This window comes from Perognathus longimembris, chromosome 3 (genome assembly GCF_023159225.1).
Source record: "Perognathus longimembris pacificus isolate PPM17 chromosome 3, ASM2315922v1, whole genome shotgun sequence".
NCBI lineage: Eukaryota > Metazoa > Chordata > Mammalia > Rodentia > Heteromyidae > Perognathus > Perognathus longimembris.
The window spans coordinates 79,996,186-80,099,400 of NC_063163.1; the positions used below are offsets into that span (position 1 = coordinate 79,996,186).

Here is a 103,215-nt window from a genome sequence, read left to right on the forward strand (position 1 = left end):
ACATGCAGAACCATGGGCTATTCACAAACCTTCCCCCTGACACACACAGAGAACCCCCCCCAACAAATGCCTCCAGGAGGCAGGGTGCTCAGTGAATATGAACAAATACAGTCAACACACAAAACCCTGTTGGTCCAGCTCGTCCTTGGTGAGAGTCCTTAAAGCCAACAGTGACCATGATTGGCCCAGCTGGACTCTGCCAGCTCTCTAGGCCCTGCAGCCTCAAAGAAAGACCAGCTTGCCCAGCCCCCTCCCCAGCAGTCATTATTCCTGAGAGCCAGAGTTCGACCTGGGGGCACCTGTGCCCTGTGTCCCTCGGCCAACCATCTCCTGGCCCCATTCCCGGTGGCTAGACTCCTGTAGTCCTCGGCCTTTGGTCTCGATGGGCAAAAAGCAGGATGCCAGGGCAGCCAGGAGACAGCAGATGCTGTAAACAGCCAGCGTCAGGTACACAGAGGACTCCAGCATCACCTGGGGAGGGAGGAAGAGGGGCATAGGCTGGTGACGCATGCACCACGGGGTGGCTCCGTGAGCTGAGTACTTCACCCCTCATTTTACAGAGGAGAAAACTAAGGTGCTGAGTAAATAAGTGGCCTACCCAAGCTCAGGCAAAGCAACTAGGAGCTAGGATTCGAACACGGGCCCATCAGGCATCAGAGTTCAGACCCCTTCTGAATACACCTGATATGAACCAAATTCCCTGGCTCCCCTGTCCCCTTCTGCCGAATGGGCATAGATCAGTATTACTCCATAGTGAGCAGAGAGGTGGGGACACCTGGGGAGCACTATGCAGCTCACAACCAGAGTCAGGTGGGAGTGGCATACTGTGACCTACAACAACACAGAGCAGAAAGGCTTTGTGAGTGGTTCACACCTGTAACCCCAGTTCTTTAGAGGCTGAGGCAGGAGGGTTTTAAGTGTAAGGCCAGCCTGGGCTGCATAGAGAATTCAAGCTGAGCCTGAGCTGAGATCTTGTCTCAAAAACAAATAGGCCTATGTGGTGGCTCAAGTCTGTGACCCCAGCTTATTTGGGAGGCAGAGATCAAGGGGTCACAGTTCAAGGCCTGCCAGGGTAAACACAGTCTCAAGACTCCATCTCAACCAACAGCCTAATGCAGTGGTACATGCCTGTTATTCTAGTGACCCAAGGAAGCACCAATAGGAGGATTTCATCCCAGGACGGCCTGGGCATAAAGATGCTATGTAGAATATAACCAGTACAAAAGGGATTGGAGGTATGGCTCAAGTGGTAGAAGGCCTGCCAAGCAAGCATGCTGGAGAGGCCCTGAGTTCAGTTCCCAGAACCAGTATAAATGTTTTGGGCCAGTCACTGGTGGCTCACATCTATAACCCTAGCTACTCAGGAGGCTAAGATCTGAGAATCATAGTTCAAAGCCAGCCTGGGCAGAAAAGCCTATGAGACTCTTATCTCCAATAAATCATTATAATTATTTGCCTGTCCTGGGGCTTGAATTCAGGCCTGAGCACTGTCCCTGGCTTCTTTCTGCTCAAAGCTAGCACTCTACCACTTGAAGAATCAAACCCAGGGCTTCATGTATGTGAGGCAAGCACTCTGCCACTAGGCCATATTCCCAGCCCCCAATAAATTATTTTTTTTAAGCCAGAAGTAGCACTGTGGCTCAAGTGATAGAACACTAGCCTGAAGGAAAAGAAGCTCAGGGACAGCACCCAGACCCTGAATTTAAGCCCAGGACTGGCACAGAAAAAAAAATCATTTGGAACTCAATAGAGGTATAGGCTGTACAACACTGGAAATATACTAAGTATCATGTTGTCTAGGCTGGCATCTCCAGGGTCTTTGGCATTTCATTACCCCTCCCCCCCAATTGGGGAACTCCCTTTAATCCTTCTGAGCCTGTGTTTTATCACGGACAAAGACCATTTCTTCCCCCCTGAGGGTGAGTTGTTAGGTAAAACAAGATAATGCAGACAAAGTAAGGACTGGACAGAAGCCCTGCACAGGGTTTGGAACCTGGGAAGCTCCTACCTGTGCGATGAATGGAGTGATGAGGGCACCCACTCTTGCCATGCCACTGCAGGTGCCCAGGCCCAGCGCCCGTGTTGCTGTGGGGTACACCTGCAATGGCAGCCACATGTGAACTTGGGACAATGCCAGAACCCCTCTGTTCCTTCCCTGCCTCCGCTCAGGACTGAGGGCCCTGACTCCACAGACCTGAAGCCAGGTCAAATCTCTCAAGTGTCGCTCACCCCATGTATGGAGTGGCAGACTGGGGTGATCATGATAGGAAATTCGATGAGGCAGAGGGTGGAACACAGGTCAGGCCAGCCCGGGCATAAAACGAGGCTCTGAGTTTGAATATAACCTGTGTTAAAAAGTCACTGAAGGGGGCTGGGGATATAGACTAGTGGCAAGAGTGCCTGCCTCGGATACACGAGGCCCTAGGTTTGATTCCCCAGCACCACATATACAGAAAACGGCCAGAAGCGGCGCTGTGGCTCAAGTGGCAGAGTGCTAGCCTTGAGCGGGAAGAAGCCAGGGACAGTGCTCAGGCCCTGAGTCCAAGGCCCAGGACTGGCCAAAAAAAAAAAAAAAAAAAAAAAAAGTCACTGAAGGCATGGCTCAACTGGTAGAATGCCTGCCTAGTAAGCACTAAGTCCTAAGTTCAATCTCCAGGACCACCAAAACATTACAAAATAAGATGAGAAAAGGAAAACCTGCAGAGTCATCACTCAGACCCCAAGGAGAGCCTCTGATCCCAGCATCCCAGGCTAGGTGTTTCTGGGGCCTATGGTACAGCTACTCCCAGACTCCTTTCCTACCTCAGGTGTGTAAACATAGGCCGCTTGGAAGCCTCCAGAAATAAACGCTCTTGCAATGAAGAGTAACAGAGTGAGCACATTTCTAGAGAAGGGGAAGAAAAGAACATGGAAAAAACAGACAAACAGATGAGTATTTTTTTTTTCTGTGTGCTTATCTCAGCAAAATCCTTCCTTCTCCTGGAAGAATGTACACCTTAGAAATTGGCAAAGGATAGCCAGGACCTGGTGGCTCACACCTGTAATCCTAACTACTTAGGAGGCTGGGATCTGGCAGCCCCAGCTGGGCCGGAAAGTCCATGAGACTCTTATCTCCAATGAACCACCAGAAAACTGGAAGTGGCACTATGGCTCAAAGTGGTAGAGCACTAGCCTTGAGCCAAAGAGCTCAGGGACAGTGCCCAGGCCCAGAGTTGAAGCCCCATGACCAATGGGAAGAAAAAGAAAAAAGAAAGAGAAATTGGCAAAGGCATTGGGTGTTGGTGGCTCAGACCTATAATCCCAGCTACTCAGGAAACTGAGATCTAAGAATCATGGTTTGAAGCCAGCCTGGGCAGGAAAATCAGTAAGAGACTCTTAGCTCCAATAAACTACCAAAAACCTACCAGAAGTGGAGCTGTGGCTCAAATGGTAGAGTGCTAGCCTTGAGCAAAAGAAGCTCAGGGACAGCATCTCAGGCCCTGATTTCAAGCCCTAGGACTGGTATAAAAGAAAAAGAAATTAGCAACAGTCAGCTCCCCACCGCGACCCCCCCAGCCAGCACACTGGCTCATGGACAGGCACATTCATGGTGGTACCATCTCTGAAGGCCTTTGTATCTCTAAAGGCTATGCTGTGTCCAATGCAGCAGGCAGACAGATGGGACCACCTGCTGTGCTCAGGTTGGGGGCAAGATGTGGGTGTGTGATATAAATAGTCAAAACCAGGGCTGAGAATATGGCTTAGAGATAGAATGCTTGCCTAGGCTGTGTGAGGCCCAGAATTCAATCACCAGCACCCCCAAACAAACTAATAAAAGTAAAACTAGGAAGGGAGCTTGTAGGGGGCAGGCAAGGAGCCAGGAGCCAGCTGAGCCAGTAAATTTAGAACAATCCTGCTCCCTGGTAGATGTCCTATAAATGTCTCAGCATGCCAAAGCAAAAGCTACACATCCCCCAACCTTCTAGGCCCCACAAATTCCTCACTGGGGAGGAGAGGGGAGACAAAAGGCCAAGATGGCAGCCATGAGGCTGAAGTGCTGTCTTCCTCCCTGACATGGCTATGCCACATGCTCTCTTTCTCTGTCATTTTTTCTTCTCTAAGAAACTTTCCGGGGGGGGGGGGGGCTGGGAATATGGCCTAGTGGCAAGAATGCTTGCCTTTTTTATACATGAAGCCCTGGGTTCAGTTCCCCAGCACCACATACACAGAAAACGGCCAGAATGGCTCAAGTGGTAGAGTGCTAGCCTTGAGCAAAAAGAAGCCAGGGACAGTGCTCAGACCCTGAGTCCAAGCCCCAGGACTGGCAAAAAAAGAAAGAAAAAGAAACTTTACTATCTTTTTTTTTTAATATAAGGGGATATGGGGTCAATATAAGGGGATATATGGTCAATTCTGTATGCTGAGCCTCTTGGAAGTTGGAAAAATGGAGAATTGTCAAAAACAGGATTGCAAAATGGGGTCTATTGAAGACCTAACAAATGTTAACACATTCTGAAAAGCATACAGCTATCTGTATGATCTCATGAAATGCCTAAACTGGAGGTGACGGGACAGACCTGGGGGTGAAATGACCTTCCATGTCTGCCCCTGCCTGCCTCCCTCGGAGGCCCCAACCTTGAGCATGAGCTTCTGGATGGCTGGGGGGTAGCCAAGAGCCTCGGCCCTGGCCAGCGGCTGGCAGTCCCACTGACTACTCACCTTCCCACACAGATGAACAGCAGGAGGCCGCAGAAGGAGAAGACAACAAAGCACAGGGCCATGGTCTTCTTTCGGCCCAGGCGGTCGATGATCCACAGCGTCACGAAGACACCTGCAGGACACGTGGTTCCCATGATGTCACCCTGGTCTCCCATGATGCCACCCTGGTCTCCCATGATGCCATTCTTCTTTCCATGCCCTGTCTCTCCTCCTCCCCTTGGACCAGACCCTGTGACTCAAGTTGAATAACTGGAAATACAGGAAAATGACAGATGCCTATATACATTATGAGAGACTGCAATCTCTGTCTTGCCAGGCTTCCCTGTCTCTTTCTCTGGCCTGGCCCTTCTTGTGTGTTCTTCTGGCTGGGGAAGGTAATCTGGCAAGGATCTGACCAGTAGCCAGTGGGGACACGAGCCCCCACATCCAATAATCTTTGAGCTTTTAGCTCTCCAGTCTTCTTTCTTCTGTTCTGTTTTTCTGTTTTTTTCCCCTTTTGTTAATATTATTTATTTTAAGAAGTTGTCCAACAGAGTTTCAGTTCAAGAAGTCAGATTATGAGTACAATGTTTTGTTTGTCTTGTTTTTTGGTCAGTTGTGGGGCTTGAACTTGGTACCTGGGCACTATCCATGAGTCTCTTTGTGCTCAAGGCTAATGCTCTACCACTTTGAGCCACAGCTCTACTTCTGGTTTTTAAGTTGTTAATTGGATGTCAGAGTCTCATGGCCTTTCCTGCCCAGGCTAGCTTCAAATTTCAATCCTCAGATCTCAGCCTCCTGAGTAACTAGGATTACAGGCATGAGCCACTTGGCTACGTACCTTGATGTGCTATTTTTGAAATAGAGTCTCATGACTTTACCAAGATCCTCCTATTTTAGGCTTTCTCTCATGGCTCACGTGATAGGCATGTGCCAACAGCCCCCCATTTTTCCATTGAGATGGAGTCTCCTGGACTTTTCTGCTTGGGTAATCCTGCAACCATGATCCTTCTCATCTCGGCCCCACATAGCTACATTGACAGATGTGTCATCATGCCTAACTACAGCACTTGGGAAGAGGATCTCATGAACTTTTCTGCCAAGGAGGGCCTCTAATCATGGTCTTCCTGTTCTTAGCCTTGGGAGTGCTGGCGGATAATTCTTCATAGGTCCTCTATCTTTACACATCTTGTAAGCAATGCTCAGAGTGGCTATTTTGTTCAGGACTATCATTTCAAGTTTGTTTATATGATAAAACAGCCTGGGAAGATAAAGACATTTTTCCCTTGGGTGCAATGGGCAGATTTGTTTACTGAGAAACATAACAAGGATAATGTCTCCCTTTGGGGACAAAGATTGGGCAGGTATCTGGCAATGTTTACAACAAGTTTGCTGCTCCTAGGTTTGGGGTCCCCCAAATTATGATTTGGCTATAGTTCTGAGTGGGTCCCCCAAGGACTGTTCTTCAGATGTTGTGAGGTAATAGAAGCCAGGCACCAGTGGCTCACAGCTGAAATCCTAATACTTGGGAGGCTGAGAACAAGAGGATTATGGCTTGAGGCCATACTAGGTTAAAAAGTTTGAGAGTCCCCTTCCCAATACATAGCTGCCTACACTGGCACCTGCCAATCATCCTAGCAATGTGGGAAGCTGAGATTCGGAGGATTGTGGTTGGAGACTCTCTACCTAGGGAAGCTGGATACAAAGGTGGGTCACTGGGGAGGTGGTGACTGTCCCCTGAACATCTGTCCTGTCTTCCCTCTCATGTGTGCATTCCTCTGTGACGTCATCTACCATGCAGTCCTTGCTAGCACTGCTCTAAGGTACTGTGAGCTAAGTAAACTTCTTTTCTTTATATACTATCGAGGGTCGGGTATTTTGTCATTGTAAATGCACTCATATACTTGAGGTATATGTGAGACTACCAACATGTCCCTCATCCAACCAGGCTTCTTCTTCATTGTCCATGTAGAAATTGGGGTGAGGAGAAACCAACACCAACGTACTATTCTTTCAACAATAGATAACTATTTTTTAGAGTAGTCTTCATGCCTCCAACCCAGAAATCTCCTGTCTTCTGCCAGCATGCATGGTACTAAGTGGGTTTGATAGCTTCCAAGAAGGATAAATCTATAATCCTAGCACCTCAGGATGCGGAGATCTGAGGATGCCTGGCCTCACTGACACAGACCTCACCTGGCACAGGCCTCACCTGGGAACTCGGAGAGCGTGGTCCACAGCACCTCAGGAGGCCAAGATCTGAGGATGCCTGGCCTCACCTGACACAGATCTCACCTGGGAACTCAGAAAGCGTGGTCCACAGCAGGTCCATGTAGTCCTCTTCAGTGAGGTACTCACAAGCCAGGCTGCATTTTGCTTCCACTGCCTTCTTCCGGCTGGAAACTAGGATTGGGGGAAGAGGAAGGAAGAATAGTGTGCAGTGTGGAGTCACATACCTGCCTGCTCCCTGCCCTTTTTCTCTGCTCTTGATCCAGAGAGAGGCTGAAGAGTGGAGCAGGCTTGGAAACAAACAGCAGAGCTATGATGAGTATTCCCTTTCCCCTCCTCCTCTTCCTCCGCTTCCTCTTCCTCCTCCTCCTCCTCCTCCTCATTATTATTATTATTATTATTATTATTATTATTATTATTATTTTGGTGCTGGTATTGGGGCTTGAACTGAGGGCCTAGACATTGTCATCAGCTTTTCTGCTCAAGGTTGGCACTTTGCCATTTGTATCACATCTCCACTTTCAGTTTTTTGGTGGATAATTAGAGATAAGAGTTTCACATAGCATATCACCTTACACCAAGATCAACTCAAAATGGATTAAAGACCTCAACATCAGACCTGAAACCCTGAAGCTACTGAAGGACGGAGTAGAAGAGCCACTAGAACTTATAAGCATAGGCAGGAACTTCCTGAACAGAGTCCCGGGGACACAACAGATAGGGGAGAGACTCGACAAATGGGACTACTACAAGATAAAAAGTTTCTGCACAGCTAAAGACATAGCCAGAATGGCCTGTACTCTGAACTCAGGCAACAACAAATGCTGGAGGGGATGCAAGGAAAGAGGAACCCTTCTCCACTGTTGGTGGGAGTGTAAACTAGTACAACCAGTCTGGAGAACAGTATAGAGGTTCCTCAAAAAGCTCAGCATAGCCATACCCTATGATGCAGCCATACTACTCCTAGGCATCTATCCTGAACAACAGGATCCAGGATACCACAAAGACATCTGCACATCCATGTTTATTGCTGCACAATTCACAATAGCCAAAATATGGAAACAACTCAGATGGCCCACTACAGATGAATGGATCCAAAAAATGTGGTACCTGTACACAATGGAATACTACACAGGGATTAGAAATGATAAAATAATGGCATTCACAGGGAAATGGTCAGGTCTTGAACAAATAATGTTGAGTGAGACAAGCCTAGAACACAAAGAACAAAGATGATATATGATATATGGTTGAGTGAGACAAGCCTAGAACACAAAGAACAAAGATGATATATGGTTCTTGGGTGTGTGGGGGGAGAACAGTAGAGAGGTTTTGTCTGTAATATGACAAACTTCTTTTCTTTTCTTTTCTTTTTTTTTGCCAGTCCTGGGGCTTGGACTCAGGGCCTGAGCACTGTCCCTGGCTTCTTTTTGCTCAAGGCTAGCACTCTGCCACTTGAGCCACAGCGCCACTTCTGGCCATTTTCTGTATATGTGGTGCTGGGGAATCGAACCCAGGGCCTCATGTATATGAGGCAGGCACTCTTGCCACTAGGCCATATCCCCAGCCCGACAAAATTCTTTTCAAATGGTATTTCCACAAGGTTTGGTCAGTGACTTTACAGTATGTCTCTAAAACCAAACAATTACTAAATAAACATAAATAGGTCTAGAATAGACCTATCAGAGGATCACAATAGCTCAACAGCTATGTACATATGATTATATAAGATGAGACTAAGAAAAATGAACTCCAAGAGATGGAAACAGGCGGATTTTATTGTTGTCATTATGTTTAATGTACTAGGTGAATTTCCTTTGGAGTACCCCCTGTGGTCACTGTATATGATTTGGGTACACTGGGTATTGTATATATGCTTATCTGAACTAGGGAAGGGAAAGAAAATGAGAGAGGGTATAACAAATAAGACAAGAAATGTGCTCATTACCTTATTATGTAACTGTACCCCCTCTGTACATCACCTTGTCAATAAAATTTAATTTAAAAAAAGAGCTTCACAGATTTTTCTGCCTGGGCTGGCTTCACACTATGATCTTCAGATCTCAGTCTCCTGAGTAGCTAGGATTACAGGCATGAGCCACCAGCACCCCGTACTCCTACTTAATCAGTTTACTCCAGCAAACCTCCAGAGAATGAAAGGCAATTTTCCCTTCACCATTATAACTGGCACATACTACTGCTGTCTTGCTTCAAAATTGCCTTTCTGTCTCAAGCAGCAGCATTGTGTGGACCACAACACTGAATATCGTTACTATCTGACCCCTGATAGATATTTCTTATATTCCCCTGGATCTTCTGCTTAGCATAAACATGTCCACTTGTGGCAGGATAGATGGATGGATGGATGGATAGATAGATAGACAGACAGATGAAGTGCCAAGGAAATTCAATACAGTGGGTGTGTTGGTGTCTCATGCCTATAATCCTAGCTACTCAAGAGGCTGAGATCTGAGAATCATGATTCAAAGCCAATGAAGTCCATGGGACTTTTTACCTCCAATTAATCATACACACACACACACACACACACACACACACACACCAGAAGTGGAGCTGTGGCTCAAATGGTATAGCACTAACCTTGAGAAGAAAAAAGCTTAGAGACAGTGCCCAGGCCCTAAGTTCAAGCCCCCGTACCAGCATCAAAAATAGAAAGAAAGAAGGCTGGGCTGAGAGACAGATATTGGGAAGCTGCAGGGCTCCCTTAACCCTTTATCCGGTGACAGGTCCCATCATGACAGGGTCACCCAATGCCACGGAAGCGGTGGATCTGGGCCTACCCAGGTCGGCTGGACAGCACACACCTGCACAGGGTGGGAGGAGGCGGGGAGGTACTCACTGCTGCAGACATCCCCAGCCTGGAAGAGCTCTGTGGTGAGCAGCACCAACCCATAGTAAGAAAACGCATTGGAAAACCTGCCAGGAACAAATAAGCACGTTGAGGAGATGAAGAGAGAGAGCCCCCCCCCCCCCACACACACACCCAGGCCCTGTGCCTGGCTCACTGGGGATCAGTCTTTGGACCATGCTGGGTCTCTGGGGCTTTGCTAGGGGTCTTGAGCAGGAAGGTGGCAGGCACCCAGAGTCATGGTGTGAGGAAGGAAGTGGTCCTATGTTCAGAGAAGGACCAGAATCCATGGTCTATTCCACATGGCCCTTTCCCAAGGCTGTTTACCCAACTAATCGGGAAAAATTGGAGCCAAGCCTCAGTGGCTCAACTGTAATCCTAGCTACTCAGGAGGCTGAGCTCTGAGGATTCCAGTTTGAAGCCAGACCAGGTAGACAAATAAGAGAGAGTTTTTTCTTTTGTCAGTTGTGGGGCTTGAACTCAGGGTCTGGGCACTATCCTTAAGCTCTTTTTTTTTTTTTTTTTGCTCAAGGCTAGAGCTCTAGCTGTACCACTTTTTTTTTTTTTTTTTTTGCCAGTCCTGGGCCTTGGACTCAGGGCCTGAGCACTATGCCTGGATTCTTCCCGCTCAAGGCTAGCACTCTGCCACCTGAGCCACAGCGCCCCTTCTGGCCGTTTTCCATATATGTGGTGCTGGGGAATCGAACCGAGAGCTTCATGTGTAGGAGGCAAGCGCTCTTGCCACCAGGCCATATTCCCAGCCCACTAGCTCTACCACTTTGAGCCACAGCTCCACTTCTGGTTTTCTGGTGGTTAATTGAAGATTAGTCTCACCAGGCTGTTCTGCCAAGGCTGGCTCAGAACCAAAATTCTCAAATCTTAGCCTCCTGTGTAGCTGTGATTACAAGCATGAGCCACCAGTGTGGGGCTCTGAGAGACTCTTATCTCCAATTTATCAGCAAAAAAAGCTGGAAGTGGAGGTGTAGCTCAAGTTGGTAGAGTACCAGCATAGAGCAAAAAAGCCAAGTGAGAAATATAAGCTCTGAGGGGCTGGAATGTGGCTTAGTGGTAGAGTGCTTGCCTAGCATGCATGAAGCCCTAGGTTCAATTCCTCAGCACCACGTATACAGAAAAAGCCGGAAGTGGCACTGTGGCTCAGGTGGTAGAGTGCTAGCCTTGAGCAAAAAGGAGCCAGGAACAGTGCTCAGGCACTGAGTCCAAACCCCAGGACTGGCAAAAAAAAAAAAAAGAACATAAACTGTGAGTTCAAACCCTTGTATTTGGTGCACACACACACGTGCACATACCACATACACATACACACACACTAACATTTGTTTCTCTGGGGGACAAAATTGGAAGCAAACAGACTCAACGACATCTGTCAGGGCCTCTGGACCAACCTGGTGAACTTGGACACGCATGTAGAGTTTCCAAGTACAATAATACCCCTGTTCATTCCTCATTGGCCCTGGGATTGGAGTGCCAAAGTCTTCCCAGTGACACAGCTATGTGGGAATCCATTCATGATCAAAAGCCAAAGCGATTCCATTTTCTTGGGGTTGTTACGATTTGTGCTAGAAAATTTAGTAATTTCTATAATGCACCAAAAAAGTTTAAGACTCTAGTAGTGTTGGCCCAAGTGAGTTATTACTCTCAAACATAGGCATTCTTTTTTTGTGTGTGCCAGTTCTCGGGTGTCAACTCAGGGCCTGGGCACTGTCCCCATGCCTCTTTGTGCTCAAGGCTAGCACTCTGCAATTTGAGCCACAGCAGTACTTATGGACTTTTCTGAATAGTTTACTGGAGATAAGAGTCTCATGGACTTTTCTGCTCAGGTTGGCTTCAAACCACAATCCTCAGGTCTCAGCTTCCTGAGTAGCTAGGATTACAGGAGCTACGGGAACCTAGCAAAGGTAGGTATTCTTAACTCTGTGCCTTCTTTCTGTCCAGTGGCGGGGGGGTCATCTTCAACAGATGTTTAATAGACACTGGTGGGGCTGCTTCAGCTCCCAGGAACTACCAGGATGGAGCTGGAGCTGGGTTCTCTGTATTATCAAAGCAGTTCTCACCTCTTCTCTGTAATTGGCCCCTTGGGGCTGCTCCCTATTAATTAGCACCCTCTAGTCAAAGGTGAATAGGAAAATTGAGACTAGGTTAAAAAAAAGAACACAAAGCCTTAAAGGCAGGCTGATTTCCTTGCATTCCAAGCTCTGCATGCATGATTTAGTAGAGAAACAGTTGGGAGAATGGCAGGGATTTGATTGGTTGTAAAGATGAAGGAAATTGCTCCCTGCAAACACCCTCCCCCAGTCCTCCCCTATGGCATTGTTTAAGAAAATGGAACAATATCAGAATGGAAGTTCCAAGAATGGCCAAGTGCGCCAGGTGGGTCTTTCAACTATGGGTGGGTCGTGGGTGACGAGCCAGCACAAATATTAAGCTTTATTGTGGGAAAGAAATCCCTTTTAGGGCTGGGGATATGGCCTAGTGGCAAGAGAGCTTGCCTCCCATACATGAAGCCCTAGGTTCGATTCCCCAGCACCACATATACAGAAAACGGCCAGAAGGGGCGCTGTGGCTCAACTGGCAGAGTGCTAGCCTTGAGCAAAAAAGCCAGGGACAGTGCTCAGGCCCTGAGTCCAAGGCCCAGGACTGGCAAAAAAAAAAAAAAAAAAAAAGAAAGAAAAGAAAAGAAAAAGAAAAAAAAGAAATCCCTTTTAAGTTGTCTTTCAACTGTTTTGATTATAACCCAGTATCCTCTTCCTCTCTCTGGTTCTCTCTCTCTCTGTCTCTGTCTCTGTCTCTCTGTCTCTCTGTGTCTGTCTGTCTGTCTGTCTGTCTGTCTCTCGTCTTTAAACACAGAGGCTTGTTGTCTTGGAAAACTGTTGATGTGGCTACTTTTTACTGGGAGATCTTTATTTTATTTGGGGGTAGGGGAGTACTAGTCCTGGGGCTTGAACTCAGGGCTTGGGTGCTATCCCTGAGGTTTTGTACTCAAGGCTAGCGCTCTACCACTTGCGCCATAGATCTGCTTCTGACTTAGTAGTTAATTGGAGATAACAGTCTCACACTTTCTGGCCTGGGCTGGCTTCAAACTATGATCCTCAGATCTCAGATTCTTGAGTAGCTAGGATTACAGATGTGAGCCACCTGCACCCAGCTTACCAGAAGTTCTTCTATCTGTGGTTTGCAATTAAATGTTTTCCTTGAAAGCAAAGATATACATTTCAAAAGATACATATCTAAGGAAGGCACCTACAATTCTAGCTACTTAGGAAGCTGAGATCTGAGCGTAGAGATTCAAAGGCATTCAAGGCAGGAAAGTCCGTGAGACTCTAATTTCCAGTTAACTAGCAAGAAGCCAGAAATGGAATTGTGGCTCAAGTGGTAGAGCACCAGCCTTGAAAAAGCCAAGTGAGAAGGAGAGGCATCTGAGTTCAAGCCCCAGTACTAAATAAGGAAATAATCTAAGTAAAACTCAAGTTGAAGAAAAAGATTACAAAGTTGGTAGTACAGGCAACAATGTGGCAGCTACTACAGGAACCAGGATAACTTCAGCCTACTGGAATCAGCACATACACTCAGAGCAGATGACAAAACCCAAACCTAGCACTGTGGAAGATGGGGGTGGGGGTGGGGGTGGTGGTGGTGGTGGTGGTGGTGGTGGTGGTGTGGACACAGGGGAAAAGCCAGTCTTACCATATAAACCACAGCAGCAAGGTTGTCCATCTGAAATGCGGCGTGAAAAGGTCTCTCATTTTGCCTCGGTCTTCCTGTCTCAAGACAAAAGCATGCTATTCTCTCCTACAGATGTGTGGGTATGCACTGGTGGCCTGACACTTGTGCCCAGCCACCACCAGGAACAAGTAGACAGGACTCAAGTCCACATTGCTCAGCCTCAAAGCCCCTGTAGCTGGGTCTAGGGACCTTGGTACCCAAGCATGGGGAAATCCTCCTTCCTCCAGCCTCAGCCTAGAGCTTGGGATCAGACCCTGAGCCCTGCCCTCACCACCACAGGCCTCTTGAGGAGTCCCATGGACACACATGGACACACACACACACACACACACACACACACACACACACACACACACACAAAGCCAACTCTAGGTCAAAGTCAGCAATCAATGTGCCACAAAGCCAATGTATCCCCTGGCCATTTGCCAAAAGATTGATTAGCTAACTCGCTCATTTGCCAGTTTTATATAATTGCTAACAATTTGTCAGTACTAAGGAACTTTTTCAAACCTTAGCTTTATCATGTTTTACAGAAATACATATGCTATACCCATGGTGATAGTCTTCTCAGATATATTGAATAAGTACATTTAATAGCCCCCCCCCCAACTCCCAGAACCTTGTTACTTTATTTACTTATTTATTGGATAGGGTCTCATAATCTTTGCCTGGGGTCAGCTTCAAACCTCAATCATTCTACCTTTACAATCCGACACATGCCTCCACTTAACATGGGATTGTAGCATACCCAATCTCATGAACTTTTGCTCAGGCTGGACTCAGACCTGGAACCTCCAAATTCCTACCTCTGGAGAGGCTAGAATCACAAGCCTGTGCCAGCCTGGCCTTTTACCTGCTCTCCCCCCCCCCACTACCCCCCCCCCCCCCAAAAAAAACCAGGCAGTTTAGTCCAAGCTGACCTCCAACTCCTGATCTTTCTGCCTCTGCCTTTCCAAAGGCTGGAATGACAGGCGTGTGCCACCACACCCGGACCACAATTCACTTTCTAATGTGGTTTTATACAGCGTTCATCCATCCATCACATTTGCTAGACTTGATCAGTACTACAAGGTAAACACCAGAGCAGAAGCAGGTACAGGACTCATTTGTGGATGTCACATTTCTCTCTCCTTGGCTAAATTCTCCGGGTAGCTTGCTGCCCACACATGTGCCCTCCCCCCCACCACGTGTGTGTGGATGGATGCACCCCTCTACCTGTGTGTGGGGGGGCACTTGCCCCCTCGGCCTGTGTGCATGTGGATGCATGCACCCGGGCCTGCATGCCCGCGGGCACCTGGTCCCGCATCGGTGGGCGGAGCCACTGACCTGTCTGGAGATGACCAGCTTCCCCAGTGGCATGGGGGCTCCATTTTCCGTTGCTATCCTCTTCAAGGTGGCGATTGCCTTTTCCTGGTTTCCGGACAACACGTCATAGCGCGCACTCTCCGGCAGCCACTGAGGAGGAGAGGAGACACAGGTGTGGCTACTTTGGGTGGCACCGAACACGCTGGTCTAGGACGGGGTCTCTAAGGGTGGACACTCCAGGGAGCTGGGTGCAAATGCTGTCTTTTCCATTCTGTTCTATGGAGGCCTGACCCAGGGTCAGTAACTTGATCTCTCCGCCTCTATCATGTCTTCCTCTGAACAGTGGCAGAACAGAAGACTCTAACCTCATAGGCTTGTGGAGAGGCTTGTGTGACCACTATTATTGTCACAGCTGTCACGATTATCCAGTGTTGCTTTCAGAGATTCGGTAAGGATTGAGTTAAAAGGACCATCACCCTCTCCCCCCAATCTCATCCTGGAGAAATTCTCCCTCACCTGGACTCAGCCTCAATTCCTAATTGTTAAGCCTAAATGGGAGTCCCAACCCCAAGGGACTAGAGAAATACACTTCCTCCAAATGAAGCAACATTGAGCTATGAAAAGTATAGCTGGGAGTAGTTGAGAAAGGAATGGGTCTGGGACCAGAAAATCTGCTTCAAATTAAGTGTGTGTGTGTGTGTGTGTGTGTGTGTGTGTGTGTGTGTTCTCTTTTTTTCCTTCATGCCCTTTGACAAAGTTCGTCAGTCTCCCTGGCCTGTTTCCTCCTCAGTGACACGAGGAGGCAGACACGGCTAATGCCCACCAACGTTCATGCTTCCCTTATCCCAAGTACAGACCTGCCTTTGGCTATGGGCCTCCTATCCAGAGACTACATTTCCCAGGTTTCCTTGCAGCTACGTGGGACCATGTGACTCACTCCCACCAATGGCATGGAAGCAGGCTGTATCTGAGATAATGACAAGCCGGAGTGTACATTCTCCATTTTCCCCTCCGAGGCAGTAATCTGCACATAGAAAACTCCACAAGGGCCCAGAGGATAGTAGTCATAAACTGGAAAGAAAACCTGGACACAAAATCCCACTTACTCTGCTGGTGAGAAATTAAATTCTCTGTTAAGTTGGGGGGGGGAGAAAAATGAGGAAGTAACAAGTTTGATAAGAAATTCACTCACTGCCTTACATATGAAACTGTAACCTCTCTGTACATCACTTTGACAATACATTAATTAATTAATTTAAAAAATACTGACTTTGTGGCTTTATCTGTTATAAGAACGGGTATTGCTGGGTGCTTTGGTGTCTCACACGTGGAATCCTAGCTATTCAAGGGGTTGAGATCTGAGGACTTAGGTCTGAAGCAGACAAGAGAACCCATGGGTCTCTTATCTCCAATTAAACAGCAAAAAGCGAGACGTGGAGCTGTGGCTCAAGTAGTAGAGTGGTAGCCTTGAGCAAAAAAGTAAAGAGACAGTGCTAAGGCCCTGAGTTCAGGCTCCAGGACTGACACCAAAACCAAACAAATCAAAACACTTGTGTCATTGTGAGTGACACAAGGGCTTAACATCCTACCCCATTCATCCAGTGGGAGGAATAAACATCAGAATGTGTGCACAGAGCCTGCCCAGCTGTTAAGTTCAGGAGATATGAATGCTGGTGTCCTCCTTGGGAATTATTGTAATATTTTTCAGATGTGAGAACCATCCATCTACAGACTTATTTGGAGCTTCACTGGCTGTAAAGTGTTTCATGCATGCTCTCTACACATGAAATGATGGATGTGTGGGATAGTCTCCCTATGGGATATGGTTTATGCAAGGCAGAGATAAAGAGAGCATTTGAGCTCATGCCTGATGTCTACTATTTAGTCCTCTGTCATGTCTCTATTCCTCTGTTTTACTCAAACCAGTTTGAATTAGGTTTCTGTCACTTACAACTCAAGGGTCCTAACAAATCCAACACAGTCACATTAAATGTACTTTATGCAATGATGGGTCAATGTTTGCCCCATCTCCAGCTCTCTCTCCCTACAGTGTATCTCTAAAACATCCATTGGAGGAAAAGCAAATATTCCTGTCTCATTTTCTGCTTAAAAGAAATAATCTTTTTTTTTTTTTTCGCCAGTCCTGAGGCTTGAACTCAGGCCCTGAGCACTGTCCCTCGCTTCTTTTTGCTCAAGGTTAGCACTCTGCCACTTGAGCCACAGCGCCACTTCTGGCCGTTTTCTATATATGTGGTGCTGGGGAATCCATCCCAGGGCTTCATGTGTACCAGGCAAGCACTCCACCACTAGGCCATATTCCCAGCCCAAGAAATAATCTTAAAAGGAAGCTCTGATGTCCTTTCTATGCCCTTCCCACTGAAACAATGGACAGGGATGCTCCAGGTAGGCAAGGTAGTGGTTCAAAGGATACCTACGAAACACAGGACAGCAAAGAGGAGGAGCGGGACAGCCGAGAGGATCAGCAGCCAACGCCAGCCCAGGCTGGGCATCACAAACACAGCCAAGGCGACCTCAAACACTGTCCCGATGGCCCAAAAGACCTGCACAGGAGAAAAGGGGTCAGTGTTCAGGGATGGGGGAGCGTGGTCCATACAGTGAGCAATCTGGGGGGTCACTATGGACAAGAGAACCTTGTGAGAAAGGGGCCACTTGAGTTGGCAAAGTCCAAGTGGCTGAGCTTTCCCTATGGCCTGTATGATGGTCTGTTTGACCCATGGTGCTGCCCATCTCCCAAGGTCCCACCCACACCAGGTCATAGTTGCCTGGAGTCTATTTCCTTTGGCTGATCCCCCAGCTCAGACTCTGACAAGTACCTCCCAGAGAGGCTCCATTCTCTAGAGGCCCAGCCACCAGCCCCCCTCACCTCAATCAGCAAAATACACTTGGCTCTGGACTTCATGGGAAGGAACTCGGCATACAGTGTCACCCTGGGTGAACAAGGAGATGAGAGAGGCTGTATAAATAATGTATGCTAACATAAAGATCAGTAAATACATTTGTTGCTGTTGTTATTGTCAGTCATGGGGCTTGAACTCAGGGCCTAGACACTGTCCTCGAGCTTTCCTACTCAAGGTTAGTGCTCTACCACTTTGAGCCATAGCTCCACTTCTGGTTTTCTGATAGTTAATTGGAAATAAGGGTTTCATGGACTTTCCCGTCCGGGCTGGTTTTGAACCATAATCCTCAGATCTCAGCCTCTTGAGTAGCTAGGATTACAGGCATGAGCCACCAGCACCTGGCAGTATACACACACACACACACACACACACACACACACACACACACACAATTTTTTTTGGTTGGTCATGGGGCTTGAACTCAGGGCCTGGGTGCAGTCCCTGAGCTCTTTTGCTCAAGGCTAGTGCTCTACTACTTTGAGCCACAGTGCCACTTCCAGTTTTTGAGTGGTTAATTGGAGATAAGAGTCTCATGGACTTTCTTGTCCAAGCTGGCTTCAAACAACAATTCTCATATCTCAGCCTCCTGAGTAGCTAGGAGTACAGGCATGAGCCACCAGCACCTGGCTAATATATATATATATATATATGAGACAAGCACTCTTGCCGCTAGGCCATATTCCCAGCCTCCATAAATATGTTTTTTAAAGTATATAATGAGGCTGGGAATATGGCCTAGTTGGTAAAGTGCTCACCTCGTATACATGAAGCCCTGGGTTTGATTCCTCAGCACCACATATATAGAAAAAGCCAGAAGTGGCGCTGTGGCTCAAGTGGTAGAGTGCTAGCCTTGAGCAAAAAGAAGCCAGGGATAGTGCTCAGGCCCTGAGTCCAAGGTCCAGGACTGGCAAAAAATAAATAAATAAAGTATATAATGAGGGCTGGGAATATGGCTTAGTGGTAAAGTGCTCACCTCATGCACATGAAGCCCTGGGTTCAATTCCCCAACACCACATATATAGAAAAAGCTGGAAGTGGCTCTGTGGCTCAAGTGGTAGAGTGCTAGCCTTGAGCAAAAAGAAGCCAGGGACAGTACTCAGGCCCTGAGTTCAAGCCCCAGGACTGGCAAAAAACAAAACAAAATAAAGTATATAATGAGATGCTAAGAATGATTTTCAGAAAACAGGCATCAGTGGCTCAGGCTTGTAATCCTGGCTACTCAGGAAACTGAAATCTGAGAAAGCCAGCCCAGGCAGGAAAGTCCATGAGACTCTGATTTCTAATTGGTGACCAAAAAAGCTGTTAGTGGAGCTGTGGCTCAAGTGGTAGAGTGCTAGCCTTGAAAAAAAAGGTTCAGGGACATTGTCTAGGCCCTGAGTTCAAGCCCCAAGACTGGCAAAAACAAAAAAGTCTTTACCACTGACCTACTCCTACTCCATGCCCTTAGTTGGCCTAAGGACAATCACTTCTTTGTATCTCAGATCTCCTGTGTAGCAGGATGCTCTTCTGGGAGTTTCACAGCATTTGGTAGCATTTACAGGCAATGAGGCTGGTGATTATCTGTGAGCGTGTGCGCATGTGTATATGCATGTGTCTGTGTATCTTCAAGCCCCATCTTCAGATATGTCAGAATAACTGCTCTTGAGGGGCTGGGAATATGGCCTAGTGGCAAGAGCGCTTGCCTCATATATATGAAGCCCTGGGTTCGATTCCCCAGCACCACATATATAGCAAACAGAGTGCTAGCCTTGAGCAAAGAGAAGCCAGGGACAGTGCTCAGGCCCTGAGTCCAAGGCCCAGGACTGGCAACAAACAAACAAAAAAAAAAACTTCTCTTCACCAGGACTGTATATCTAATAAATTACAGACACAGGAGTAACCCTCAAAGGCTTCCTTATTTGGATATATCACAGCTATAAACAAACAAACAAGCAAATCTTTAAGCTTAGCCTTTTGTTTCTGCACAATTTCCTGAGGAGGGTTCTCTGTAAATAGAATATGAGTCAGAGGCTGTGTTTTATTTTTAAGTCTTTTGATATAGAGTACACAAGAAATTGCTCCGATTTCTATTCCTTCTGGTACTGCTCTTCCCAAACCAGGAGCAATCTATGTAGACACCAAGATATAGGAGCAAATTGAAGAGTTTGTTGTTGTTGTTTTTGCTGGTCCTGCGGCTTGAACTCAGGGCCTGGGCTCTGTCCCTTAGCCTCTTTGTGCTCAAGGCTTGAGTTCTACCACTTGAGCCACAGCTGCACTTCCGGTTTTTGAGTGTTTTGTTGGAAATAAAGAGTCTCACAGGGACTTTTCTACCCCGGCTAGCGTCGAACCATGATCCTACAGATGTGAGCCACCGGCACCAGGCTGAAGAGATTTTTAATACTTATTGTGCATGACTTCTTTGAAATTGTATGTTATCCTCTCTCCACTCCATGACTTCCACTTATGCCCCCCAGAGGCACAGCTGTCAGCAGTCACTGAGCCATACCCCCAGAACCTTCTTCTACCTCCAGAGTAGCTGGGATTATAGGTGACAGCCACCATGCCTGGCTTCTCTTTCTTACTGCATTCTTTATAGCAACAGAGCAATCCTCCTGATTATAATGAGGTCACCATTCATTTCCCTATATCCTTAATGTGTTCAGGTTTTGCTTTTTACTTCTGGCAGTCCAGGGGTCTGAACTTTGGGCCTCATTCTCTACCTCGTGGCCATACTCTCAGCCCTTTTTGTTTAGCTTTATTTTTCAGATAGTATCTCCTTTTTGTCTTGGTCCTGCCTAGAACTTCGATCCTCCCAGATCCACTTCCTGTTTAGCTGGGATTACAGGAGTACAGCATACTGAGCCCCTTAGATAATCTTTCTGTGTCTTGCTTTTGTCACCTAGGCCACACCCACAAAACCTTTCCCTGCCATTGTTGGGTCCACATTCTCTGCTGTTATTTTCAGCCACTCATGAAAACAAGCTGTTTGATTTCCATCCAAAGCAATGGCTATTATTAACAATCAGGCAGTCAGATAAAGGAATGAGCAATAGTGAATAATGAATTTTTAAAAAGCAATAATAGTAATGAAATTAGCCATGCCAAGAAGCAGCTGATTATGAAATAAACAAATCGCCTGACAAATAAGCATATTTTACAGCATAGGGCAATAGCAGATTTGCATTTGGTTCATGTGCCTGGAAAGAAGAAATGGCCCGTGACTTCCATTTGTCATTTCTTTGGAGGAAAGAGCAGAGCAAACATGGGTCGTATGGGGTTGAAGGTGTGGCTCAGGTAGTAGAGCAAGAGCCAATGAGTGGGGCTGGGGATATAGCCTAGTGGCAAGAGTGCCTGCCTCGGATACACGGGGCCCTAGGTTCGATTCCCCAGCACCACATATACAGAAAACGGCCAGAAGCGGCGCTGTGGCTCAAGTGGCAGAGTGCTAGCCTTGAGCGGGAAGAAGCCAGGGACAGTGCTTAGGCCCTGAGTCCAAGGCCCAGGACTGGCCAAAAAAAAAAAAAAAAAGAGCCAATGAGTGAAAACCAACGTCAGATACTGAGTTCCAAGTCTTGGTCTTGGACAAAACAAACAACATGGGTTTCTGAGCCAATCAGAGGCAGGTCTCAAAGGCAGGCCTTCCAAGTGGAGGTGTGGTTTCAGAGGTAGAACACAAGCCCTGAATGGGAAAAGCCAAGGCTTGGGGCTGGGAAGGTGGCTCAGTGGTAGAGAGCTTGCCTAGCATGCATGAAGCCCTGGGTTCCATTCCTCAATAACACATACACAGAAGAAGCCAAAGTGACACTGTGGCTCAAGTGGTAGAGTGCTAGCCTTGAGCAAAGAAAGCTCAGGAACAGCACCCAACCCTGAATTCAAGCCTCAGGATTGGCAAAAAAAAGTCAGGGCTTTGGTGGGAAGCTATCTGGGGTGTTAATTTCTTTAATTGCTTACTTGGGCTGGGCATGGAATCCAGGGCCTTAGGTCTGCTGAGTGAGTGCTCTACCCTATGAACCACACCCCCAGCCCTGGTACTTACCTTCAGGAGCAGCTAACACTCCAAATAGGGAAACCATGTCAGCTACTCTGCTGGTGCACATGGCGCCCTCTGCTGGAAGGAAGAAGCTATCGGTCTTGGCCAGGTCTAGCGGTAGGCCGAGCTTTTACGAGTTGCAAGGCTAGATGCCAGGAGGCTTTGCTGTCTCAGACCAGTAGGACATCATGGCCTTGCTGGGCTCACCCACCCATCAGGTGGATGGGAGAGCCAGCTCTCCAATTGCAGAACTTGGGAACTAAAGAAATCATTATCTTCAGCCATGATGGTTGTGACGGTTTGTCACAAGGCAAAAAGCTGACCCTGCATTTCACCCTGCAGCTGACTGACCTTAAGCAAGCAACGCAGAAGCCCTGAGCACCAGCTCCCACACTGAATAGCTGGGTTGCAGTGGGCACTGTTGCTAGTATATGTCATTCTTGTTTTTATCCTTACTTCTGGGGGAAAGAAAGGAAGGAACATAGTGAGCAAGGGAGGAGGGGCACAGGCAGAGGAATCGGCTCCCCGTCAACAATATGATTTGTATTTATTGATGCCCAAATCACAGCAACTTTTATATAAGGTTCTAGTGTGTCCCTGGGGACCTTTCATCTCACTGAGAAGTCTTCAGAGGGTGGAAACTTAACCCAATTTTGTGTCTAGAAGTGGGACCATTGAGGAGGTGGTTAGAATTAGATAAGGTCCCCCAGTGGGAGCCCTCTGTATTGGAACCCTGGTAGCTTTGAAAAAAGAAGAAGAGAACCTGGGTGCTGGGATTCCAACCTGTAACTCACTGCTTGGAGGGCAGGGATCAGAGGACCAAGGCTTGAGGCTGGCATAGGCAAAACAATAAAAGCGCCTGAGACTCTATCTCAATAAAAATGCATGCATGGTGCATTTGCACAGGTGCGTGTGCATGCACACACACACACACACAGCGTCAGAAGTGGAGCTGTGGCTCAAGTGATAGAATGCTAGCCTTGAGCACAAAACACTCAGGGACAGCTCCCAGGCCCTGAGTTCAAGCCTCAGGACCAGTGAAAATAAAAATTAAATCAACCTTTCCTGGCAAACAGAAAACAGAGTAATACAGTTACAAAGATGTCTAGATATTACTGAGTTTTTTTGAAGCTGCACAGAGCAATCTTATTCAGATGGTACAGAGAACAGCCATGATTGGGTAAAGCTATTTGAAATGAATGAGAATGCTTAATTGCATTTAATTGCATAAAATGTCTCCAACTAAGTGCTTCCCAATAATGAACTTTAGGGAGTCATTTTTATAACTAATAAAACTGTTGTCTAATTAAGACATAATTGTTTTCATATAAAGTGCTAAGGAGTGGGGAGTCTCTGGGGTGGTTAAATATTTCTTCTGTAATGTTGTGTGTAGTTTTTTTTTTTTTTTTTGCTAGTCCTGGGGCTTGGACTCAGGGCCTGAGCACTGTCCCTGGCTTCTTTTTGCTCAAGGCTAGCACTCCACCACTTGAGCCACAGTGCCACTTCTGGCTTTTTCTATATATGTGGTGCTGAGGAATCAAACCCAGGGCTTCATTTATACGAGGTGAGCACTTTACCAACTAGGCCATATTCCCAACCCTGTGTGCAGTTTTTGTTTGCCCTGCTCACAGATAAAAAAGCTGGGTCATGGAGTCAAGAAGGGACCAGGTTTGGAAAGTCAAGCAATGTTGAAATCTTAGCTTCACTGGGTCCTGGAAGCTCATGCCTGTCATCCTAGCTACTCAGGAGACTGAGATCTGAGCATCAAGGTTCAAAGCCAGCCTGAGCAGGAAAGTCCCTGAGCCTCAGCTCCAAATAACCAGCAAAAAGCCAGAAGTAGTGCTGGGGCTCAAGTGGTCACTGTTATGTCCTGTATATTCATGGCTATGTAGAGATGGCGACCTTGCTCTCATAGTTCACCATAGTTTTTTTCTTTCCTTTTTTGCCAGTTCTGGGGCTTGAACTCAGGACCTGGGCACTATCCTTGAGCTTCTTTGTCTCAAGGCTAGCACTCTACCATTTGAGCCACAGTAACACTTCTGGCTCTTTCTGTTTATGTAGTGCTGAGGAATCGAACCCAGAACTTCATGCATGCTAGGCAAGCACTCTACCACTAAGCCACATTCCCAGCCCCTCACCATAGTGTCAAATCAACCCTGTGGAGCCACCGCTGTGTCTCCAAAGCCATGTAGAATGACAGCATCCTCTGGTAATTATGGGACATTCTACAAACACACGAAAAGGGACACTCTGGTCCCTTTTGTAAAACAACAGCATTTGAACAGTCTACATGCACCCTGCTGGTCTTTCTTTTCTTTTCTTTTCTTCCTTCCTTCCTTCCTTCCTTCCTTCCTTCCTTCCTTCCTTCCTTCCTCCCTCCCTCCCTCCCTCCCTCCCTCCCCTCCCTCCCCTCCCTCCTTCCCAACCTCCCTCCCTCCCTCTCTTCCTTCCTTCTTTCCTTCTTCCTCTCTCTTTCTTCCTGGTCAGTCATGAGGCTTGAGCTCAGGACCTGGGTGCTGTCCCTGAGCTCTTTGACTCAAGGCTAGTGCTTTATCACTTCCAGCCATAGCACCACTTATGGTTTTCCATTGGTTCATTGGAAACCAGAGTCTCGCTGATTTTCCTTCCCGGGCTGGCTTTGAACCACGATCATCAGATCTCAGTCTCCTGAGTAGCTAGTGTTATAGGCACAAAGCACCAGCACCTGGCTTGGTCTGTGTTGTTTTTGAGCCTGTGTGTAGGTAAGGTTGACCAGTTGCCTGCCTGCCTGGATGGTGAGGGGAATTTACTTACGACTGGGGGACTCCTCCAATCCCAAAGCCCACCAGGGCTCGAAGCACCAGGATCCAGCTGTACACGGGTGCAAACGCACTGAGGATGCCATAATAGAGGGTCCAGAGGACACTGATCTTCAGCCCCTGCAGGAAGGGAGATCCCAGTCACAGGTTCCACCAGGGCCCTGCACCACCTGATCTGCCTGTAGGGGCTAGCATGCAGCTGGCACAAGGCTGGAACCAGGCTACAGAAGCTTTCTAATGGCGGCCAGCTCCCTGCTGCCTGCGGTGTAGCTGGAATCCAGCTGACCACAGGAGCTCTGCCACATGGGGGGCCACCAGCATCATGTTAGGGTGGAATGTAACTATCTAGCCAAGAGAGTGGTGGCAAACCCATGAGCAGCCCCTTACCCCCAAGCCCAGGCTATTGAAGATGGATGGACATCCCAACCAATCAACTACATTCTGTGGGAGAGTTCATTTCCACTTCCAAGGTCCCAGGGAAGGTCACACGCAGGCTCTGTAGGCAGACACGCCTGCATCTTAACACTGCTTAAGGGGCTGGGAATGTGGCTAAGTGGTAGAGTGCTTGCCTAGCATGCATGAAGCCCTGGGTTCAATTTCTCAGCACCACATAAACAGAAAAAGCCGGAAGTGGTGCTGTGGCTCAAGTGGTAGAGTGCTAGCCTTGAACAGAAGGAAGCCAGGGACAGTGCTCAGGCCCTGAGTTCCAGCACCAGGACTGGCAGACAAAACAAAAACAAACAAACACTACTTAATTCTGCATCCATCGTTGGGCTCCACATGGGCTTGGCAAGTGCTGCGAATAACAGACAGATATGGAATTCTTTCTCAGTGCCAAGAACTTTCTGGGCAAAGCCATTTCCTCTTTGGAATAGCCCCTGGGAGAGGCTATTTTCTCCCACATTCAGATGAGCACTCTGAGACACAAGGGGACAGGTCTGCAAGGGGGAAGCTGGAATTTGAACTGGCCTTCCCAGGAGCCCACATGGTCTCCAGGCAAAGGCAGAGCAGCACACTGGCCAATACAAGCAACTTTAAGGAAGGTACCAGAGGCGGGCTAGGAGTCCCCCTCCTCCTCCCGGTGATGAAGAAGGAGGTGTGAGATGAGCTCTTTGAAACACTGCGATTTGGCTTTGCAGTGTATTTCCACCACTTTGTCAGTCTCGCCAGCAGTACCTTGGCCGGGTCCTTCCTTCTCTGTACTGGCAGTGTAGCACTGTGGGGTTCTGGGCAGAGTCCTCAGTTTCCACTATCGAGGGGCTAGGAGCACACAGCCCAAAATGTGTCCAGACACGGCCAAATGTCCCCCTCCTCATTCTTCTAAATGCTGGAGAATGCAGCCACATTCATGTCTTTACTAAAAACCCAGCTACTGCCGAGCACCTGTGGCTCACACCTGTCATCCTAGCTACTCAGGAGCTGAGCTCTGAGGATCACGGTTCAAAGACAGCCTGGGCAGGAAAGTCTGTGAGACTCTTGTCTCCAGTGAACCACCACCAAAAAATTAATTAATTAATTAATTAATAAAAATCGCCGAAAGTGGTGCTGTGGCTCAAAGCTAGAAAGCTAGCCTTGAGCAAAAAGAAGCTCAGAGACAGTGCCCAGGCCCTGAGTTCAAGCCCCAAGACTGGCAACACACACACACACACACACACACACACACACACACACACACCATCTACAAGTGTTTTTAAAATTCAGGCTTCCATTGTTCTCCTCAGCATTCTCCCCAAGGAACACAGAGGTGAACTCTGCCCATGATGGCAGAGTACTCAAACTTGTTCCAGGGCAGTCAGGGCCCTCAGCTTCAAGCAAACTGAGAACATTCATCAGCAGAGTCAGCTGCTGCTGTGAAAGGGACAGAAAGCAGCAGCCTGGAAGTATTGTTCTTTTTGCAGATCTGTGATGAACCAGGTACTGTGTCAGGCCCTGGACTGTTGTAGAGAACAAGATAAGTGTGGCTTCTTTCTTCAGTGAGTAGCAGTCACGCCCCATCATGGGCCCTGTGCCTGGGGCAGGCATCACTAATCCATCACAGCACTGTTCCATGGATTTTTTTTCTGGCTCTTCAAATCCATGCTTCGACTTTTTTGTGACAGTTTGGAAATGTTGTATCCCTTTAAAGGACTCCTATGTTGTTCCACAGCTGGTGGCACTATTTAGGGAAGTTTTTGAAACTCTAGTGAGTAAAACCTAGCTGGAAGAAGTCACTGGGGGAGGGGCACATGGCTTTGAAACTCATCCCTCACCCCATTCAGCTTCCTAATTTTCAGGAGGAGAGTAGTCCCCTCCTCTCCTGTCCCCTCCTCTCTCCTCCCTCTTCCTCTTCATTCCTCCTTTCCCTATTAAACTCCATGATGACCTATTCTAACTTCCTCTGGTAGCAACAAGGAAAATGAGGCCCAAGAGGAAGAGCTGATGTGTTCTTACTGCTTCATATTCAAGAATCCTTTCCTCCCTTTCTCCATCCTTTTATTTATTTATTTTTCTTGTCTGTTGTTGGGCTTGAACTCAGGGCCTGGGCACTGTTCCTGAGTTTCTTTTGCTCTGGGCTAGTGTTCTACTCATTTGAGCTACAGCACCACTTCTGGTTTTCTGGTATTTCATTGGAGATAGAGTCTCACGGACTTTCCTGCCCAGGCTGGCTTTGGACCATGATCCTCATATCTAAGCCTCCTGAGTAGCTAGGATAACTGATGTGAGCCACCAGAACCAGGCTCTTTTTTTTTTCTTTTCTTGAATTTTTTTTTGAGCCAATACTGGGCTTGAACTCAGGGCCTCACACTTTCTCTTGGCTTTTTCACTCAAAGCTGATGCTCTACCACTTCAGCTACATCTTCACTTCCGGCTTTTTGCTGATTAATGGCTATAGAATGTCTCAGACCTGTCTACCTAGGATGGCTTAAGATCTCAGCCTCTGAAATAGCTACGGTCTAGGCCTGAGTCACTGGCACCAGGCTTTTTTCCTACTTTTTTTTTTTTTTTTTTTGCCAATTCTGGGCCTTGGACTCAGGGCTGAGCACTGTCCCTGGCTTCTTTTTTCTCAAGGCTAGCACTCTGCCAACTTGAGCCACAGCGCCACTTCTGGCCTTTTCTATATATGTGGCACTGAGGAATCAAACCTAGAGGCTTCATGTATATGAGGGGAGCCCTCTTGCCACTAGGCCATATTCCCAGCCCCTTTTCCTACTTTTTGATTCCGGGTCTCTCTGTATCAACCAGGCTGATCTTGAACTCTCAACCCTCCTGCCTTTGCCTTCTGAGTGCTGGTCTTAGAGGGGTGCACCACCACAGTAGGGGTGACAAGGCAGCGACCCCGGCAGGGAGGTGGGAAGGCAGCAGATGGCAGCCATCTAGAGTTGCAGGCAGGGGCCCTGGGAGGGCGGAAGGGTGTCCTGGGGACCCCCGCTGGCCTGGGAGCATCATCGAACTCTGAGATGCCCACCCACGGGCCCCGTGGGGCTGTGCTGGGAGAACACAGAGCACATGTGCGTTGGGAGGAGGTTGCCTTACTGTTTTCCTGCCATACTGGTCTGAGATGTTGCCCCAGAGCGTGGAGCTGGACATCATGCCTACGAAGACCACCTGGGGGCAGAGAGAGAGAGAGAGAGAGAGAGATGTTGACGTCGCACCAGGAAGGATAGGCCGGTCCAGGCATGGACGCTGGTGTTTATAATTTGGGTTTGGGTGGTGCTGGGGTTTGAACTTACAGCTTCCCAACTCACTTGGCTCTTAGAGCGTCAGGCTTCCAGCTATGGAGGTGTTGGCTGGCTACTCGGAGGTGGCGTCTCATGGACTTTTCCTGGCTGAACTGCCTGCCTTCCAACCCAATCCTCCGGATGACAGGCGGAAGCCGCCCAGCCTGGGCTTGAGGTCACACTTCTGTGGCCATGTCACCAAGCCATGAGGCCTATTGCTGACCTCATGCCGAGAGGCACAGAAGCAGGCGCCCAAGTAGTGCCCAGATGGCCCTCAATACCAATGCTACTAATGATAATACCCGCACTCTCCTATGTTAACAATTACTGTCTCCGCTGCTAGCCAGGCTGTGTGGCCTTGAGGGACTGGCTCAGCCTCTCTGTGTCTCACCGCCTCCTCGGGGTAGCGGGATTACAAGGTGCACTGTAGACTAAGCAATGCATGTCGTTTCTACTGGAGGTCACTAACCATTAGCTTTGGGGTGATCTTCACACTGGCCCGGCCACTCCCCTCCCTTTCAGAAAGCCCATCCCCCAACAAAAGCAGAGGGTCCTGCCCTTCTCTCCTCTGGGCCCCCAGTCCAGACAGCAGCACTAGGTATTCTTTCTCAGCACCTTCAATGGGCCAGTCGCTGTGCTGGCTTTAATCTTCAAACCACCGCTGGGTAAGAGGAGCTAGCTGAGGGGGGGGTGGGGCCTGCAGGTGGGGGTGGTCCACGGTAGATGTCTGGGGCCGCCAGGACTGGACCTCTGGGTGGGGGGGACACAGTGTGCTGTGAACCAGCCAGGAGATGGGAGGTGAGGGTGGGAGGGATGACAGGAAGTCCCACCCAGGGGACTGGGGACATCCTGCAAGGCCACCCAGGGGACCAGAAGTGGACACCACCACACCTGGCCTTACCGAGGTCAGCAGTGCCACCTGCCAGCTGGGAAGCTGCCACTCGCAGTGCAGCTGTGGTGCCAGGACGCTGAGGATCATCATCTCCATGGCATCTGCCATCTGCAGGGGGGAAGGAGGCAGGTGAGGCCTTGAGTTCAAATCCCAGTACCACCCTGTGCTGGGAGAGTCGTGCGGGCGCCCTCCAGTGGTCAAAACCCTATACTACCATGCAGGGCTCCACAGAGATGGGGGATGTGTTCCGTTTTTCCTGTGTTTAACGACAGCAGCAAAAAAACAACTTATAGACAGTGCCCAAATGAAACAGGAAGGCATCTAATTTCTAACGTTTCCATGCAGGTAGAAAGAAAATGCTTCCTTCACCCTTGATGTAAATAAACACTAGTTTATTTTTGGATGGTGGGCCGCCTGTGTAGAATTCTCTGGATATTTAACAAATGTGACTTTTTTTTTTTAAACCAGGGGAAAATGAAGGAAGGGGTGACATTGTCCAAAGAAAGAAATGTATTCATTTTCTGACTTATGAAATGGTACCCTCCCTCTGTATAACACCTCAATAATAACAAGTAAATAAAATGCATTAGAACATACTAGAAAGCTCCAGAAACTAAATATCTTTTCAGGACTGGACAGAATAATAAAAATGAGAGTTCAAAAGCAGACTGGAGAAGCTGGGCACAGGTGGCTCACCCCAGTAACCCTAGCTACTCAGGAAGCTAAGATCCAAGGATCACAGTGCACTCCTTAAAGTAAAATCTAAACTGTCTTTTTTTGGGGGGCGGGGGGGAGGGAATGGATTCTGGAACCTGCATGGAAACCCATTTGAGCAGCATGAGGGGTTCCCCAGGCATGTGTGAGGCCACTATTCACTGTTCACTCCTCCAAATACTTGCCCAAGCCAAGCCAGTGAGAACCGACAGCTTCCACTGGAACTTTCCAAACCCAATAGCTTCCACCGCATCTTCCACCATGAAGGTATCTGGAAAGGAGAGAGAAGGAGGCGGAATCGATGTACAGCATAAACACTGACTGTCCCGGCCGTGTCTAGTGCAGTCACCATCCCAGAAGTGCATCCTTCCCCCCAAGGGACGCCATTTACTATCGGGAAGACTAGCAGACCCAGAATGAATTACGATATACACACACATATATCATGTTATGAAATGCGACCCAACTGTTAAAAAGAATGTGCCAGCAGGCATGGTGGCTCTCGCCTAAATCCTAGCTATTAAGGAGACTGAAGAGGGCTGGGAATATGGCCTAGTGGTAAAGTGTTCACCTCGTATACATGAAACCCTGGGTTCGATTCCTCAGTACTACATATATAGAAAAAGCTAGAAGTGGCGCTGTGGATCAAGTGGCAGAGTGTTAGTCTTGAACAAAAAGAAGCCAGGGACAGTGCTCAGGCCCTGAGTCCAAGGCCCAGGACTGGCAACAAAAACAAAACAAAAGAAAGGAGGCTAAGATTGGGAGGATTGTGATTCAGGGCCAACCCAAATAAAAAGGTATGTAAGAGCACATCAGTAAACAGCTGGGCACAGTGACACACGCCTGGCATCCAGCTAGGTTGGGAATGTAAACAGGAAGCTCGCAGTCTAGGCAAGCTGAGGCAAAAAGCTAGACCCTGTCTGAAAAAACGAACGGACAAACATGAAAGCAAAAAGGAGTTGGGGCCTAGCTCAAGTGATAGAGCAATTGTCTAGTAAGTGCAGGGTCCTGAGTTCAAGCCCTAGTACTGCAAGAAGCAGAAAGAGAAGAAACTAGTATGAACCTATTCCTAGAAATTCATACGTTCGTGTGTATATGTATAGACTATATGTATATATGTGCATATATATGACTTTCAATTTTTGCTGTCTTCAGATAGGAGGAGGGGAGAAATTAGATGTTTGTCTTTTTATAATTTATATCTTCCATCTTCATGAGAATTAAATGTTCACATTCACACTTGGGTATGCAGGGGTAGTGGAACAGACCAACTTGTGAAATCTGAGTGAAGATCACTACCATCATCATCACCACCATCACCACCATGGCCATCATCACCATCATTACCACCACCACCACCATCACCACCATCATCACCACTATTATTGCTCTGTCCTCAGTGAAGTGTGTGGTGGCACTGCCTGGCAGGGATTGTGACACACCCTTGCTTGGTGGCTGAACCATGTGGGCTACACCCCCATTTCCAGTGCCCCCTCCGGGGCCCCCTGTGCCCTCCCTGTGCCCCTTCCTGAGAGCTGACTGAGCCCGGGCGGCGGCCTGGCCGCAGGCCTCTCACCATCAGTGGGGTTGGCGAACTCCTTGGGCACCGCGGCCCCGTCGTCCAGCTCCACGGCCTCTAGGCCCGCGCGGACGCCTTCGATCTGGACTTCATGCTCGCCAGAGGCCCCGTCCTCCTCCGACCTCGCGCTCTCCCCGGTGCGCCGGAACTTCACCACTCTGCAGGAGACAGCGAGCTCAGCCCCCAGTAAGGGGGCTCGTGCCCTGGGCCTGCAGCCACGGGCCTGGGAGCCCAGGAGAGGTGAGAGGCTGCCTCCCGGAGCGCGTGGAGGCTGGCATTTCTATGGCTTAGGTTTTGTGTATAGCGCGCGCGCGTGTGTGTGTTTGGGGGGACCTTTGCTCTGGACCTGAAAGCCCTTTAGACGACCCACCCCGCCTGGCTTCATAGCTGACACACTCTGAGAAGACACATATAGGCAAGTTCCTGGTGACCCCCAGAGTGGACTGTGGCGCCTGCCAGGCTAGGGTCGTGGCATGGAGCCCCTCAGAAAGGAGGTCCATCGCTGACTGACACCGGGCATCCCTGCCCCAGGCCCTAGCCCACACCCTCTGTTTGTAGGCCACAGAAGTTCACTGAGTTTTGTTTTGTTTTTTAAATTTAAACTGGATGCCAATATCTTTGAATTGTAAGAATTCATATAAAATTCCACATTCATACCCGGTGCTGGTAGCTCAGGCCTGTAATCCTAAATACTCAGGAGGCTGAGATCTGAGGAGCACAGTGCAAAGCCAGCCTGGGCAATAATTCCATGATACTCTTATCTCCTTTAATGAACCACCAGAAAATAGGAAGTAGAGCAGTGGCTCAAAGTGATAGAGCACTAGCCCTGAGCAAAATACAGCTCAGGGACAGAACCCAGGCCCTGAGTTCAAGCCTCATGACCACCAACAACAAATTCCACCTCTCTACCGCCCTTGGAAAAGTAGCACACCCAGTCATCATTTGAACCCACCTGTGGCCCGAGCCCATGGAAGTGGCACCCCTTGTGGACAGAACAGGAACTACCCAGGTGACCATCATCTCCCTGGCTCCCAGATACTCCAGGCCTGAGCCCCCTGGGTCTTTTGCTACTTACCTTCCACCTGCACTGCCTCCTCCATACCTGGTCTTTCCCCCACCCCCCAGGTCTGGCCCTCTAGACATCTGGCTTGACACTACACAGATCTGTGCTATCTGATTCCCTCTTTTATGCTTTTATTTTTTCCTTGCAGTCTTAGGGACTGAACTCAGGGACTTGTACTTTTTTGTTGGTGGTGGTGGTTGTGGGTCTTGAACTCTGGGCCTAGGCGCTGTCCTTGAGCCTCTTTGTGTTCAAGGCTAGCGCTCTACCACTTGGGCCACAGAGTCACTTCCAGTTTGGGAATGGTTAATTGGAGATAAGAGTCTCACAGGGACTTTTCTGCCCAGGCTGGCTACGAACCACAATCCTCAGATCTCAGCCTCCTGAGTAGCTAGGATTACAGACATGAGCCACCAGCGCCCAGTGTGACCTACACTTGCTAGACTAGTATCCTGTCACATAAGCCACATGTTCAGCCTTCCAGCTGGTTTGTTTTAAAATTTATTTATTTATTTATTGTCAAAGTGATGTACAGAGGGGTTACAATTTCATAGTAAGGTAGTGCGAACATTTCTTATCCAATTTATTACCTCCTCCCTCATTTCCCACCCCACCCCCCCTTTCAGCTTGTTTTGGAGATAAGGACTTCCTGGCTTTGCCTGGGCCAACCTCTGCCAGTCATCTTCCTGTCTCCACCTCCTGAGTAGCTGGGGTTACAGGTGTGGCCCACCCATGGAGGTCCTCTCGCTGTAATTTATTGTTATTCTGGGGACATCTTTGGTTTTTCTCAGCAGCACTTTCTTCTTCTATGACACAGAGGTAAAATTACACTGTCTGGCTGGGTGCCAGTGGCTCACACCTGTAATCCTAACTACTCAGGAGGCTGAGGTCTGAAAGTCACAGTTTGAAGCCAGCTGGCCAGGAAAGTCCAAGAAACTCTTCATTTCTAATCAACCGGAAAAAAGCTCGAAGGGGAGGTGTGGCTTTGTAGTAGAGTGTCAGCCTTGAGTGAAAAAGCTAAGGGAGCACACCCAAGCCCCAAATTCAAGCTACACACACACACACACACACACACACACACACACACACAAACACACACACACACAATTACCCATCTGCTTCTGTCAATACTTCTGCCTTTTGGAGGAGGGAAGGTCCCCGCAGCCATCTTCTACCCTCGCAGTCCGGCAGGAAGCAGCAGTGTCTAGTGTTTCTGTGGGATTTTGACTGCTCTGGAATGTCTAGGAATTGAATGGCACATGGGGCTATGTGAACAGCTAGAGGGCAAATCTGGGAAGCGTGTGTGTGTGTGTGTGTGTGTGTGTGTGTGTGTGTGTGTGTGTGTTTGAACTCAGGGCCTGGAAACTGTCCCTGAGCTCTTTTGCTCAAGGCTAGCACTCTACCACTTTTAGCTACAGCACCACTTCCAGTTTTCTGGTGGTTCATTGGAGATGAGAATCTTACAGACTTTCCTGCCTGGACTGGCTTTGAACCTCGATCCTCAGATCTCAGCCTCCTAAGTAGCTAGAATTACAGGTATGAGCCACCAGCACCTGGTGTGTTTCCTGTTTTTGTTTTTGTTTTTTTTTTTTGAAAGTTAAAAAAAGCCTATTTAAGTACTGCATTATTCCCTGAAGCTCCCCAGTCAGTCTTTGGGCTCCTGTAGGGGACCATTCATTTCCATTCTCTGCTTGGGAACTTCTGAGAAAAGACAAATGAAAAGTCACATTGCTTCTGTAGATGAGAATAATTTGGTAAGGACTTGGAATTCTCTTTGTTGGTTTTTTTTTTTTTTTTTTTGCCAGTCCTGGGGCTTGAACTCAGGGCCTGAGCACTGTCCCTGGCTTCTTTTTGCTCAAGGTTAGCACTCTACCACTTGAGCCACAGCGCCACTTCCAGCTTTTTCTATATATGTGGTGCTGAGGAATCTAACCCATGGCTTACATGTACAAGAGATGAACACTTTACCACTAGGCCATATTCCCAACCCTTGAATTCTCTTTGTTACCAAGACTGGGCTTGGAGAGGGCATGGGGGGAGCAGAGGGCTGGAGGCTGAACTAATACCTCACCCCATCTGCCTGTACCACTGTGCAAAACACTCCATGTGCACAACAGCTCTGGCTGCCATGGGGTTCTCACCACCCTTGTATCAGAAGAGCGAGGCCCCGAAAGTCACAAAACTTGCCCATGGTCAGAGCTCAAGGCATGGAGTCAAGGGTCAAGCCTAGCTCTGCCTGGCTCAAAGCCTTGGGCTCACTGATAACGAGAGGCTACTGGCTCTCCAGATCCAACCATAGCTCTCTATTTATCCTGGTTTTGAAAGCAAACTGTCTTCTTTTAAAGGCTAGTCATGCTAGTACACACCTGTCACCCAAGCGACTTGGAAGGCAGAAATGAGGAGGAAGGCAGTTTGGTGATACCCAAGAGGAAAGTTAGTGAGACCCCATCCTCACCGACAGCCAGACATAGTGGAGCACACTCATCATCCCAGCTACTCAGGAGACAGAGGGAGGAAGATCTGGGTCTGAGACCAGCCCCAGGCCAAAACCTGAGACCCTATCTGAAAAAGAACTAAAGATGGGGGGCAATAAGACTGGAGAAGTTCTGAGTTCAAACCCCAGCACCATTTCTAAAGGTTTTATTTTGAGTTTCATTTAATTTTTATTTTGAGATTGAACAATTAAACTCAGAGCCTTGTGCTCACGGGCAACTGTTTTACCACTGGAGCCATGCCTCCAGCCCCTTTTGTGTTGATTATATTTGAGATAGGACCTCTCTTTCTATCTAGGCCAGCCCTGGACTTCGATCCTACTGCATCATCTTCCCTGTGTCACTGGGAATGATAGGTGCATACCACAGCACCCAGACTCTGTGCTTCCCTCATAGTTGAGATTACAGGTATGCACCGCTACATCCAGCCATAGATAGGTTGAGATGGAGTCTCAAGGATTGGCTAATCTCAAACTGCAATCCTGTTCACCTCACAAATGACAGGCTTGTATCACCCTGCCCAGTGCAAAACCTTCGCCAAGATTGTCTTCCACAATCTGTCCTCCAAGAATCCATCTGAATTCTAGAATTTTTCTATTGGTGAAAAATAATTTTTAATGAGATATGGATTCCTGAGTTTGAACCCTAGTACTCCTTGCCTCAGAAAGTAAATTGAATAAAAGAGAACGAGGCACACTGGGTCAACATCGTAAGACAAGCTGCAGAGACCCTGGGTCTGGGGAAGGCTCCGGACAGTAGCTGAGGCTCGGAGTCTAGGACTGGCTTGGTCAGGGACCGTGTGAAATCGATCCCACTGAGAGGACAGTGGATAAATGGGCTCCCTGACCCCTAAATCGGAAACATAAATTCCCAGGTTGGAAACACAGAGAATTACTAAAAGAGAGAAGGCCATGACTGCTGACATACTCTACCGATGCATTTTTAGAGATGAAGGGAAGCTGAGTGGATTGGCTGGACTCTGAGGAGAGAATGGTGGATGGCTGGACCTGTCCCCCCCCCCAGGGCTGGAGCTGCCTCCCCCAGGGCTGGAGCTGCCCCCCCGACACCTCCTTTGCCTGGACTGTGGTCCTAGATTAAATGTGACTTTGAGGAGATGGCTTAGCACCTTCAGGGCTTGGGGTTTGGGGGGTGGGCAGTACTGGAACTCAAACTCAGGGCCTCTTGTTTGCTAGGCAGGTGTTCTACCACTCATGCCACCACCCCACTCCCACCAGCTACTGTCTATATTTAGTCGGTTGTGAGGCTTGAACTCAGATCTGGGCACTGTCCCTCAGCTCTTTTGCTCAAGGCTAGCACTCTATCACTTTGAGCCACAGTGCCACTTCCTGGTGACTCATTGAAGATAAGAGTCTCATAGAGACTTTTTCTGCCCAGGTTGGCTTTGAACTGTGATCCTCAGCTCTCAGTTTTCTGAGTAGCTAGGATTATAGGTGTGAGCCACTGGTGCCCCTCTCCTGTCTTTATTTTTTAGGTAGTCTCATGCTTTTGCCCAGGGCCAGCCTCAGACCTCCATCCTCCCATCTCTGCCTCCTAAGTAGCTAAGATTACAGGTACACATCACCATGCTCAGCCTGTGTCCTGTAGTTTCAAACTACAAGCTCTTTTCCCATTTTTCCCCCTCTGGCAAACTGCTAAAATCAAGGGCAACTGTATTTCTTTAATTTTTTTCTCTTTCTCTTTGTTTCTTTCTCCCTTTCTCTCTTTCTTCCTTTCTTTCTGTGAGTGCTGGGGCTTGAACTCAGGGCCTGAGTCCTGAGCTCTTTTTGATCAAGGCTAGTGTCTACCACTTTGAGTCACAGCACCCCTTCCAGTTTCCTAGTGGTTAGTTGGAGATGAGATCCTCACAGACTTTCCTGCCCGGGCTGGCTTTCCGCTGCGATCCTCAGATTCAGTCTCCTGAGTAGCTGGGCTCATAGGTGTGAGCCACCCATACCTAGAAACTCTGTTTCTTTCTTCTTCTTCTTCTTCTTCTTCTTCTTCTTCTTCTTCTTCTTCTTCTTCTTCTTCTTCTTCTTCTTCTTCTTCTTCTTCTTCTGCCAGTCCTGGGGCTTGAACTCAGGGCCTGAACACTGCCCCCTGGCTTCTTTTTGCTCAAGGCTAGCACTCTACCACTTGAGCCACAGTGCCACTTCCAGCTTTTTCTCTATATGCAGTGCTGAGAAATCTAACCCAAGGCTTCATGTATATGAGGTGAGCACTTTGCCACTAGGCCACATTCCCAGGCCCAACTCTGTTTCTTTCTTAAGGCTTGTCTTCAAATGGAAATGAAAAAGAGACCTCTGACATTACATTATGCCCCAAAGGCCCAGACTATGTTTTGAATAAATTGGGTTCCTAAAAATATTTATCAACAACATGAGCCAAGATTTGCTAAGGGGGTGGAGGTGGGAAGGGTTAATATGAAATGAAAAGCAAGTGCTGGTCTATGTTAATATATAAGGGTGAAAGCAGGCTGGTTCTCCTCACACATATTTCTTGGCATCTGTTGTATGTATTTTTATATATAGCTTATACCTTACTAAAATAGTTAGGAACATTTCTTTTACATAATTCTCCTATTTATGGGAGATAATAACTTGAGGAAATAGATGTCAACATAAAGATCTTACATGTACCATCACCCCCTTCCCTTAGCACCTTTGACTTGATGAGGGTAGTTTGTTAGGCTTTGATTTGTTTGTTGTTGTTGGTACTAGGGTTTGAACTCAAGGCATAACAGTTAATATGTAGGCACTCTACCACTTGGGCCATACCTCCAGCCCTTCTTTTGCTCTAGTTATTTTTTTTTGCCAGTCCATGGCTCCAACTCAGGGCCTGAGCACTGTCCCTGGCTTCTTCTTCTTCTTCTTTTTTTTTTTTTTTGTGCTCAAGGCTAGCACTCTGCCACTTGAGCCACAGTGCCACTTCTGGCTTTTTCTATATATATGTGGTGCTGAGGAATCAAGCCCAGGGCTTCATGTATACCAGGCAAGCACTCTACCACTAGGCCACATTCCCAGCCCCTGCTCTAGTCATTTTTGAATGAAGGTCTTGCTTTCTGCCTAGAATTGGGCCGGGATCTCAAGCCTCTTGTGTTTTACTTCCTGCCATTGCTGAGATGACAGGTATGTGCCATTGTGCTCAGCTTCTTCCATAGAGATGGAGTCCCAGCTTTTCTGCCTGGGCTGCCTTGAACCTGACATACCTCCATTTCCCACATAGCTAGGATGACAGGCATGTGCCACAGCACCCAGCCACTGGTTGGGAAGGAGGTCTTGTGTATATGCCTGGGCTGGCCCAGGCCTTGAACTACAGTCCTCACAATTTCAGCCTTCGAAGTAGCTAGTATTAAAGGGGTGAGCTGGTGGAGTTGTTTGTTTGGTTTGCTTGAGGTTGGACCTCTATCTTCCAACCTATAAGCCTCGTAGCCCAGATGATGGGTGAACTTTCTTTGTTGAGATGGGGGGAGGTGTCTCACTAATTTTTTGCCCAGGCTGGCCTCAAACCACAATCTCCCTAATTTCTACTGCCTAATTGCAGGTAGAGGCCACCATACCCAGCCCTTGATTAAGATATTTAAATAAGGAAGTTATAAAAGAACAATACACATTCACTTGTTTATTGGATTGCTTAATTTTGGTGCTACTAGATATGGATCTCAGGACTTCACAGTTTTCTGTTTTTTCACCTGAGCTTCTAGAATTCTTTTCCTTGAGTTCACAAATATATCACACAGAACAGGAAGCTTAAACTGAGCTGATTCCCACAGGGTTGCACTTAGAGTCCTGCATGAGGACAGATGGTCCACCACGGTTGGGGGTGAGGGGTCGGGGGTCCAGTGTGGTGAGCAGATTTTCAGTGTGAACTGCCACAGCCATGCTCTTCACTAGCTGTGTGCCCCTAGGTGGGTGACTTCACTTCTCTCAATCTATTTCCCCAGCAGTCAAGGGAGCTAGCATCCCTGCCTCTCAGGTTGCCATGGAGATGAGAAGTCACCAGATAGAGAGTCTGGAAAAGATCAACACCATGGCTTGGTTATTTCAATAAGTGTTGACTAAGGGCTGGCTGGATGCTGAGCGTGGGGACAGGCATACAAAGGAAAGATGGTCATTGTTGCCCATGGAGGAGATGCTGCTCCAGTTGGGGTGGTGGTGGTGGTGGATGATCTATAAACAGACACTGTGTATGTATGTATGTATGTGGGTCCTGGGGCTTGAACTCAAGGCTTTTCTTCTCTTGCTTGGCTTTTCTGCTCAAGGCTGGCACTCTGCCACTTGAGCCACACCTCTACCTCTGGCTTTTTTGATGGGGCTAGCCTCAAACTGCCCTTCTCCAGCTCTCAGCCTCTTGAGTAGCTAGGATTACAGGTGTGAGCCACTGGCTCTTGGCTATAAATTAAATTTTAAATAGCCACATATAGATAGTGTCTACCATAGTGAGCAGTGCAGCTCTAGATTGCAAAACCCTCAAAACAATGACCATTCTGTCTTAGTTGTAGAATCTTTTATGCCACGGATAGTATCTGAATGGATGGAAGGGTAGGTAGATTGGTGGATGGGTTGATGCATAGATGTGTAGGTAGATTGATGGATGTGTAAGTGGATGGATGGACAGATGGAAAAATGGATGGGTAGATACATGGATGGATGGAGGAAGGGAGGGAGGGATGGATAGGTGCGTGAATGGATAGATGGATGGATGATAGTGGAGGATGGGTGGATGGATGGATGGATGGATGGATGGGTAATGGATGGGTATATAGATGGATAGATGAATGATGGATGGATGGGTAGGTAGATGGGTGGAAGGGTAGATGGACAGGTGGGTGGATGGATAGGTGGGTGAATGGATGGATCTGTCCATGAGAACACAAACAATTCCAGTCATTCATGAATAGAAGTCATGTGAAGGCTGAAGGACCCAGCTTAAGAATGAGTGCTAAGCTAGCATGTGTAAAGGCACTGAGTTCCATCTCCAGTCCTGGAAACAAAAAATCATCCTGAAAACATAAAAAGCACATTTCCACAAAGACAACCCAAAAGATTGATATGATGCCAAAGCTCTCACTGCAGCTGGCCCTGGGGGTGGCACAGAAGGACTAGGAGGTGCCTGAGCGCTGCAAAGAGCCACCCCAGAGCTGTGTGTAAGCTCCAAGTTCAAGAAGGCAGTGTCTCCTCAGGGACCTCACCCCTTCCCCCCTCACCCCTGTAAACTGCCAAGCGATTTGTGAGATCTATTAACACTTGGCCTCCCACAGGACTGAGTCTGTTCCATCCCTCTCAGAGGCACTCGGAATTCTTTTTAATCATATTGTTCTCAGGAAGTCTGTTGCTTGCAATCTGTGCATAATATATGCAAGGTATGGTTTAAAAAATATCTAAGTCGTGATTTGTAACCCACTCAGGCTCACAAGGCTTTTCGCTTATGCCTCCTTTTTATAAATTGAGGTCAATACATTTCAGAGATTCTTTTGACTCCATTCAAATGTAGTTGGAGGCTTTCAAATGGCAATTTGTGAGTCCGGCAACAAGGAGCCTACATATTTTGTTTTTACACATGGTGTTTCAGATGTCACAATAATAGTGATGCAACAATAAATAGCTAATTGTGTTAGATGTTTTATGCTTGCCAAGTATCTAGCACATTTATTTCTTTTTGCAGTGCTGAAGATCAAACTTAGAGCCTCGTGCATGTTAGACAAATGCTCCTACCACTGAGCTATACCCACAGCCCTCAACATATTTCTGATTTATCTCACTTGGTCTTCAAAATAACCATCTTGGGGCTGGGAATATGGCCTAGTGGTAAAGTGCTCGCCCCATATACATGAAGCCCTGGGTTCGATTCCTCAGCACCACATATATAGAAAAAAGCCGGAAGTGGAGCTGTGGCTCGAGAGGTAGAGTGCTAGCCTTGAGCAAAAAGAAGCCAGGGACAGTGCTCAGGCCCTGAGTCTATGCCCCAGGACTGGCAACAAAAACAAAAAACAACAAAAAAACATCTGGGGGCTGGGGAATATGGCCTAGTGGCAAGAGCGCTTGACTCGTATACATGAGGCCCTGGGTTCAATTCCCCAGCACCACATATACAGAAAATGGCCAGAAGTGGCGCTGTGGCTCAAGCAGCAGAGTGCTAGCCTTGAGCAAAAAGAAGCCAGGGACAGTGCTCAGACCCTGAGTCCAAGCCCCAGGACTGGCCAAAAAAAAAAACAAAAACATCTGAAGTATGTGCTATTATGATTGCAATTTTATTTGTTTTTGGTGTAAGGATCAGACTCAGGGCCTTAGTAAGCTAAACACACACTCTCCTCTGCACTGCACTGTCAGCTTCACAATACCAATTTCCTTTTCCTTCCTCCCTCCCTCCTTGCCTCCCTCCCTCTCTTTCTCCTTCCCTCCCTCCTTTCCTTCCTTCTTTTCTTTTTTGCCAGTCCTAGGGCTTGAACTCAAGGCCTGGGCACTGTCCCTGAGCTTCTTTTGCTCAAGGTTAACACTGTACCACTTGAGCCACAGCGCCACTTCCCGCTTTTTCTGTTTATGTGGCAGTGAGGAATCAAACCCAGGGATTCATTCATGCTAGGCAAGCACTCTACCGCTAAGCCACATTCCCAGCCACACAATACCAACTTTCTTTCTTTTTCCTTTTTTTTCCAGTACTGGCTTGAACTCAGGCCTGAGCACTGTCCCTGGCTTCGTTTTGCTCAAGGCTAGCACTCTGCCAACATGAGCCACAGCCCCCACTTCTAGCTTTTTCTGTGTAGGTGGTACTGAGGAACTGAATCTAGGGCTTCATGTATACAAGGCAAGCACTCTTGCCACTAGGCCATATTCCCAGCCCCCCTCCCCCAATACCAACTTTCTAACTAGAGAAACTGAGTCTCAGAAAGGTTGACATGCTTGCTTACATCACTAAGCTGAAAGTAATAGTCAAGATCAGGGCCCAAACCTGATTCAGAGCCAGTATAAACAGTTTGATCTTCTAATAAATTTTTTAAAAAGAATAATCAGCCAAAGGCTGGTGACTCATACCTGTAATCCTAGCTATTCTGAGTATCACAGTTCAAAGTCAGCCCAGGCAGATAAATCTGAGAGACACTTATTTCCAATTAACCAGCAAAAAGCCAGATGTGGAGCTTTGGCCCAAGCAGAAGAGAGCCAGCCTTGAATGCAAACACCACTTGAGAGCATGAGGCCCTGAATGAGTTTATGTCTCCATACCAGAAAAAGAAAAAAAATAGATATTACATTTTCTTAGAAACTCTACTGCTATTCAGGAAATGAAATCTAGCATAGTTAATTTAAAAGAAAGTGGTATGCTATGCTTAGGAGATTTCCATTCCAACATTTGCCTTTTCCTATACTCCTGATCTCAAGACCTGAGAACCAGTAATCCACTCCCTTGTGTAAGCAGTATACTCGTTTGTAGATCAGTTAGTACAAGCTTCAAAGAGAAATTTAAATTAATTAAAAATTCTCAAATGAACATGGACTTTACACTGATGGTGAAGTTATCATCACTGCAGTCTCTGACTGTCCAGTGACAGTCAGAGCCCCCAGAAAACTACCAGGCACCCCCAAAAGTCACTTGGGACAAATCCTTAATAGCCAGGAGGGAAAAACACACCTTTTCTTTAAGTCAAGAAAAATCCACACCTGCTAACAATAAAATGTCATTCTAGCTCAACAGCATCCAACAGACACAAATGCAGTCTACTTTGCCATCCAAATGGCTAGTGATTCTGAAAGTTAAAACAGAATGCCCTCTCAAACCATTCTTTTTGCATGCTTCCTCTCTTACTTTTGGAACTAGCATCTGCTTGTGATAAGAAAATGCTGAAAGTCTTCCCTCTTCTCCCTTCCAGGGTCCCTGTCTTTTCTTTCACTGTCTGGAGTATTTTCTTGACCAACTCTCCAGGGATGATCCTTGCATTTCATTCAGAAGAAGGAGAGAGATTTCTTGCACAACCTCCCTCCCCCCCAGCTCAGTCCTCTCATGCACACACTCCATAAACAGAAGCTCTTTAACCCAGCCTGCAATCTGGGAAGGAAAGAATCTCCGCTTAAAAAAAGAAACCATTTGCAACCTCCTATGTATCATTGCTGTCCAAAAGACCTTGCAGACGAAGGGGGTGTCGCGGGGAGGAAGCAGGGATTTCACAGCCCGGGAGAAGGGCTGGAAAGGACAGATGTCACGCGTTCCCTCATCAATTCTGTCCACATTTCCAATCGGCAGCCACGGCTCTCTTAAAGCACTGTCCTCCAGATCTCTCTTTAAGAATGGGGACGCGATTTTTAAGGGGGAGGGCGAGGGGGCACACGATACCCCCCACCACCCACGGCTTCCCTTTATCGGGATCGGATGTGAAAAATCCCTGTGAGTCAGTGAAGTGGAAGCGGCTGTGCCCGGGGGGTGGGAAAATGGCTCGTCTCCTCCAGGCCGCGTTCCCTCCCGCTGCACGGTGGAGCTTCCACGCGAGGCGGCTGGCGGGGAGGCGCGGGCTGCGGGCTTCGGGGTGAAAGGCTGCGTGCCCGCCACCGGCCCTCCCACCCCGCCCGCGGTACTCACGGCAGCTGCCGGAGCTGGAACAAGTCCTCCTCCATGGCCGCGCTGCCCGGGCTGCGCCCAGCTCATGGCTCACATCCCGGCTCCCGAGCGACGCGCTTCAGCACCGGGCGCCGGACAGCTCCCGCCGCGGCTCCAGCGGCGGCCCGGCCGCGCCGAGACAAAGCTGCCACCGCGGGGACCTGGGAGAGTGGGCGGGGAGGAGGGGGGAGGGGGAGGGGGAGGAGAAGGAGGGAGGGGGGAGGAGAAGTGGGAGGGGGAGGAGAAAGGGAGAGAGGAGGAGGGGAGGAGGGGGAGCAAGAAGGAGGAGGAGAAAGGGGAGGAGGAGGGGGGAGAGAGGGAGGGGAAGGGGAGCGGGAGGGGAGGGGGAGGAGGAGGAGGAGGAGGAGAGGGTGGAGGAGGAGAGGGAGGAGAAGAAGGAGGAGGAGGAGAAGGAGGAGAAGGGCCTAGCAGGCTGCGCGGGGAGGGGCGATGGGCCGGGGAGAGCCCTTCTCTGTTCAGTTTCTGTGGTGTCTTCTCTCTGTGGTTTCTGGGGCTCCCCTGGGCTACTTCTGAGGTGTACCAGCCTGGGAAAGGGCTGTGGAGATACCAAAGTATGTCTTGGGCTCTCTGATTTTTCTCTGAATGTTTATTCGTAGGGATTTATTAATGCTATCAATCTTTCAAAACCCACGTCGCTGTAACAAATAGAGGATATGGTCCTTTTTAAAAATTATTATGTGTTCATGGGTGAGTAAGCACCTGCTGTGTACTGTCATCAGCATTGGGCTTTTATGGTAGAACAAATGGGACCCAGTATTGTCATCCTGGAACCGAAGGTCTGGTGACATGAACCAAGAAAATAAGCTCAGCATGGTGGCTCATGCCTGTAATCCTAAATTCTCTGGAGGTTGAGATTTGAGGATCATGGTTCAAAGCCACTCAGATAGGAAAAGTCCGTGAGACTCTTATATCCAATTAACCAGTAAAAAGCAGGAAATGGAGCTGTTGCCCATGAGTGCTAACCTGGAGCAAAAAAAATCTCAGGGACAGTGCCATGAGTTCAAGCTCCAAGACCGTCTCACACATACACACAAAAGCAAAGATTCCAAAATTTAAAATACCCAGGATCTAAATAGACATTTCATTTTCTTCCTTTGCTTTTTTTTTTTTTTTTCAGGTCCTGGGGCTTGAACTCAGGGATTGGGTGCTGTTCCTGAGCTTTTTTTGTGCAAAAGGCTCTACCACTTGAGCCACACCGCTTCCAGCATTTTCTGAGTAGTTCAAGATAAAAGTCTCATAGACTTTCCTACCTGGACTGGCTTTGAACCCTGACTCAGATCTCAGTCTCCTGAGTAGCTAGGATGAGAGGCTAAACAGACATTTCCTCAGAGGATATATCAATGACCAAAACACCCATGATAAGATGGTTGGTCAAAGTCCTGTCATCCAGACAATGCAGATCAAAGCTCCCAGGAGATTCCAGTGTAGATCTGCCTGAGTGGCTGTAATAAAGGCAGGCGGCGGGGGGGGCTGGGGATATAGCCTAGTGGCAAGAGTGCCTGCCTCGGATACACGAGGCCCTAGGTTCGATTCCCCAGCACCACATATACAGAAAACGGCCAGAAGCGGCGCTGTGGCTCAAGTGGCAGAGTGCTAGCCTTGAGCGGGAAGAAGCCAGGGACAGTGCTCAGGCCCTGAGTCCAAGGCCCAGGACTGGCCAAAAAAAAAAAAAAAAAAGGCAGGCGGGGACAAAGTGTCACTCTTGTAAATCAATGTAAAAAAAGTGCTCACACTGTGGAATATCTGCTTGGCAGTTCCTCACAAGTTTAAGCATAAGGTGAACACAACACCCAGTTACCCAACTCCTAGAGATTTCTCCCAAGAGAAATAAAAGCAGCCCTTCCTGTGATGGCACACAAGTGTTTACAGTTATTGTTATGCCAAATATTGGGAACCAACCAAGTGTTGGCCTAGGAATAAAGACAACATAGCAATCCACATATAGTGTGGAATATTACTATGTCTATAAAAAGAGATGGAGTAGTATCATGTAGATAAAACTTGGAAATGTGTACTAAGTGAAACAAGTCAGGCACACATTATGTAATTTCATTCTAGAAAAGTGCACAAAAGGGGCTGGGGATATAGCCTAGTGGCAAGAGTGCCTGCCTCGGATACACGAGGCCCTAGGTTCGATTCCCCAGCACCACATATACAGAAAACGGCCAGAAGTGGCGCTGTGGCTCAAGTGGCAGAGTGCTAGCCTTGAGCGGGAAGAAGCCAGGGACAGTGCTCAGGCCCTGAGTCCAAGGCCCAGGACTGGCCAAAAAAAAAAAAAAAAGAAAAGTGCACAAAAGACAAACCCTTAGAGACAAGAAGCAGGGAGGAATGGTTCTTGGAGGGAGAGGTAGGGGAGGGCACCAGGGATTGACAGCTAATGCATGAGCATTTTCTTTTCTTTCAGAGTGAACAAAAATGTTCTAAAATTAGCTCTGACCATTGCATAACCCCATGACTACACAAAAACAACACATTACATTGTGAACTTGAAGTGGGTGAATTGGAGCACTAAGGCTGGTTTGAAAAGTCTAATAGCAGTTCAAATTCAGTTCCAGCATCTGAGTGAAGAGCTTTCTTATAAGAGGATTATCATCAGCTCTTTAGGGAAGTAGGGCCGCCTTTTCCCTGGGTTTACCTCTCGCTCTGTTCACCCTGTTCTGTTCATGCTTGAGCAGGTGGCCTGAAGCAATCCTTTACAGCCTGCTGTGCCCCCAGGGTCTGCTCTGGTGGCTTTCCAGAGACACTCCCTGGGAGCTGGTGTTACAGGGTTTGAGGGAGGAGATTCCTTGTCCCTCCAAGAGTCCACCACTCAGAAACAGTCGCAAGCAAAAAGGTGGATTTATTGGGGAGGCAAAAAACGAACTGATGGGCCAGGGGCGCAGCACAGACTTGGGAGCTGAAACTGCAACCCCTAACAGTTCTCGAGCTAGCGTTTATAAAGGTAAAAGCATAGCACAGGTGTACGGGGTTGATGCAGGGGGTAGAGCAAGCAACAAACAAGTTAAGCAAGATATTTACAGAAGCAGAATTTTGCAGTCAAGTTGACCCAATATTTAACTTCATTTTAACAAGTGCTACCATGTTTCCCTAATCAAGATGGGGTTAGCTCTACTCCCCCCAACATTTGCTAGATCAGCTCTACTTCCTACACCACTGGGAGCACAGTCCTTCTGAGAGTAACTAACTGCCACCATTGTTCTTTACTGTCTCAGAAGCACTGACATCTTTTTCTTAAAGCAGTAGTTTTCACCTTTGGGTGTGTGTGAGCATCAGGGAGGTTTGGTTATATGTAGGTGCCTAAGCCGCCTGTCCTCTCCAGAGGCTTCGAGGAGTTTCTGATTCCTCAGGCCTCAGGTGAGGCTGCTTATGGGAGGGCCAGCTTCACAACCGCTGCTCTAAATTTATAAAGAAAAATATGGCCTGTGAACAGTTTCTACTCCAATCTTTGAGACAGGCCTGGGACGTGGGGATGTCATAAACGCAGCTGGCTCCAGCCAACCACATCCTCTGTTTAGAATATGGGGCTGTGCCAAAAGCCAATGGGCTGGGGATATGGCCTAGTGGCAAGAGCACTTGCCTCATATACATGAAGCCCTGGGTTCGATTCCCCAGCACCACATATACAGAAAATGGCCAGAAGTGGCGCTGTGGCTCAAGTGGCAGAGCAAAAAAGAAGCCAGGGACAGTGCTCAGGACTGGCCAAAAAAAAAAAAAAAAAAAAAAAAGCCAGTGGGCCAGGTACCAGTAGGTCACGCTAGTAATCCTAGCTACTCAAGAGGCTGAGATCTGAGAACTGTGGTTTGAAGCCAGCCTGGGCAGGAAAGCCCATGAGATTCTCATCTCCAATTCACCAGCAAAAAGCTGAAGGTGGTGGTGTGGCTCAAGTAGTAGAGGAAAAACTAAGAGACAGCACCCAGGCCCTGCATTCAAGCCCTGGTACCTGCACATAACGAGAAGAAAGGAGAAAAAAAGACAAGAAAGAGCCAGCCAGCCAGATGGGCTTTATTTTATGCGAGAATGAGGCATTGTGATGTTTCCCATTGGATTCTTAAAGCAACTTCTTTTTTTTAAATTAAATTTTATTGACAAGGTGGTGTACAGAGGGGGTACAGTTACATAATGTAGTGAGTACATTTCTTGTCATATTTGTTACAGCCTCCCTCATTTTCCTTTCCGTTCCCTAGTTCAGATAAGCATATATACAATATCCAGTGTACCAAAAATCATATACAGTGACCACAGGGGGTAAGCTACAGGAAATTCACCTAGTATTTTAAACATAACAATAAAATCCTCCTGTTTCCATCTCTTAGAGTTCATTTTGCTTAGCCTCCTCTTATATAATCATATGTACATAGCTGTTGAGCTATTGTGATCCCCTGATAGGTCTATTCTAGACCTTTTTATGTTTATTTAGTAATTGTTTGGTTTTAGAGACATACTGTAAAGTCACTGACCAAACCATGTGGAAATACCATTTGAAAAGAAGTTTGTCATATTACAAACACGATCTCTACTGTTCTCCCCCACCCCCAACCAAGAACCACATATCAGGGAGACCATGCACCTTTGTTCTCTGTGTTCTAGGCTTGTCTCACTCAACATTATTTGTTCAAGATCTGACCACTATTTTATCATTTCTAATCCCTGTGTAGTATTCCATTGTGTACAGGTACCACATTTTTTGGATCCATTCATCTGTAGTGGGCCATCTGAGTTGTTTCCATATTTTGGCTATTGTGAATTGTGCAGTGATAAACATGGATGTGCACGTGTCTTTGTGGTATCCTGGATCTTGTTGTTCAGGATAGATGCCTAGGAGTGGTATGGCTGGGTCATAGGGTATGTCTGTGCTGAGTTTTTTGAGCAACCTCCATACTGTTCTCCAGAGTGATTGTACTAGTTTGCACTCCCACCAACAGTGGGGAAGGGTTCTTCTTTCTCCACATCCCCTCCAGCATTTGTTATTGCTTGAGTTCAGAGTATAGGACATTCTAACTGGAGTGAGGTGATATCTCAAGGTTGTTTTTGTTTGCATTTCCTTTACTGCCAGGGATGCTGATCATTTCCTCATGTTTCTTTGTCATTTTTATTTCTTCTCCTGTGAAGTCTCTCTTTAGCTCCTTTGCCCATTAATAATTGGTTTACTGGGTTTGGAGGGGGTTAGTTTCTTGAGTTCTCTATAGATGGCGGATATTAGGCCTTTGTCTGTTGCTTTGTTAAAGCAACTTCATAGAGACTTGAATAGAGATGAATGAGATTCTTTGTCTAAACTACTGAAAATATAAAACATACACTATATACAAGCAGTTCCTCAGTCAATTGTGCCCTAAACCCCATTTTTACTCAGATGACAATCTATTCATTATGAAAACTGCACTCAATTTTAAAAGGAAGTCAATGTTTTTCTTCCTTTCTTTCTTCCTTCCTTCCTTCCTTTCTTCCTTTCTTTTTTTTTGTCATAGTTTTTTGGGGTTTTGTTTGTTTTGTTTTTTGCCAGTCCTGGGGCTTGGACTCAGGGCATGAGCACTGTCCCTGGCTTCCTTTTGCTCAAGGCTAGCACTCTGCTACTTGAGCCACAGCGCCACTTCTGGCCTTTTCTATATATGTGGTACTGAGGAATCGAACCCAAGGCTTCATGTATATACAAGGCAAGTACTCTACCACTAGGCCATATTCCCAGCCTGGAAGTCAATGTCTTAACTTCATAAAGGTAAATGTCTTTTTTTTCTCTTGAGAATTTGTCGAGTAAATCCCTTTAATTTTGTTAAAATTTGTTTTGTGCCCAAACACATAGTTTATATTAGAGAATATATGTGGTTTACATAGAGAATATATGTACCTCTTACAAAGAAAACATATCCTGCTATTGTGGGGAAGAATTCCCTATAAATGTCTATTAGAAAGAATGGGTTTATGCCAGGTTTGGTGGTATATACCTGTAATCCCTGAATTCAAGAGGCTGAGGCACCAGGATTTTGAACATGAGGTCAGCTGGGGCTACATAGTGAGACCATAGCAAAAAAAAAGTAAAGAGAAAGAAAAGGAAGGAAGAAGGTATGAGGAAAAAAGAAGGAAAGAAAGAGAAGAAAAGAAGAAAGGAAAAGGACAGAAGAGGGAAGGACAAGTATTGACTTCTAGTGCTGCTCCATTCTTGTTTTTCCTTCTGTGGAGTTGCTCAATCCATTATTGAAAGTGGAGTAGTGAAATCTCCAACTATTGTTATTGAGTTGTTTATCTCCCCTTTCAATCTGCTCTCCAAACATTTACTTTGAGGCTCTATTAAGTACATTTACAACTGCTACATCTTCTTGATGGATTGACCCTTTGTCATTAAAAATGCCATTCCTTTTCTCTGGTAACAATGTTTGTGGTTAGATCCTATTTTGTGTGTCATTAGGATACTGACTCTCTTTTTATTTGTTTAACTTCTTTTACCCATTTACCTTCAACCTATTGTGAATCAGAAAGGAGACTCTTTAGACAACATAGAGTTTGATTGTATAGTTTTATCCATTCTTCTGATCTCCAGCTTTTAACTGGAGAATTTAATCCACTTAAATTTAATGAGTTTACTGATAATGTAAGGTGCTATTTTACTCTTTGTTCCATTTACCTCTTTTTATTTTCTCTCTTATTCCCCCTCCTCTTTTTCTTCTTCTTCCTCTTCCTCCTTCTCATTTCTTCCTTCTTAAAAAAAAAAAAAAACCAAAAAACTAGTGCTGGGGCCTGGGAATGTGGCTTAGTGGTAGAGTGCTTGCCTAGCATGGATGAAGCCCTGGCTTCAATTCCTTAGCACCACATAAATAGAAAAATTCAGAAGGGGCATTGTGGCTCAAGGGGTAAAACACTAGCCTTGGGCAAAAAGAAGCCAGGGGCTGGGAATATGGCCTAGTGGGAATATGGCGTAGAGGGAATATGGCCTAGAGTGCTTGCCTCACATACATGAGGTCCTGAGTTTGATTCCTCAGTACCACATACATAGAAAAGGCCAGAAGTGGCACTGTGGCTCAAGTGGTAGAGTGCTAGCCTTGAGCAAAAGGAAACCAGGGACAGTGCTCAGGCCCTGAGTCCCAAGTCCCAGGACTGAAAGGAAAAACCTAGTCCTGGGACTTGAACTCAGGACCTGGGCACTGTACTTGAGCTTTTTTGCTTAAGGCTAGCACTCAACCACTGGAGCTACAGTTCCACTTCCAGCTTTTTGGTGGTTATTTAGAGATAAGAGTCTCAGACTCTCAGGCTGGCTTTGAACTGCAATCTTCAGGTCTCAGCCTCTGGAGTAGCTAGGATTACAGGTGGAAGCCACTGGTACTCAATTGATTCTCTTCTTTTTGGAAAGCGCTGAGACAGAAAAAAGTAGGAAAGAAAAGAAAACCTCTGAGAGACTTCCTGAAACAGATGCTTATGCCTCTCAAAGGGCACCATATGGGCACCAACAGGGCACATGAGGACATCCCATCTCTCATTTCCTTTAACCATATTTAGTTATTTTCTCCTCATTGAATCACAGCCACCAGGGCAGGTTTGGCTTATCATTTACCTCTGCACTGTCTCTATGGAGATTGTTGTACAATAGCTGTTGTAATTAAGAAAAACAATTTTGAGCACATTGGAGGTTTTCAGCATGACATTAAAGGATATATGATGCATTTATGTATCCCAGTAGCAAGTAAGATAGTTATTATAATGAAAGAGATGAACAGATGTGTCATTTTTTTATCCATACTTTTTTTTGTGTGTGACAAAGATATAGTTGTTTAATCCTAAATACAATGCAATTTTGTTTTCTGTGGACCTCATGTTGTACCTTAGATCTCTGGCCCCATGCACCCTACATAGCTCTCTCTTACATCCTTGGAGCTCTGTTGCCCCATCTCTGCCCCACTCGTGGTAAACAGATGCTCTATTAGCTCTGTCTGAGTATTTGGGGGTTCATAAAAAAAGTAATCTCATGAGCACAAATGTTATTTTATAGTTCACTCTGAAATACATAGGATTTCTCTTCCTGCTTTTTGCTTACATGTATGGACATTTTGTTTGTGAGACTGGGGGTGTTGTGCAGTAGTAATGGCCTTGCTTGGTATTTACAAATGAGCTTTTAAAATGTAAGTAAGATCATGAAGTATATGTCATTCTGTTGTGTGTCTGGCTGTGTGTGTGTGTGTATGTGTGTGTGTGTGTGTGTGTGTGTGTGTGTGTGTGTGTGTGTGTGTGTGTGTGTGTACCAGTCCTGGGGCTTTAACTCATGGCCTGGGTTTTTTGCTCAAGGCTAGAATTCTACCACTTGAGCCATAGCTCCATCTATACTGTTTTTGTTTTTTTAAATTGGAGATAAGGGTCTCACAGACTTTCCTGCCTGGGCTGGCTTCAAACCCGGATAGTCAGATCTCAGCCTCCTGAGTAGCTGAGATTACAGGAGTGAGCCACCCACTCGGAACCAATACATCTTTTTTTCTTTTATTTTTTTCTCTTCTTTTCTTTCTTTCTTTTTTTTTTTTTTTTTTTTTTTTTTTTTTTTTGCCATTACTGGGGCTTGAACTCAAGAGCCTGGGCACTGTCCCTGGCTTCTTTTTGCTCAAGGCTAGCACTCTGCCCCTTGAGCCACAGCGCCACTTCCTGCTTTTTCTGTGTATGTGGTGCTGAGGAATGCTAGGCAAGCACTCCACCACTAGGCCACATTCCCAGCCCTTTTTCTTTCTTCCTTCCTTTCTTCCTTCCTTTCTTCCTTCCTTCCTTCCTTCCTTCCTTCCTTCCTTCCTTCCTTCCTTCCTTCCTTTCCTTCTTTCTTTCTTCCTTTCTCTCTCTCTCTTTCTTTCTTTCTTTCTTAACATTATATGAAAGACATCGGTTCTATAAATGTGTTGGGTTTTCAGGAATGTAAACTGTGAGTAACGTACGGGCCGGTGTGAAAAGTACTCATGAATAACGCGGCTGAGGCTGGCAGTAAGGATAGGGCTGTTAGTAAATGCTCATTGAAGAGCCTCCCTCGGCAAGCTATTCACATCCTCTCGACAATAAAAATGGCAGCGGAGTCCCGACCCCACTGACCGAAGAAGGCCCTTCCTCTCCGCACTGGAACAGCATCCAGAGTCTCTCCCGAGAAGCGGTGCCTCTGCCTCCGCCAGTGGGGCCTGGGCAAGCTCTGAAAATGGGCTCCAAGGCCGCAGGGCCTCCCTTAGCAACCGGGAGCGGCTCTCGTTGCCAAGGGGAAAAGGAACAGCGGAGACGCGGGTTCGTCAGCTGTTCTTCTCCGGCGGGAGTCACTTCCGGTCCCCTCGGGCGCGTGTCCTCCGGGCTATCTTTTCCCTCCCCCGAGGAGGTGGGGTCGTCACTGCGGGTTCCGCCGCCTGCGGAGCTTCGGGAGCCGTCACGGAGGCGGCGGGGACGGCGCCTGGCCTCTGGCGGGGCCACCATGCTGAGCTCCCGGGCTCAGGCAGCCATGACCGCGGCTGACAGGGCCATCCAGCGCTTCCTGCGGACTGGGGCGGCGGTCAGGTGAGCTTCAGGGGGCGGGGCGGGGCGGCCAGAGACGCCCGGCCCGGGGCGGCCTTCCCACACCCGCGTCGCTGTCACCTCCGAGGACTCGGAAGCTTCGAGGAGGCTCCGAGGTAGGAGGGTGACGCCACTCGGGGTCCCCAGCCCTGCGGCAACACCAGCTAGGTCTGTTACCCACCCCCTTCCCCCAGGCCTCTCAGGCCCCACGCTTGGCCTTCTCGATTCTGTCAGCGGCCCCGGACTTTGAAGCTCCTGAATTCTATCAGCGCCCCCTAAGCCTGTCGACACCCCTTCATCTTAGGATACCCCATGCTTCTAGGCCTCCCAATCATTGTCAGCTCTTGCACTGCCCGGCTGCTCACCAACCCTACCTCCGTTCTCACAATCGTGTAAGTGTCCCAGGCCTGCAGACCCATCCTGTCAAGACCTCCTATTCCTGTTGCCCCACCCCCCACCCCCAATTCTGCTAAGAGGGATCTCTGCGTGTGCATGCCACCCCCCGTCCTGTTAACAATTTCAGGCGCTTTATTATGTTTCTGTTTTGCTTGCTTGTTTGTGGTCTGGGGCTTGAACTCTGGGCCTGGGTGCTGTCCCTGAGCTCTTCACCTCAAGGCTAGTGCTCTACCAGTTGAGCCACAGCACCACTTCCCTATTCAGGTGCTTTATTACTTCCAGGACCCACTGTCTGCATTCTCAGACCTGTCACAGCCCCCGCCAGGCTTCACACCCCTATTCCTGACCCTAGATGCCTGAGATCTGTCACTCAGATTGGCTTCCTCTGGAAGTAGGGCAAAAGAGCTTATCATGTATGGCTGGAAGTCTGTGCACAACCCTGATTCTAGGGTTGGGATGTGGGCCTTAAAACAGCCTTGCCTGAGGCCCCACAACTTACTGGAAAGCTGAGGAGATCTTTTTGTCCCTGAGTTCCACACCTCCCTCCTTCTGGTGTCAACTTTGGGTAGGAGTGGAATTTCCACACCCATGCTGGTGGCTCAGGTCTGTTATCTTAGCTACTCAAGAGGGTGAGATATGAGGATCACGGTTTGAAGTCAGCCCAGGCAGAAAAGTCCATGAGATTCCAATTAACCATCGAAAAGCCAGAAGTGGAGCTGTGTCTCAAGTGATAGAGGGTCAACTTTGAGTGCAAAGGGACAGTGCCCAGGCCTGAGTTCAAGCCTCAGTACAAACTAGTGCATGCACATGTGTGCACGCACACACACACACACACACACCACACCATAGAATGGAGTTTCCAAAGCCCTTCTTTGTTCCCTGAGGTTTTTGCTCATACTTAGACAAGTTCTTTCTCCTTTCCTTTCAAATCTGTGTCTTTCAGTTTTCTATGTGCATGTATGTATGTGTATGTGCTGGTTCTGGGGCTTGAACTCAGGGCCCAGATCTTGTCCCTGAGGTTTTCTTGCTCAAGGCTAGCATAGTACCACTTCTCTACTTCAGTCTTTTGCTGGTTGAGTGGTGGTAAAAGTCTTATGGACTTTCCTGCCCAGGCTGGCTTTGAACCATAATCCTCAGTCTCCTCAGTATCTAGAATTACAGGTGTGAGCCACTGCAGCCTTGCTCCCTAGTGAACTTTGTTCCTAGCTTTAATCCAGACTTTGAACTTGGATTCAGATCCACATTCATCCACTCTGATGAGTTTGCTGTCTCCCCCAGTTCCCTCCTCTTACAAAATGTGGGTCATAATAGGACCTACTTCCTTGGAATTGAGTGAGTTTATTTATTGATTTTGTTTTTGTTTGCTGTTTTTTTAAACTCAAGGTTTCACTCTGTATCTCACACTGGCCTTGAACTTTAAATGTTTTTGTCTTCACTTTTCCAGGGCAGGGAATGTAGGCATGCACCAACATACCTGGCTTTGGGGGGATTCTTGGAGGAGAGCTAAGATGATCACAATGTTTGAAATAAAGTGTGAACTCATAAGCCAGGTGCTGGTGGATCAGGCCTGTAATCCTAGATACTCAGGAGGCTGAGATCTGATTATCATAGTTTAAAGACAATTGGGACAGGAAAGTCTGGGAGGCTCTTATCTCCAAAAACCACAAGAAAAACCAGAAGTCATGCTGTGGCTCAAAATGATAAAGCACTAGCCGAAGAGTTCAAGGACAGTGCCCAGGTACTGAGTTCAAGCCCGACAACCAACAAGAAGGAAAAAAAAGTGTGGACCTTAAGTTCAGAGCTTGATTAGATTTTTAATTTTTACCAACACCCAGGAGGGTTTGATTACACTTGAAAACACTTATCTAGGGCTGTAGCTTGTCAGTGGCCGTTGTCTTTAACTTCCCAGGCACTTCTGTGAAGGTACCTTGTAAAAAGCACAATGATAACATTAAGAAATCTCAAGAGTAACTCCATGAATGAACCTGGGTTATCATACTTGCAAGTGTAGTAGCTAGTATTTATTGTTTCAAGACAGTCCCATTTCTATACATTACTTTAACATAAAAACAAGTAGGGAGTTGGCTGTTGTTGTTTTTTTGTTGTTGTTGTTGTTTTTGACAAAATGTTACTCTACCAGCGTATGACTCTACTTCCATCCCCTGGATTTGTGCTGTGAGAGGGCATTGAATGTGTTTTCTTTTCTAGATATAAAGTCATGAAGAACTGGGGTGTTATAGGAGGAATTGCCGCTGCTCTAGCAGCAGGAATATATGTTATTTGGGGTCCTATTACAGAGAGAAAGAAGCGTAGAAAAGGTAAGAATTGGGCTGGCATGTCTTGGTCTGTGCACATGACTTTAACCCATTTTTGGGGGAGCAGTATAGAAAGCTTGGGGAGCAGGTCATGTTTGGTTCTCTTGCATCCTTGTCTGTGGACTTATCTGTTAAGCAGTGCTTCTATGTTGACTCGTGATTTTCTACCCTGTAGTAAAAGGATTCTATTCTAGCCTCTCTCCAGTCTTGAGCTTAGGGAATGTGTTGTAATAACAAATTTCAAGTGGCTCAATTGTTCCCATTTAGATGGCAAGTGTGTTTTCTGGAATTATGTCATGCATCTGTGGTTTCTCTTGAGTCCCTGCTAGCAGACTGTAAAAATCAAATTAGTTTCTTCATTAATAAAAAAAATCAATTTCTTTATGTTTTAAATGTCCTATTTTGTAAATACTGTTCTACTTAACAATGACTCAAATTTAGCTGAAGAAAGAAAGGAAAAGGATGAAAAAGAGAAAAAGATTGGGGAGTGGGGAGGGGTCAGCAGGAAAAAATGAGGAAGTGGTTAACAATGTTTAAAAAGAAATGTACTTACTATCTTACTTATGTAACTGTAACCTCCCTGTTCATCACTTTTACAATATTTTTTTTAAAAAGAGAAAAGGAAGGGCTGGAGGAAGCCAAATTCAATCACTGTTCAACTTGAGGACGGTTATAATGGGATTCACTATAAATTCTCATGCATGTTGAAGAGCCTTCATATTAAACTATTTTTTTTCTGGCCAAAGAGCGAATGGTAGCAGATCCTGTTGATCACTGCAGAGAAATTGGTCAGAATTGGTGAAGTGTTGCCTTCCTCTTGTTCTCCTGAGAGAACAAGATCATTGTCCTGGTACCCACAACAGAGCAATTGTTCTGTGTTCTGAGAAACATGGCCGCCTTACTGAGGAGGAGAGCACGAGTGACAGAATGAAGGAGGGAAGGAGAGAGGATCTGGTTTACTGCCTCCAGATGGCTAATGATGCACCAATCTGTGCCAGATACCGAGGTGGGCTTCACAGTAAACACATAGCTGAGACCTGGCCCTCTGTCACTTAAAGTAGGAAGGAGAATCACGACCTGGCTTGGCCCAGGCAGAATGCCTGACCTAGATTTCTGTGGAAAAGGATCTACTCAGATTAGGATTCCAGATTTAAGGTCACAGTGCAGAACTTGAGAGTGCGAAATGGGAGAGAAGAGAAAGTTGGTCCACGTGCGATGTGCTGTTTTCCCTATCTGTGGTTTTTTTTCAGGGCTCGTGCCTGGCCTTGTGAACTTAGGGAACACCTGCTTCATGAACTCCCTGCTGCAGGGCCTGTCTGCCTGCCCTGCCTTCATCAAGTGGCTGGAAGACTTTACCACCCAGTACAGCCGGGACCAGAAGGAGCCCCCGCCACACCAGTACCTGTCTCTAACACTGCTGCACCTCCTCAAAGGTACTGGGGGCTCAAAGGGGAACCACAGGCATGAGCACGGGAGCCCAGGTGGCACGGGAAGAGAGGGTGAATGGCTTGATTGTAGGAAGGATCAGGTGGGTCATCATGGAAAAACAATGGGACACCAGTAGATAAACAGGTTGGTTTGTGTGTTTTTGCTTTTGGCTCAAGGATAGAACTCTACCACTTGAGCCATGACTTCATGTCAAGCTTTTTAGTAGTTCATTGGAGATAAGAGTCTCATGGACTTTTCAGGCTGGCTTTGAACCATGATCCTCAAATCTCAGCCTCCTGAGTAGCTAGGATTCTGGGTGTGAGCCACCGGTGCCCAGCCCTTGTTCACTTTTGTAGCTGGAGGCATCTGCAGTCGGGAGATGCTTGCATCTGCTTAGCTTTCTGCATTCTCGTCCTTGTGAACAGGCTGCAGTGAGCTGCTTTACTTGCAGCCCGGGTCCATATGCATGCTTCTGTAGCAGATCCTGAAAAAACCAGTTGCTGCATTGTGGATAGAAAATGGTTAGCAGACATTGCCACATTACCCCATAGTCTATGAGTCAAAACTAGGTTAAAGGTGACATTGTACTTGTTCTTGGATGAAAAAACTGCCAGGAGAGTGGGGCCGGAGAAGGAAAGCGCAGCTCTGTTCTCTCTCAGTTCCATTCCCTTGGTCCTGAGGGGGAAGGGGCCAGCCCTGGCCTGTATCCCTTTGTGTGCCAAGCTTCATTTAGCTTTCCTAGCCCCAGCTGCCTGCGTGACCACACTCAGGGCTGAGGATGGACATGGATTGGGCAGAGACCCAGCCTGAAGTGTGGAAAGGACTCTTTTCTGTTTGCGGACTATAAACCAAAGCCTGGGGAGGCAGCCTGTCCAAAGAGTCATTGGGCTTACAGTCACTGCTGAGAAGAAGGCAAGGCTCTGGGGAGTTATTGAGTTTGCAGACACCGCTGAGAAGGCAGGCCCTGCTTCTCTCTCTCACACACACCAGCAGCAGCCATGCATGGCCAGCGTTGGGAGCCCACACTCTGTCCAGGGGCCATGTGTAGGGCCCTTGTTCTCACTAATCAAGTGTTATTAGAGCCGGTCACCAGCGGCTCACACCTGTAATCCCAGCTACTCAGCAGGCTGAGATCTGAGGATCATGGTTCAAAGCCAGGGAAGTCTATGAGACTTAAATGAACCAGAAAACCAGAAGTGGCACTGTGGCTCAAAGTGGTAGAGCACTCTCCTTGAGCAAAATAGCTCAGGGACAGTGCCTAGGCTCTGAGTTCAAGCCCCATGCCCCCCCCCCAAAAAAAAAGTAGTTTTATTAGAGTATAGCCACACTTTGTTGCTTGGGTGTTGAGTAGTTATACAGACACAAACAGCCTCTTAACCACATACAGTTAGTTACAGGACTAACTCCAGATCTAGGAGTGATCATCAGTTTATAAGCCCATCAAGCTTCCTCTTTTCTGTCATTCATTCATTCATAGGGTTTTGCTATGATGACCAGACAGTCTCCAAACTCATGGCTCAAATGATCTTCCTCCCCCCACTCCCCATTAACTGGGACTACAAGTGCATGACACCATGCTGGTCCTTTTCATTCATTAGATTTGTTTTACTTTCTGGTTGAAAAGGAAAACATTCTGCAGACCCTGCTGGCTGCCCTGTGTAGCTAACACCCTGTGTTGGGATCATCAGGATAAAAGCAGAAGCGCAGGCTGAGTTAGCAGTGGGAGGGGACTCAGGAATTGAGATGGACTAATGAGGTGGAGGCTCTCTGACCCTGAGGATTTTGAGCTCAGAGCATTCTATTCACTATGAATCTACAAGCAGTATGTTGGTACTGACGGTCATTTGAAGATCCAGAAGTCAGTTACTTCATTTGAATGCTACAGCCTCATGAAAGATGAAGTTCATTCAGCAAACATTCGGTGCTGGATGGTCTGCCAAGCGTTGCCCAAGACTACCAAGAATGCTGAAGGAGATGAGACTCCATGGTGAATTTCACAGTTCTTCCATTCAATGAGCTTTCAAGGGTATGCTACACTGGGGATGTGGTCAGTTCTGCAGGTGACTTTAAGTAAAATTGTATTGCCTTTTTTGTTCAGCTTTGTCCTGCCAGGAAGTCACTGAGGATGAGGTCTTAGATGCAAGCTGCTTGCTGGATGTCTTAAGAATGTACAGGTGGCAGATCTCATCCTTCGAAGAACAGGTGAGCCCAGCAGGCTGCAGGTTAAGCTTGGAGAATCCTTTCCTTCCATGGCTGGGGGCCAGATCTTAGAACTGTGGCCTGAGTGTACATTTCTATAACATTTTTTGGCATGTGTGCTGGGCTCTGAGCCCAGGTCTAGAACATGAGAGGCCAAGAGAGAGCAGCGGGCATGGCTGAGGGGACAGGAGACCGAGGGAGAGCAGCGGGCATGGCTGTGGCTTTCTGGCAGAGCCTCATCAGAGTTGGTTCTTAAAGAGGTGTCTCCTTGTCACATGGTCCAGCAGGACTACTACTGGGTGTGCAGATACCGAGGGACTCAAACAGGCAATTGTCCTCTTGTATTCCAAGCAGGATCCTTCACAAAAGCCAACACAAGTACCTGTTGATGAACAGAGATGTTGTTGTGGGAATAGAACTGCTGCTCAGCCCAGCCAGGCTTTTATAGAATGTCATGTTGACCAGCCTTAAGAAAAAATAAAGGAGGCTGGGGTGTGGCTTACATGGTACAGTGCTTAAGTGGTAGTAGTGACCTAGCAAGCTCAAAGCCCAGGAATGCCCAAAACAGGGATGTGGGGGCTGTGGGGGTTGGGGAGACGTTTTGATACATCCTGTAACTGTGGTGAATCTTAAGGATCCTACACTTGGTGACAGGAGCCAGTCACAGAGGACAAATTCTGTGTAATTCCCTCCACACAGGGGTGGGGGTGGGGGCTAGAGCTGTCAAAGTTCTCAGGACAGACATGGAGCAGTGGTTGTCTGGGGCTGGAGCAGGAGACCAGGATCCACCTGGGTCTGATGCAGTTTTGGAGGTGGGTGATGGTGATATAATGAAGGCAAGGCCTCTCAGCGACACTTAGAAAGGCTGAGCAGGTGGCCTTGCTATTGACGTGCTGTGCCACAGTTTTGAGAGGAAATGTTCCTTTAGAGTGGGGCAAGTGGAGGGCGTAAAGATAGGTGCCATCTCAGTAAAGCCGGCACAGGCTCAGTCTGCTGGCCTGAGGCACCCCTCTCCATTCTCTGGGCCCTGAGTTGAGGACAGAGCTCTTTTCATGAAAATGTCTTTTTCATTGAGGAACACAAATTCTGCCTTGGGGGCTGGGAATATGGCCTAGTGGCAAGAGTGCTTGCCTCCTACACATGAAGCTCTTGGTTTGATTCCCCAGCACCACATATATGGAAAACGGCCAGAAGCGGTGCTGTGTGGCTCAGGTGGCAGAGTCCTAGCCTTGAACGGGAAGAAGCCAGGGATGGTGCTCAGGCCCTGAGTCCAAGGCCCAGGACTGGCCAAAAAAAAAACAAAAAAAAAAAAAAACAAATTCTGCCTTGGGTCACTGTTGGGGCTCTGCCCTAGAGGGCAAGTGAGTCCTCTCTGTGCTTGTGTCATCCTGCCTCCTGTTCACAGGACGCTCATGAATTATTCCATGTCATCACCTCATCACTGGAAGATGAGCGAGACCGTCAGCCACGGGTCACACATCTGTTTGATGTCCACTCCCTGGAGGTAAGCCATTCATATATCCGGCACACCAGTCAGTGTGTGCGTGCGTGTGTGTGCGTGCATGCGTGCGTGCCTGTGGTAAGTGCAGGCAGCTCAGGTGTCTCCTTGTATGGCTCTAACCACGAGTGTGAGGTCCACCAGGAATGCAGAGGGGAAATAAGGCTGCTGAGCCTACATGGCATACTTGGCTGGCGATGTCAGCTCTTCAGTGTGACTCCTAGCTACAGTTTGTTTTGGCTTTGACAAAAACTGATGTTCTACTTTCTCCTGTTTACTACAGGGTGTAGAATTGCCTAGTGAGTCCTCTCCTCCTGGGACAATATCATATTCAAGGAGTTGATAACAGCTAACCAGAAAGGGAGGAAAAGATAGCAGAGACAGGGGGTAGTTTGATTAAATTCCAGAAAGGAATGCACATATTTACCAGCTGGAGAGGATACATAAGGCTACTTTGAGGAATGTAGACTTTGTTGGAAGTTGATTGTGAGTAGTACAGTCAGCCTAGGAACTCAGACTTCAGGTGGTAAGGGCGGGGGAAGGGACAGCAGCATGGTTTTTAGTCTGTCTCTCTTTATTCCTGCAGCAATCAGAAGGAATTCCCAAACAAATAACCTGCCGCACAAGAGGTATTCATCTGGGTACTTTTTATATATGTCAATAATTTGCTTGTTTTAAGAAGGTCTTGCTGGGCACCAGTGGCTCATGCCTGTAATCCTAGCAACTCAGGAGGCTGAGATAGAAATCACAGTTCAATGCCAACCCTGGTAGGAAAGTCTATGAGACACTTAATTCCAATTAACCACCAGAAAACCCAAACTGGTACTGTGGCTCAAAGTGATAGAGTGCTAGCCAAAGCTCAAGGCTAGCACCCAGGCCCTGAGTTCAAGCCCCATGACCAACACTACACACACAGAAAAAGAAAGTCTTGGTTTGGAGTTGTGTGCTTTGTTATTTTGTTCTGTTTTGTGAAGAGGCTTTATCAGCTTGTACTGTGATGTTCCTGCAAAGGAGCTTGTGTTTTGCAAACATCTGTTAATGGCTTTGTCCATGTTCCCGCCACCCAGTCCTGCCCGGGTTCCTCTGCTTAGACTTCATGTTCTGCAGATGAGGGTTTTCTTTTCACTTTCTTGTGTTTTGTCATCCAGAAGGAACTGGGTGGGCCGAGCCCATCTTGCCCTCAGCATTTCCGCCTTGCCTTGCTTTCTCTGCAGAGCATAGCTCTCACTGGGCACAACTCCTCATTCACTGAAGACTTAAACAATGCAATACAATTTGGCACTTGGTCCCTTTGAACAATAGTAATAATGGGAATAGTTTTAGAGGCCATATTGGGCATATTGGGTGCCGGGCATTGCATTGAGGCCTTACCACGCCTCTGTGACATTAGTACTGGAGTAGTGGGGTACTGGGTCCAGTGCTGCCCAGCTCCCAAGCAAGCAGAAGATCCCAGCTCTTTAGACCTTGTATCAGAGGCTTAGCTCCCTAACCAGCAAGTTCCCTGATCCATGGGGCTCCTCCCATTCCACAGAAGCTGTGTGCAAGTCCTGGAGAATTTCTCCCACGAAGGAGTGGGGGGTTGGTGGACACTGGTGAGAGCTCTTTGAGTGTGCTTTGCAAGCACATTGTTGTTTAAGGATGGAATCCAACTAGATACTGGAAAGGAAGGTTAGCTTTTGAGGTTGGCGCGAATCATCTAACAATGGCATCTCACAAGCACTTTGCCTTCCAGGGTCCCCTCAGCCCACGTCCAGTCACTGGAAGTCCCAGCATCCTTTTCATGGAAGACTCACTAGCAATATGGTCTGCAAACACTGTGAGCATCAGGTAAGAGCACCCTGAGAGTCAGGCCTCAGGGCAGGACCTGAGCTGACCTGGCCAACTGCCTGCCCCTGTGGGCAGTGCGTGTGCCCCTGAAACTCGAGAGGGCCCTTCCACCCCAAGAGCAATGGGCAGGATCTGGAGTTGAAGGTTGCATTTATGGTGACTGGGATTTTTAAAATGTGTATTTGGTGTTTTAAAGTAATTTTTTGTTGGGCACTGGTGGCTCAGGCTTGTCATCCTAGCTACTCAGGAGGCTGAGATCCAGAGGATCTCCCTTAAAGGCAAGCCTGGGCAGAAAAGTTCATGAGATCCCATAGCCAATTAATCAGCACAAAGGAGGTAACCAGACTGGAGGCATGGCTCAAATGGGAGAATGCCAACTGTGAGACAGCATGAGCCCCTCAGTTCTAGCCCCAGTACCAGCAAAAATAAAGCAGCTAAAAAAGATTGTGTGCATGTGTGTGCATGCGTGTGTGTGTGTGTGTGTGCGCGCACGTGTGCGTGAATGCGAATCCTGGAGCTTGAACTCAGGGCCTGGATGCTGTCCCTGAGCTTTTCTGCTTCTACCACCTGAGCCACAGCTGCACTTCTGGCTTTCTGATTAGTTGGAGATAAGAGTCTCATATGGGCTGGGGATATGGCCTAGTGGCAAGAGTGCCTGCCTCATATACATGAGGCCCTGGGTTCGATTCCCCAGCACCACATATACAGAAAATGGCCAGAAGTGGCGCTGTGGCTCAAGTGGCAGAGTGCTAGCCTTGAGCAAAAAGAAGCCAGGGACAGTGCTCAGGCCCAGAGTCCAAACCCCAGGACTGGGCAAAAAAAAAAAAAAAAAAAAAGAGTCTCATAGACCTTTCTTCCCAGTCTGCCTTTGAACTATGGTCCTCAGATTTCAGTTTCCTGAGTAGCTAGGATTACAGGTGTGAGCCACCAGCGTCTGGCTCTTTCAACATTGTTTGGATAAGGTTCTGCTATTTAGAGTAGTCTGGCCTGAACTCGAAATCCTGCCTCAGCCTCCTAAGTGCTAGATGATAGGTGTACACCATCACACTGCTAAAATAATTTATTATGGAAAAAGTTCAGTGTAATATAATCAGTAATTTTTCACTGTCACTTGAATCAGTTTTAGAAGATTTTCCCCCATTCTCTCCAAGCAAAAACTCCCACCTATGTCTGCCATCTCCCTATGTTATGCCAAGTCGCAAAACCACCACCAAGAAGACCACCGAGACTCAGACATTCCGAAATGCAATAGCAAGGCAAGACTTTATTCAAGCGGGGCCGCGGCCTGGGCCTTGTCCTACCCACCGACACAGCGGAGGTTAGAAGGAAACCTCGAGCTGCGATTACACAGAGCTTATAAAGGCAAAAGACAAAGTTACAGCAATCAGGTGTTCAAGCAAGCAAGATTACGGGTACAAATCTGATTGGCTCAGGGCTCGAGGCATTCTAGGGGCAGTTAGAGTTAAGCATTCCTAGGGGGCTAGAGTTCTTGACCGGCTGGGCCCTAATAAGCTTGCCTGGGTTTGCTCATAATGGGGGCTGCCTGAAAATGGGGTACTTTAACTCTTCATTCCCCCCTTCACCTATTCTCTCCCCAACCCTGGGCAGCTACTCTTGCGCCTCTATCTCGGTGGACTTTCCTGACCTGGACTTTTCCTGTAGTGGAATCCTACCACATGCGGCCTTTCGTGTTGGCTTCTTTGGCTTAGTGCATGGTTTTCCGGTTTCCGTGCATCAGCCTGCAGTGGCTCTCTACTCCAGATAGAAGCAGGGACAGCAGAGGTGGCCCTGGACACCGCATACTAAGTGTGCATGGTGCACACATCTGTGGACACACATCAGCACTGTCCCCACTTCTGTACAAGGTGGTTTTCTTTTCTTTCTTTCTTTTTTGTTTTGTTTTGGTTTTGTGCCAGTCCTGGAACTTGAACTCAGGGCCTGGGCACTGTCCTGAGCTCTTTTGCTCAAGGCTAGAGCTATACCACTTTGAGCCACAGCACCATTCCAGTTTTCTAGTGGTTAACTGTAGCTGAAAGCCTCACAGCTTTTCCTGCCTGGGCTGGCTTTGAACCACCATCCTCATATCTCAGTCTCCTGAGCAGTGAGAATTACAGCTTTGAGACACCAGCACCAGCTTTACCATAGCTTTTTTCCCCTCTTTATTGAGGTATAAGTGACAGACAGAAGACACATATATTTAAGGTGTTCAGTAATGACTTAATGTATGCATACACATGCAAATGAGCACATCCATCTCCTCAGGAGGTCCCCTTTATTTTAGGTCACTGGATCCTGGTGTATTACCTGTTGGTCATTCTCCTTTGTTCCTAGACCTTGGTCATTTCATGGGCCCACCTTCAAGTTCACGGCTCTTTTTCTGTCTCCAGTCTCTTTTTAGTTACTATGCTTTTGTGAAATTTCTGTTATTTATTTATAGGTGGTGCTGGCCAGGCAGGCGCTCTTTCTTTTTTTTTTTTTTGGCCAGTCCTGGGCCTTGGACTTAGGGCCTGAGCACTGTCCCTGGCTTCTTCCCGCTCAAGGCTAAGACTCTGCCACCTGAGCCACAGCGCCCCTTCTGGCCGTTTTCCATATATGTGGTGCTGGGGAATTGAACCGAGAGCTTCATGTGTAGGAGGCAAGCACTCTTGCCACTAGGCCATATTCCCAGCCCTAGGCGGGTGCTCTTGTGCCTCACTCCAGCCTTTTCGCTTTAGTTGTATTTGCAATAGGGTCTCACTGACAGTGGTACTCCTACTTTTGCTTCTTGTGTCTTGGGATCACAAATACATGCTGCCTGGCCCCAGCCTTTATGAGTCCAAATGGGACTTCCTGTACCTTTTGTCCTCTGGCCTTAAACCAGTATCCTCATCTCCATCTCCCAAGTCCATTTATCTCTTGAATAATTTCTCTGCTGAGAGTCTCTGTTTGTCCATTTACTATGTAAGTACATGTTTCCCTTCATCCTTGAGCAGGTCCTGTGTACTCATTTACCACCTAGGTCCTCTCCTTGTTTTTTACTATGTGCCACAGTGTCCTCTTCCTTTGCATTGCTCATTTTATGTTTAATGTTCTTTTATAGATTTTTTTTTCCAGAGCTGAGGACCGAACTCAGGGCCTTGTACTCGCCAGGCACTCTTCCGCTGAGCTAAATCCCCAGCCCCTGCATGTTTAATGTTGTAGTAATGACGTTGGATTCTTTCTCTGAAGGAAAAATGGGTTTTGTTTTGGAAGCCAGTTAACTTGCCTGAGCCCAGATTCCAAAGCCTATCTGCCTTTCCTTGGACAGCAGAGTGTCTGCTCAGTTGAACCTTAGAGCCCTCTGTGGAGGTTTCCCTGAGCAAGCGCGGCCCTGTCATCAGCCCTGAACTTGGGCAGTCTAACCATGGATTTGGGAGCTCCTCCCCCCTCTCTCTTTCCCTCTCTTGGGGATTGCTGCGCATCTGCTAGCTTTTTTTTTTTTTTTTGGCCAGTCCTGGGCCTTGGACTCAGGGCCTGAGCACTGTCCCTGGCTTCTTCCCGCTCAAGGCTGTAGCACTCCGCCACTTGAGCCACAGCGCCGCTTCTGGCCGTTTTCTGTATATGTGGTGCTGGGGAATCGAACCTAGGGCTTCGTGTATCCGAGGCAGGCACTCTTGCCACTAGGCTATATCCCCAGCCCATCTGCTAGCTTTTGACTCTCAGTTCTGGCAACTCAGTCCTGTGGAAGGGCTACTTTCAACCACCCATCTCTGCAGAGTGGGCAAAAATGCAAGACAGGCAAGTCTCAGCCCTGGAGTCCCTGGGGTTTTTGTTTTAATCTGAATAGAATTTAATTTTTGCATTCTTTTGGTAGCTCCAGTCATTCAAATAGTTTTGTTTAGTTTCAATCCAGAGGTACCATTCTTAGCTCAAGAGAGGGGAAACCTAAACAGCAACAATGCTGACTATATCCATTTCATCTGCTTTTTGGTAATTAGTGATATACCATGAACGTCTTGCCACGTATCTGCTTCCTGCTATACTAATTGTATTATACTAGTTCACTCTGTGGGCATGCTATAATGTAGTTTCTCATTCATTCTCTAGATGTTTCAACTCTTCAGAATAATGCTGTCATGACAGTCTTTGTAGTTTTGCTTATTATTATTTCCACAGGATCAAAACACCAATCCTGCTCATCAGGATTTTCCTCACTTTAGTACTAAAGGATTTCCTCCTTTAGTATTGTAACTCTGACTACGTTTCCAAAATTGTTTGGCTAGAATTTGCTTCTAAGTACCTTACGTCTTACTGTTAATTCTCATGGACACTTCTTTCATATGTTGTGTTGAACGTAAGTGCTTTGTGGACTTTCTGCCCTGTTGTGTTTCAGAGCCCTGTTCGCTTTGACACCTTCGATAGCCTTTCACTCAGCATTCCAGCTGCCACCTGGGTACGTACCAACCTCGGGCTTCTTTAGAGTCTGCTGTGGACACTGTGCAGTTCAAAAGGACTTGGAGGTATTCTGTGTGCCCCAGGGACTGTGTGTCTTTCAGACAGTGGTTGGGGTCTTACCTACAGTCTGAGGTACCCAGCCCGATTGCAGGTGGGTCATTTTTTTCTTGTGGCACACATTTTTACACACACACACACACACACACACACACACACACACGCACATGCACAACTTCAGACTCAATGTAGAAGTCCACAGTTGTTTTCAGCATGGAGCCTTTTAACCTGGAGCTCGTCAGTAGTGGCAGTGGAGGTGCCTTTGTTCAGGCAGCACTGGGTGGTGTGTGTGATCCCCATTGCCTCCTACTCCAGAAGGAAGGGATGGCACCCCTGCCCTGGCTAGCAGCTTCCATGCAGCTGTCCCTAGTGGTGTTCTGATTTTCTTATTCCCTCTCCTGCTACAGGGTCATCCTCTGACCTTGGACCACTGCCTTCACCACTTCATCTCATCCGAGTCCGTGCGCGACGTTGTGTGTGACAACTGCACAAAGGTGTGTTGGGACTGCAGACCTGTTCGTCACACTGCCCACCGAGGAGGCCCTATGGGCCTTCTCAGCCACCGCCCTTTCCTCCCAGCTTGGCTTGGCAAGTGGCTATCTGTGTAAAGAAAAGGCTGTAACATGGAGCCTGGAGTTGAGATTGGTCCCAGTCCCCACCATTCCCGTTCCTCTCACCCGCCTGCTTCCTCTGAAACTCACTCTCTCTCTCAATCGAGAGGAACTATGAGGACATAATTTTTGAAGACAGAAAAACAAAGTAGAGTTTCAGTGTTGATTCTTTGCTTTCCTCTCCTTCCATGATGACTATTATTTGACAAGCAAGGTAAATGAGCAAAAACAGCTCGCCAACAATGGGCTGGTTTCAGCAGGTCAAGCTGGCGTTAGCAGGTGCTGGCCGAGTGCCAGTCAAATGCAGGTGTCACACCTGCAGGGCCTGGCACGCCTCTGATGCCCTGCTCCAGGGATTCCTGCAGAGAAATGCTGTGGCTTGTATTTCAGATCGAAGCAAAAGGCACATTGAATGGGGAGAAGGTGGAACACCAGAGGACCACGTTTGTTAAACAGTTAAAACTAGGAAAGGTGAGCTGAGCTCCACCCTGCTCCCAATAGGCCTGTGCAGAGGAGCCCCTGCCGGCTCCTGAGACGCTCAGCTCTTTCTGTTCCTCCCCCACCTGCAGCTCCCCCAATGCCTGTGCATCCATCTGCAGAGACTCAGCTGGTCCAGCCATGGCACGCCCCTCAAGCGCCACGAGCATGTGCAGTTTAATGAGTTCCTGATGATGGACATCTACAAGTACCGCCTCCTGGGACACAAACCCAGTCTGCACAGCCCCAAGCCCAAGGAGAGCCCAGGGCCTGCACTGGAACTGCATGATGGGCTGGCAGCCCCCACGCCAGGTGCTGCCTGCTGCCTGGCTGAAGCTTCAGCACAGAGGGCCGGGGTTTGGCACGGCCAAGCCTGGGTCCTTACACCATGAGCACAGTGTGGCGCCTGCAGTTTAGACAGGCTACTTGAGTTTTTGAAAAGGGCAGATTTAGTGATCTAAGAGGGAGGGTTTTATTCTTTTTACTGTGGAGCTTCATACCCAACCATGATTTCTTTTTTTTTTGGTGCCAGTCCTAGGGCTTGAACTCGTGTCTTGGGTGCTGTTTCTGAGTTGCTGCTGCTACTGCTTTTTTCTCAAGGCTAGCACGCTACCACTTATCCACAGCTCCACTTCTGGCTCTTTGGTAGTTAATTAAAGATAAGCTCATGGACTTTCTTGCCCAGGCTGGCTTTGAACTGCAGTCCTCAGATCTCAGCCTCCTGAGTAGCTAAGATTACAGGTGTCAATTTAACCATGGTTTCTTTTTCCTTTGGTTGGTTGTGGAGTTTGTTGTTAGTGGAGTCCCAGTTTTGTCCTCCCTCAGTCTACTGATGAGAAATTGGGTTTCCATACAGTGAATGAGCGGGACAGATGACAAATGTAGGACGATCTGACCTGGATTGTGATACTTGAAAGTATGTGACACAACATTCGATAGTCCCTTTAGGACTATAGATAAGGAAATCCTGTTGCCTCTCAGGGCAGGGCAAGTGAGCCCTGTCTGCCCCGCTCCTTTCCTGACATGGTGTCCCTGGCCCCCCTCCAAGTGGATAGCCTGGCCAGACAGCATTTCAGGGAGACTGAACTTGCTCTTTCTCATCAGTCAGGGCATTAGGTTACCATGGGAACAGCTTAGGTGGGCAGGCGTGGGGTGAGGAGAGGAGTTAGCCCTTGACCCTCCTCTCCCAGGCTTGGGTACAGATCTGCTAATGTCCAAAATGCAGTGGCTGGGCAAAGGGATCAACAGTGACTTTCCTGGTTTTGTGAGGCCCAGGTGTGAGAACAGAAAGGAAGAGGATGTGTATATTACCTTAATTTTTTTTTTGAGAGGGAGGGGTGGTTGGTCGTGGGGCTTTATCTCTGGGCCTGGGTGCTGTCCCTGAGCTCTTCAGCTCAAGGTTAGCACTTAGAGCCACAGCACCACTTCCAGTTTTCTGGTGGTTAATTGAAGATAAGAGTCTCTCAAGACTTTCCTGCCTGGGCTGGCTTTGAACTGCTATCCATAGATCTCAGCCTCCTGAGTAGCTAAGATGACAGGCTTGAGCCACCAGTGCCTGGCCACTTTCATTTTTATAATATTCTTTTTTTTTTTCCAGTCCTGGGGCTTGAACTCAGGACCTGAACACTGTCCCTGGCTTTTTGCTCAAGGTTAGCACTCTGCCACTTGAGCCACAGCACCACTTCTGGCCATTTTCTATATATGTGGTGCTGGGGAATTGAACCCAGGGCTTCATGTATACGAGGCAAGTACTCTTGCCACTAGGCCATATTCCAGCCCCATTTTTATAATATTCTTATGATGTTGGGCCTTGTCCAGGCTAGTCAAATGCTCTGCCACAAAGATAGGTCTCAAACCTTTGGTTTTTAGGGTCTCACTGTGTAATTTAAGCTGGCCTGGAACTCACTGTGTAGCCCAAGATCTCATGGTCTTCTTGCTTTTTTTTTTTTTGCCAGTCCTGGGCCTTGGACTCAGGGCCTGAGCACTGTCCCTGGCTTCTTCCCGCTCAAGGCTAGCACTCTGCCACTTGAGCCACAGCGCCGCTTCTGGCCGTTTTCTGTATATGTGGTGCTGGGGAATCGAACCTAGGGCCTCGTGTATCCGAGGCAGGCACTCTTGCCACTAGGCTATATCCCCAGCCCTGTCTTCTTGCTTTTTTAACAGACATGCACCAGCTTGTCTGGTTTGCCTTTTATTTTGTTTACAGGCATAAGGGTTTGCTTGTTGCTGCACACTGAGATTCCTTAGCAAGCTGACAGAGAGGGCAGGTCGGTGCTTCTCAGCTTGGAGCAGTGAGGAATGCTGACAGGTGTTCTGTGTTGGTCGTCCCCTGGGAATGGAGCACCACTGGCATGTCTGGGGGAGGTAGATTCTCTAGGGGTGTTGCAGGACACCCTGCACACACAGCTCCCTCCAGCGAAGCCAGTTATGCAGCTGCTGCTCACCTGGGCTGAGTTGCTAGCCAGCAGGCGCCAGGTCTGAAGGCACAGCGGGGTTGTCAAGGCAGAAGCAGGGCTGGGCCAGGGGAATTTGGGTAATAATCAACTTTACTCCAAAATGTAATCTTTCTTCTTCTGCATTTTTATGGAGAGTTCATTTTCAAGGTCATCAAAACCATGTGTTTGGTGGGGTGCTGAGGGCTCATACCTATAATCCTACCTACTCAGAGGCTGTGATCTGAGGATTGTGATTCAAAGCCAGCCCAGGTGGGAAAGTCCATGAGACTATCTCCAAGTAACCACCAGAAAAGCCTGAAGTGCAGCTATGTCTCATGTGATAGAGCACTAACCTTGAGCAAAAAAGCTCAGGGGCAGCACCCAGACCCTGAGTTCTAGCCCCAGGCCTGGCACACAAACAAAAAACTAAAAATCCTCGTTTGTTCACCCAGAGCCACTGCTAATTTTCACTGATTCAAGTCTTTTTTCTCTTGCAGTTTTGAATCAGCCAGTGGCTGCCAAAGCCCAAATTTTTATGAATGGCACCTGCTCCCCGTCGTTACTGCCAGCCCTGTCCCCTGCAGTGCCCTTCCCGATCCCGGTGGTTCCTGACTACAGGTGAGCCTGCTGGGGCACCACCCTCCAGGCAGAGGACGCTGCCTGCAAGCCGCCTTTCACCAACGCACACCAAAGAAAATGTAGACCCAATTCTACGATGGAAATAACGTTAACAATAAGAATTAGCAAAGTATATTGAATGTGCATGTGTGTAGGTATAAAATATAAAGAAAAGTTTCAGGTTTTTGGGATACCATTTAAATGAGCAATCTACTGTGTGTGCACGTGTATGTGTACATATACAGTCCCTGTGTGTGCACACACGATGCTGATGAAGGTGCGATATGGTTGTGTAGCACGCTGGTCCCTGGGGTGTGACAAGTAGAGTGTGTCCATTTATTTGCAAGGCCTTGTGTTCACCAACCCCTGGGGTTCCTGCCCCTCAGCTCCTCTGCTTACCTGTTCCCGCCCCTCAGCTCCTCCACTTACCTCTGTTCCCGCCCTTCAGCTCCTCCGCTTACCTCTTCCGGCTGATGGCGGTCGTTGTCCACCATGGAGACATGCACTCTGGACACTTTGTCACCTACCGCCGGTCTCCCCCTTCAGCCAAGAATCCGCTCTCCACCAGCAACCAATGGCTGTGGATTTCCGACGACACTGTCCGCAAGGCCAGCCTGCAGGAGGTCCTGTCCTCCAGTGCCTACCTGCTGTTCTATGAGCGTGTCCTGTCCCGGATGCAGCCGCAGGGGCAGGAGTACAGGTCTGAGGAGTGACTTCCCAGCTCTGAGCCAGGGCCCAGGGCCCAGTCCACACTGTGCAGGACAAAAGTAAAGGTGTGCGGTGTGTGGCCACGCGCATGCGTGTGTGCGTGCCGCCCCTCTAGACCCTCAGACTTCTGTGTGTTGGAAGGGCAGCGCCACACAGGAGCCAGCTGTGAGCAGCTCTACCAGGGTGCACCGGAAGTGTCCTCGCGTTAGGACAGCACGCGCGTGCGTGTGTGCAGTGTGTATTTTACTCATCTGACACAGGTAAATGAAGAACCCGCATTCTGGAAGCCACTTTTCTATATTGTAACCTGCAGGTGTCCACAGAGAGGAGTTGCTTCTGTGTCACCCTCCACTATCGGCATAGATCCCTTATTTTTAATAAGTAGGCCCATACAAATTGTTGACAAATTATTAAAGGCCAACCATTTAGAAGAAAAAGTGCCTTCCACGTTCGATTGCTTCTGCAACCTGTCCCTTGTGAGGCACCCATGTCTCTCAAGAGGCATCTGGGGCACATACCCACCCATCCATCTTAGCCTTTCCACCCTTTCCAAGCTGCTTCTGCACTCGTGGCCAGGCCCATCTGCAGGTTGGCCCCAGGGAACAAGTGGGGCATCGCTTGCTGCATTGGCAGCTTGTGAGATGCTTATGTGTTGGCTTCTTCCCCTTCATATACCAGGCTGGGAGATTGGATGGTAAGTTATTATAAAACTGTGCTAGCCAGCCTCACGCAGTGTCTCAGAGCCTGTGTAACACCTAGGACCACACGTGGCAGATTAGGCTGCATTAGTTCAGTGTTCAGCCATGGCCCACGCAGTGCTCTGAGTCTAGAGGAGGACCTGGGACAGCTGGAGTAGATTAGGAAGGAAAGGTGCTATCAGGCCGACATCTCTCTCCCTGGACCTGTTTCCTCATCTGGAAAGCGAAGAAAGCAACCTCTGGTATTTTAAAGCCTCATAAAATGTCAGTTGCTGCCTACTGTTGCTGTTTGGTTCTGGGTCCCTACTCTACATGAATCCATCCGCTCCAGTGGTCCGGTAAGAGTATGCTGAGCCTTTTCTTCCCTTAGCAGATAGGTCTTGGAATGCAGCCCCAGGGTGAAGGAATGTGAATGACATAGTAGTACACATCTTAGGTTGACCAACTTTTTTATAAAGGTACCTGGTTCAGGCAGACTCTCCAGAGCTGTGGGCTCAGGCCTCCTGCAGGCTCCACGGCCCCACTGAGCTGTGCTTTCCAGCACTCCACAGGTGCCTTGGCGTGGGCTCAGGAGCAGGGGAAGGCTCACAGGCCCAGACACACGTGAAAGCAGGCTGGACAGCCTGATGTGTCCGCTGGCCCTGCAGCCCTTGGCTTTGATGTCAAGTGACACTGGGTGGCCTCAGACAGCACTGCATAGAGTAGCTGAGCGAGGGCTGGCCTGTCCCTGCTCCCTTGGACCTCAGGCACAGAACGGGGTGTGTGAAGGCACAAGCCTGGGCCGTTTGCTGTGAGCAGACCTCCTCTCAGAGGCCAGCTGAGAGCCAGCATTGTAAATGTGAGAGAAAACCTGCCCAAAAGCTAACGTCCTCATTTTTGTAAATTAGTAGGCATTAACAACCAAATAATCTGATTTCTAATTTTTTATTTATAAAGTATGTAGTCGCTTCTTTCTGAAAAACCTCAAGTTGAGCTAGTTTGTGCCATGGTGACTGCTGAATTATGTATTTGCTAAAAAGTACTTTTGTATCTGCTGTGTATTATAGCAATAAAAAGAATCATTTTGTTAGGGGGAAAAAAGCCAACTGCCATTCTTTCATAATTTGTGGGTTTGATTCACACACCATCTTTCTGCACTGTACCTTGTTCTATAACAGAACAGGCCCTAAAATGCCATCAGTCTGGGAGCTGGTGGCTCACACCTGTAATCCTAGCAACTAAAGAGGCTGTGGTGTTAGGATCATGGTTCCAAGCCAGCCCGGCCAGAAAAGTCTGGGAGACTTTTATCTCCAACTAACCACCCCACACTGGAAGTCGAGCTGTGGCTCCGAGTGGTAGAATGCTAGCCTTGAGCACAAAAGCTCAGGGACAGCACTTTGGTTCTGAGTTCAAGCCCCAGGACCAACCAAAAAAAAAAACCCATCAAGCCACCTCTGCTTCAGGCTCTTAGAATAGACAGGGAAGGAGGAGACAGAGAGCTAACTGTTAAAAGCATCTCATTTCTTAGTAGGCAGAATTCTGCGAAACGTCAAGTTGACGCGTGGAGCCAGAACTTTCTTGCGGATGGGGAGACTGTGGTGCCAGTGAGTGTTGGTCGGGTGGTTCATCATGAGCAAGCTCCCGTGGGCCAGCGGTAGCCTGACTGCCTCACCCCGCCGGCTACCAGGCTGCCCTCGGGAGGCCTTGTGACGCCGGAAGACGAAATCGCGGCATGCGCCAAAGGACACAGAGGCAATAGAGCTCCCAGGGGCCAGTTCCCTTTCGTCGTCCCGGTGCTCACCAATGTGGTCACAACCATCTTTATACCTGTGGTGGGAAACAAGGAGTGTGGAAGAAAAGCCCCTCCCCAGCTGCAGGAAGCAGAGTGCCAATGGCCTCCCTAGCCATGTTTCTGGCAAGGCCCCCAGGTCAGCCTCAGATAGGCCTCTAACCCAGGCCCATCTGTTCCTCCTGATTGCAGGTCTCCTAGTCCCCAGCTCTTGTATGTAAGCCTGTCATAAAATGATTGCTCCCTACAGATAGAATAAAACCCCCATTCTTGGCAGTCTGGTCCTGCCTATCTCTGCACAACCCTGTACCCCTCTCCTCCCTCATTCTCTGATTTCTAGACATATCCCCAAAGACCCCTGCTCTTCTCCAGATGCCTGTGGCTCTGGGGTCTCCACTTAGTTCCCAGGTCAAATGCCATAGCCTTGGGGAGATGCCCAGGAGATGCCAGATACAGTGATGTGTAGAGGCAGGCGCTCCTGGCATGGACGGGTTGGAAGCCTGGAGAATGTTCCATGTCCTACAATGCACAAGTTTCCCTTCTCTGGGCCTCGCCCTGGCCCAGACCCCACCCAGGAACCATTGTCCAAAATAACCCAGCCCAAGGAACAACTTGTGCAAATGAACCAAGTATGGTAGGATCACAACATGCGGAGCAAGGGGTCACACCTGTTGACGAGCACGAAGTTGAAGGTCTGTCCTGTCACAGCAGAGACTCGATCCCGGATGCGTTCCAGAACGGGAAGCCAGGGCTTGGGAGACAATGTAAGACCCGAAAACGTGTAGGTCAGTCCAGCGTCACCATAGGTTGCCTGCTTCCTTGGTACATCGTGCCATTTCCCAAACACCTGGACCCTTGCCAGTGCACCTGTGCAGATGAAACATGGCAGTCCACTCAATCCCAGAAAGCTTTTGGAGATGCAAATGAGTGTGACACCCTGGCTCCCTGTCCTTCAGTGTTGTGCACTGTCCTAATGTGACCCCTCCTCAAGCATCACTGTGACTTGCCCCAGATTTTCATGGGACCACAGCGATTCATGCTGGGTGTGGTAGTGCATGCCTATAATCCCATCTTGAGAAGGCTGGAGTTGGAGGCTTGCTTGGGCTACATAGACTCTGTCTCAAAAGGAAAAACAAATGTGACTATTAGGAGAAACATGGGTCACTTTTTCCTAATCACTTACTTCATTGTCTTAATTAAAGCTTGGACAGAATAATAAGCACATAAGGTTTTGTCACCCGTGGAGCCACACAGCTCCAGCTGGGTTAGGTCTGTGAGCAGGCTCTCAATGTGTGGTCCTGGGACCTATAGCATCAGTGTCACTTGAAACGAGATAGAGGCTGTGGGAGTGGACCTGCATCCCAGCCCCACCCTAGTGACAGGACCCTCACCCGGGAGCGTTGAGAGCCACTCAACACTCAGAGGACTTACTGCTTGTACAGCACCATCTCTCTCTAGACTGGGGCTTCCAGCCCTCACCTGAACCTGACAATCCATGGAAACTTGTTTTATGTTTGGTGCTTCTTCTTTTTTTTTTTGGGCCAGTCCTGGGGCTTGGACTCAGGGCCTGAGCACTGTCCCTGGCTTCTTTTTGCTCAAGGCTAGCACTCTGCCACTTGAGCCACAGCGCCACTTCTGGCCATTTTTCTGTATATGTGGTGCTGGGGAATTGAACCCAGGGCCTCATGTATATGAGGCAAGCACTCTTGCCACTAGGCCATATCCCCAGCCCTTGTTTTATGTTTGGATCTAACCCCATATGTGTGACTCAGGCAAGTGTTGTACCACTGAGCCACAAGCCCAGCCCTAGATTTTTTTTAATATTAAAATCCAGATGTACACCTAGTGTTTCTGATTCCATTGGCCTTACCCGGAATTCAGCATGTTTTAATTTTCCTCAGTGACTGAGGAACAACCAGGCAGGGGACTCCCCTATTCCTCTATTGGTTACCAGTGGACAGACAATCCTGCTTTCTTTTTACCCTGGAATTTCTATCCCAAGCTCAGAGATTATTGATTGAATCTTCACTAAACCCATCAGTAATTCATGAATCCTGAGCTCAGAATTTTCCAAACTTAAGACCAACAGTCTTCTACTTGCCAGTAAAATACTCCACGTCTTCCTCCAGCTCACGGAAAATCTTATCCGCCTCTGCTTTGCCAAACAGGATAGTATAATCGCAGTTCAGGCCCTCCCCTCGAATGTGCCTCCAGCTGAGGCCTGCCTGGTGGCTGGTGGGCCCCGGGGTCTCCCTCCTGGGCCTCTTCTCTGCAGGCCTTCCATCTTCTCCTGAGTCTGCCTCTTCCCTGGTGGGCTTCTGCTCCTCTGCTTTTTCCAAAAAGACCCCCCGGGCTCGTTTCTGCAGGAATCTGTCCATCCCACCACTCCACAGTAGTGGCGGGGAGGCCGGTGGAGAGGCAGGGCAAAATGCCTTCGAGTCCCAGCTCTGTCCCCAGTGGACAATCCCTTCCCCCAAGTGGACCCACAGCGATCATGTGGAGCTTCGCATTGGACAGGACCTAGGAAGGAAGCAGAGCTTCAGGCTACCTGGGCCCCCGGCCCAGCACTTCCCACCCTGGCTGTCACCATCAGCAGGCATTTCACAGCAAGACCGGCCTTTCTAAGCCCGGAACGTGCCCACCACAGCCAAGCTTAGAAAGCCATCCCAACCATCATTTCACAGATGAGGACAAAGCTGTCGCTGGGGGCGGGGTTCGCCCTAAGTCACCCCTAATAGCGCCGGCTCGGCCACCTCCCCCTGCAGGACCGAGATCGTTCACTGGAGCAGACTCCGACTCCAAGGGGGCCTCCGTACACGCACCGGCTCCGCAAATCCCCGAGCAAATCCCTGATCAGCTGGAAAGCCGCCGGGTCGGGGGCTCCTCCTGCCCGTGGACGGACTTCCGGCTGGCTGGGACGCGGGTCCCGGCCACCTCTACCTGGGCGGGTCGCTCCCCAGCGCCACCTACAGGCCTTCCGGGGCATCGCAGGCCCTGCCAGAGGCCGGCCTGGCGTCGGGCATGCGCGGTGAAGCCCTGGAGAATGCTCCATGGCTCTTACAAGATTTAGTTCATTCCCACTAGAGCTTCAGAGCGCCGACGGGGCCTAGGGACACCAGACGGGGCCTAGGGACACCAGCATGCTGTCTCGATGCAGGTGAGAGCTTCTGGCTCTCATTTCTGCCTCTCCACCCCAGCCTGGGAGACCATGATCTCTCCTCTGTCCCTATGGTTTGCTCCAGAATGTCACATGAATGGAATGATACAATATGCAGCCTTTCCTGTCAGCCTTCTTCCATGTTACTATAAGATATGCCCATATCTTGGAGTTGGGGCCTGGCTGCGTTCCATCACCTTGGCTGCATGGCCTGACTCACAGGAACTGCCTTGTAGTAGGGGGCTGAATCTAAATAACTTCTCATAGCCATTCCAGCACCTAGCCGGGTGCTGGGGACTGTTGGTTTCACAGACATCCTGGCTCCTAGCCAGGTGATTGGGGGCTGTTCATCCAGTTCCAAGGCCTGGAGGTGAGAAGAGTGTCCTTTGAATTGCAGATGCCTGGCTCAAGGTGGAAAGCCCAGAGGGCCCAGCCTCAGCAAAGCCGAGGTCAAGGCTGTAGGGGAGCTTTGCATATAGAGAACACTCTGATTTGGCCTTAACTCTGTAAATGCCTTGCATCACCTACCTCTGAGCAGCCTCTAAGTGTATCCTAAGTGGAAGGTTGAGGCCTATCTTCCCTAGATGGAAAAATTCTGCTGGTGCCTGGGTGTGTCCATTTAAGGTTTGGCATCTTACTTACATGGTGGGGGAAGGTGAACACCCCCCCCCACACACACACACAGGTGATGGGTGTGCCTGAATCCCTGGAGACAGGGGTGGACACTTGTCCTATATGTTACTGAACCTGTCAGTCCAGTGCCTGGGACTGGGAACTTCCTGTGACCCTGCCCCCTATTTAGGTGCAGACCAGCTCAGGTGCCATGTCACACGTCTGTCTCCGGCCTCATCTCCAGTCTCCATTGGAGCTGAGTTGGTTTGTTGGTATTGTTTTTGGTCTATCTTTCCTCTCTGGCCTGTTTCCTAACAGTGTTGAGGGTATTTGTGGGTGGCAGGCCTTTGTAACAATTGGCTGCTTGCAGACTGCTCATGCCCTGATAAAGACCAAAATTCAATCCTTCAAAATGTGGCTTCTCTGATCATTTACATTATAATAGCCTAAAACTAATTCTGCACCAGGATTCAACTCGTGCCTGAAATCAGTCAGGCTGCAGTTTGAACATCACCAAGCCTCAGCCACTCAGGGTCAATCATCAGGAACTACATAAGTCACTGGTGATTTATGCAGCAATTCCCTCAATACCCCTGCCCTTGCCTTAGGCAAGGCCCCTTGGAACCCATTTTGTATCCTCAATGTGAAGTGTGACGTATTTTATGTAAATTAATATTAGTTGGGATAAAGGAACCTACCAAGGCTGGGCACTGGTGCTTCACGCCAGTGATCCTTATCTGAGGATCACAGTTCAGAGATAGCTCAGGCAGGAAAGTCCATGAGGCTCTTATCTCCAATTGTTGTGCGGTAAAATATACCTTAAACCAGACATAAAACCAGTCATGAGAAAATAGAGAAGCCACATCTTAAAAGTCAGAATTTTGGAGTCTACTGGAATGCTAGCAGTCTGCAGGCGGGCCAATTACCAAAACCTGCAGCCCAAACACAGCTAGTACCAGGCTTTTAAAGACAAAAGTCACGTGTTGGGTGGAGACCAAGCCTCAACAAAGCATTATAAAGAAACAGCAGGAGGGAGCAGGGCTCCCCTGGGGCTAAACAACACAAGATATCTACATATTCCCCAAAGCTGGGCTCTCCCAATTCTACTAGTAGAGCCAGGCATATGTAATTCAAAAGGCAGCTTGTTTCACCTCTAGGCCTAGGAGCTGAGTGGACAGCCCCCCTACCCCCCCCCCAATCTCCAGGAAGGCTCCAGGACGTCCGAAAACAACAGCTGGCCCGGCTAGGGATGGCTGTGACTCAGTTTATGCAAAACACAACGAACCAACAGAAAGCAGAAATGGAGTGGTTGCTCAAAGTGGTAGAGCGCTAGCCTAGGGCAAAAACCTGACCTCATCAGTACCTGGCAAATTAAGCCAACAAAATGGACCTACATGTGAACTGTTGTAATTCATTTTAAAGAATAAAACTGAAACTACTAGGTATGCTGCTTAGGAAGGTAAATCTTTATCAACAAAGTTAAAAGGAGTAAGTCCCACTTACCAGAGGGAGCTTTCTACTGATCTCATCGACCTCCTAGAACTGTATAGGTCAGCCACCCCTTATCAGCCCCACTCCCAGCCAGCTGTGAAAGGAAAAGAATGTAAATCTTTGATAAGAATTAAAGAATAGGGGCTGGGGATATGGCCTAGTGGCAAGAGAGCTTGCCTCGTGTACATGAGGCCCTGGGTTCGATTCCCCAGCACCACATATACAGAAAACGGCCAGAAGTGGCGCTGTGGCTCAAGTGGCAGAGTACTAGCCTTGAGCAAAGAGAAGCCAGGGACAGTGCTCAGGCCCTGAGTCCAAGGCCCAGGACTGGCCAAAAAACAAAAAAACAAAACAAAAAAAAAGAATTAAAGAATAGCCCCCTTAGTAGCCTTTGTAATCAGTTATAATTAGAATGTGTGAGCTTAACTCCTTGGCCAGAAGGGACAGTCTGACCTGGGATAAAAACCTAGCAAACTGCTGTCTAAGCTCTGGGTAGAGCAACGGTATTGCACTTTTTTTTGTCAAAAGTTAGTTGCCTTGATGAAATCTCTATCTCGTGTGTCAGCACTCTTCTGACATGGGAGAGTAGGTGTTTCTAACAGAGGAGTCAGGTAGAGCAGTCTCGTGTGTAAATAAAAGATTGCGCAAAAATGTTTTCCCAGCTCTAAGTCTTTTCCCTCAGTAAGATGGGTTGTGGAAAGTGTATTAGCTACTACCAGGCTCACCTGACCCCTAGGCACCCAGGAGCTTTTTTCTTCTAACTATTGAAGGGCAGAGCCCTCTGGGCACTAAGGGAGAATCCAGACAAGGTCCCACATTCCCCGGGGGCGAGACGCCCATTCCCCTCCCGCACATGCGCACTAGGTCCCCCGGCCCCAACCCTTCACCCCCCACCCCCACCCCCACAGGCCCACTCGGAGCATGCGCGGCCTGCTTGGCGCCAGTCGCAGACCCGCCCACCGCCAAGCGCGCCAGCCGCGGATTCCTGGGCAGCGCGCGTCAGTTCCCACCCCGACTTCGGGATGATCGGCCAGAAGACCCTCTACTCCTTCTTCTCCCCGAGCCCTTCCCGGAAGCGACCTGCCTGCAGCCCCGAGCCAGCCGCCCCGGGGACCGGCGTGGCGGCCGCAGCTGGGGAGAGCGGCGAGGAGGCGGTGAGACCGGACGAGGTACCTTTTCGGGGGGCTGGGGACGAGGGGCAGGAAAGGGGTAGAAAAAGGAGTCTTGCCTGTCCGAGGGGCCGTGGGGTGCACCCCTGACTCGCTCCACCTGTAGAGCCCAGTTCTCCACACAGCTTCCACGTGTTCAAAACAGCCGCCGGCGTCCCTCACGGGCCGCCATGCTGGAAGCCCGGCCAATGCGGTCGAGCCTCGGAGACCGCAGGGCCAATCAGCGCCGAGCAGCTCCGCCCTACGGAGCCCGCCGTCCAATCACAGGCGCGAGGGGGGCCGGCCCGGAGGGGGAGGGTTTTGCCGCGAAAAGGCCGCGTGGGGACGCGTGAGGCGGGTCCCGCAGGGCGGGGTGCCTGGGCCCGGGGTCCCCGAGTCGCGGGAGGCTTTCGAGGGGCGTCGGGGGTGGCGCCTCCCGGCTCCTCTGCGTTTTAGGGTCCAGTTGTTCGGCTTAGCTCCTCTGACACCCATGGGTGTCTTTTGCCATCCGCCTTTGGGTTTGGCCCGGAAGCCAGGGCCGATGCGGTTCGTGACCCGCCTTTGCGGGGACCCCTTTCAGGCCAGCCCTGCCAAGAAGATCCGAGCGGGCCAGGATGAGCCGGGCACGCCGCCCTCTTCGCCCCTGAGCCCCGAGCAGCTGGGCCGCATCCAGAGAAACAAGGCCGCGGCCCTGCTCCGACTCGCGGCCCGCAACGTGCCGGTGGGCTTCGGGGAGAGCTGGAAGCAACATCTTAGCGGGGAGTTCGGGAAACCCTACTTCATAAAGGTGAACGAGGACGGTCACGTTTCAGAGCGGTACCCCTGGGGCGGCAGGCCGTGTCTTGTTAGTTTAGCAGGCCAAATTTCCCTTTTTAGACTTATTTCCTTTCACGGGCTTTCCTTGCCTTATCCTCTGGTCTTTTCAAGACTTAAGACTGCAATAAGGCCTTGGTGTTTTGAATCCGGAACACTTTTATTGGTTAGAGTTGTTAGACCCTGTAAGATAATACCATGGCTTTAAGCCACTTAGTTTGCTCTCCAGGAACGCCTGGTAGTAAAATCATCAGAGACTGAGACTGGGCTTGACTCATTTTTTTAAATGGGGGAGAAGAACAAACCGGTTGGCACCATCTAGAACTCAAGCCAAGCAAATCCACTTTGACCCAGCCCAGAGGGAGGAAATGATGCCCCCCCCCCATGTTTTGGGGGGGGGGTTGTTCCTTATTTTTAAATGGGTTTGGATTTCAAACATGACAAGGAGCTAGGTAAAACTTTCTTATTGAATTCTTTGTTACCAAGTGAGAATCTGATTTTAATCTTTTTAAATTAGCTAATGGGATTTGTTGCAGAAGAAAGAAAACATTACACTGTTTATCCTCCCCCACACCAAGTCTTCACATGGACCCAAATGTGTGACATGAGAGATGTAAGTATCATGGGTAAATTTTATTAGAGGGGATTAATTGCACTGGGGTTAAACTGCAGTATTACTCCATACTACTTCAGTAATCATTGGTCACCTTTTTTGCTTTTTTGGGGGGCCAGTCCTGCGGCTTTGATTCAGGGCCTGAGCGCTGTCCCCTGGCTTCTTTTTGCTCAAGACTAGCACTCTTAGCATTTGGGCCACAGTGCCACTTCCAGCTTTTTTGTGGATGTGGTGCTGAGGAATGGAACCCAGAGCTTCATGCTGCATGCTAGGCAAGGACTCTAGTGCTAAGCCACATTCCCAGCACTCAACATTTTTATTTGTCACAGATAATAGGCTTGGGGAAGTGAGGCCATATTCAGCATTGCACATATAACTGTTCTGAATAGCAAGCAAAAAGAATGAAGACAGTTGCATCTGAGAAGTAGGGCTGGACTGGGATTGTGGCTCTGTGATGGAACTTGCCTCAAATGCCAAGGCTCCGGATTTGATTTACCCAGGACCAACAAAACAAAATTTGGCTGTCCAGTGGTAAAATCAGTGTCCAGTAGTTTTTCGTGTATGGAAATCCATTGGAAATTGCCTAAGTAATTCATGTAGTGGCTTCACCATCCCTTCACTTTGTCCCCATCTGCATGATTACTAAATTAGCTGCCAGAAGAAAGAAGGATCAGTAGGTCCTCCCTTTAGGAAAAAGACTCCATCTGTATAATTTGGTGGCAAGAAAGACTGCCTTTCTGGTCTGAGCATCTTGTAGATGACTCTTCTCAAAAGTCTTTGGTATATAGAAAGTAAGTTATATGGCATCTAGCTTCAAAATTGTCCCTTCTTGGGCTGGGGATATGGCCTAGTGGCAAGAGTGCCTGCCTCGGATACACGAGGCCCTAGGTTCGATTCCCCAGCACCACATATACAGAAAACGGCCAGAAGCGGCACTGTGGCTCAAGTGGCAGAGTGCTAGCCTTGAGCGGGAAGAAGCCAGGGACAGTGCTCAGGCCCTGAGTCCAAGGCCCAGGACTGGCAAAAAAAAAAAAAAAAAAAAAAAAAAAAAAAAAAAATTGTCCCTTCTGTTTTTAAATGTTTAACTTTATTTTATTGTTAAGTTGATTTAGAGAGGGGTTACAGTTACATAAGTAATGTAATGAGTACATTTCTAGTTGAACGTTGTTCCCCCCACCTCATTTTTCTCCCACTTTCCCTCTCCCTTTCTTAAGTTTTTGTGGGTTTTTTGTTTTCTTTTTTTTGCCAGTAATAGGGCTTTTAACTCGGGGCCTGGGCACTGTCCCTGAGCCTCTCTTGCTCAGGGCTAGTGCTCTACCACTTGAACCACACACAGCACCATTTCCAGCTTTTTCTATTTATGTAGTACTAAGGAATCGAACCCAGGGCTTCATGTATTCTAGGCAAGCATTCTACCACTAAGCCACATTCCCAGCTCCCTTCTTAGCTTTTAAATGTACTTTAACTTTTAACTTGATACATAGTAATTATATTTATGGGGTACAGTATGATATTTTGATACCTATGTACAATGCTTAGTGATCTGATCAAAGAAACTGGTATATGTGCCACCTCTGACTGCATGATTGCTTCTCCCTGGGAGCATTCATATCTTCTCTCCTGCTGTTCCTTACGTATTCAGTTATCAACCACATTTACCCTGCTGTGCTATAGAAAGTTACAAGTTGCTCCTTCTAGCCAGCCACACCTGTAGCTGTTAGTTATCCTCTCTCCAGCTGCTCTTTCCTCATTCCCAGGCTCCTAGAACTACTGTTCTCTACTTGTGTGTGAGTACTTTTTTTTAATGCATGCTGTAGTTTCTTACATTTAATTAATCCTGACTCTTGGTAGGTGCTGATTGGCCAATCCAATCACTGAGGTGTCTCCTGTTGGGAGGCAGCCAGTTTTGGTTTCACCTGTGTGAACTGTACAACAACTGAGTTCAAAAGACTTACCCTTAATAGTAGGGCCAGAGCCTTACCCCCCACCCCCCATCCTAGGTGCTTGGACAGTGCAGTGTTGCCCCCTCGTTTATGCTTTTGGAGCCATCTGTGATACCATGAATTCTGTTGGCCACTACCAGTATGGTGGTTTGAGGTGGTTTTCCCTCGCTTGGATCTTAAGCAATATAGGACCTGCGGTTTAGTTAGTTAGCAAATACTTGCTAAATCAAGTAGACATAAAGTGGATGAATAGATGATCTGGATACAGCAATCTTGCCTGATTATTCCAGAATTTCAGAGTTTTCATTTTAGAGCAAGAATGTAGACTATAACTTCTTGTTTATGAAGTTTGTTTGTTTTGTTTTTGTTGCCAGTCCTGGGGCTTGGACTCAGGGCCTGAGCACTGTCCCTGGCTTCTTTTTGCTCAAGGCTAGCACTCTACCTCTTGAGCCACAGTGCCACTTCTGGCATTTCCTGTTTACATGGTGCTGAAGAATTGAACCCAGGGCTTCATGTATACAAGGCGAGCACTTTACTACTAGGCCATATTCCCAGTCCCTTGTTTATGAAGTTTAAAAAAAAAATTCTATCTTCAGTACTAGGTTTCTCCTTGTTAGAATGCCAGTGATCAATATACACCAAAAAAGGTACGGTTCTGGGTACAGTGGCTTGTGCCTGTGATCCTAACTACTTGGCGTGTGGTGATGGTACTTCAGCTCCAGGCTAGGCTGAATAAAACGTTAACAAGGGGCTGGGAATATGGCCTAGTGGCAAGAGTGCTTGCCTCCTACACATGAAGCTCTTGGTTCGATTCCCCAGCACCACATATATGGAAAACGGCCAGAAGGGGCGCTGTGGCTCAGGTGGCAGAGTCCTAGCCTTGAGCGGGAAGAAGCCAGGGAAGGTGCTCAGGCCCTGAGTCCAAGGCCCAGGACTGGCCAAAAAAAAAAAAAAGTAAAACGTTAACAAGGCCCCAGATCAAACAGTAATGTGGGAGTAGAAGTGCCTGTTGTTCTAGCTGTACAGGAAGCATATATAGGAAGATTGTGGGCCAGACATAACTGGGACCTAACTGAAAAATAGACATGTCAATCTCTGCTTCTCTAAGGAACTGATGGGAGGGCAGAGTGATGAGCATTAGTGCTAACCCAGAGAGGCTGATGATTGTTCTTCATCGGGGACCAGCACCCCAGAGCTGGACAGCTGCCCTATAGGGCCTATAACTGTGGAGAATATGCTGGCTACTAGGCTCCAGGTGTGGAAACTGAGTTTCCTGGTCCTCAGGAATGCCTGCAGTAAGACTGGAAGGGTGCAGGGCAGAGGGTGGCAGCAGCGGGGAAAGGTTCAAGAAGGCCCTGGGTCTGAAGCAGGAGAGTGAAGGGAAGACTGGGCAGGTGCTGCCGGGCCGCAGGGCTCCATTTCAACATCTTAGGCACTGTGTCTGCTTCTTGCTGCCTACCCCACAGCCTGGGGACTTGACCTCATTGTGCTGGTTTCAGCTGTTTCAGGTTACAGGTAGGTAGCTACCACCTCTGCTTCTGGTGGTGGTGAATTTGCATTGTTTTGACTCATTGAAAGTCATAGGGAAGGGAATACACTTAGCCTGACAGCTGCTCTTTTGTGAATTCATGTCCCACTCAGCTCCCAAGTGGAAGGATCTGAGCTGGTTCCCTGCAATGGCTTCCTAAAATGAGATACCAGCCAGCTGCCCAGGAGTGGGGCTGAATGCCAAACTGACTTAGTGGATGCCCACTAAGGATGGGGGACTGGGCCAAGAGCAGGCTCCCCTTCTCATTGTCTTGTCCCTCTCTGTAGGTGTCACTAACCCAGGTGACGCCTTAACATGGTTTAATCCCTTGTCACCTCCTGTTCACAGGTAAAGGTTGTCATCCTGGGACAGGATCCCTATCATGGACCAAACCAAGCTCACGGGCTCTGCTTTAGTGTCCAAAGGCCTGTTCCCCCTCCACCCAGGTAGAGTTGCTTCACCATTCGGGCCAATGGCCAGTGCTTGCAGATGTGAGCTGAGTGGATGACTCCTGCCCCTGCTGGGGGAAGCTTTCTTCCCTCCACACTGGGGTAGAGGTTCTCAGCCTTCCACTGTCCAGTGTGACGAACAGGGGCTGGCCTGTGCACTGTAGGAAGTTTGGAGGGCCTAGAGGAAGAACTGCTGCTCTGGGGGGCCTGTATGCCAGACATACAGAGTGCAGATACAAAGCTAAGCTTCAGAGGAGAGGTGGGTCAGTATCCAGGGGCCTTGTCCAGTGCTAGCCTGTTAATGAGAATCCCAGCAAAGTCTTGGGCAGATTATCCATCTGTACTAGGTGTTTATTTATCATTGAGCTGGGTGGGTGACTTTGTCCCTTTAGTTGTAAGGGTTAGCTTTACCTCTCCTCTTCCCACATGTGTCTTCTGTAATATCATCAGACTTGAACAAGTAGGCAGGAGATTGTTTCATTTGTTCTCCTGGCTCTTTTCCAGTTTGGAAAACATTTACAAAGAGCTGTCTACAGACATAGATGGCTTTGTGCATCCCGGCCATGGAGATTTATCTGGATGGGCCAAACAAGGTAAGCCAGCCCTGCCAGGTGTGTTCTGACACCACCAGCCATGTCTGCTGCTCATTTAAAGCTGCCATAAATTGCTAGATAGCAGTAATAAAATGGCCGAGTACGTGTATATGTGTGTTTTAACAATACATGCCTTTTATCTTTAATGTTCTGTGGTTGTTCAGTGTCACCTGTGATCATCTTAGATGGTTCTGTTGACATACAGATGTGTACTGCTGCAAGCTGAGAGATGCCAAGAGGGCAGAGAGCTGTCCACAGTCATAGTACTGCCTTCTCCATGTCCTGATTTCACATAGCTGTTGATCCACTGGTTTCATCATCCTGTGTATAACCCCTCCTGGGGGGACCCTGTACAGCAGTGTGCACCTTCTTCCTTGACTGTGGCCTGTGTTTGCAGGTGTCCTCCTCCTCAATGCCGTCCTCACCGTCCGGGCCCATCAAGCCAACTCCCATAAGGAGAGAGGTTGGGAGCAGTTCACTGATGCAGTTGTGTCCTGGCTCAATCAGAACCTGAGTGGCCTTGTCTTCTTGCTCTGGGGCTCTTATGCTCAGAAGAAAGGCAGTGCCATTGACCGGGTATGCTGACTTTGTTCCTGGGACCTCTGCTGTGGGCCCCAGGGGAATAATGTATGTTGTCAAAGCTCTTCCACTCTTAGAGCTGAATTCCGTTACAGGAACAACAGCTTGGGGCTTACTAAGGTCAGTGACACTGGCAGAAATGCAATGTACACAGAGGCTCAAAGGTCCCCAAGTACCACTGCTTTACTCCCATGGCTCCATGTGGATGAGGCAAGGCTCCAAGGGGGCAGTCACCTAGCCTGAGCTTGGATTGTGAGCGCAGTGCAAGCATGCACTGTGTTTGCCCTGTCACCTGCTCACTGAAGTGAGACCTCTATATCCTGAAATCCTCTCTTCGTCCCTCCCCCTAAATCCCACCCATCTGTCAATCTAGTCCACTCTGCCCCTGTAAGTGCCTCAGTCCTGCCTGTCACAGTCGCCTCTGCTCGCCCTTTTGGGCCAGCCACCAACATTTCTCTGCAACACTGATTAGCAGTGGAGGTGGGTGTCTGCAGAGGTAGGTGGGGGGGAGGGAGGAGGGACACTGACTCCAAGAGTATGGGCAGGGGGAATTATGGGTAAATGCTTTCTGTGAGGTTAAGGGCGTGGGGGGTGGGGTGGGAATTGAGTCCTGCAGTGAGACAAGTGCACCCCATCTGGTGTCCTGAGTACTTGAGGCTTCTGGGGTGGGGTGGATCTCCTGCACGGCATGGGAGCTCAGTCTGCACAGTGTCCACCCCTGATTATGGTAGCATTCTAAGCCAGTGACAAAGGTCTACAGACTTCCCTCTTTTTTTTCTGTAATTGTTTAATATTTTGTTTGTTTTTTTGCCAGTCCTGGGGCTTGGACTCAGGGCCTGAACACTGTCCCTGGCTTCTTGCTCAAGGCTAGCACTCTGCCACTTGAGCCACAGCGCCACTTCTGGCCATTTTCTGTATATGTGGTGCTGGGGAATTGAACCCAGGGCCTCATGTATACGAGGCAAGCACTCTTGCCACTAGGCCATATCCCCAGCCCCTTGTTTAATATTTTGAAGCGATATTATTTAGCCTAAGCTAGCCAGCCACCTTGTAGCCTAGGGCAGCCTTGACATCTGGAATTACAGTCACATACCACCAAGCCCAGCTCTTCATTTTTTATTTATTTATTTTTTCAGTGAAGTAGGTAGCCTGGGTGCTGTCTGAGCTCTTTTGCTCAAGGCTGTTGCTTCTGGTTTTCTGGTAGTTAATTGGAGATAAAAGTTTCATACACTTTACTGCCTGGGCTGGCTTTGAACTAGGATCCTTATATCTCAGCCTCCTGAGTAGCTAGAATTACAGGCTTGAGCCACCAGCACCTGACTGGCTTTACTTTCTGATATATCCTATGTGTTCACAAGCAAAGGGCAGTCAAATGTATAAATCTGCTTTAGTCTACAGAGGTTGTATGAGTGAACACAATGGCAGGTGAAGAAAGTGTGAGGACAGTTAAGATGTTATCTAAGTAGGTAAGTGTGGGTGACAGCCACAGTGGTTTCTTGCCTCTGCCTCTGGGAGGTTTAAGGCCAACCTTGCTGTTACAACATTGGTAAGCATGAACAAGTGTGGTCTTGTGTCAGGTGAGAGGCTTGCGCATGAGGAGCAGGCTGCAGGTGTCTGCAGAAGCACATTACGCTCAGCATCCTCCTCACCGATGCCCTTCTCACCCCTCAGTGAGAAAGCACCACCCTGTGCCTGCCTGCCCAACCAGAAATCGGATACCTTGCTGTGCGTAGCACCCCCCTGTCCATTTCTGTCTTCCTGCATGTGGCAGTCATTCATACATCCTTCTGTCCATCCCTATTGTCTCAGATTCCTTGTACCCCAGTCCCCTTTGCCTTGGATCAGCCCCTCTTCTGCTCATGTTTGGAGCCTCCAATGCCTTCTCTGGTCTGGGCTTAGTCTGGCCAGCTGGTTTGGGGAATGGTCTCCAGCCAGCTCAGTTTCTCCGAGGAGCTGCAGGCTGGCTGAACCCCCAGTACCTTTCGTGGTGCCCCACTTACCTGTTCATCTTTGCCCAACCTGGAGATTCTTCCCAAGGCTGGCTGCCTGGCTGACATGCCTTCAGCCCAGCTGTGCTGCTTGCCAGTTAGGAACTTGGTGATTTCTCCTAATCCACTATGTGGTGCTACTTACCTGCTCATCCTCTGCAGTCACTCAGAGCTAGGCACTGTCAGCCTGCAGAGCAGGGACTGGAACCCATGCTGTCTGCCGATGTGCTTTGTGCTCCTCTGACTGCTCCACCGTGTCAGAGCAAGGCACTGTCACGGCTTCCCTTCCATTCTGTAGGTTTAAGTACAAAACTCACTTAAATACAGATAATAGAGGAGGAAGCAAAAATGGCCAGTAATGTCCCCTGCTTGTATAAACTAGACATGTGAAAAATTGAAGTAGTCTTGGTCCTGGGGCTTGAACTCAGGTTCTGGGTGCTGTCCCTGAGCTTTTCTTGCTCAAGGGTAGTGCTCTTACCACTTGAGCCACTACTCCACTTGTACCTTTTGGGGGTTAATTGGAGATCAGTCTCATATACTTTCCTGCCTGGGCAGGCTTCAAACCGTGATCCTCAGATCTCAGCCTCCTGAGTGGCTACAATTACAGGTTTGAGCCATGGCCCCTGGCATTGTACTGGCTAAATACATAGGCAAAGCAAAGAGGAATCACATGGTTGTCTTGAAGTGCTGCAGCCACCATCCTTTGCCCATCCCTGTTTGCCACCTTTGTCCTGTGTTCTCTTTCAGAAGCGACACCACGTCCTGCAGACCGCTCACCCCTCCCCACTCTCCGTGTACCGAGGGTTCTTTGGTTGTAGACATTTTTCCAAAGCCAATGAGTTGCTGAAGAAGTCTGGCAAGAAGCCCATCAACTGGAAGGAGCTGTGAGCCCACGCCAAGGGGAAGTCTGACTCCAGGGGTGGTTTTGAAGAGCCTCTGTGGAAGCGTCACTTGTGGGGTCATTGACATTCAAGTATGCTGCACAGGGCCTGCAGCCTTGTCCAGCCAGAAATAGCAGGTCCTTTGACATCTGTGCCTGCGCCTCCCTCCGGGCAAGACAGGTGCCCCAGCCAAGGCACAGTCGGCTTGGCCCAAAATCCACTCGGTTATCTTCTACTTTTCTTTTGTGGTTAAAAGGGGAAGCTTTTGTAGCTTTGGGGCTCAACAAATAGTTTGGTTCTGGCTGCTACTTTTTTTGACCTAGTAGATAGACTAGATTTCTGGGGTGCTGGTTATTTCTTAGGAAGGCCCCTACATAGGGAAAGCATGAGGCCCAGGTGGGGAGGCAGGGGAATGGTGTTCCTCCCTGGTTGGAGTGGAAGGGGACAGGCAGGAACAGCGCCTGGGTCTCCGTCCTGTTCTCTGTGTTTCTGGAGGAAGCAGGGGAGGTTGAACCCAGGGAAGGAAGGTTTTGTTTTAGTGTGGGGTGGGTGAATTTTCTAGGGCTGGGCAGAGCTGGCATTCCACACCAGCAGATTACTGAACACTGGGTTTGTGTTTGATGCGGGTGCGTGCTGGTATATGTATGTGTGATCACACCCAGAGCTGTATACCTCTAAGCTGCAATCCCAGCCCCAAGTGCTGTTTTTTATGTACTGAAATCATTTAAGAGTATATTTTTCTACAACACTGGAGAACTTCCCTGTGCAGATGGGGCAGAGTTTTTCAATCCTTGCTCAAGAGATAATCTTTGTGTAGTCCTCCTTTCCATCCTGGATCCTGATGGGTGGGGTTAAAGTGTTAACCCTGCGCTGGTTGTAAATAAACAATGGTTGAAGTTTTCCTTGGTGCTGACTGTTCTTTGGCTCCTGGGAAGCTTGGCCTGCCCTTGTACTTGGTGTACCAAGGTTACCATAGCAACCTTTGTCCCCAGTCACTGCCACCCCCGCCCCTACTTCCTTCTGCCTGGGCCAGCTACTTTGGTTGGAGTCTTCTGGGGTCCCTGAAAGTGTCAGCTTTTAGCCAGGAAAAGGACCCTTTGGGAAACATGGCATGTCCATCCTGCCTATATTACCATGCCCTGTGACTGTTTCTAGGCTCTTGAGAATGTGGCTGTGTGGGGTTCAGAGGTAATGGTAGCTCCTTGGCTTGCTAGTACTAGATAGACCTTTGTAGCTGGGGACAGGAGCAAAGCATGATGGGAGAAGGGGAATGGAACCGTGTGCCATCCTGCAGCTGGGGTATGAGATGAAGACTTTACTCTTGACTGGAAACTGCTTCTTCACTGTGCCTGTCTCTTCCCTATGTCTATGAAAGGATTAGGATTCTGTGTTTGGGGGCAGCAGGAGGCAAAAAAAAGGATGTCTTCTCAGGACTCCTTGCCCAGAGCAGAGATGAGAGGCAAAGTTTCTATACCTGTTATGCTCTGGGACTTTTCTCCCAGCACCATGCTGAGAATGGGGAGAAGCAGCTACTGTAAGAATTGAGAAGCAGCCTGCTTTTTAACAATATTCTATGTTTTTAAGGAATCAACCAAGCATGATGATAGACTCTATAAGGCCAGCACTGGAGGCTGAGCCAATAAGACAAAGTTCAAGGCCAGCCTGGCCTACAGAGTGAGAGCATCCCAAATCTAAAAGGAAGAAAATGATCAGATTGCTATGTCCTGTAAGGTATACCATATATAATTTATATATGTTTAACTATACACAGTGTATGTGTGACTTACCTCTAAAACTACAAAAACGGCTGTGGCTTTAGTAGAGTGCTAGCCTTGAGCAAAATAGCTCTGGGACAGTGCCCAAGCCTAGAATTCAAGACTTAATGTGCACATACACATATACCCATTGAATGACAGGGAAGTCAGTTATGCAAATGGCATCCTGAGAAACTCCCCTGTTGTAAAATAATTGTGTGAAGGTTCACTACCTGGTTTTTATCTGAGCCTGCTAGGGGCAAAGCCAGAGACTAAACTGTTGGTGGGTTTTCTTCTAAATAAGCCTTAGCTTGCTGTTAGCTTCATGATTCGAAATATATCCTCTTCCACTTAGAATTTGCTATCTGCTTCATTTTGTTCCTGGGACTAAAAGAGTTTTTAGTCGAGAAGCCAGTCTTTTTGGCATTATGCATGTGGCGTGGTGATAGTGGCTTTTCATCCTTGCCGAATCTTCCAGATGGAAGAGGAAAAACAGGTAGGGAGGCCCTGGGCTACTTGGAGATGTCTTGAGTGTTGACTTGGCCCAACTCAAGTGGAGGATGGCTGGCTGGAACATTTGCCTGCTGGAGAATGGCTTTTTCATACTTGAAGTGTCTGAATGTAAAGTTCTCTTGAAGGACGGGCAGGGTGTGGCTGGGTGGTAGATTGCCTAACTTACCAGAAGCCTAGTCCCTAGAACAGGTCCCAGTACCAGACAGGAACACTCCCTTCCCCAAATTAGTTAGAAGCAGTGGCTAACCTGGGGCCCAGAAGATGGTATAAGGGATCCCACCCAGGGCCTCTGTTGAAATACTAGGCAGACCCCCTCCCACTGAGCTACACCAAGTACCTCAGGGAATTGATTAGGCCAAGAAATCAGTACTTCCAGTTCCTTGCTGGCTTCTCAGTGCACATTTTCTGTTCCTTTCTCTAGTACTGGGAATGAGAAGAGAGACCAGAGACGCCACAATATTTATTAATGTAGGGCTGGGGCTTGTTGCTTAGTGGTAGAACACTGGCTTAGCCTGCCCAGAGCCTTGAGTTTCACATGGGAACTTCATGGTTTTTCTTTTTTTAATTTAATTTTGTTTTGTTTTTTTTGCCAGTCCTGGGGGCTTGGACTCCGGGCCTGAGCACTGTCCCTGGCTTCTTTTTGCTCAAGGCTAGCACTCTGCCACTTGAGCCACAGCGCCACTTCTGGCCATTTTGTATATATTTGATGCTGAGGAATTGAACCCAGGACTTCACATATACGAGGCAAGCACTCTTGCCACTAGGCCATATTCCCAGTCCCCCTTTTTTTAATTTTAGCAAATAACTTTCTGACTTTCTGGATTCAGGGTATATTTGAAAACATCAGTGTTTTCTATTAATATCCTTATTTGTTTTCCAGTCCTGGGGCTTGAACTCAGGATCTGAGTGTTATCCTGAGCTTTTTTGTTCAAGGCTAATGCTCCACCACTTGAGCCACAGTTCCACTTTGGTCTCTGGGGTGTGTGTGTGTGTGTGTGTGTGTGTGTGTGTGTGTGTGTGTTTGGAGAATAGTCTTATGAACTTACCTGTACAGGTGTGTGTGTGTGTGTGTGTGTGTGTGTGTGTGTGTGTGTGTTTGGAGAATAGTCTTATGAACTTACCTGTACAGGTGTGTGTGTGTGTGTGTGTCTGTGTGTGTGTGTGTGTGTGTGTGTGTTTGGAGAATAGTCTTATGAACTTACCTGTACAGGCTAGCTTTGAACCACAATCCTCAGAACTTGGTCTGAAAGTAAGTGAGATAGTGAGAAAGCTCAACACCTTTTTTTTCTTTTTGCCAATCCTGGGGCTTGAACTCAGGGGTCTGGGCACTGTCCCTGAACTCTTCTTGCTTGAGACTAGCCCTCTACCACTGGAGCCACAGTGCCACTTCTGACTTTTTCTACATATATAGTACTGAGTAATCGAACCCAGGGCTTCATGCACTTCCCCACTAACCCACATTCCCAGCCTCAGCACATTAAATTTTTTCACCATGCAGTGAAGTAGATGAGTAGAACTCTTGAAGTCCTGGGGCTTGAACTCAGGGCCTGGGCTCTGTTCCTGAGCTTTTTTGGCCAAACCTAGCCCTCTACCACTTGAACTACAGCTATATTTCTGGCTTTGGGGTGGTTAATTGGAGTTGAGAGTCTCACAGACTTTCCTGCCCCGGCTGGCTTTGAACTGTGATCCTCAGATCTCCTGAGTAGCCAGGATTAAAGATGTGAGCCACCAACATCTGGCTGAGAGGAACTTTTTAAATGGAATTTTTTTTTTTTTTGCGCCAGTCCTGGGCCTTGGACTCAGGGCCTGAGCACTGTCCCTGGCTTCTTCCCGCTCAAGGCTAGCACTCTGCCACTTGAGCCACAGCGCCGCTTCTGGCCGTTTTCCGTATATGTGGTGCTGGGGAATCGAACCTAGGGCCTCGTGTATCCGAGGCAGGCACTCTTGCCACTAGGCCATATCCCCAGCCCCTAAATGGAATTTTTTAAAAGTCTCTAGATATGAATGGTTTTCCCAGGACATATTACTTACCGGATGCCTTTTCAAGAGATTGCTAGAACTACTTCAGTGTGATGACGGATCATAGGGTCTGTGGCTCCTGGTGCCTGGGAGCCTGGTGCTGAGCATTGCTTGATTTACAATAATTCCTATGCACCTGCCTAACTTCCTGCCAGCCCAGGTGGCAGGTGGTGACACCACCTCTGCCAGAGGATTTGAAGCGCCAGGTCAACCTGCTCCTGCACCCAGAGGAGAAAATGCCAAGGAACTCCCAAGTACGATGACTTTTCCTTCCTGGAAACACAGGAGGCGACACCTGCCTGCCCGAGGAACAGTTGAGACAGTCGGGTATGGACTCGGGTGCTTGTGCCCATTTCTTCTGCCTATGGATGAGAAGTCGGTGGCTCCCTGCTGCCTCATTCCCTGTGAAGCACAATGCACTTCTGTGTGGTTTTGGCTCCCCTGGGCCCAGAAGTTACCTTTGTGCCATATGGTTTAGAACACTCTGTAACCCACCACAGCAAGTGCAGATTGCCTCTGCTCTGCCCCCCACCCCCAGCTAAGGCCACACCTGACCCAGAACAGTTGTTTAATTTTCCCAAGAAATCAGAAACATTTCATTACATAGTCATCTTGCCTGGAGAGAGAAGATTCTCCCCTTCTCCCTCTCCTGGGGCCCTTCACAGTCATTTGATAGTGACTGCTGTGTTAGATTATAAGTGTTATAACCTCATGCCCAGATCTCTCCAGGCCCCCCAAAGGAATGGAGCTATAGGATAGAGGTGTGGAAAGCCCTGCATGCACAAGTGCTGTGGTGTGGGGACACCTTCCCTTCCACCTTACTGCTGCCAGCCAGTTCTTTGAAGGTTAAATGCTTCGGGATATTTTTAAACTGCTGGAGCTAGTTAATCTATGAAGTGACATTTAGTCACAGCCTGGAGCAGCCAGCAGGCTGAGATTTCAGGCCCTTAGGGAAGACACACTGGGAGGGAAAAAAGGCTCCCGTCTATAACAACATGGGAAAAGACATGGGAAAAGCCCGGCAGAGGCCATTAAAGTGGTAAGTCAGCCTGCCCCTCTAGGGCTCATTTGCACAAAGCCAGCATCTAAGGGGACAGGCGTTAAGTGGGTATCTCAAAGAGGCACTTGGGGTGTCCAGGGCACCCCCTGAGGTTGCTGCTGAACACAGTTTGGTGTAAAACTCCTATCTTGGGTCATGTGCCCTCACAGTAAGTTTGGTGTGGGTCTCTCTGTAGGTTGCCCAGACATTTCTAGCTTGTCCAGGACTGAGGGTGCAAGCCCAAGCCCAGGTCTTAGGGCTTTCAGTTTCTGAACTGAAAGAGTTGTTGATAATTGCATTGTTGTTCCAAGTGTGGCTATAAATTCTTTTTTTTTTTTTTCCAGTCTTGGGACGTGGGCGTGGGCGTGGGCACTGTTCCTAAATTTTTGCTCAAGGCTAGTACTGTACCACTTGAGCCACAGGGCCACTCCCAGTCTTTTCTGTTTATGTGGTACTGAGGAATTGAACCCAGGGCTTCATGCATGCTACGCAAGCACTCTACCACCAAGCCACATTCCCAGCCCTGCAAGCTCTTTACCTGATTCAGACCTGATTTCTTTACTGACTTCTCTGGGTTTTCCACTCAGCTGATCGGAGAGGCCCGTGTTCTGGATCTGTGACTTTCTTTGATAAGCTCTGGGTAGTCAGAGCTTGTGGGTGAAGGTGTTTTCTTTGTACCCATTCAGAGGTTGTGCAAACTCCCTTGTACTGCTGTTACCTTTAGGTCTGAGGCAGAAATTAGATCATTGTGAAACAAGACCACTGGGCTACCGGGTGACATAGATAGATGATGATCTTCAGCTTTTGTAGGGGTGGAAAATTTGGGATAGTTAACTTTGGGATAGCTTCTATTGCTTTCTCTGAATTTTTTGAGTCAAAAGTGTCCATTTGAAAGGTGGGTTCATCGGGACCCAGAAAAACCTGGAAGCAGCTGGGAGCCATTCCTGCATCTGAAAACTACACGCATGCGTCACAACTTGTTCATGCAGCTGTTTGCCCTCATAGTTGACACTTTTCCAGGCAGCTGGCCATGTATGTCTTCTGCTGCGAGTCCAGGCTGAGCATAGTGGGGAAATGGAAGTCTCGATTATTGGGTAACTGGGATATGTCAGGTGTTTAATTATTTGACCTTGAATAACTCTGGGGACTGTTCTAGGAAGATATTCTTTATTCCTTTCCACAGGCCAGGAAGCAAGATTCAGAGAATTTTTTTTTTCCAGTCCTGGGCCTTGAACTCAGGGTCTGGGCACTGACCCTGGTTTCTTTTGCTCAAGGCTAGCTAGCACTCTTATCACTTGAGCCACAGTGGCACGTCTGGCTTTTTCTGTGTATGTGGCACTGAGGAATTGAACCCAGGCTTAATGTCAAGCACTCTACCACTATGCCACGCTCCCAGCCGAGAATTCTTTTAATTGGCTTAGACTGGTCAGATGACAAATGTCAACTCAACCACTAAGCCACATTCCTAACCCCTTTATTTTTGTTGGTTGTGCGGCTTGAACTTGAGTGTGCCTGAGCACTCTCTTTGAGCTCTTTTGCTCAAGGCTAGTGCTCTACCACTTTGAGCTCCACTTTCGTTTTCTGGTGATTTCATTGGAGATGAATCTCACAGACTTTCCTGCCCTGGCTCTTTGAACTGCCATCACAGCCTCCTGAGTAACTAGAATTACAGGTGTGAACCACTGCCACCCAGCTCCACCTTTTTATTGTGTGTGTGTGTATGCACACATGGGTGCACGCACCAGTATTGGGACTTGAACTTGAGCCTTGCCTGGAGTCCTCACTAGACTTGCTTGCTTGATCACAGCTGGCGTTCTACCACTTGAACCACACACATCTCCAAGCTCCATTCCTATCTGAGTGATACTAAAGGACACTGTTGAAGTAACTCTTCTTCCCCGTAGACTTCCACCTAACTGGAATAATCAAGTGTGGGAAACTGCCTTCTCTGGGGTGGAGGAAGGCTGATCTCCTACAGGCCCCTCCCTGCAAGGCAGGGCAAGGAACCAGAGTCCCAGAGCCAGCCCACCCTGCCCCTGTGGGATGCAGAGTGTCCTGACTGATGGCTTTGAGATTTGGCCTCAGACATCTCTTTTTGGCTGATGTGGGGGCCATCTCTCAGGACTGATATAGTACCACATCACCAAATTTCCCACCTTACAGGACCCTGGAAAGCAGGTGTGTGGACTTCACTAGGTCTGCAGGCTAGAATTGCTGAGCAAGGCTCTAGGACTATGTGTGTGTAGCTCAGACTCAACAAGGTTCTGTAGAAATCATAACAGGGAACAGCTAGAACAGACATGCCATTGTACTTAATCCCTTTGGAGTGCAATGGTGTGGGTAGAAGGAAGGGATGAGGAGTACTGGTGCGAGGCAGTGCCTCAGCTCTTGTGTGAGAAATTTTCTATCTTTTTTTTTTTCTTCTTTTTTGGTGGTCATGGGGCTTGAACTCTGGGCCTAAGCACTGTCCCTGAGCGCTTCAGCTCAAGCCTAGTGCTCTACCACTTGAGCCACAGCACTGCTTCCCATTTTCTGGTGGTTAATTGGAGATAAGAGTCTCATGGACTTTCCCGCCTAGGCTGGCTTTGAATTGCAATCCTCAGATCTCAGCCTCTTGGGTAGCTAGGATTGGAGGTGTGAGCCACCAGCGCCCAGCTTGGAGAGATTTTCTTTTAATTTATTTTTTGACAGTGGTGAGGTTTGAAGTCAGGGCTGGGTACTGTCCCTGAACGCTTTTTGATCAAACTAGCTCTCTATCACTTTGAGCCACTGCACCACTTCTGGATTTCTGGTGGTTCATTGGAGATAAGAGTCTCACGGATGTTTCTGTCCAAGCTAGCTTTGAACTGTGATCCTTAGATCTCAGCCTCCTGAGTAGCTAGAATTATAGGCCTGGCATGTGGAGAATTTTTGTGGACATAGAAACTAGTAAGTGGCCAGGGATATCAATGGGCTTTTGTGGGTTGGTTTTGGCTCTGCCCTGTGCCCACACTGAATTACAAAACCCTTTTGTCAGAGTTGTTTTTTTAGATTGCTCACTTGCTGAGATGAGGAGGGGCAAGAAAAAAAAAATCAGAGGCTGATGAGAAATCAGGGTAAACCTGGGTTGTAAGTCCTGTCTAGTCACACAGAGCTTACCCTCCTGTTAGGTGAGAGTCACCCACAAAACTGCCACCTGTGATGTGTCCCTGTGGAAGAGCCAGGGTGCCTTGAGGGCTGAGGGGACTGAGTCTGTTGTTCCACGCCTGAGGGCCAGGTGGGCAAAGGGTGGGCTGTGCTCAGCAGGCAGACCCTGGAGCTAGGCACAGACCTGTGCCTCCTGTGTGCTGGGGTTCTGACCTTGGCTTCAGCAAGCATAGGTCCATCCTTAGTGGTTCAGATCAGAGAAAGTGCTGGACAAAATACCCCAACTGCCATCTTGAAGTCAAAGGGACATGTTATAGGCAACAAGGAGACGTGGGTAGGCCTGAGGTGGGGAACACTGAAGCCAAAGGCAGAAAAAGAAGCCAGAGATAACGGGGCAGAGGAGGTGGGCAGGGAAGAGATCCTTCCAGTACCTTCCAGGAAGCATATGCTTGAGGGACTTGCTGGCAGGGGGGCAGCAGGGGCCAAGAGCACAGACCCCTTGTTGACTACAGGAAGGAATAAGATGAGAAACCACTACCAGGCTGCAATGCGATTTGGCCACTCACTACCTGGGGTGCTGGGTAAGATGAACTTCTTGAACCCTGAGCTCCTTTGCAAGGATGGAGATAAAATGCTTGACTCGGAGAGTTCCATGTAGTGAGGGCTACAGGCAGTACCAGGTAGTACTCAGGTTTTATTTTATTGCTGGGGCTGGGATTTAAACTCAGAGCCTTCCACTTGTTCGGCTTGCTCTACCACTTGAGCCACACTTCCAGCCCAACTGTTTGTTGGTTATTTTGGAAACAGGACCTCAGACTTTTTCTGCCCCAGGCTGTCCTCCATCCAGATCAGAGTCTCCAAGAGGAGCTAGGATTACAGATGTGAGCTACCAGCATGCGGCAAAAAGAAATTTGTTTTTCTTTCTGAAGTACTGCAGTTTGAGCACAGTCCCTTGCATTTACTAGCCATGCACTCTACCACCTGAGCCATATTCCCAGCCCCTATATTATGTATTTTTTTAACTTTTTAGTGCTCACAATATTTTTTTCTTTTTTAATGCTAGTGCTGGGGCTTGGACTTAGGGTCTGGGTGCTGTCCCTGAGCTTTTGTGCTGAAGGCTAGTGCTCTACCAATTGAGCCACAACTTCACATCACGCTTTTTGGGTAATTAATTGAAGAAAAGGGTTTTAACAGACCTTTGTGCCTGGGCTGTCTTTGAACTTCAATCCTCAGAACTCAGCCTCCTAAGTAAGTATGTGTACAGGTGAGAGTCACCAGCATCCAGCTCCAGCGACCTTTAAAAAAATTATTATTGTATTCAGAGAGAGTATGAATAGCAAAAGGACCCCCTGCATTCACTCCTTCTTTTCAGTATTCATGTACTACTATCTACCTCCACCTACCTGCATGCATGCCTGTTTTCCTCTAGTGTTCCCCAATATTTTATTATGAATATTTTCAGAGACTCAACTTGAAAGAATTTTATAGTGAATACACCTGTATAGTCACCCCTTAGATTCTGTTGTATTTGCTCTCCCATATCTGTTTCCTCTAAATTCTTTGTTTCACATAAATTGCATTCATCAGTGTTTTAACCTCCCCCACCAAAGACTTGACAGATCATTAACTGCAGTTTGTTCCAGAGGTTGGGAGAGGGTTGGTACCAGGAATTGAACTCAGGACCTTGCCAAGCTCATTTAGCTTGCTGTTTGGTCAACTAGCACTCTACTACCTGAGCTATGCTTATGGCCTGTCTTTTTCTTTTGCTGGTCCTGGGGCTTGAATTCAGGGCCACAGTGGCACCTCTGGCTTTTTCTGAATAGTCTATTGGAGATAAGAGTCTCATGGACTTTTCTGCATAGGTTGGCTTTGAACGATGATCTTCAGGTCTCAGCCTCCTGAATAGCTGGGATGACAGGCGTGAGCCACTGGTGCCTGGCTTCAGCCTGTCTTTTTGCTGGTGGTTTTTGTGCCTGCACTGGGGCTTAAATTCAGTGCCTCATGCTCTCAATTGGCTTATCCTCTCACGGCTGAGGTTGAGCCACATCTCCACTTCCAGCTTTTTTTTTTGCTGATTGATTGGAGATAAAAGAGTTTTATAGATTTGTCTGCCGAGGCTGGCTCTGAGCTGTGATCCTTAGATCTCAGCCTCCTGAGTAGCCAGATGATAGGTGTGAGCTGCTGAACCTTCCTGGTCTAGGTTTGGACTTGGCTAGGAATACAGGTGTGAGCAGCGATCAGCACCCATCTCTTAATCATTTTGGTCATAAATCTTTAGTTAATATCTCTAAAAGGAGAAGAATTTTTGTGGGGGGGGGCACTGCCCTAAATCACAAAATGAAAGCTAGTACACCCAGGGTTCCTGGAGTCATCCCTTGGGACCTGAATGGTGTCTTTGAGCCAGTTCATTAGGTCTCACAAGAAGGCTTAAGTCTGAAGGTGGGCATATTCCCCCCCCCCCCACATACCCTCTGCTCTTTATTAAATGCTAGTTACTTATTGGGGCAAAAATAGGAATAATTTGCTGGTAAAATTAGTTATATTCCAGATTTGACTCTCCTGTCTCTCTCTACTAGAAGGCAGGAGTGGGGAACCTCTTTCCTGCCAAGGGCCATTTGGGCATTTCTAGAACAGCATTGGAGGGACTGGGGATTTAGCTCAGTGGAAGAGAGTTTGGTCCTCAGCTCTGGAGAAAAAAACAAACTATAAAACAACAACAGCAACAACTATAGAACAGCGTTGGAGGCTGACTTGCCATGTACCAAGTGATTTCTTGGGCCAGAGACAGCCCTTGGGCCGGAAGTTCTCCACCACAAGGAAAGGCTTGGCTGAAATCAGGCAGCTGGAGTTCTTGGCAAAAACAGTTGTTCTGTGTCTCCTGTCTCAGCACAGCCAGAACACCATGTCAGGACTGAGCTGAGGTTCTCAATTCTAGAAAGTTCCCCACCTAGCTGGGTGCCAGTGGCTCAGGCCTATAATTCTAGCTACTCAGGAGGCTGAGATCTGAGGATTGCAGTTTGAAGCCAACCAAGGCAGAAAAGTTCCCATGAGATTCTTAGCTCTGATAAACTATTCAAAAACTGGAAGTGATGCTGTGGCTGAAGTGGTAGAGTGCTAGCCTTGAGCACAAAGAGACCCTGAGTTCAAGCCTCAGGACCCGCCAAAAGATAAAAGTGCCCCCATCCCCACCATGGTTTTTTTTTTTTTTTTTGGCCAGTCCTGGGCCTTGGACTCAGGGCCTGAGCACTGTCCCTGGCTTCCTTTTGCTCAAGGCTAGCACTCTGCCACTTGAGCCACAGCGCCACTTCTGGCCGTTTTCTGTATATGTGGTGCTGGGGAATCGAACCCAGGGCCTCATGTATACGAGGCAGGCTCTCTTGCCACTAGGCCATATCCCCAGCCCCCCCACCATGGGTTTTGTCATGGAGCATGGATGGTAAAGGATGTGGGTGCATTTCTGCTTCCATGAACTCTGCACGTGCTACAGATGGGACTTTCATTGGTCCTTCGATTCCCCAGAGTCTCTAGGGGACAGGCTGGGGACTTGATTATGTCCTTTTTTCCCTATGTACAGAGTCATAACCCTCTGGCAGCCTCCAAAGATGTCAGTCATGTTTTGTTGCAAATGCCATTATGACCTCATGATGTTTGAAAAGAGATTTGACATTTTAATCCATTATCATCAGCTTCCCCCTCTTGCCCTTTGCCTTGGGTGGCTCCTGGCCCAGCCCTTGGACCTGGCCATTTCCACAAGGGATTCCTACCATGGGAAACCTTAGAAGTCATAATCTGGCACATAGTCTGGCGTGTGCATGAATTTCTTTGTTCTTTTCTGATTTTTTTTTTTGAGGTAGTATCTCACTATGCAACCCAGACTGGCCTTGAATGTTCAATCCTCCTGCCTCAGTCTCCCCCTCCCCAGTACTGGAATTACATGTGAGTGTCACCATACCCTGTCTGTGAATTTCCTGAGATACTTTTGGTTCCTCTGTGTATAATGGACTAGAGGAACAAGACTCGGGGGGAGGGCAGGGAGATAGGTCTGGAGGTTTGTACAGTGGCCCAGGTGAGAGATAACAGAGCTTGAACTTCGATGAAGCTCTTAGTACCAAGCCTGGAGCAATGTGATGTGATTCTATGTATCATTACTTGCTTTCGTGTGTGTGTGTGTGTGTGTGTGTGTGTGTGTGTGTGTGTTGGTCGGTTGGTTGTGTAGCTTGAACTCAGGTCTTGGGCATTGTCTCTGAGTTCTTTTTGCTCAAGGTTAGCACTCGAGCCCTTGAGCCATGGTCCTCCTTTCAGTTTTCTGGTGGTGATAGAGTCCCGTAAACTTTCTTGCCTGGGCTGGCTTTGGACCACAATCTTCAGATGCCAGCCTCCTGAGTTGCTGAGATCATAAGTGTGAGCCATCAGTACCCAGCTTGCTTTTATTAGCTCACTTAAC

The 103,215-nt window shown here is 48.3% G+C and overlaps 4 protein-coding genes across 6 annotated transcripts; 2 read left to right on the plus strand and 2 right to left on the minus strand.

Annotated features, from left to right (window-relative positions):
- Nucleotides 1-264: 264 nt before the first annotated feature.
- Nucleotides 265-43,592, minus strand: LOC125349019 (SV2 related protein). Its single transcript, XM_048342777.1, has 16 exons — nucleotides 43,547-43,592; nucleotides 31,427-31,587; nucleotides 30,036-30,121; nucleotides 29,146-29,244; nucleotides 28,060-28,131; nucleotides 24,542-24,666; nucleotides 17,706-17,769; nucleotides 17,257-17,382; nucleotides 14,843-14,971; nucleotides 13,478-13,551; nucleotides 9,767-9,843; nucleotides 6,973-7,080; nucleotides 4,699-4,810; nucleotides 2,803-2,884; nucleotides 2,009-2,098; nucleotides 265-471 (listed from the first exon to the last, which is right to left on the minus strand). The coding sequence occupies exons 1-16, from the start codon at nucleotides 43,579-43,581 to the stop codon at nucleotides 265-267; spliced, it is 1,647 nt and encodes a 548-aa protein (XP_048198734.1). The 5' UTR covers nucleotides 43,582-43,592.
- Nucleotides 43,593-52,910: 9,318 nt separating this feature from the next.
- Nucleotides 52,911-73,831, plus strand: Usp30 (ubiquitin specific peptidase 30). Of its 2 annotated transcripts, none has more exons than XM_048342778.1 (13): nucleotides 52,911-53,080; nucleotides 55,682-55,791; nucleotides 57,039-57,221; nucleotides 59,315-59,418; nucleotides 60,821-60,919; nucleotides 61,500-61,542; nucleotides 62,646-62,740; nucleotides 67,092-67,151; nucleotides 67,618-67,704; nucleotides 68,212-68,292; nucleotides 68,391-68,610; nucleotides 71,231-71,351; nucleotides 71,800-73,831. In XM_048342778.1, the coding sequence occupies exons 1-13, from the start codon at nucleotides 52,998-53,000 to the stop codon at nucleotides 72,062-72,064; spliced, it is 1,551 nt and encodes a 516-aa protein (XP_048198735.1). In that variant the 5' UTR covers nucleotides 52,911-52,997; the 3' UTR covers nucleotides 72,065-73,831. The 2 variants fall into 2 exon arrangements, with proteins under 2 accessions (XP_048198735.1, XP_048198736.1); XM_048342779.1 differs by lacking the exon at nucleotides 52,911-53,080 and adding an exon at nucleotides 53,102-53,245.
- A 278-nt stretch (nucleotides 73,832-74,109) lies between these two features.
- Alkbh2 (alkB homolog 2, alpha-ketoglutarate dependent dioxygenase) lies at nucleotides 74,110-77,408 on the minus strand. Its single transcript, XM_048342781.1, has 4 exons — nucleotides 77,348-77,408; nucleotides 76,627-77,045; nucleotides 75,194-75,392; nucleotides 74,110-74,563 (listed from the first exon to the last, which is right to left on the minus strand). The coding sequence occupies exons 2-4, from the start codon at nucleotides 76,901-76,903 to the stop codon at nucleotides 74,254-74,256; spliced, it is 786 nt and encodes a 261-aa protein (XP_048198738.1). The 5' UTR covers nucleotides 76,904-77,045; nucleotides 77,348-77,408; the 3' UTR covers nucleotides 74,110-74,253.
- Nucleotides 77,409-80,768: 3,360 nt separating this feature from the next.
- Ung (uracil DNA glycosylase) lies at nucleotides 80,769-91,221 on the plus strand. 2 transcript variants are annotated; one of them, XM_048342783.1, is made up of 8 exons: nucleotides 80,769-80,954; nucleotides 81,514-81,602; nucleotides 81,648-81,720; nucleotides 82,264-82,359; nucleotides 86,179-86,276; nucleotides 86,784-86,872; nucleotides 87,270-87,448; nucleotides 90,187-91,221. In XM_048342783.1, exons 1-8 carry the CDS (start codon nucleotides 80,808-80,810, stop codon nucleotides 90,325-90,327), a joined length of 912 nt encoding a protein of 303 aa, XP_048198740.1. In that variant the 5' UTR covers nucleotides 80,769-80,807; the 3' UTR covers nucleotides 90,328-91,221. The 2 variants fall into 2 exon arrangements, with proteins under 2 accessions (XP_048198740.1, XP_048198739.1); XM_048342782.1 differs by having other exon boundaries at nucleotides 80,771-80,954; nucleotides 81,514-81,720.
- The last annotated feature ends 11,994 nt before the right edge of the window (nucleotides 91,222-103,215 follow it).

Coding starts and splice junctions, on each gene's coding strand:
- LOC125349019 (XM_048342777.1), bottom strand. CDS start 43,581: ATGGAGGAGGACTTGTTCCAGCTCCGGCAGCTGCC. Junction 24,667..28,059: donor ACCAGTATGGCAGGAAAACA/GTAAGGCAACCT, acceptor CCCTTCCTGCAG/GGGCTGAAGATCAGTGTCCT. Junction 472..2,008: donor TCACTCCATTCATCGCACAG/GTAGGAGCTTCC, acceptor CTCCCTCCCCAG/GTGATGCTGGAGTCCTCTGT.
- Usp30 (XM_048342778.1), top strand. CDS start 52,998: ATGCTGAGCTCCCGGGCTCAGGCAGCCATGACCGCGGCTGACAGGGCC. Junction 68,611..71,230: donor GCTGGCAGCCCCCACGCCAG/GTGCTGCCTGCT, acceptor TTTCTCTTGCAG/TTTTGAATCAGCCAGTGGCT. Junction 71,352..71,799: donor CCGGTGGTTCCTGACTACAG/GTGAGCCTGCTG, acceptor CCCGCCCTTCAG/CTCCTCCGCTTACCTCTTCC.
- Alkbh2 (XM_048342781.1), bottom strand. CDS start 76,903: ATGGACAGATTCCTGCAGAAACGAGCCCGGGGGGTCTTTTTGGAAAAA. Junction 75,393..76,626: donor AGACGTGGAGTATTTTACTG/GCAAGTAGAAGA, acceptor TCATCTGCACAG/GTGCACTGGCAAGGGTCCAG. Junction 74,564..75,193: donor AACTTCGTGCTCGTCAACAG/GTGTGACCCCTT, acceptor TTCCCACCACAG/GTATAAAGATGGTTGTGACC.
- Ung (XM_048342782.1), top strand. CDS start 80,808: ATGATCGGCCAGAAGACCCTCTACTCCTTCTTCTCCCCGAGCCCTTCC. Junction 86,873..87,269: donor ATCTGGATGGGCCAAACAAG/GTAAGCCAGCCC, acceptor CTGTGTTTGCAG/GTGTCCTCCTCCTCAATGCC. Junction 87,449..90,186: donor AAGGCAGTGCCATTGACCGG/GTATGCTGACTT, acceptor GTTCTCTTTCAG/AAGCGACACCACGTCCTGCA.